Below are 106,715 nucleotides of genomic sequence, written 5' to 3'. Positions count from 1 at the left end.
GGCTATATTTAGCTTCTTAATTCACACTCAACATTCACAATTCACTCTCAAAGTGTTTTCTGCAATTATTCTTTCTGTTCTTTCCGATAAGAAGAGCAATACCACCGGCAGTCCACTCTGATTTCGAGTGTACGGAATTCGGAGCGACCGTGTTAACCTCGGGGGACGGTCCGCCTACTGCAACGATTACACACATCGGGGTGAATTCGTTTCTAAGGCAGTGGTTATTTTTAATTACTGTTTATATTTCTAGTCAGTGCTAACGGTGTAGTTTTGCAGTTCATATATCCAACAATTTAGAAATGAATTCGATATACTGCAATCATGTCAACACCTTTGAGCATGCTTATTCTTGATCTTTCCAAACTCAATGCACTTGATGGAGAGGATTATAGAAGGTGGTCCCAACGAATCCTGATTTTCTTTGAGCAGCTTGATCTTGACTACGTGCTGCTCAAGCAACCACCTACCATGCCGCCAACCCCTGCTGCCGGTAATGATACGGATGCGGTCCTTAATGACGATGCATTAGCAACTGCCGCCACCACTCTTGCTACCTACGAGAAGTACGAGAAAGACAATAAAACAGTGCGAGGACATCTGCTCAGTCACATGTCAAATAAGTTATTTGATATGTTCCTTAGAGAAAGGAGTGCCAAGGTAATATGGGACACTCTCGAGAAGAAGTATGGTGCAGACGATGCGGGCATCAAAAAGTACGTTGTCGGTGAATGACTCAAATTCCAGATGACAGACGACAAGCCGATAATGGATCAAGTCCATGACTATGAGAACCTAGTCGCTGACAACATCGCCAAAGGGATGCAAATGTGTGAGGTGCTGAAAGCCAATGTTCTCATTGAGAAGCTACCCAAGTCCTGGTCCGACTACCGCAACTCTCTTAAGCATAAAAAGAGAGAAATTTCGCTTGAAGAGCTTGTGGGCCATATGAAGATTGAAGAAGCCAACCGTTTAAAAGATAAGCTTACTAATTCTATGAGTAATTTATCTTTTAGAGCTAACCTGGTTGAGTCTAAATTTAAGAAGATCATGAAACATGGGAATCAAGACAAGAAGACGAAACCTCAAAAGACTACCAACTTTAAAAAGTCAGGAAAGGCCAAACCTGAAGGAAAGACGCTCAAGTGTTATGTCTGCGATTTACCCAGCCACAAAGCTTACCAATGCCAACACCGCTCAGATCGCCAGAATGACAACAAGCCACAGATGCACGTTGTAGAAGAAGATGATGAGATCATTGCTGCGGTGGTCTCAGAAGTCAATCTGGTGGAAAACATTTCATAATGGGTTGTTGACACTGGCGCTTCAAAGCATTTCTGCACAAGGAAGGAGTTTTTCACCGAATTCGATGATGGGAATGAAGGTGAATGTGTGTACATGGGGAACTCTAGTAGCTCTGAAGTGCTAGGCAAAGGCAAGGTTTTACTCAAGCTGACCTCTGGTAAAACTCTAGCTTTAAATAATGTTTTGTATGTACCTGTCTTGCGTAGAAATTTGATAAGTGGTGGGCTTCTGAATAAGGCAGGCATTAAGTTAGTTTTTGAGTCAGATAAACTTGTAATTTCCCGAAATGGTGATTATGTTGGGAAAGGGTTTTTAAGCAATGGTTTATTTGTCATTGAAACTCAATTTAATGAAAATAAAGCTACCACTTCTGCCTATATTGTTGAATCCATTGATATGTGGCATGCTAGATTAGGACACGTGAATATTCATGCTTTAAAGAAATTGATAAATATGAATGTTCTGCCTAAACTAGACACAACTAGCTTTAACAAATGTGAAATTTGTGTAGAAGCTAAGCATACTAGACCTCACTTTAAGATTGTTTCTAATAGAAAGACTGAGCTGTTAGAACTTATTCATACTGGTCTAGCAGATTTTAGAAACACTGAAAGTAAAGGAGGAAAACACTACTACATAACTTTTGTAGATGATTATTCAAGATATACAAAAGTTTATCTCCAAAGGACTAAAGATGAAGCTGAAAACTTCTTTCTTATTTATAAGGCAGAAGTTGAAAATCAGTTAGATAAGAGAATCAAACGGGTTAGATCTGATAGAGGTGATGAATATGGATCTAATTTCTTAAAAGATATTTGTGAAAAGAATGGCATAATTCATGAAACTTCGGCTCCCTATTTTCCTCAACAGAATGGTATAGCCGAAAGGAAAAATAGAACTTTAAAAGAGATGATGAATTTTTTACTAATAAGTTTAGGGTTATCAGATAACATGTGGGGGAAAGCCATTCTATCGTCAACTCATATCTTGAACCGAGTTCCTAATAAGAAATTAGATTCTACCCCATATGAATTATGGAAAAGATACACTCCTAATTTACAATATCTGAAAGTGTGGGGGTGTCTGGCTAAAGTGGGTTTTCCAGACTTTAAAAAGTCCACCATTGGACCTAAAACCGTTGATACAGTGTTTATAGGGTATGCTACAAATAGTGCTGCATACAGATTCAGGCTTTTACAAGATTATTCTATTTGCGAGTCAAGAGATACTATTTTCTTTGAAAATACCTTTCCTTTAAAGGAACCGAGATTAAATGTCGAAACACAAATAGAATATATTCCATCAACTTCTTTTAGTAATCTTGCTAGGTCTTCTGAACAAATTGATTTTGAGCCTAGAAGAAGTAAAAGGCAAAGAGTTGAAACCTCTTTTGGACCAGACTTTATTACTTCCTTTATTTCTGAGATAAATGATTTAGACTCCATTTCAGATCCTATAGCTCAAATTTTTCTGTTAGATGAGGATCCTAAAACTTTTGAAGAAGCTATAAGATCTATCGATGCTAGTTTTTGGAAAAGCGCTGTTAATGATGAACTAGAATCGATAATGTCTAATCATACTTGGGAAGTAGTTGACTTGCCTAAGGGATTCAAATCAATCTCCAACAAATGGGTCTTCCGGAAGTAACTAAGACCAGATGGTTCGATTCAGCGGTACAAGGCAAGGTTAGTCGTCAAAGGGTTTGCTCAAAAGTTTGGTTTAGACTACTTTGATACATACTCTCCCGTTATGAAAATCTCAACGATTCGTGCATTATTTGCGCTAGCCTCTATTCATAAGTTACAGGTACATCAAATGGACGTTAAGACTGTTTTCTTGAATGGGGATCTAGATGAGGAGATTTACATGGAGCAGTCACTAGGTTTTGAAGCACCTGGTATGGAAGGGAAAGTCTGTAGACTTAAAAAGTCACTTTATGGACTTAAGGAGCCTCCTAAACAGTGGTATGAGAAATTCCATAAAACTATTCTTAGTTTTGGTTTTGTTGTGAATGGTTCGGATGCTTGCGTGTATTCAAAGATGTTTGACACTAAATGTGTCATCATAAGCCTGTATGTTGATGACATGTTGATTTTCAATTCTAACATCGAGTCCATTAACAAAGTTAAGAGTTTCTTGTCCACTAAGTTTGAGACGACAAATTTGGGAGAAGTTGATGTAATCTTAGGAGTCAGAGTTACCAAAAATGAAAAGGGATTTTCTTTAAGTCAAGCACATTATATAGAGAAAGTGCTAAAGAAATTTGACAGTTTTGATGTTGTCCCTGTTCGAACTCCTTATGACCCTAGCATACATCTTGTTAAGAATAAAAGAAATAGTGTTTCCCAAACAGAATATGCTAAATTAATCGGAAGCTTAATGTTCTTAATGAACTATACTCGGCATGATATTGCTTATGCTGTGAGTAGACTGAGTAGATATACTCATAATCCGAGTGGTGAACACTGGATTGCTCTTAAATGCTTACTGAAGTATCTTAAGGGTACTTTGGATTGGAAACTTGAGTTCGTTGGCTTTCCTACGGTACTGGAAGGATATTGTGATTCCAACTGGGTTTCTGATAATGATGAGATAAGCTCTACAAGTGGGTATGTTTTTACTTTGGGTGGAGCAACAATCTCGTGGAAATCATCAAAGCAGACTTGTATTGCTCGTTCTACCATAGAGTCAGAGTTTATAGCTCTTGACCTAGCTGGGCAAGAAGTCGAGTGGCTCAGAAGCTTGTTAGCAGATATTCCGTTGTAGAGAAGACCGACTCCTCCGAATTCATTATTGTGTAATTCACAAGCTGCGATATGTGTGGCTAAGAACCAAGCTTACAATGGTAAGAAAAGACACATTCGCATAAGACATGAATCAGTTAGACACTTAATAAAGAATGGAGTGCTCTCTTTAGAGTATGTGAAGTCGGAAAGGAACCTAGCAGATCCGCTTACCAAAGGGTTAAGTTGGAAGCTGGTCCTAGATTCATCGAGGGGGATGGGTCTAAAGCCCATTGGTTGAGGAATTCATGGTGGATACCCAACTTAGTTATCTAAATTCCATGAGGTCAAACGAAACCATGGAAAGACTCATAGTGCATATTCCTACTGCCTATGATGAATAATGTGCATGCCCAGAATAAGCTTAATTGCTCTTAATAAATTCATAGCCCAGGCTTTGGGTGGTCTTAGTGAGAAAGACTTGATGAATTTACTGATTTTGGCTGAATATCTATTCTTAATAAGTTCATAACCCAGAGTGAGTGGGTAGGAAATGATGAACTTACCGACAGAAAGGTTGAGTTTGTTAAAATCTTAATAAATTCAAATCCAAGTATTTGGATGGTTTTAGTGAGAATGACTTATTGAATTTACCGATAAATGAGGTTGAATATTTATTCTTAATGACTTCTTAGCCCAGAGTTTGGGTGGTTCATTTATAATGAACTTGAAGAAAGTCACCATACCCTTTGTGAGGTTGAGCTTTTATAAAAGCTCTTAATTATTTCATATCCATGTTAAGGGTGGTTTATATCGAGATAAACTTGATGAAATAACCTATGTAAGTGAGAAGGGTTAGCTGCCTTCTATGAAAAATGTTGGGCCATTTTTCTAGCACACTTACTAGAATCCTGAGGTAAGATGGCCAAATATATACTTTTGTATATATATATATATATATTACACATCGAGGACTCAGGCGAATGAAGGGGTTAGTTGTGTGTTATGAGTTTACCCCCATCTTAGAAAGTTCCAGACTAGTTTCACTTATCTAAGAGAAGGATTGCTCATCATCACTATGTACTAGTTCCAGATACGTTCACTAGTGCTTAAGCAACTAATCTCGCTATTGCTCTTCTAGAAAGTTTGTTTTTGAGTTTCAGAAGAATTCTTTCGCATTAGTGGGGGAATGTTGGTAATGCTCAATCCCACATAGTATTGGAAAAACTAATCTCGGCTCGGCACGGCTCGGCTGGGCTCAGCTCATGGTCGTGGTAATATGTGTCTTCAACACGTCTGCGTGGATACTATCTTTTTAGAGAAAATTCTTGAGGAATTTCTCTTTGAAAGAAACAAATGGAAAAATGTGAAGGATTTCAACTGATATTTATAGGCTGCTGAGGACTGATTAAATTCAAATGATAACAGTTGGTTTATGAGAGTTATCAGAAATTAAATAGCTTTTCCTAAATTAAATAAAAAAACTTTAAGATGTATTTGGACTGATTTCCAACTTTGTACAGAGGGGACAAGCTGTTAATATCAGAAGTTACATGAGTTATTTGATTTAATTCCAGGGGTTACATGATATAATTTCAGAAGTTATAACAGCTGAATAATGATGCAATGAACCTGGACTATTTTTGAGTCAGGTTCATCTAGACGTTTCAGCTGTTACAAAAGAAGAGATTTAATCTTGAAATTTTATGGACGATTTTAACCCTATTTCTAACCTATAAATAGAGGGCTATATTCAGCTTCTCAATTCACACTCAACATTCACAATTCACTCTCAAAGTATTTTCTGCAATTATTCTTTGTGCTTTCCAATATGAAGAGCAATACCACCGGCAGTCCACTCCAATTTCGGGTGTACGGAATTCGGAGCGACCGTGTTAACCTCGGGGGACGGTCAGCCTACTATAGCGATTACACACATCGGGGCAAATTCGTTTCTAAGGCAGTGGTTATACCACGACACGATTTACGAATCTGTTCCTTTTAATTACTGTTTATATTTCCAGTTAGTGCTAACGGTGTAGTTTTGCAGTTCATATATCCAACAACTAATTCACATACATTTTTGGGTTGGCTAATAATGGAACACCTCCAAAGTGGGTACTAGATGGAGAACACCAACGTTTAAAGCACTAGCATCAGAACGCAGAGTGACACCTTTGGAAGATGAAACTTCAAATCCTCTAAGTCCCGTGATTCCAGGTGGAGCCATCAGTACTAGTGCAGTGATCTCAGTCCCCTTCTGCACAAATTTTTCCATCCAAGAAATCTGCAGTTGACACACAAACTAGGAGTTCAACCTAGTAGGAGAAACAAAGCTCAAAACAGAAATTGGAAGGAAAAAGATTTCAAGCTTATTCTTTACCGTTAGTCCATTTTACTTTAATTTGACGTCCAAGATTATTTGTCTACAACTAGAAGCACACACCCATATATTCTTTACTTTATTGCAATGTCCATCCATTCTCACAACCTTTTTGTGTGGACAAAACCAAGTATTTCATAGCTAAGTTTATTATCATTGCATGATGCTAAATATAAATATGTTAATTAATTATAAATATCAATAAAGATACCTTAAATTGTAGTGTTGTCTATTGTTATTTACTTACATATCTATGTTAATATCAAACTCAATTAATTTTTTTTATAAGAAAGAGGCTTCGTTAAAAACTCCCTTCATAACTGTCAAGGTACAAGGTATCTTGCGAACATTGGAAGAAGGAAAAGAGTGCCCATATTTTATTAATAGAAACATAGAGTACAACTTGGGTAAAAAAAACCCCTTGATTACAACATTTCCCATAAACCAACACCTCTCCCCTCAAAAGACAACCTACACACCAAACAAAAACAAAAACAAGAAAAACACAGCCTACATTACCCGATACCCACCTTAGCTAAACCATTAGCTTCCCAATTAATACTTTTCTTAACAAACCTTAACAGCACATTAAAATCCAACACACTCTTTGCTAATTCCTTAACCAGAATGCTAAACACAATAGGACTATCTTTAGGTTTTTAATCCAATTCACATCTACCAAATAATCACTCTCCAAAATGAGACGCCCCTTATCTTTCTACTTCGAATCTAAGAACAACTTCAACCTAGATTGAATAGGTTTGAGCTCAGTAAGGCCCAGAGGACCTGATCCAGAAGCAACCGAGAAGGACCCAATCTGCTTGCCTTTAACATCCCTAAGCAGCCCACTGATACCACTGCACCTCCAATCACATCCCACTGCCCTGTCCACATTTACTTTTGTTGAACTATATTTTGATATAACAATTAAGGCAAAATATTTTTGGACTTTAATTGAATTTATTCAAAGCTTTCAAAGTTTTTCAAAAATAATTCAAAGTCCTTAAAGCTTGGAATTGAGCACAAAACATTTTTCTGGACAAGTAGTACATATATTGTTCTTACAGTATCGATACCTCATGAACAGTACCGACACTGTTCATATGGTATCGATACCAGAGGAAAGGGAAGTATTGATACTACCAATAATGCTCAAATTCTAGAATGCAAAAATAGTAGCGATACCTAAAAGGGTATTAATACTACTTTACATAGTAGTATCGATACCATAGGTATAGTATTGATACCATCAGGCCCCAAAGACTAGTAACAGCTAGTTGATTTAAATATAAACAAAGGTAGTACAGATACTCCCTTTAAGAGTACTGATACCCTCTGTTCTGGGCAGTTTTAATTTTACACGAAAATTGATCTCTAATGGCTCCAAAACACCTGTAACGGCTAGAAACGACCATAATAACATTCCAACATATAAATACAAGTTGAGGACACTTGAAGAAGGGTTAGAAACACCTATCAAAGCAATCAAACACAATAAAAAGAGTTTTATTCTAATTTTCAGTTCTCTTGTAAATATTATGTTTGTATGAGCTTAATTCTTTGTAAACATCTACCTTTGAGAGGTTTATTTGTTTACTGTTTTTTATCCTTTTGTAAAGGGGTTTTGGTTCTATCTTAGCCAATTCAAAAGATAGGGAGTTGTAAAGGTTACTCTTGATCCTTGAAAAAGAAATAACAAATTAGTAGATTTGTTAGAAAATCCTAAGTAAGAAGCTTAGGTAGTGCATGTAGACTTGGTTGAGAAGTCAAACCACTATAAATCTTTGTGTTCATTGTCTTATCTTTTACTCTATTACTTCTTAAACACATTTTTATCAATTCATCCCATTTGTAACACTTTCGATTGTTCAATTGAGTCTCTTCAAATCCTAACAATTAGTATCAGAGCTTGACTCATTAGAAGGTTTAACCACCTTAAGACGATCCTCAAAGAAGCTCTATTGATTCCCGACGCAACTGACAAAGAGATGGCTTCAACCTCTGATGCCTATTACATTGAAGATTCACAACTAGTAAACAAGCCACCCTACTTCAATGGAGCAAATTATGTCTATTGGAAGAATATGATGATGCTCTTTATTCAAGAAAATGATCTAGGAGCTTGGAACTCTATCATGAAAGGCTACATCATTCCAACTGGTGAGATGAACGATTGGAGTGATGAAGAGAATAAGAAGTTCCAACTTAATGCTAAGGCTATACACATTCTCTTTTGTGCATTAGGCCCGGATAAATACGGAAGAGTCTCATTTTGTTCCAATGCCAAAGAGATATGGGATAAGCTCCAAGTCATTCATGAAGAAACCGATGAAGTGAGAGAAACCAAGATAAGTCTTTTCAACCATAGCTATGAGAATTTCAAGATAAAACCCGATGAATACATCAAAGCTATGACGGATAGATTTTTCGTTATTAACAACGAACTCAAGGGATTTGGAGAAGTAATCTCTAATGATAAGCCTGTGAGGAAGATGGTCTACACTCTTCTAAAGTCTTGGTAATCGAAGAAGACGAAGATTATCGAAGCTAGAGACCTAAAGTCTCTCACTCTCGATGAGCTGATTGGTTCTCTACTTACCCATGAGTTGATGGTGAAGGAAGAGGAAGAAGATGAAGAGAAGCAAAACAACAAGAAGAATGAGGTATGCATTACCTTCAAGTCTACCAATGAGAGCTATCAAGATTCAAGTGAAGAGGTGGATAAAGACGATGAAGAAGAAGAAAACATGGCCAAGCTCTTCAAAAAGTTCAAGAGATTCATGTATTCCAAGAAAGTGAAGCATGAATCAACCAAGAAGAATGGTCCTCCGGTGTGCTTCAATTATCAAAGAATGGGGCATGTCAAGTATGAATGTAATCTTCTAAAGAAGAAGGGATCTAGCAAGAAAAAGACATTTGTGGCTGCTTGGAGTGATGAAGATGACTCCAATGATGAAGATAAAGTAGACAACCTATGCTTCATGGCCATCGAATGAGATTCAATGGTATCTTCTAACTCAAATGATTTAAATTCACATTCTTATGATGAGTTACAAGATGCTTATAATGAGTTGTATTTGGAATTTGAGACCACGAATTCCAAATATAAGAAATTGATTTCAAAACTTAAAGTTGAAAATGATTTGGTTTTGAAAGCAAAAGTTGATTTTGAGAATCAAAATGAAATTTTGAAAAATGTTTAGAGCTTTCAAAAGCCAAAATCAATGATTTAGAAAAAGAAAATATTGATTTGAAAGTTAAGCTTGAGAGCTTAACAAAAGAAAAAGAATTAATTTCTCAAAATAACTCATTATGTTTAAAAATGGCAAAATGCTCACATTGCCATTTTATGGTAATTTGGAACATACTTGTCCCATAAAGAAAAGAAAATCTTTTAAAATTAGACAAGTATGGGTTCCTAAGGGATCAAGGGGCATTAAAACTAACATTCAAAAATTCAAAGCAATTTGGGTACCAAAATCTACTTAAATGTCACTTTTAGGTGTGTGGGAGCGATGATGATGAAAATAAAGAAATCAAGATGCTCTAGCCACACTAAAAAAGGAATGGGTAACCTCTAAGCTTGAAAGCTTTTTAATTTTGCATAATTGGTTGTTCATTTGTTTCTTTGGCATGCATGAGTTTTGATCTTAAATGGCTATGTTTTGTTTTTCATCTCATGTATGTTAAAAAGGTGTTATGATGAACATTTTAAAGTTTTAATGATTTTTCATAATTTGTAGTTCATCATAATGAATTTTGGTCAAAATTGATTTTCAATGCAAATGATATCTCTCTAACAATTGATATCAACTTTTCAAATGCTTTGATTTTACAAACTTTAAATTTTTGACCTTAGTTTTAAATGATTATGCAAGTGATTTATTATAAATGATATATTTCTAACAATTAATATCCATTTTTCAAATGCATAACATTTTTGGAAGACTTTATGCCTATACACTTAATTTCAACATTTGATATTGCATAAAGCATTTTAGACTTAGATATATTGAATTTCATGTGTTACTAACATGTTTGTCACTCTTTGTTGAAATTCAATTTTGTGTAATTGCCAAGCTTTTAAAGTCAAATTTTGTTCGGAAAACACTTTTTGATGGGGAGTTTTTTTATTTTTCAAATGCTTTTAATGTCAAACATACCACTTACTCTCCAAAGTCATTTTAGTACTTTAAAGTTAAATTATTTTTGATATAACAAAAAGAGGGAGAAGTATGGTTTGAAAAATTCAAATTCTTAATGAAAAAGGGGAGCTGAACATTTTCATACACTTTCCAACATTTGATATATTTTTCATTAAATTTTTTTTCAAATGTTTTGTTATATATAAAAAAAGAGATTGTTGAACTATATTTTGATACAACAATTAAGGCAAAATGTTTTTGGACTTGGAATGAATTTATTCAAAGCTTTCAAAGTTTTTCAAAAATAATTTAAAGTCCTTAAAGCCTTAAATTTACTCCCATAACACTTTCAAATTCCGCCTAGACCCAAGAGGAAGCTCGAGATACTCCGTCGGAAAAACATCAGCCAAACACCCAATAGACTTGGCCCAATCATTGACAGTTGAGTCCTCCAAATTAGTCCCAAAAATCTTACTTTTCGAGAGATTTAACTATATCCCTGTACACATCTCAAAGACAACCAAAACTCTCTTGACATTCTTCAATTGGACTTCTAAAGCACCACAAAGATTAGTAAATCATCAGCGAATTACAAATGAAATAACAAAAACGAGCTACTACTACGACCAATCTGAAATCCATTAAACAATCCCAACTCAACCACCTTTGACAGCAACAAATTAAGCAACTCTCCCACTAAGTTAAATAACATCGATGATAAAGAACAACCTTGACGTAATCCCCTTTATATATTGAAACATTATGTCGGAGCTCCATTTATTAGGACTGAAATAGTTGTTATGGATATGCACTTATAGATCCAAGAATGTCATTTCTGTCCAAATCCCATGTACTTCATAATCTTTATCAAAACAACCCAATCAACTGAATCATAAGCTTTTCTGAAGTCCACATTGAAAAAAAATGTCGCTCTTACCTTTCCTCCTCCAAAAATCAATGTCTTTATTTTCTATAAAAGAGCAATCACAAATCTGCCTCCCTGGGATAAAACGCGAACTGCGAGCGACCGATCAGCAAATCTAAACACACCCTTAACCTTTTTTACAACACTTTCGAAAAGATCTTATGCAACCCTCCTACCAAGCTAATAGATATATAGTCATCAATTCCGAACGGATTAGACTTCTTCGGAATCAGCATGATAAACGAATGGTTTACACCATTACGCAGGTTTTTCCCTTAGTAAAAATCCTTAAAGAACTTCAGAATGTCTTCTTTTAAGGACGACCAAAACCTTTTGAAGAACCCCATGCTCAAACCATCTAAACCTGGTGCCTTTTTGTTATATGACGAATTAATAGCCTTCCAAACTTCTTCCTCTGAAAAATTCCTTTCCAGTAATGAATATTGTTCCTTAGTTAATTTATTGAACAGAAGATCAAACTCCACTACCTCCAAAGTTGGCTTCAAATTGTATGCTTTCTTGAAGAACCCAAAAACACTAGATTTTATCTCACCCGGGTTTGAAACAACCTTACCATTCACTTCTAAAACCTTCAGGGCATTAACTCTTCCCCAATTTACAGCGCACTGGCGGAAATATCTTGAATTCCGATCGTCATCTTGAATCCACTTCGCTCGAGATTTCTGAAACCAAATTTGTTCCTTTTTTTATACAGAGACCACAACTCCTATTTTGGCTCTTGTAATTGACTCCATCGACACCAGAGCAGACCCCTGCTGCACTGTTGCCTTTATTTCAGAAATTGATTTTTCCATGTTCACAATCAAATTCGACAGCTTCAAATGACAATTAGAGGACTAACTTTTTATTGATTTCTTCAATTCTTTTAACATATTTTCAACTCATCTTTTTTGTCCTTCTTCATATCCTTAATCTTCAACTCTAGCATATCTTGGAAACCTGCCTCATCCATAAGATAGTTGGACATTTTAAATGGTTTCAGACCCAATGAGCCTCAGTCATCTCCAACACCACTGCATTATGGTCCTATAATGACTTTGGAAGTAGGACCTAAGCAAAATCTGAGAAAATCGTAATAAAATTTGTGTTCACTAAAAATTGATCCAATCTAACAAACGAAGGATCATCCCTATCATTGTTCCATGTAAAACTGCCACCCGTCAACGGTAAGTCCACCAACTTGGTCTGACAGACAAACTCCCTAAAAACTCTCAACGAATGCATATTTTGAGATTTACCAATTTTCTCCTCATGAGATAGATATGAATTAAAATCGCCACCCACACATAACAAATAATCCAGGTCACCTAAGAAATTGAGCAATTCCTCAAAAAAGACCTCATTCTTTGATTCAATAATAGGGCCATACACGTTGACTAATCAAACACTCTCTTGACTGTCCTTGAACTTCCCATTTATTGCCACATACCATTTTGATATTTCATGCACCTGAGACTCAAACATTCATAGAAACCAAAACATGAACAATAAATTTTCATCAAATTCAAACAAAAACAAAATGGAATACAATTTATATAGTCTTGTGCACTATGTTTGTGATACATTTTTCAAGTGAATAGATGCATCATGTATAGTTTTGTACTCCAAATATAATCTTCAAATCTTCATCAACAAACTATCAATTCTCAAAAGTCTTCTCCATCCTAGTATCAATGGGGATAAACCAATATTAAAAAATTAGACATATTTTCATCGGGTGATGGGTCAAAAAAATTTCATCCATTTCTACCCGATCCATCCATCACCCACCAATCATCCGTTTCACAACGGGTTTTCATCCATTTATTCGGGGTGGGTGGGTGGATAATCCACTCACCCATGGATAATTGCCAGCCCTATCAGAATGAGCTTGTTCACTGCACGTCATATTCACTCTCTGTCTAAGTCCAAAACCTCGTATTCCCTGATAATTTCTCTCATTTTTGAGGAGACTAGACACTCCATTAATATGTTGTTCTCTCTCTCCACTCTACATCAATGAAGGTTGTCCCCCTCTACCGCCTTCAAACCTAACTGCTCTACCATATACAATCCACGTGTCCACACTTTTTCTTGTTTCCCCAAAAAAATGTTCGTTCCCAGCTTCTTCCATTATTGTTCAGTCACCTTTCTCACCCTATCACGAAGTCCCCTTGCTAGAGCAATCATCTGAAACCCCTCTGGTTCTTTTTCTAACCATTCACTCAACTTTTTGAGCACCTAACCCTTCTTGATTCTCACCTTAACGGATCTCCCAAATACTCCTAGTGTAACTGTATCCGGCACGTCAAAAGGGCTCGTCACCCTCAGCAGTAGTCTCGCCATCGATAAATATTCTTTCTTTTTGGTCAACTCTAGAATACACAGCAGCGTTCCCTACCTCCCCGCAAGCCTCTCCAGGACCAATTCTTGCCAACATAATAATGAGAAACCATGCAACTCAATCAGACAATATGTCGTTGGAACTCCCTCGTCATTCAAAAGAGGGGCTAACCATTCAAACTAGAACAAAAACTCTTATATTTTCCTGTTCCACGTTTCTGTTAATTTCTCAGCTGATAGGAAGATAATAATACATGAGTTCCATGCATAGCCCCAAATGGCGACCTTTGCTTGGATTCCATCACTAGACAAAGCCCTCTGCACCAACTCTAAGTCAACAGATGATTTAATATCCCTGATAATGAACATTTAATCCAATTCGATTCATCTAAGTGGATGTTCATCTCCCAAATATTTCTCATCCCTGCTGCCATCTTCCCGTTACACCCTCTCAACTCCCTGTTTTTCAGGTTCAACCCTCAGTCTTCCATCCGAAACCAGTGTTTCTTTATAAGTTCTATCACCACTTAAACTACCCGAGGATTCACCTCCCTCTGAAGTCCTTACTACACTTTTATATGGCTTCATCACTTCCGTCTGAGCCCTATCTACATCAACTGTCCTTCGATGATTCTGATATTTCATAGCCCCTACTGAAACTCTTTTCTCATCGATCTACATTCCATTAACATTTTCGATAGTTTTCCTTAGTTCAACCTTATTTGCAAACTGGACAAACAAGAACGTAAAGACTTTGTACTTTGGCTTTTTATTCAAGCTTGGAATAAAAACCCTAACAACTGGACCCTGATATTAGAAGAGTTCTCTTAGCGCACTCCTTGGGACTCTCTTGCTCAGATTACCCACGAACGCTATCTATTCTTCACCGGATGAAAAGTGACTTTTCAAGTTCTCTCTCATTCTCTCTCTCATTCCCCTCTCTCCTGTATCAACTAAACTTCAGGTGATTCTAACAATGAAAAGAAGGGTCACTTAAGCTTTTGATTGTTGATTTACGAGAAATTTGGCCTTCATATCAAACTCAATTAATTCAATTGTAATAAATAAAAAAGTTTAAATTTTAAATGATATAATGATAAATTCAATGTTCAATGTTTATAGTTTTTTATGACCACTCTTTTTAATTATATTTGACCTTCAATTTTTTTAATATTAACATATTAAAAGTTAAATTAAGTAGTATATTTTTAGTTTGAGTATACAAGTAATTTATTTTTTAAAAATAAAAAATCACTCCCAGTCATGCTCTTCTATTCATAAATTTTCCTTCTTTCTTTTAACAAAACAATTTACATTTCTTTTTACCCATATTAATAATTATTAGTTTTCTTAAAAAAATACATTAGTTAAATGATTTTTTACATTTAATTTTAATTTCTCCATATATGATGTGTCATTTGACTAATATTAATAAAAAAATAATATAATAGAAATACTAATTATAAATAACGAAGGATAAAATATAATTAAAAATATTTTTAGAAATATAATATCACTTGATTTAAAAATATTATATTATTATTTTATTAGTGTAGAAATATTAATATTATAATAATTATTTAATAAAATTATAAAAATAAATAAATTAAACCAAGTAAAAATAAATTATAAATATTAATATTTATACAAATTAAAATTATAAATAAATAAATAATAGAAATAATTATTTAAAGATTGAATTGATTTCAGAAAATAAATATATAAAATGTTCTAATAATATCTTCAAAAAGGTTGAGGTTGAGAGACAAACCCAAACTCCACCTATGTCCATTGATTTATAAAAGGAAACACTGTTGAAGTTGGATTGCAGAGTAGCTCAATGGTTGTTAAGGCAACTAGTCATTTTGATTTCTCGGAATCGATCTCCATCAACACTAACGGTAGGTTGTATGTGATAAAGATTAAAGTAGAAGTATCGAATGATGGTTCTCCTAAGATATCAAACGGAGAGAATAATGTAGAGTCTTCTGATGATTGAGAGGTTGGATCATCGGAGAAACAGTCCGATGATGAAGGGGTCTTGAGGGATCGGGAAGTTCAAGAGACATGAGTATTATCCCAAGAAAGAGTGGTGACTTAGGCTCAAGAGATTTCAACAGGTGGCAAGGAGGTTTTCATTCATGGAGTTAATGATTTGATTGATACGAGGTAAATTAATTTGTTGGGGGTAGAGGTGGGTATATGGGCTAGGGCCGGGCTACCCGTTTAACCCGCGGCCCGTGCGGGTTTTGGACATAAAAAATTAAAGCTCGTTTAAATTGCGGGTTTTTTTAGCTCAGACAGTTAAACCCGCGGGTTTAATAGGTATGACCGTGGGTAGCCCGCAATAGCCCGTTTAATTTAAAATCTATAAAATTTTAGAGAAAATAAACTTAAATAATTTTATAGAAAAAGAAAATAAATTACCTATAAATATGATTTTACTTATAACCATTGTAGTTCTTAAATTTATTAGAGCGTTTATCATAATTCTACCGTTGCTTGATATTATTTTTTTCATTTACAATGTATCAAATTATTCTTCATTTTAAAAATTAAAAGATTTATATAGTATTTTAGTCTTATAAAATTTATATCATTATCACTAGGAGCGTGCATTATCGGATATAGGATATTATCCGATCCAAATTTTCGAATATCCGAAAACTTCGGATAGCTAAAGTAATGATCCGTATCCGATCCGAAATAATCAAATATCCGAAAATTTGGATATCCGAAATTTCGGATCGGATATCCGAATATCCGGATCCAAACCCATTTTTTTTTACAAAAAATTCAACATAATAAAAGCATTAATCAAATAAAAAAACACTTAATAGCTCTTATGATTTCCCAGTTTAACAAATATATGGTGAAACTAGAGGATGATATCCGCTATAGCTATGGATTTTTTCACATCATATTCTCCTTGGGTGCCCTGTACTTCGCCATGTTGTTCATCAGCTGGAACTTAGAAAACTCTACAAGCAAGTGAGTAGATATGATTTAATTGTGCATATCGTCCAAGGTTCCGACATTGCTTTGCTTCACAAGCGACTTCAAGATTGCACTGCCTTTAACAGGTCCTTGGAAAGGAAATTAAACACCAGTGCCCCGTTGTCGATGTTTGATGATATCCAGTTTATGAAGTTGAACCCGATACATTTTGTGCAAGTTTTACACTTCTCTTTGAGATCTGCATGAAGTTTTGTGAAGATGATGGTCAAGGAAATAGAGTTGGCAAAATGGGATATCGGAGTTGCTACCGAAACCATTGAACCTGGAGCTGTTTTCGCGAAAGAAAGTCATAGGTGCTTTGTGTAACACCCCTAACCCATACCCGAATCCGAGTCTGAGGTATCACATTGACTTTTCAAAACGTTTACTTGTATAAAATAATGAGTAATTTAAAACTTTTATACATGTAACTTATTCAAAAGATTTCCAGAACTATTCAGAGCTTAAATTTTTTTGCAAAACCGATCAGAGTATATACAATTCAAAACATTAATTACATGCCAACTATTTTCAATATACAAAATACATCTAATTCAAGACATCTTTTCTGATATGATCTTCGGTAAGAAGTAACTGACATGTCTTGCTCCACTTTGCTCTTTACTCTTCTTACTTCTGCAACCTACGTGTGAAACAATCACACGCTAAGTCTATGACTTAGTGAGGCAAATAAACATGTAATATAAACTATAGCTTGTAATCATGCATGAACACTTACTGCTATCACTCATACCCTTATTCATGTAACAAATCCCTATAACACCTATGCAATACATCATTACATGTAAGAACATATATACACACACATATATTCATCACTTATCATTTCCATCTTTAGCCTTATTTCATTATCAATATTATTATCGTTTATATCACTTAATACATATCCTCTTATACCTAGTATTTTAACCAACATTTGACTCATTTAATCATACCATCAACATCTCATCATATAAATTATATATACTATCATTCATAGCACAAAAGCATACAAGTCACATGTAATATGTTGGTTGTTATTTCTTTATTAGCCCATGTACACATGTGAGAACTATGGATATGTGAGTCTATAGAGGTTGTGCACTATAAATTGCACCGTAGTGCCACGTAGAATTTTGTACCAAAGTACCGCGTAGAAATTTGTCCCGAAGGATCGCGTAGAATTTGTCCCGAAGGACCACATAAAAATTCCTTAAGAATCATATATATATACAAAGGATCAAACATGTGTCTTAAAAGACATCACACATGTTCCAAGGAATACATATATGTCCTGAAGGACCGCGTAGACCCTCGACTCTTGGCATGCCAACTATACCTCTAGCTCTCAAGACACATAACATAGGCATTGTCATTTCACATATTCATATATACACATAGTTCAATTACGCATAGAACATTTTCATATGATTCACATTTACATGTCACATAGCTTATATACTTTCTCACGTAGTCACATAGATCCATGTCATATAACATATATCCCAAAGTGCAGATAATCACATATATTATATCATATAGCTTAGATCATTTCTCAAGTATTCATATAAACATACATATCATATCTTGTTCACATATGATCGTATATGCTTCATATAACACATAGAAACACTTAGAACACTTTCTCATAGCTTATATCAATTTTCAGAGTCCTTTCATATTACCAGATGACATATATCATATAGGTATATAATAACTGATATCATATCATCTACCTTATGCCCCATTTCTTTGTATTCCCTTAGATTATATAAATTATGTCATATTTCTAAACATATATCATTTAATAGTATTTTTATTTAGGTACTAATTTAATCTCTTTACTTAATTCAATTTCATATATTCATTATAATCTTTTCATATAGCTCCATAGATATTTAACATATAACTTATCTTGCATATTCGTATCGTCCCTTTATATTCAAGTTTCCTAATTTATATACTATTTCCATTTCATTCTATAATTCAATCTTATTTAGTTCCCTTAACTCTCATTAAATCAAAAAGCTCTATTATACTAATTCTCATAATAAATCATACCACTATGTACTTGTCCAACTCATGTTTCCATTATGCATATAATGTCACCCATGTTTACCTAGTTCATATCACTTCTCATGAACTCACTTTCATCATATTTTCCTATTATTACATATTTTATCTCATAACCATGTATTCACATAGTCTTATATTTCATTATCATATTACTTATATTTGTTCTCCTATGACACTTTATAAATATCTATTTCCATTTCCCTACATCTCTTGACTTATCTTCTATATTCCTATAATTTCATAACTTATTTTATATTCTCTCATTAACACTTAATCGTGTTTTTACATAAACCACATTGCACATACAAAACATATCAATTCAGATAATCAAGCATACATACACTCATTTTCAACTCATGCCTTTAATCATGAATTCATATGTAACATTTCAGGAAATAGACTCATCGCAAGTCTTATTCCCATCACACATCATATACTATTGAATATGCACTCACCTGGCCTCACTAGTCAATCTCGATCTCTAATCTTTCCCCTGATCGATCTTACTTGCCAAATGTTCCGGAATTGCCTTATGCTTAGAATCTACATAAATGTACATTTTAAGGCAATTATTAAATACCAACACCTTGCAATTTGATACTATCAACTTAAACGAACTTATTAAACCCATATTTTTAATTTTCCTTTAGGGAGTATCGATACCCTACTGGGGGTATCGATACCCTATTGGGGGTATCGATACCCTCATGACATTTTGGAATTCTGCTCGTTTGAGGGGCTATCGGTACCCCTTTGAATGGGTACCGATTCCCCGTAGCCCAGAAACCATTTTTCAACTACGAAAATTCACTATTCCAACTTCAATTCTTCATATTTCAACCCCTTTTATACTCTTAACTCAAATATACATACTTAAACTAATTTATACCCATTTATTTCATCTTAAACCTCAAAATTCTATTCTCCATATAGAAAGCAATAATCATACCAAATTTTTCATGTTACCCAAACTTAATTCTAACACTTCTAGCTTCTTATTCTCATAGATGACAAGTTAAAATCATAATTAAAACATCAAAAACCTCTTTATTCTAACAATTCATTTCTACACCCTTCATATAATTTCCTCTTTAATTCACTATTTGTGATGTTTAAAGCTTATATAAGCTTTCCTTAAGCTTATATAACACCCAAAGAATCAAAACCAACTTATAAATCCAAGAATTAAACATCTGAAATTATACTTACCTTTAACTGAGGCTTACGGGGAGAAGAAGAAGCTGAGGAAGAAGAGTCTGGATACATTTCCTCATTTCTCACATTTTTATATCCCTTAAAAAAAAGAATAAATATCTTCTCTTATAAAAGACCATAATACCCTTGTTATTTCCAAACTCTACCATTAAATCCAACATCAAATTTCTTCAATTAAATCCATGAACTTTTAACTTATTTCGAAATCGAGCATAAAATTTTCAAAATTTGCAATTTAGTCACTGACCCTGATTCAGGATGTTACACTTTGCATTTGAGTCTTTCGTGTGTAGGACAATGTTGGAAGGCTTCAACTCCCATGATTTTGGGCTCTTAACAGATTCTCCCACAACAAGACTCCACCCCGAGCAGTATTTCAACGCATTCAATAACCTGAAATCTGCTCACCCAAAACCATTTTTAGATCAAAACCCAAACTCTTGTTTTGCTAAATTAAGCAGCTCTGGGCTAATAATATAGCCCAAATTTTGGGGAACTTGAAGCAAAGTAAGCTAGTAATATAGCCCAAACAGCTCTGGGCTAATAATATAGCCCAAATTTTTTCTGGTTTTCGGATAATCTGAAATTGGATTTTGGTTGATCCGTATCCGATCTGAAAATCTGAAAAAAAAATTCGGATACCCGATCTGAACTATCCAAAAATTGAAAAATGAATCGGATATCCGAATTTTCAGATCGGATCAACAGATCGGATCAGGTTTTTTTGCACACCCCTAATTATCACTTTGGTATTTAAAGATTTTTTATTTAATTTTGACCTTTATTTTTTATAAAATATGCTATCAATTTCGTTCTTTAATTATAAAAAGTCACGTGATATTTTAATAATATATCACATGACACATAATATTTGGATTAAAAATAAGAAAGAAAAGTAAAAGAAAAAATTGAAAATATACTTTTCAACTTTTAAAGACTTTTAAAGGCTTTTACAAAATAAGTATATTTTAACAAATTAATGACTTATATTTTATCAATTTTAATATAACCGTATCTTTTAAATTTCCTCTTATACTATAAGTATTTTATTTTATATTTTCATATGATATTTTAGTCTTTTTCTAAAGTATCCATAAAATACAATTATTAGAACCACTTGACAACTTTCTTGTTAGATTTGTATAATGTTTAACTTTGTTGAATTTTTATGTTTGAATTTCTGCTTGCAGACACTTCTGTGCCTTCATATTACAGCTTTGAATAATTGTGTTTTATAAAAGTATAATGTGGTTATTGTTTTATTTGTTTTTCAATTTGGTGATATAAGCGAATATTGTTTTTTTTAATTTGAGTTTAAGTAATTATATCATTATATATATATATATATATTAATGATTTAAAAATTTAAAAAATAGTATTTTATAACCATTTTCAACTATTTAAAATAAAATTTAAATATTGTTTATTATTGACGGTGCTACCTTCCTTTTCAAGTTGTTGGATCATTTTTAAAGGTGTAGCAAGTTAGAACATTATTTTTTATTGCATTTAAAGCATTTAAAATTGTTGTTATTTAACGGGCTGTGGGTAAGCCCGTTTAGCCCGCTGGTTAAATGGACGGGCCGCGGGCCTTAAAATTCAAAACTATTTATGAATGCGGGCTTTTTAAACCGCTCCGTTTAAGCCCGCATCGTCAAAACCTACGGGCTAAACGGGCGGGTAGCCCGTATACCCACCTTTAGTTGGGGGTGATAAAGAGAGGAAGAATGATTATTTAGTTCTTATGTAGCAGATTTTGTTTGGGTAAATGACGTGAGTTATGGGTTGACTAGGGGAGTTAATAGCAGGTCAAATAAACCCAATTTTATTAGGGAGAATGTGGAGATTAAGTGGGCTGATACAAAAAGCAACAAAGGTGTACCTTTTCAACTAGAGTCTCGTAGGAGATCCAATTATTTGGACTCGAAATAGTAATATTAGATCGGGCAATTATGAATAGAAGTCCAACAAGAAATGTGGCTGACATTTTTTAGAGGTAAAGAAAATAGACATACTGATACAGCTGCGGGGATAGGGATAGCTTTTCCATCAGTCCCTTGGGTAAGAAAGTAGGCTAGGCAATCGAGCGAAAAAAACAAGTGATCAAAGATAAACGCAAAAAAATCAAAGTTAAACCCACAGATGGTCAAACATGGAGTGGGTGAGATAATGAAATGCCAGGAAACTAAAACAGAAGAAAAGTAAAAGTAAAAGTAAAAGAAAAAAGCAGACCTTTGAGCAACTGTTTTGATTTGATGGTTACTGGAGTCTGGAGTTTAGAGATGGAAAATGCTATTTACGATTTGCAAACCCGAACAACCAAGTCAACAGGGTAGGAGTTGGGGATTAGATTTGTTGGTCCGGTCGTGGACTAATTCATTAATAAATGAGCCCCCCGCCGTCATAGTTCCAGTTACCTCTATTTACCTCCACCGAGTTTTGGACTTTGAACTACACTTGTCACTAACTGAGTGGGTGATTCTACTGTGCGACGCGTTAAAAAACGACGTGATTGATTAAAGAAGTGATCGATTAAAATTTAGACCGGTTATTTTATATCATTTAACTGGAAATATTATCAAGCACAATAACATATTAGGTAGCGCTTATATAATGTAATAGGTAGCGCTTATATAATAAAATAGGCATTTAACCGGTATATTTATTCCGGTAGCATTACAAATTTACCTATTGCATTATAATTATTGGTTTCGTTATTTTTTGGATCGATACAATTTTAAATGTATCGACACTTTATGCTTGCACCTCGTTGGGCATTCCTAATTCATTCTAGAAAAAAGTATCGACACAAACTATGAAGGTGTCGATACATTATTTAGACCTATTTTCTCATAAAATCGGTATATTTATACTGGGTACATTGTAAATTTACCTATACCAGGTACATTGTAAATTTACTTATAACATTGTAATTTTCGTTTCGATGTTTTTGGGATCGATACAATTTTAAATGTATCGACACGTTATTCTTGCACCTCGTTGGGAATTCATTATGGATAAAATATATCGATACAAATTACAAAAATGTCGATACTTTATTCTGACCTATTTTCTCATAAAACCGGTAAATTTAAACCGGTTACATTGTAAATTGACCTATTACATTATAATTATTGATTTCGATGTTTTTGTGATCGATACAATTTTAAATGTATCGACACTTTATGCGTGAACCTGTTTGTGCTTTCTTTTGGAAAAAAGTATCGCCACAAACTTAAAAAGTGTCGATACTTTATGTTGGCATGTTTTTAATTAACCGGTATATGTATATTGGTTACATTGTTAATTTAAATATTACATTATAATTATTTGTTTCGATGTTTTTGGGTCGATACTTTTTTAAAATGTATCGACACATATTCTTACATATGTATCGAAACAAATCTTTGTGTTTACTAATTTTGTCATTAAAAAAAATATATTTTTACCACCTACATTGTAAATTTACCTATTACTTTAAAGTTATTGAATGTTATAGTTATTGTACATATCTGAATATGTCATGCAAATTTAATGTTGTACCCACCCTCCATCTACCACTACCAATACAACATCCTATTGAAAGCACCACTGAAAACATGTTGTTCAATGAACATTTACTTACATCTCCATCAACTCCTGTTGGGACCACTGAAATTGCACAACAAAATTTTTGCCATGGATCATACTGATGCAGACAATGTTAAGCCAACCGATGAATGCCATGAAGTACATAATGTTGATGAATCTGACATATTGGTTGGTAAGCTCTTCTCTTCATGTGATCAAGCTTGGTACTTTTACAAGTGATTCGCATAAGAACATGTGTTTAGTGCACGTCGGGGAACAACACGGCTTGACATGGAAGGGAATGTGAAGACACAAGAATTTTGTTGTTCGAAAGAAGGGTTTCGAGAATCAAAAGTCAATATCGTTGATCGTCAACGTGCTCATACGCCAATCACAAGAACAGAATGCAAGGCTAGAGTCATAGTTACAACAACAAATACAAACGATCAGTGGGTTATAAGTAAGTCATATCAGAAACATAATCATGCATTGTGCACACCTATTATGACACCATTTATACTTTCTAATAAAGTGTCGACACTTTTTAAGCGCTATAACTTCTTCTCTTTTAAATTCAGAAAGTGTCGATACTAATATTAAATTATCGACATTTCAATATATCCGGTAACTTTTTTCGGTTTTGTCATTTTTGAGACCAATTTTATCATATTTTTACCTGTTATATTGTTATGAATCGATACATTTTTATAAAGTGTCGACACTTTTTAGTTTAATTTTAGAAAGTGTCGATACTTATATTAAATTATCGACACTTTCAACATATACGGTATCGTTTTACTGGTTTTGTCAATTTTGGGACTTGTTTTATCATATTTTTACTTGTTATATTGTTGTGGATCGATATATTTTTATAAAGTATCGACACTTTATAGGCGCTATAACTTCTTCTCTTTTAAATTCAGAAAGTTTCGATACTTATATTAAATTATCGACACTTTCAATATATCCGATAGCGTTTTACTAGTTAAGTCAATTTTGAGACATGTTTTATCATATTTTTACCTGTTATATTGTTATAGATCAATACATTTTCATAAAGTGTAGACACTTTTTAAGCGCAATAATTTTTTCTCTTTTAAATTCAGAAAGTGTCGATACTTATATTAAATTATCGACACTTTTAACATATCTGGTAACTTTTTCCGGTTTTGTCATTTTTTAAACATGTTTTATCATATTTTTACATGTTATATTGGAAAGGATCGATAAATTTTCATAAAGTATCGACATTTTTTAGGCGCTATAACTTCTTCTCTTTTAAATTCAGAAAGTGTCGATACTAATATTAAATTATCGACACTTTCAATATATCCGATAACTTTTTCTAGTTTTGTAATTTTTTACCTATTATATTGTTGTGGATCGATATATTTTTTTAAAGTATCGACACTTTATAGGCGTTATAACTTCTTCTCTTTTAAATTCAGAAAGTTTCGATACTTATATTAAATTATCGACACTCGACACATATCCGGTAGCGTTTTACCGATTTTGTCATTTTGGGACCGGTTTTATCATATTTGTACCTGTAATATTGCTATGGAGCGATCCATTTTTCATTTGTATCGACACAAACCGACAAGCGAAGTTTACTGGTTGCCAAATTTTTTAATATTTCTTCATGATTTAGACCTACTATATTATTATTACTCAACATTTCCGGTAGCGCTAAACTGAATATTATAAATATATTATAATATATCTGGTAATATCGTATATTAACCGTATATTAACACGTCTTTCTGGAGACAATCCCTATCTGAGTGAGTTCCAAAGATTTATTTAAAATACGCTTTGACTAGCTATCATATCATAGATTGATTTTTTACCAGACGGTTGAACCAAAGACTATAGCCTAGATGTAAACAAATCAATTTTTACCTAAAAAAATCAACTTGAACCGCATAAAGTAATATCTGTAATAAAAAATTATTGTCATTTCTAAAATATTTGGGTTCAAATATTATAAATACCAAGATGTGAGCATTGAATGAAAGGTAAAGTTTTGACAACTACTTTGTTTTCTTTGTTCTTCATTGTTCCTTGGCCTCACTTTTACTTTGTTTTTGTTTTAGGGTTTTAGCTTTCTCATTCAATTTGGTAGGCCTATTTTAGCACATCTTTACCCCTTTGATTCAATCTTTTATTTACGATATCCAAAATTTTAAATTTTTTATTTCAAATGATATCTATTTACTTTTAGGGTAAACTACACAAAAGACTATCGAAATATGATCATTAATCAATCTTGCCATCGAACAAAAACAGAGAGTCTGACGTGTCTGTTAATAAATTGGCATAATTATATATTTGGTCCTTAATATTTACATATTCTATCAATTTAATTAAATAAATTTAACTATCTAATTAGAACATGGCACGTGTCAATACATTATTGGAAGGTTTTATTTATGAATTTTAAATTATTTAATTAACTATTTTTATAACCAATAAGGTGGTGACACATGTTACCACCCAATTGAAATGGAAAATAGAGAGAAGAGCACAAATATGAACCCAGGAGACTCGAACTTGCGTGAAGGGAGAGAGTAACCAGACACCTAAACCGTTGGGCCAAAGCTCTTCAACGGTTCAAACTTACAACAATTTGTATTTAACTTGTAAAAGCTTGTTAATGATAAGAAAAACTAAACAAATTATGTGTTTAAATAAATTATTTTTTCTTTAACCGTTAATCGAACCGAAATTTATTTGAAAATTATTAATCGAACCAAATTAACCGAATTTTTTTCTTTAACATTAATCGAACCGAAATTATTTGACTGTTAATCGAACCGAAATTTATTTGAAAATTATGAACCAATTTTTTTTCTTTAACCATTAATCGAACCAAAATTATTTGACCGTTAATCGAACCCAAATTTATTTGAAAATTATTAAGTGAATAAAATAAATTATTTTTCTTTAACCGTTAATAGAACCGAAATTTATTTGAAAATTATTAACTGAACCAAATCAACCGATTTTTTTTCTTTAACCATTAATCGAACCGAAATTATTTGACCGTTAATCGAATCGAAATTTATTTGAAAATTATTAACCGAACCAAATCAACCGATTTTTTTCTTTAACCATTAATCGAACCGAAATTACTTGACCGTTAATCGAATCGAAATTTATTTGAAAATTATTAACCGAATAAAATAAATTAATTTTTTCTTAACCGTTAATCGAACCGAAATTTATTTAAAAATTATTAACCAAATCGAATTAACGAATTTTTTTCTTTAACCGTTAATCGAACCGAAATTATTTGACCGTTAATCGAACCAAAATTTATTTGAAAATTATTAACAAAACCAAATTAACCATTTTTTTTCTTTAACATTAATCGAACCGAAATTATTTGACCGTTAATCAAACCGAAATTAATTTGAAAATTATTAATCGATTAACGGTTAATTTGGTTTGGTTAATAATTTTCAAATAAATTTCGGTTCGATTAACGGTTAAAAAATAATTTATTTAAACAAATAATTTGTTTACTTTTTTTATCATTAACAAACTTTTACAAATCAAATACAAATTGTTGTAAATTAAAATCATTGGGGAGTTTTAGCCCAACGGTTTGGGTACACAAGTTTGAGTCTCCTCGGGTGCATATTTGTGTTCTTCTATTTTCTATTTCAATTGGGTGGTGACACGTGTCATGTTCTAATTGGATAATTAAATTTATTTAATTAAATTAAAATAGTGACTAAATTGATAGAATATGTAAATATTAATGATAAAATATATAATTATGTCAATTTATTAACAACCACGTCGGACTCTCCATTTTTTTAACGGTGAGTGGTCTGATTGAATCAATTAAAAAGTTTGATGGTCGAATTGAGACAAAAAATAATTCGGTGACACGATTGATTAATGACCATAGTTTGGTGGTCTCCCGTATAGTTTACCCTTACTTTTATACTTCAAATTCTAAATATTTATTGAAAATTATATAAAGAGTTGAGATTTGACAATATAAATTTATATTCAAATGTTATTAATATTCTAACCAACTTAATGAGACAAGACTAGGGATGAGCATGGGTCGGGTTGGGTCGGATTTTTGGTCCACCCGACCCGACCTGAAAGTAAGAGAGTCTCCACCCGAGATCCGACCCGACTAAAACAAGTTTTCACCCGACCCGACCCGACCTAAATATATAACATATAAACCCGACTCGAAATAATAAAAAAATTTATTTTTATTCAATAAAAATAGTGACTTAATTGAAAAAAATATATAGGGGTATTATTATAATTATCCCTAAATATATAAGGTAAAATTATATATTTTTTCGGGTAGAGCCAGGTCGGATTTTTTTCACCCTAAACCCAACCCGAACACCACATAAAAAATCCGACCCGAACCTAATTTTTTTATAAAAAAATCCAAATCGATCGAGTCTGGTTTAAATGCTCATCCCTAGACCAGACATAGTAAATAATTAGTGATTAATGAATTTACCTTAAAACTTAAAAAAAAAATTTAATAAGTAATTGATCTTTGCTCATACATAACAGCTGAAGCTAAAGAGAGAGCATCGAAGAAAGAAGGAGACCAAACATAGTGTTATTTGGAGATTCAATTACACAAGAATCCTTTAGCTCGGGCGGCTGGGGTGCTTCTCTTGCTAACACCTACTCTCGCAAGGTTCTTCCTTTTTTCTTCTTCTAAATAAAATATCATCCATTTTCACTCCTTTTAGTTTAGCTCTTCTCACATGTATGTTTTGGTTTACACAGGCCGATGTTTTAGTTCGTGGGTATGGTGGATACAACACCAGATGGGCTCTATTTTTGTTGCATCATATCTTCCCTCTTGTAAACCTCTTCACTTCTTTTTAATTTCTTTGGAGCGACAGCTGTGAATTTGCAGATGGGGTTGTTGATCTGTTAAAGTATAGGATTTTAGAATGTTAGGATTTCGGATCCTGCTTTTGAACTTTGTTTGATGTTCTTAGAATGAGGGATAGATCTCTACATTTGTATTATTACCCTCGTACTCAGTTTTACTGGTGGACATACTAAGATTTGGTCATTTTTTATAGATCAAGGACAGATTGGATGGTATATGCAATTCATTGCTGCACATTTAGGGATCAAAATTTTCATTTTGTAGCTTATTTTTATAGTCTCCGAAGTAGCAGGAAATATGTATATATATGTATTTACGTTTGTAAATCTATCTATCTATCTATGATCTACTTTTGGCATTTACGCTTCAACTCTAATTTCGTGGTTCGGTGTTCTCGTGTTTCTGTCTTGTTCGAGATTTGTTCATTTCATTAATGATAGTCACCAACATTTAAATATCTTCTTTTGCTTGCTTTGTTTATTCCAGGAAGTTCAACTGTTATATTTGTTTGTCCCGGCTTTTCCCCTCATTTTTGCACCATATATTACACGCTAGTCTCAGATTTATCTTTCTTCTCTCAGGACTCGAGCAAACCTCCAATTGCTACCACAATTTTCTTTGGGGCTGATGATGCAGCCCTCCTAGGGAGAACTGGCGAAAGGCAGCATGTCCCCATAGAAGAGTGCAAGGACAACCTCAGAAAAATGGTTGCCCATTTGAAGGTTAAGTTTTCGTCTCTTCACTATTATTTTTAAGCAATCGTTTTAGGAGGGCATTTCACAATTGACGATGTATCCCTTTCAGCTTTAATTATTGCTTATGTTTCTGTAACTGACATCCCCGTTCTAGAATCCATTCTGCATTTTTTAACGAGCTTTCATACATTCTGAGAATACAATGGAAAATATATACTACCAAGAGGAAGCTACAAGTTAATCTGCACAAATGATGATGATCTATAGCAATGTCGTCAAGGCATGAGCCTAGACAGTTCTAGGTGCTGCTTGCCCAAAGATTTTTGTGAGCGCAGTCTTTAGGAGTTAGTTCCGAGTTTTCTTAATACTTCACCTGGTAGGAAAATGCATTTGAAACTACCTGCTTGTTCTGTGGACCTACTTTTCACTTATCGTCATTGTCTCTCCACAGGAATGTTCACCCACCATGCTCATTGTGCTTATAACTCCACCCCTATTGATGAGGAAGGGCGCATGGAATATGCACGGTACAGGACATTGTTTTCCTTCACCCATCATTACACATAACTGCCGGACCTTATCATCTTTTTTTTAGATTATTAAGGATCCTGTATGCCTTTGTACAGCGCTGATACCATCACACGGGTTTGTTGTCATGAACTTTAACTTGCATGTATAATTACACTCACAAGGTGCAGGCTGCATAGTGCATTTCTTGTACTAGATTATTGAATATTACTTTGGTTGCCATGAACTTCAAATATTTTTTAAATTTGTTCAACAGAGCAACATATGGTGAGAAAGCAATGAAATTGCCAGAACGAACAAATGAAAATGCAGGAGTGTATGCTAAAGGGTGTGTTGAAGTAGCTGGAGAACTGGGTATCCGATCCATCGATATTTGGTCCAAGATGCAGGAAACAGATGGTTGGCAGAGAAAATATCTAAGGTTTGTGGTATTCTAAATTAGAACATTTTAGAAGCTTGATACTCCATATTTAAAAAGTAAGATCCTTAGTCAAAGAAAAGATGTGTACACACATTTGCAACAATTATACCCACCGCACAGTATCCAATTCTACAGCGATGGCTCATTTGCATCTAAGTAGTTTCCTTCTAAGGTTTAATGGTGGGCAAAACCCAACTAAATCGTTGGGGGTATTAGGCACAGTAAACCGTTGTTGCTAACGAACCGGTTGTTGGTATGTATTTCAGAGATGGATTGCATCTGACAGCACAAGGCAATGCAATGGTGTCTGAAGAAGTTGCAAGGGTTTTCAAGGAAGCATGGCTTGACCCTGCAGAAATGCCTTACGATTTTCACTTCTTTAATAATGGGATAACATTTTCACTTCTGATGCTTCATTTAAATGTGTTTATGAAAAATTCCAAATATTAATGTTACATTTACATGTGTGTTACAATTTACATTTATCACTTTTGTTCTGATGGTTATAAAGAAAGTATTAAAAGGTCATTAATTGTTTTAGTATTTAATTCTAGTTTCCCAACACTTTGCGTTACTGTTTTACATGATTTTTCATATCAATATACTAGCCTTGTAGTTTCTAAAATACCCTTTTAGTAACAATTAACCACCAGCCAGCCAATGTGCAACTGCCACTTGGCCTATAGGCTACATGGTATAACCAAGGGCAGTATAGTATAATTAGGCATGATGTTACGCGAATGTTAACCATGGGATTAAGCCTTAATGGACGGCCTAGATCAAACAGCATAGTAAATGTCCTCCCTTATTTCTCACCTTATTAAGGAACTCAAAGCTGACAAGAAACGGCCAAAACGTAAGGATTTTGGTCCTGGATTGTGGTTTTGTGAACGATGGAGTTTGATCCAAAGCATGGGGAAAACATGTCTCCTCAAGGCCAGCAGCCGATGTTGTTGTCTGACAACTGTCTAAAACCCTTCGAAACCACCATCCCATCTTCATCCTCAAAGGATTATTACCTGCAAGACTTTCACCACCTCGATCATGATCACCAAATTCACGTCAATGGGTCATCTTCAAACCCTGTTTATGTTTATGATTCTTTAGACGCATTCCCTTACAGTTGCTCCTCGAACAGTTTAGATTTTTACGAATGTAAACCGATTGCTGCTGCAGCAGATCACGGTAGCGTCGGACATGGACAGATTATGGACAACTTTGAGAGTGTGGGATTGTTGAACCTTTGTCATCAGAGGAACTTGTCCAACGATATTATTATTGGATCGGACGTCGGGAATTACATGGCGGCACCCTTTGATTTTGTGGTGGCGGATGCGATGTCGAGTGTGACAGCAGAAAATGGTTACTGCAACAAGAATAGGGCATTGGCTAATTCAACCACTAGGAGGACTACTAATTGGAAAGGTCGTAAGAAGTCTAATGGAGTGAAGGGACAATGGACAATGGAAGAAGACAGGTAATATATGGACCTTTCTTTTTCCTTTTTGTTGGGGACCCATGGATGGATTCCGAAACAAATTAATTCAATTGTCATCTTATGGATATCTGCATGCTTGAGCAGGCTGCTGATTCAGTTAGTTGAACAGTATGGAGTGAGAAAATGGTCTCATATTGCTCAGATGTTGCCTGGAAGAATAGGGAAGCAATGCCGAGAGAGATGGCACAATCATCTAAGGCCAGATATCAAGGTTAAGTCCCACTAAATTACCTTGTGCATGCATGTTATAGTACATATTGATTTACGTGCATGAGACTGTTAAATACTGCAGAAGGACACATGGAGTGAGGAGGAGGATAAGGTCTTAATACAATCCCATATAGAAATAGGGAACAAATGGGCAGAAATTGCGAAGAGGCTCCCTGGAAGAACAGAAAACTCCATCAAGAATCATTGGAATGCAACCAAAAGAAGACAATTTTCAAAGAGGAAATGTCGTTCCAAGTACCCCAGAGGCTCCATCCTGCAGGAATACATCAAAAGCTTAAACTTAGAGTCGAGCAGCAGCGCAAGATCCCAAGAAAAATCTTTGAATGCTACCGAGGTACCAGCAGATAAGAGCTCGATCAAGCCGTTGGATTTTTGCCCTAGCACAGACCGTCTGGTGCCAGAATATGTATTTAATGAGTTCTCTTTTGATGAGAAACTGCTTCAAGAGAGCTGCAGCATTGACTCTCTTCTTGATCAAATACCCGCTGGCGCTGCTGCTCCCATGGCAGGTGACAAAAGCTTTGAGATGGATATGGGGCCAGTGAAGAAGGAGCTAGACTTGGTGGAGATGATCTCTGCCCACCCCATCACCAGTACGAGACAAAACTATCAAGTGGATGGGGTTTAGGGTTTCTTAGATATACGAGGGCGGTATTGGTAACATCAAGAAATACGGCAGAAAGAGATTTAATAATAAATAATACCACACATAAAAATAACTAAGGGATTTAAATTCGTTGGAATTAATTTTGTATGAATGTAACAATGCAACGGAATCCACTCGTGTTGGATTCTTATGGAAGCATATAATTCTAAGCTTTGAAAGTTTTTTCCCCCTAGTTTATATATTATTAAAACTTAAGTACTCAACTTTTAATGGAAGAAATAAAACATGGTGTAATAAATGCATTTCTAACTAAAAAGTTAGGTCAATGGGTGGAATCGTTTTGTCATGATTATTTTACCTAAAAAGCTAGCTGTCGTCACGATTCCTGAGTGCGCATATGTCATCTTCACTTTCTCCACATATATTGCACAAATCACCTGCGGAATTTGTGGAACCGCCCGCATCGCCAAATAATTTATAACTTTAGTGTTATATCCACACTCCCCTCAATGGTATTCTACTTTCTGTTGGCTCAGAAAGTTCGAAATAAAGATTGAAGTTCCTTTATCTTAAAAGTAAACATAAGAACTAGCTTATAAAATGACATTCGACTCTTTGATTAAAAGATCAAGTTCCATAGCAATCAGCCAAAAAAAAGAATTAAAATGATCCAAATACGAAAAAAACCAAAAATAGATATGCCTAAACTACCAACAAGTCCTTCAATCTGTGGGATAAAACTTGAACATATCAGGCAAAACTATTATGCTGCCTTTGCCTTTATGCGCTTCACCCTAGAATACAACTGGTAATAAGAGTTTTTGGTTGTGAGTTTTGTCAATTTTTTTGCAATGTTACTATTTATTACTATTCACGTAAATAGTAAATTTTGTGAATAGTAAAAAAAATTATCAACGATACAAATTTATCGACGGAAGTGTTTTAATACACGGTGGTTCGTAAAAATTGTCAGAAAAAGATCCAAACAAAGTCATATTCGAGTGAGAGCGATGGCTGCAGACGAAGGAAATGTGAAAATTGAAACATTCGATGGTGCGGACTTTGGCTTTTGGAAGATAAAGATTGAAGATTTTCTGTACCAGAAAAATCTATATCAACCTCTCTCAGGAAAGCAACCAGAGGGCGTGAAGAATAAAGACTGTGCTCTTCTCGACATACAAGCCCTCGGAGTTATCCGACTAACGTTATCCCGCAATGTTGCTTTCAACATAGCAAAGGAACCTGCGACGACTCTCTCCAGTATGTATGAGAAGCCATCGGCCTCAAACAAAGTTCATTTGATGAGGCGATTATTCAATTTGTGGATGACAGAAGGGGCATCAGTGACTCAACACCTAAACGAACTCAACACAATCACAACCCAATTGAGTTCCGTGGAAATTGAATTCGATGATGAAGTTCGAGCTTTAATTCTCTTATCATCTCTACCAGATAGTTGGAATGTTATTGTTACAGCAGTTAGCAGCTCTTCGGGAAACAACAAATTAAAATTCGACGATGTTCGGGATCTGGTATTGAGTGAAGAAATTCGACGGAGAGAATCGGGTGAAGCATCAAGCTCCTCAGCCTTGCACATGGAGTCTAGAGGGAGAACTTCGGAAAGAAATTCAAATCGTGGCAGATCGAAATCCAGAAGGGGAAAATAAAGAACAGGAAAGAAAGATTTTATCTGTTATAATTGTGGCAAGAAGGGTCACTCTAAAAGAGATTGTCGAGCACTGAAGAAAGATACTGGCGCACAGGAATCTGCCAACATGACAGAGGAGACATGTGATGCCATATTTTAAGCTTCAACAGTCTGATTGAATCATTGATCTTGGATTCAGGGGCATCTTTCCACTCCACCCCATGCCAAGAAATCATGGAGAACTATGTCAGTGATGATTTTGGGAAGGTTCATCTAGCTGATGATGAAACCTTAAAGATTGTCGGAAAATGAGACATCCGATTAAAGTTGCCAAACCAGACCACCTGGAAGCTGAAAGGAGTGAGACATATTCCTGGCCTCAAAAGAAATTTGATTTCTGTAGGACATCTTGATGGAGAAAGATATAGCACAACCTTTTCAGGCTGTGAATTGAAGATTACTAAAGGAGCACTTGTCATTGCTCGTGGTAAGAAGACTGGTACTCTTTATATAACCTCAAATTTAGAGAATATCATTGTTGCAGCAGATGCTGATGGACATCAAACCTGTGGCACCAAAGCCTTGGCCATATGATCGAGAAAGGGATGAAAACACTTTTGTCAAAAGGAAGTTGTCGGATCTAAAGAATATAGATGTCGGACTATGCTAGGATTGTATCTTTGTCAAACAAAAGAAAGTCAGTTTTGCAAAGATTGACTAGAAACCCAAGGCTGAAAAGTTAGATTTGGTTCATACTGATGTATGGGGACCATCTTCAGTTCTATCTCTTGTAGGCTCACTATATTATATCACCTTCATCGATGATTTTACAAGGAATGTGTGGGTTTATTTTCTGAAGAAGAAATCAGAAGTCTTTGATACCTTCAGAAAATGGAAGGCCATGGTGGAAAATGAGACTGGTTTGAAAGTCAAGCGGTTGAGGTCTGACAATGGAGGAGAGTATAGAAATAGTAGATTTAGAGATTTCTATGCAAACAATGGGATCAAGATGGAGACAACAGTTCCCATGACACCGCAACAGAATGACGTAGCAGAGCGTATGAACAGAACTCTGAATGAACGTTCCAGAAGCATGAGGATACATGTCGGCTTGCCCAAATCGCTATGGGCTGAAGCTATCAACACTGCAGCTTACCTGATCAACCGTGGGCCCTCAGTTCCATTAGATGGTGGAATACCAGAGGAAGTTTGGAGCAAGAAAGAAATAAACATTTCACACTTAAGAGTGTTTGTTTGTATTTCTTATGTACATATAGATTTTGCTGAAAGAAGTAAACTTGATGCCAAGTCCAACAAATGTGTCTTTGTTGGTTATGGTGGTGATGAGTTCGGTTACCAGTTTTGGGACTACGAAAATCGAAAGATCATCAGAAGCAGAGATGTCATTTTCAATGAGAATGTGATGTACAAAGACAGGTCAATAGAATCAAGTAGCTCCAATACCGGAGCTGAAACAAAGGAATTTGCTGAGTTCGAGGAGATTTCTGGAAATTATATCCAAATCAGTCCTGAAGCAGTTCAAGAAGAACCAGGTACACCTGAACTAAGACGCTCCTCTAGAATTCCTAAACCAACACAGCATTATTCACCTTCTTTGCACTACTTGTTGCTAACTGAAAATGGTGACCTGTTGAAAACATTTTTGTGTTTCGATATAACAAATTAAGTTTAAATGAATTTTAAGATTTTACAAATGATTTTCTAAGTATATTCAATTTAATTAATCGAATATCAAAATATTACTCCAAGTCTTTCAAGACCAATTTCAAACCTTACTAAAGGTGTAAAATTGTGTTTATACTTAAACTATTTTTGAAACAATTTTCACAAAGTATTTTGAACCAAAATCAAGCCTAAAATCAATTTATTAAAGTGATGCACCGATGCACCAATCCATGTATCGATGCACCATGGATTAAATTGAACATCGAATGCATTTCATGCATCGATGCACATACCATGCATCGATGCACTGAGGATTTTATGAAAACATCGAGTGCATTTGATGCATCGATGCACTCTGGCTATTTTGAAACATCGAATGCACTTGATGCATCGTTCACTAATGCACTAAGGGTCCAACGGTCAAAATATTTGAATTTTTCACCGATGTACCGATGCACCATGGGTATGCATCGATGCACTAACTCTCCCAACTGAATTTATTAATTGTTTTCACACTTAAACGACTCTATTGACTCCACTAAGCATCCCCAACGTTCAGAATCATTTGAAGGAGTATTTAAACAAGCTTAGAATCCATTTATCAATAACAAGAAACTGCAATCAATAAGAATCAAGAGAGAATCAAAGAGAAAGCATCAAACCTCAAGTTTGAGCATTTCAAGCTTATTTTTCATTCAATATTCATTTTTCTTTCAAGAACACTACTTGTACTCAATTGTATTCATTTTTGAGTGTTCTTTTCTTTGTTCTAGAGTTGAGCAAACACATTTGCCTTGTGAGATTTTTCATTAAGTTTGCGAATTTGTAATCTTCTCTTTGAGAAAGAGTGTTCTCAAGAATTGGGGTATATTCTTGAGGGAGTTGTAAGGTTATCTCTTTGGCCTCAAAAGAAAGAACAAATTAGTGAATTTGTTGGAAAATCCTTAGTGTGGATAGCTAAGGTAGTGGACATAGACTTTGGTTGAGAAAGTCGAACCACTCTAAATCACTATGCAATTACTTTCAATTTTCTGCAAAAGCTTCCATGAAAATTTTAATTGCCAATTCACCCACTCTTGGCCGATTCCATCAATCGATTAACTCAACAATTGGTATCAGAGCCTTACTCATTTGAAGGTTTAATTGCCTCTTGAGTCGATTCGGGAAGAGTTACATCGATTGTCAAGTCATCAATGGCCTCTACTTCAAATGTCAACTCCGGTCTCGATTTGATGCCCGTCAACAAGCCTCCTTTCTTCAATGGAGCTAACTATGCCTATTGGAAGAATAGGATGATGTATTTCATTCAAGCAAGTGATATGGGAGCATGGAATATTGTAGAAGACGGATATATCTAGCCTCTCACTCATCCAAGATTGTTGAGTGAAGGAGAGACGAAAATGTTCCAGCTCAACTCCAAACCCATCCATATTATATTTTGTGCTCTTGGACCATATGAATATGGAAGAGTTTCATCTTGTAAAACCACCAAAGAAATATAAGATAAACTACAAGTCACTCATGAAGGCACCGACGAGGTAAAAGAATCTAAAATTAGTCTTCTAACACATAGCTATGAAAATTTCAGGATGAAACCAAATGAAGATATCAAAGCTATGACGGATAGATTCTTAACGATTGTTAATGGTCTCAAATCATATGGAGAGATCATTCCAAATGAAAAGCTTGTGAAGAAGTTAGTTTACTCACTTCCAAAATCATGGCAATCCAAGAAGACGGTAATCATCGAGGCTAAGAACCTAAAGTCCTTTGAAGAGTTAATCGGTTCCCTCCTCACTCTTGAAATGATGCTTGAAGATGAGGTGGACCTCGATAAGATTGATGAGACACCAAAGGAGAAGGAGAAGAAGAAAAACATTGGAGTTGCTCTCAAATCCACAAAAGATGAGAGTGATTCAGATGAAGATGACGATGACGAGGAAATGACATTATTTTTGTAACATCCTCCATGTCGGGTTAGTGATTAATTTGTAAAGTTTCAGCATTTGGTGATTTAAGTAGAATAATGGAAGAGTTCAATGACTTATTTGAATTATTTTGTGTAGGATTGAATTATAAAGAAGGAAGATTAGAAGGATAAAATTGTCTTTTTTATAGCAATATAATTATTGGGGTTAGTTTTATGTTAACCACGTGGAAGAGTAGAAAATTAAAACAAGCTTCCAGAGTCATCTTCTTCTTTCTTCTTCTTCATACGTGAGACCCAAGCTAAGGTAAGATTTTCTTGTTAGTGAATTTCTTGATGAATTTATGGTTGATTCATGACCATTAGGCAATGGTTAAGCTTAAAGGAAGTTTAAATTGTTTTAAAACCTCAAGAGGAGAAGTATATGAAGAATTAAAGAAGGGAAGTAGAAAAATGAAATCTTAGATTAGAGTTCATAATAAGAATTGGAAGTGAGATTTGACTTGTCATCAAGTTAATTAAGGGATATGAAGTGTTAGAATTGGAATTAGAACACCTTGAAAATTTAGTGTGATTCTTGAATGCCATTTAAATGATGGAATTTTGGGTTTAAAGAAGTGATTATGGAATAGAAATGAGTTTAAATATGTGTATGGAAGTTAGGAATATTAAAGGAAGTAAAATATGAAGGTTTAAGCTGAAATGAAGTGAATTTCGAGCTCAAAATGGGATTTCTGGGCTAGGGGAATCGATACCCATTCAAGGGGAATCAATACCCCCTCAAACGAATATGAATTTCCAGAACGCTAGAGGGGAATCGATACCCCCAGGGGGAACCGATTCCCCCATAATAAAAAAAAAGAGAAAAGAAAGAAGAGAGACTAAACTATCAATCCCTTAAATTGGTAGGCTATTAGAGGTTAATTTCAAGACTTAGGCATCTGATAATCATCTTGAAAATTTTGCTTATATAGATATTGAGCCTAATCGAGTTCCGGAACCATCGACAAGTAGGATCAATCGAGGGAAAGACAAAGAAATCTAGGTGAGTGCATATGCATAGCATGAATATGTATTTTATTCAGTTCTAGACTTGTGATAAGTCTAGATTCAATATTTTGATGCATGATCGTAATATAAGTTCAAGTATTTTACTATTATTTGTAATGAGTTGTGTTTTAAAAGTCAATGTAATATCTCTGACTCGTATCCGGGTTGGGATACGGGTTGGGGGTGTTACAATTTTCCAAACGGTTCAGAAAAATGATGAGACCTTACCGATGAAGAAAATTCAAACGAAATGAAGGCCTTAAAAAATGAACCAAAAGAGAAGGACCCGATCATTTGCTATGAATGCAAAAATTTGGGCCATGTCAAATATGATTGCCCATAATTGAAGAGAAAGAGTCAATCAAAGAATAAGTACAAGGCTCATGTGGCTACATGGAGCGATGAAGAAGGTTCTGATGAAGAGGAACAAGAAGTATCAAACTTGTGCTTAATGGCATTCGGGGAAAATTGTAAGGTAACCTCTAATTCATCTGAGTTTGATGATTTATCTTATGATGAGCTATTAGAGGAATATAATGGGTTGGCTTAGGATTATGAGAAATTGTTTTTAAAATATAAAAATGATGTTTCAAAATTGAAAAATGAAAATAAACTCATATCCAAAACCAACAACGATCTTGAAAGTAAAATCAAAGATTTGAAAATCAAACTAGAAGAGTTTGAAAAGAAAATTTTGGATTTATAAAATTTACTTTCAAAGGTCAATGATGATCATCAAAAGAAAATTGATGATCTTAAAACTTCTTTTGATAAAGTTGGAACAAAACGTTTTGAAAATGGAGAAAATTCAAAATCCAACTTTGTTAGAAAAAGTTTTAAAAACTACAATCATAGAGGTACCCGAAGAACCTCTAATGAAAAAATCGTTAGAAGTATATGGGTTCCTAAAGAGCTCATTACTACTAAAGATAAGGATATCCTACGCAAATAGATACCTAAGGGGACTAGGATTTTGGAAACTAATGAATATGGACCCAAAAGAATTTGGGTACCAAAAATTAGAAATTAATATATGTTTGTAGGAAAAGGAGCATTGCTACAAGGCACGGGAAACAAATTCAAACTCATGGTACCTTGATAGTGGATGCTTAAGACATATGACCGGGGACAAAAACCGGTTCATAGAGCTTAACGCCAAAAATGGAGGAGAATTGACTTTTGGTGATAATTCAAAAGGTCACATCGAATGTATAGGTACCATAGGTAATACCTCTTCCATACAAATTAAAAATGTTTTATATGTGAATGGATTAAAGCATAATCTCTTAAGTATTAGTCAATTATGTGATAAAGGATTCAATGTCATGTTTGAAACTAATGGTTATAAAGTTATTGACATTGCATCTAATCAGATTATGTTTGTTGGTCATAGAATAGGAAACATATACATGGTGCATTTAGACTCTATTGATATGACTAATTTATGCCTAGTTGCTAAGGATGGGCATGATAGTTGGTTATGGCATAGGAGACTAGGACATGCTAGTATGAGTGTTTTCCAACGGCTAATTCATGGAAATTTAGTTCGAGGGTTGCCTACGCTTAAATTTGATAATGATAAAATATGTGATGCTTGTGCTAAAGGAAAACAAAAACGAATTTCTTTTAAATCCATTGATGATGTATCAACTAGTAGAGTATTACAATTGATCCATATAGATCTTTTTGGGCCAACTAGGACTACTAGCTTGGGTGGAAAACAATATGCATTTGTCTTGGTAGATGACTATTCTAGATATAATTGGGTTCTATTCTTAATTACTAAAGATGAAGCATTAGAAAAATTCATCACGTTTTCAAAATTAATCCAAAACGAAAAAGGTTACTCTATAACTAGTGTTAGGAGTGATCATGGAACTGAATTTAAAAATCTTGGATTTACTGATTTTTGTAATTATAATGGTATTAGCCATAATTTTTCAGCACCTAGAACCCCTCAACAAAATGAAGTTGTTGAGAGAAAAAATCGAACTTTAGAAGAAATGGCTAGAACTATGCTCTGAGAAAACAATTTGCCAAAAAAATTTTGGGCGGAAGCCACAAATACCGCTTGTTATGTTGTAAATCGAGTAATGATTAGGTCAATCTTAAAGAAAACTCTATATGAAATTTTCAAAAATAAAAAGCCTAACATTAGCTATTTTCATCCTTTTGGATGTAAATGTTTTGTTTTAAACAACGGTAAAGACAATCTTGGAAAATTTGATGCTAAAAGTGATGAAGGAATTTTTCTGGGTTATTCCTTAAATTCTAAAGCTTATCTAATATTTAATAAAAGAACTTTAGTTGTAGAAGAGTCTATACATGTTGTTTTCGATGATAATCCCCTTCCGATGAAGGATTCTTGTTTGAATGATGATGTGGGTATTATAAATACAAATGACGTTAGACATGACGGTGGAGAACCATCATCAAAGGAAGAAACAAAAGATGAGGAAACTCAAGATCCTCTCGGTAATCCAACCATTGAAGAAAGGGAAGTATCTTACCCAAGAGAGTACAACTATGTTAAGGATGGTGAGATTATAGGTGATCCATCCAAAGGGGTAACAACTCGATCTTCTCTTAGAAATATTTGTAATTATGTTGCATTTATCTCATGCATAGAGCCTAAGAATATTAAAGAAGCATTAAAAGATGAACATTGGATTATGGCTATTCAAGAAGAGTTAAATCAATTTGAGAGAAGTAAAGTATGGACATTAGTTGAAAGACCTAGTAATAAATCTACTGTATGTACTAGATGGGTATTTAGGAATAAGCTTGATGAAAGTGGTAATATAGTGAGAAATAAGGCTAGACTTGTTGCTCAAGGCTATACTCAAGAAGAGGGCATAGATTATGATGAAACATACACTCCCGTAGCTAGGATGGAAGCAATTACAATGTTATTAGCATTTGCATGTTTTCATGAATTTAAATTATATCAAATGGATGTTAAAAGTGCATTTTTAAATGGTTTTATAAAGGAAGAATTGTATGTGGAACAACCTCCAGGTTTTGAAGATTTAAAATTTCCAAATCATGTTCTTAAATTGACAAAAACACTTTATGGTTTAAAACAAGCTCCTAGAGCTTGGTATGAAAGATTGTCAAACTTTTTAATTGAAAAAGGTTTTTCAAAAAGGAAGGTTGACACTACATTGTTTTTAAAGCATAAAGGTAAAGATTTATTAGTATTTCAAATTTATGTTGATGATATAATATTTGGTTATACTAATGATGTTCTTTTCCAAGAATTTTCTAAGCTAATGCAAAGTGAATTCGAGATGAGCATGATGGGGGAGCTCTCATTTTTCTTGGGACTCCAAATCAAGCAAAGAAAAGATGGCATCTTCATCAATCAAGCTAAATACGTCAAAGACATGCTCAAGAAGTTTGGACTGGAAAATGGGAAACCGCGTGACACTCCAATGAGCTCATCAACAAAGCTTGACATAGATGAATGAGGTAAATGTGTGGATGTTAAATTATATAGGTCAATGATTGGTTCTTTGCTTTTTCTAACTGGAAGTAGACCGGACATTATGTTTAGTGTTTGTTTATGTGCTAGATTTCAATCATGCCCTAAGGAATTGCATTTACTAGCTGTTAAGAGGATCTTTAGATACCTTAAGGACACTCCTAGTTTAGGACTTTGGTATCCTAGAGATTCTAGCTTTAGCTTGCATGCCTTCTCTGATGCAGATTATGGAGGATGCAAATTAGATAGGAAAAGCACATCCGGTACTTGCCAATTCCTTGGAAATATGCTGATTTCTTGGTTTTCAAAGAAACAAAATTGTGTTGCATTATCTACCACTGAAGCGAAATATATTTCAGCCGATAGTTGTTGTTCACAAGTTTTATGGATGAACAACAACTTTTTTATTATGGAATTGAAGTAGGTATCATTCCTATCAAGTGTGACAATACTAGTGTTATTTGTCTCACTAAAAATCTCATCCAACACTCTAGAACTAAGCATATTGAAATTAGATATCACTTCATTAGAGACCATATCGCTAAGGAAGATGTAGTTCTAGAATTTGTTGATACTTTGCATCAATTAACAGATATCTTTACAAACCTTTAGACAATGAAAGATTTTGGACACTGAAGAGAATTAGGTTTAACTAACCTATCTTTACTTAGTGTTTAACATAACTTTAGCACTTTTAAGAATAAATGAAAAATGCTTATAATAATAATTTTTTATTGCATTCTTTGCTATTAGTTAGGGGGAGTTTATGTTGCTTGATGAAAATTAATTTTATGTTCAAAAGTAGTTTAAGGATTAATTTGATTGATTGAACATGATTAATTTTCAATATATGAGTTGCCAATACCACTAGAACCAATTAATTTAGCATTTTGAGTGTTTAAAACAGATTTTTGACACTTTTGTGCTTAATGCATCGATACACCTAACAGTGCATCGATGCATCCTTGAATGTGCATCGATACACCATGAAGGTGCACCGATGCACGCCTTGAATGTGCATCAATGCACAAGGCCATGCATCGATGCATCCATCGAGTTTTGGATAAAAACCCTATTTCTTCCTCATTTTCTCAAAACTCTCTTAAAACTCTCTCTTGGCCGCCGCTCCTCTCTCTCTCCTTACTATCAAAATTACTCCAAATCCTTGGTTTTTGATCGGAATCTTCAAGCTTTTCAACTCCTTATCATGTTTTTATCATCAATTTGTGCAAAACAACATCTCATTCTCATCAATCCGAAATTTTCAAGGTAATATTTCAAAAACCTCTATTTTATTGATTTTTGATCTTAGGACTAGTTTAGATTAGTTCTAGGATGAACATTATATCGGGCATTGAGTATTTGATGATTTCAAACTAGATTTTACAACCAATTTCATCAAAAACTTACAAATTTTAAAAAAAAAATCGAAATTAAAAAAATGTGTACTTCGAAAATCTGAATTTAATTTTTAAATTTTATGTTTTTGATTTAATTATGTTGTTTTCATAAAAACTACACATATTATGATTTTTTTCAAAAATTATTTTCAAATAGTTTTCAAAACCTTGCTCATTAGGATTTGATTTAGAGAACCTTGAATTATTGAGGACTCAATTGAGTTTTGGGATTGATTAAATTGCATACATGTGTTTCAATTTGCAGGTTATATTCTTTTTTCCAATTCCTAAATCATGTCTAATCCCAAAAGCCATAGAACTTCATCGAGTCATTCTCGTTCAAACCAACTTCCTAATCCCGTTCCTCCTCCACCTTCATCTCTATTAGGATCTTGTTTTAACATGCCTGAGCATCGTAGAGACGAATTATACTCTAGGTACAGAAATTCTTTTTAATCTTATAGAATCCGGGAAGAGCGTATTCCTTCTCTTCAAGCTATGATAGATATTGACTTTGAATACCTTCCGATTCTTAAAGCTTGAAAGTTTGATAAAATGTTTCAGCTCAAACCTATCGTTTATCAACAGTTAGTCCGCATTTTCTATTCCAATATGGTATGTATTCAAAACGAAACTCAATGTGGGACTATAGCCATTAGATCCTATCTTTTAGGCCAATATATTAATATTGACCCCGAGACTATAGCTTTCCGTTTTAGGTTAGATGATGATGGGTCATATAATGAGACTGAAAATGTGGAATATCCTTATGTTCCAAATTCTAGTGTTAGTACTCTACGATCTCATCACGATCGTTTTCTTCATTTGATGATCTCTTGGTGGTTTAGACTATTCGGAGGTAGGTACTCCACTCTTCGTGCTAGGGATTTATGGTGGATGCACTGTATTAAAAATAAGATCAAAATAAATCAGCCCCACATTATTTTTAGTTAACTAGTGGACATCATAAACATTGTTCCTTCAAAACATGTCGAAACATTGATTTATGGATGTCTTATGAGTAACCTATTTATCAAACTCGGTCTAGACATCTCTCTCGACAATCCTATCCCACTTTAAAACCAAATCAATCTTACTTCCTTGAAGAAAGCAGATTGGAAACAAGACGAGGAAACCGGTCTTTGGGTATTTTGACCCGGTAAGCAAACCCCGGGAGCTAGCTCTTCTCGTGCTCCTCCTCCTCCTCCGGCACCAGCTGCTGTCGATGATCCTGAGTTTCAACAACTTATGCAAGATATCGACGATCACGTTCCAGATGATGAGCCTGGACCGGAACCTGCACGGCAAGAAGATCAAATGCCACCATATTTTCGATCCTTCTTGGAGTCGTTTGATCTGAGATTTGCCTCCATGGAGCCTCAGATTCCTGAGTTTCAGCGGGAGATGCGTGAACGTATGGACACGTTCACTCTTGAAGTTCGAGCTCATTATCCTCCTCCTCCCGATCCTCTGATGGAGTGAATTTGTTTCCTTGTTATGTTTTCTTGGATTTTCAAACTTGGATTGATTTTGATGTTTCTGGATGTTTAAATTTGATGGTTGTTGGATGTTTTGAACTTATTTGATGTTTTATGGATTTTTAACTTATTATATATATACTTGGTTTGAATTTTCATTATAAGCTTAATGTTTATTAATTTTATTTTTGCATCATTTACATACTAGTTTCATTATGACCAATTATGCCATTTCACATTTGTTTATATTATGGAACTAACAGCTAATCTCTCTTTTGATTGTGATCTTAGTAGCTTAAGCTATATATATATTTAAAATCAATTGGCTATGCTTTTCAAAACCTTGTTTAAAACATTTTAATGTCTTTTTGATTTAACAAAAAAAGGAGGAGAAATATTAAGTGTTAAAAGGGAGAAGTGTTATATAGTAAGGGGGAGTAATTTTTCAAAATTGATTTCAAATTTTTAGAAAATCTTAAAATAACACAAATGTTTTGTTATATCAAAAAGGGGGAGATTGTTGAAAACATTTTTGTGTTTCGATATAACAAATTAAGTTTAAATGAATTTTAAGATTTTACAAATGATTTTCTAAGTATATTCGATTTAATTAATCGAATATCAAAATATTACTCCAAGTCTTTCAAGATCAATTTCAAACCTTACTAAATGTGTAAAATTGTATTTTATACTTAAACTATTTTTGAAACAATTTTCACAAAGTATTTTGAACCAAAATCAAGCCTAAAATCAATTTATCAAAGTGATGCACCGATGCACCAATCCATGCATCTATGCACCATGAATTAAATTGAACATTGAATGCATTTCATGCATCGATGCACTGAGGATTTTATGAAAACATCGAATGCATTTAATGCATCAATGCACTCTGGCTATTTTGAAACATCGAATGCACTTGATGCATCGATGCACTCTTAGTGCACCGATGCACTAAGGGTCTAACAGTCAAAATATTTGAATTTTACATTGATGCACCGATGCACCATGGGTATGCATCGATGCACTAACGCTCCCAACTGAATTTATTAATTGTTTTCACATTTAAATGACTCTATTGACTCCACTAAGCATCCCCAACGTTCAGAATCATTTGAAGGAGTATTTAAACAAGCTTAGAAGCCATTGATCAATAACAAGAAACTGCAATCAACAAGAATCAAGAGAGAATCAAAGAGAAAGCATCAAACCTCAAGTTTGAGCATTTCAAGCCTATTTTTCATTCAATATTCATTTTTCTTTCAAGAACACTACTTGTACTCAATTGTATTCATTTTTTAGTGTTCTTTTCTTTGTTCTAGAGTTGAGCAAACACATTTTCCATGTGAGGCTTTTCATTAAGTTTGTGAATTTGTAATCTTCTCTTTGAGAAAGAGTGTTCTCAAGAATTGGGGTATATTCTTGAGGGAGTTGTAAGGTTATCTCTTTAGCCTCAAAAGAAAGAACAAATTAGTGAATTTGTTGGAAAATCCTTAGTGTGGATAGTTAAGGTAGTGGACGTAGACTTTGGCTGAGAAAGTCGAACCACTCTAAATCACTGTGCAATTACTTTCAATTTTCTGCAAAAGCTTCCACCAAAATTTTAATTGTCAATTCACCCCCTCTTGGTCGATTCCATCGATCGATTAACTCAACATGAACCAAAGTGCTATGATGAAGCAATGCAGGTGGAGGATTCAGTCAAGTGGATGTCTTCCATGAAAGATGAGATGGACTTGCTTATGTCAAATCAGACGTGGAAATTAGCTGAATTACCACCAAGAAAGAAAGTGCTCCATAACAAGTGGATTTACGGGATCAAAGAAGATAACGATGGGAGAAAACGCTACAAAGCAAGATTGGTTGTCAATGGTTTTCAGCAAAAGAAGGTATTGACTACAATGAAATTTTCTCTCCAGTCGTAAAACTGTCTACAATCAGACTGGTGTTGAAAATTGTAGCTGCAGAGAATCTACATCTTGAGCAGTTAGATGTGAAGACATCTTTTCTTCATGGTTATTTGGAGGAGGAAATCTATATGAGGCAACCAGAAGGCTTCATAGAGATAGGCAAGAAAAACCAAGTATACAGGTTGAAAAAGAGCTTGTATGGTTTAAAATAAGCTCCTAGACAGTGGTACAAGAAGTTCGATAGTTTCATGAGTAGCAGTGGTTTTACCAGATGCCAAGTAGATCATTGTTGCTACATCAAGAGGTTCGACAATAGCTTCATTGTTTTATTATTGTACGTTGATGACATGCTCGTTGCAGGCTCATACATGCAAGAGATTATACACTTAAAGCAAAAATTGTCGAAGCAATTTGCTATGAAGGATATGGGCGCTGTAAAGCAGATTCTTGGGATGAGGATCAAGATAGACACAAAGTCGGGGACTTTGATGTTATCACATGCTGATTACATCAACAAGGTACTCTCCAGGTTCAACATGCAAGATGCTAAACCAGTAAGTACACCTTTAGGTGTTCATTTTAGACTCTCCAAAGAACAGTCACCAAAGACGAAGGAAGAACGTGCACACATGGTGAAGGTATCGTATGCCTCAACAATTGGAAGTCTGATGTATGCCATGGTTTGTACCAGACCAGATATTGCTCAAGCAGTGAGAGTTATTAGCAGGTACATGAATAATCCGGGCAAGGTACACTGGGAAGCAGTCAAATGGATCCTCAGATATCTGCGGGGTACCACAAACAAAGCACTTTGTTTCAAAGGTGGAGATACGATACTGACAGGCTATGTAGATCTTGACTTAGCCGAAAATGTCGACATCAGAAAAAGCACTACAAGGTATGTCTATACTCTAGGATGAACTGCAGTGAGTTGGGTTTCTCAACTACAGAAGATAGTTGCTCTCTCCACAACTGAAGCAGAATATGTCGCTGTTACGAAAGCCAGCAATGAGATGGTTTAGCTCCAAAGTTTCTTGGAAGAGTTAGGCAAGAAACAAGAAAATAATGTCTTGTATTGTGACAGTCAAAGTGCTATCCATCTAGCAAAGAATCCGTCTTTTCATTCCAGGATGAAGCACATACAATTACGATATCATTTTATCCGGTCTCTTTTGGAAGATGGGATTTTGAAACTTGAAAAGATTAGTGGAGCTCAAAATCCGTCAGACATGTTAACAAAGACGGTGACTACGGACAAACTGAAGTTGTGTTCAGCTTCAGTTGGCATGCTAAAGTAACAAAATCAGAAATACTGTTGCATTGATCGAGGTGTGAAGACATATTAAAATCAGTCTTCAAGTGGGAGATTGTTGGAAGTCAATAATTACGACTCAAGGAAATGGAAATTAACAAAGGGGGTGCGCACCGAATGGCAATGGTTTTTTCTATAAAGGGGCATCGAATTCGTTGCCCCAATTTTTTATTAAAAATGTAATAGGATTAATTACATTTTAGTCCCTACATACTTTAAGGTATTTACAAGATTAATCCTTAAGCTTCAGCTATAAATACCCTAACTCATTTAGTTTCAAAATCATCCCAAATCATTTCTTTCTCCTAATACTAGAGAGTTTTCTTGTGAGTAGTGAGTGTTTTGTAAACACCTGTAACTTTTCTCTTTTAGTAAAAGATCTGCAGCAGTCCAGAGACGTAGGCATAATTAGCTGAACTCCGTTATCAATTCCGGGTATTATTTTTCCGCTTTTATTTCGTATTCTCACTAATCTGATTATATAAAAATTATTCACACTCGTTTATTTCCCAACAACTTGAACATATCAGGCAAAACAACTATTATGCTGCCTTTGCCTTTATGCGCTTCACCCTAGAATACAGGAAAACTCCAGCAAGAGCGATTCCGGTTCCTGCATAAAATCATCACAATAAGATCCATTAACTAACCATAAAGGCGCCATTAAAAAAACTCAAAGTAGCAAGAATTTTCAATGACATATTATCAGAATGCAAATTTACCAAGAGCATTGATATAAGAGACCGGTGTCTTAAAGAAAATAACAGAGCTGACAATAACCGCCACGCGCTTTACACAGTTGCCCACAGAATGAGTAACCGGGGATACCCTTTGCAGTATCATATATGAAACCTGCATTTCATAGTTTTAGATCAAACAACCTTTGCATTGAGCATACTGCACTAAAAAATAATTTTAAGACTGCATTTGGAAGGATTTGACATAACTCAAAATTATATTACTTTCATAAAAGAAATGAATAAAAAGAAAAGAAAAGAAAATAGACATTCAGACATCCAACATAATCATTGCACTTTCTTACATCAATCATTTCTCAATCTCTCTTAAGCCATATACTTCAATATAGTTCCTCAATAGACCGATAGAATTCAACGAAAATTTCAATAATATACAAAAAGTTAATCAAAGTGGGCATCTAGGCATAGATTTTATATATGGATTGAACAGTGAGTCTTTGTTTGAACTTTCAACAAAAATGCCCATTTAAATAAATTATCTGAACGTATACAATTTTTTTGAACTTTTGTATACATCACACGATATTTCAATCCATCGATTTTGTTTTCCAAATTTAAGTTTACCTCCGTATTTTCGACAAGAAACCTCCCAAACTTGACCTAAGAAACCTCAAGTCTTGTCCCATTTTTAATTTGATCATCACTTAATCTCTACAAAGTGACATTGTACCCACGCATTTGATTCTTAAGAATCACGAAAAACCATCAACAGAAAAAGTTCTTACCTGCTGATAGGCATGGAAGGAAAGAGCAGCAAGCAGAGATCTTACAGCAACTTCTTTAACATTTAAACCCTGTTTGACGAAAGTGTAGTCCATTACAAGGAGAATTGGACAACATTATCAAAAGTGAAATCAGGGCACCTATAGCATCTTAGCTGGCTGAGAATACTCACAACAGATTGCAAGTAGGCAGGGGTAAATGTTATGCCTTTATGAAGATAGCCACAGGGGCTAGCAAGAAAAAGGACATAATTGTTATAATCGAGGAGAGGTTAATGTTGTCCATCGAGTCCTGTAACATAATAACAGCTTGTTATGTGCCAATACAAAAATCAACTCCAAAATTAGGTTATCAGTGCAGAGAGATTATTTTGCAGTGAACCAAACAAGGAGACAGAATTTATACGCCAATAAATGTTAGAACCATAGTGGCCAAGAACAGACATCAAAAAGTAAAATTACCTCTTTCTTAACCATAACTTTTCTGCTAAGAACGTTACGGGACTGGTTTGTTAAATTGGAAGCCATTGCACTCCAAAATCCAGCCCTGCATAGGTAAAGAAAAGGGGGGTTTATATTACAATGTAAAAAAGTAACCAATTCAAGTACTTGGTAACAAGATATCTGTAATTCTGTATCAGAATCAGAAATGGATAGTGTTATGTATGGCTCATAAAAAGTCTCGTTGTGGGGTTACGAATTATGTGGGTTGGGGGTGTGGGGGCGCAGCCCCCGCGGTACGGTACAGGGTTGATTTTGTAATTATGTACCAGGGTTTTCTATTATAAATAGAGATGTAACCTAGACCTAAAATATCATTGAATAAAACTTCTAGCGCCGCCTAGGCACCGAGGACGTAAGCACATTGCCGAACCTCGTAAAATTCTCGTGTTCTTTCGTTTTCTTTACCCGTTTTCGTCAACAATTGGTATCAGAGCTCAGGAGCAAAATTCGAAGTCGCGAAATTCGATGGTCAGGGTAACTTCGGATTATGGCAAACGAGGGTGAAGGATCTATTGGCGCAGCAAGGGATCTTGAAGGCTTTGCGACCTACAAAGCCGGCGTCGATGGATGAGGAAGATTGGGAAGAATTGCAGCAGCGAGCGGCAGGAACCATACGATTATGCTTGGCGGACGAGGTCATGTATCACGTCATGCATCTATCGTCTCCAGACGAAATTTGAAGGAAGTTGGAAAGTCAGTTTATGTCCAAATCCTTAACGACAAAACTGTATCTGAAGCAGCGACTGTATGGGCTGAAGATGCAGGACGATCACGATTTGGCGCAACACGTGAATGTCTTCAATCAAATCGTTTCTGATCTGGCTCGGCTTGATGTGAAAATTGAGGATGAAGACAGAGCGATGATTCTGTTGTGTTCGTTGCCTTCCTCTTACGAACACATGGTGACTACTCTTACATATGGAAAAGAGACTATCAACGTTGAGGAGATTACTGCAGCCTTGTTGGCTCACAACCAGCGGAAGCAGAATGCAGGGGAAAGCTCTCAAGCCGATAGCTTATATGTCAAGGGTAATCGAGATCGTGGACGGAAGCCAGAGAAGGCAGGGTCCGGGAAGCGGAATTCCAGATCCAAATCCAGGGATAAGAAGACGATTCACTGTTACAAGTGCAAGGAGGCGGGACATATGAAGCGAGACTGTCCGAAGTTGAAAAAGCAGACCGATGAGAAGCGTGATGGCTCATCCAAGTCTGTGAACGTGGTCGAGGATGATACTTCTGATTGCAGTGAGGGTGATATGCTTTCTATTTCAACGACACAATTGACAGATGCTTGGATTCTTGATTCTGGATGTTCTTATCACATCACGCCAAATAGGGAATGGTTTTCGACATACAGGCCGGTTAATTCTGGTTCGGTTTATTTGGGTGATGATCGATGTTGCAATATTGTTGGTATTGGTGATGTCAGAATTAAGATGCACGATGGCTCCGTTCGGACGTTGAGTGGTGTTCGACATATCCCAGACTTGAAGAAGAATTTGATTTCCTTGGGCACTTTGCACAAGAATGGTTTTATCCCTAAGGCTGACGAGGATAGGGAAACCATTCGGATTGTTAAAGGAGCATTGACTGTGATGAAAGGCAAGATGACTGCAGGGAATATCTACAGATTGTTAGGGAGTACCGTTGCAGGTGGAGTTCACTCTGTTGAGTCCTGTGATGATACGACAAAATTGTGGCATATGCGCCTTGCTCATCTTAGTGAACGTGGTATGGCAGAATTACACAAGAGAAACTTGTTGCATGGTGTCAAAAGCTGTAAGCTCGATTTTTGCAAGTATTGTGTTCTTGGTAAACAGACTAAAGTCCGTTTCAAGACTGCGAAGCACACAACTCAAGGGATTCTTGATTATGTGCATTCTGATGTATGGGGGCCTTCCACGACATCGTCTTTGGGTGGATCTAGGTACTATGTTACTTTTATTGATGATTTTTCACGGAAAGTTTGGGTGTATTTTTTGAAACAGAAATCTGAAGTTTTTGAGAAGTTCAAGCTGTGGAAAGCTGAGGTAGAAAACCAAACAGGACGAAAAATCAAGTGTTTGCGGTCTGATAATGGTACGGAGTACACAGATTCACAGTTCCTACAATTCTGTAAGGAGCATGGAATTCAGAGGCATTTTACAGTGCGCAAGACACCACAACAGAATGGTGTTGCGGAACGAATGAACAGGTCGTTGAATGAAAGAGCCAGATGTTTGCGGTTGAATGCGGGGCTTCCCAAACACTTCTGGGCTGAGGCTGTTAACATGGCGTGTTACCTTATCAACAGATCGCCAAGGGCATCGCTGGCTGGGAAAGTTGCAGAAGAGGTATGGACTGGTCATGATGTTAGTTTTGATAACTTACGGATTTTTGGTTGTCCTGCTTATGTGCATGTACCTGCTGATGAGAGATCCAAACTTGATGCAAAATCGAAGGAGTGCATTTTTCTGGGTTACAAGAAAGGTGTCAAAGGATTCAAGTTCTGGGATCCAGTTGCGAAGAAAGTTGTGATTAGTAGAGATGTCGTTTTTGATGAACAGTCTATGTTGCAGCAGAAGCAAGACACGACAGTGGTAGATTTCGAGCAGTTTCCAGTTGAGAAACCAGAAACTTCTCAACCGACTTCTGGTGGTTCCACTACGGATGATTTGCAGGATTATAGTCTCGCCAGAGACAGGGTGAGACGGACGAATATAAAGCCTCCGAACAGATTGGGTTTTGAAGACTTGGTATCTTTTGCACTTACTGTTAGCAGTGATGATCCAGTTACTTTTCATGATGCCGTTACTAGTCAGGAAAACGACAAGTGGATGGCAGCCATGGTTGAGGAGATGGAGTCTTTGAATCACAATCGCACATGGGAGTTAGTTCCCCTTCCTGAGGGTAAGAAGCCGATTGGTTGCAAATGGGTGTATAAGAAGAAACCAGCAGTAACAGAAAAAGAGGGGGAGAAGTTCAAGGCTCGTTTGGTAGCGAAGGGTTTTTCACAGCAGAAAGGAGTTGATTATGATGAAATCTTTTCTCCTGTGGTCAGGCACACTTCAATCCGAGCAGTACTTGCATTGGTGGCTAGTTGGGATTTGCATTTAGAGCAGATGGATGTTAAAACTGCTTTTTTGCATGGTGATTTAGAGGAGCAGATCTACATGCGGCAACCTGAAGGTTTCACTCAACCTGGAAACGAGCATTTAGTTTGCAGATTGAAGAAATCTTTGTACGGGTTAAAACAGTCTCCGAGACAGTGGTATAAACGGTTTGACTCCTATATGATCAAGATTGGCTACAACCGATGTGAGTATGATTGTTGTGTCTATGTTAAGAGCCTTGATGATGGTTCTTTTATTTTTCTATTACTGTATGTTGATGATATGTTGATTGCTGCGAAGAACATGGATGATGTTATCGGTTTGAAAACTTTATTGAGTCAGGAATTTGATATGAAAGATTTAGGTGCTGCAAAGAAAATTCTTGGAATGGAAATTTGCAGGGACAGAGACTCAAGGAAACTGCGGCTATCTCAACGGGGTTATGTTGAGAAAATGCTAGAAAGGTTTGCGATGAGCAGCGCGAAACCAGTTAGCACTCCATTGGCGAATCACTTTAAGCTCTCATCAGAACAGTGCCCTAAGACAGATAAGGAAGCTGAAAATATGGCAAAGGTTCCGTATTCTAATGCTGTTGGCTGCTTGATGTATGCGATGGTATGTACTCGTCCTGATTTAGCTCATGCTGTTAGTCAAGTTTGTAAGTACATGTCTAAACCTGGTAAGCAACATTGGGATGCAGTCAAGTGGATCTTTCGGTACTTAAAGGGTACTGTGGGACATGGAATTGTTTTTGGGAGTCAGCGGGATAATCCTTTGGTTGTAGGATATGTGGATTCAGATTATGCAGGTGACTTGGATAATAGAAGATCTACGACAGGGTATGTGTTTACTCTTGGTGGAGGGCCTATTTGCTGGAAGTCTACTGTTCAATCTGTCGTGGCACTATCTACAACTGAAGCTGAATACATGGCAGCGGCTGAAGCTGCAAAAGAAGCTTTATGGCTTACTGGTTTAGTGAAGGAGTTGGGTGTTCAACAAGGTGGAGTTCAGTTGCTTTGTGATAATCAAAGTGCTATTCACTTGGCTAAGAATCAGGTGTATCGTGCTAGAACTAAACATATTGATGTAAGGTTCCACAAGATCAGAGAGTTGGTTGCATCTGGAGAGGTTTTGTTTCAGAAGGTACATACTAATGAGAATGCCGCTGATATGTTCACCAAGCCAGTTACGACAGACAAGTTCAAGCATTGCTTGGACTTGTTGAATGTTTCGAGTTGTTAAAGAAGCAAGGTAACCCAACCCACATTGAAGTTTCCAAGGGGCAGGATATTCGCCAAGGTGGAGATTTGTTATGTATGGCTCATAAAAAGTCTCGTTGTGGGGTTACGAATTATGTGGGTTGGGGGTGTGGGGGCGCAGCCCCCGCGGTACGGTACAGGGTTGATTTTGTAATTATGTACCAGGGTTTTCTATTATAAATAGAGATGTAACCTAGACCTAAAATATCATTGAATAAAACTTCTAGCGCCGCCTAGGCACCGAGGACGTAAGCACATTGCCGAACCTCGTAAAATTCTCGTGTTCTTTCGTTTTCTTTACCCGTTTTCGTCAACAGATAGCAAGTAAAATAAAACTTTCTACAGTTATATAACGATAGTAGATGCTAGAATGTACAATTCTTACCAATTAAATGAGGATTCAGTAGCAGACGCAAGTACAACTCCTCCAACAATTGGTACAAGGGAACCAACTACCCAAGGAGTTGGCAGCTGTAACAGTAAAATATCATACTCGAAGTTAGAACCATGGAATTACATTACTGATCCCAAAAAAACGAAAGAAACTGCATCAGTTTTCACACTAAATGAGTTTCAAACAGGCACAATAATCACTCATGTAAAGAAATCAACAATTTGAATAACTTCCAAGAGATTACAAAAGAAAGGAAACTCAACGAGGTATTTATAATTATAGGTAGGCTTAATGAATAAATAACTTCCCAAACTTTAGGTGTCTAAAATTTTTTTCGTTATAGGTGTCTAACGTTTCCAACGTTATACTTACTTTTAGGTGTATAGACTGTAACACTGTCAAATTCGGCTATTAAGTAACATATGTCACGTTTATAAAATTACAAATAAAAAACCTCAACTTAAAACCCTAATTTTAATCCCTTAGAACCACCAACTGCCTCCAAAACCATCAATCGACTGAACACCTAATGTTCCGACCATACAATCGCCCAACGGCCGAATCCCTTTATTTTCGCATCCTGCCGAATACCCAACGACTGCATAAATACAAGATTTCGCAAATGGCTGAAAGGGGTACTCCACACTGCGATCGCCAATTTTCCGCTGCAATCACCGCGTGAAGCATGGGAGTTCGGGCAGTCATACATCGTCAGGGTTTCAACTGATTGGCGGCAGCGACGGTGGTAAGGATTGAAATTAGAATTCTTTTGGTATTTGGGGGTTATAATTTCAGAAAATATTAGGTTTTTAAAAATAAATTTAATTTTAAGTATTTTTATAAATAAAAAATATAATTTTATATAACTGACACGTGTCAAATAACGGTATTTTATAATGGTCATTATAGCCCATACACCTAAATATATAACGTCGGAAACGTTAGACACTTAAAAGTATAACATCAAAAACGTTAGACACCTATTTTTCAAAAAAATCTTTAAGTGCCTAAAGTTAACTTTGGGTATAATTTGGACGCTTATTTTTACATAAGCCTTATAGATATAATATAATTAATATTTATGAAAGTATGATTGGAAAAAATATTAAAATAACTAAACAAGAAATTTCCTCCCCTAAAAACATTGGAGAAAACAGAACTGAGAAGAATGACTCCATAGCTTTAATCGTGCGAGTGAAAGAAACAGCCACTTTTCCTAGACTCACATCAGTAAAGAGGTTGCCCAAGGTATGCACCACAGCAAGTGGTAGAATTACTGCTAGCTGCAAATAAACAATTCAAAAATTAAAATCAATCCAGAAAGGAACCAACAACCCCAAGAGAATGTTGCACCAAAACGTCTTTCTAATTACGTGTGCAGCAGTGATTTTCGGCCTCTTATACAAGTTGAAAGTCCACATCAAGGCAACAAGTACAGTCCCAACATCAAACAGAAGTCACTGACAGTCAAATCTCGTAAAATATATCCCAAGAATCCGTCTAGCTTATCAAACTAAGTAGCTTGAAATTAAGCTATAATTCTTTAAAATGAATAGAATAACTAGCATGTACCAGTATTCCAGCACTAGTCTCTAACATTATTAAGAAAGACACACACACACATATACACTCATAATTACTTTTTATTTAAATTAATGTCTGAAAGTTACTAGGGAGTAAACGTAACTTTTCAAAATATTAATAACCAAAACAAAAAACTTACCTATACTCTAATGAGTAAACTACCTATTTTGCTACTCATCTGTTTTGGTTATTTGTTAAACTAAGACCACCACAACTACCTATTGCATCAACATCAATATTGTTCCTATGTCTGCACCTACGCCACACTTTTGCCATTCGAGAACTCTGAAGCTCTGTCTCACTAAAGAAAGTCACAGTGGGGTTGATTTCTGTTAGCATGTGCTAGAGAAGATAATCTGTCCAGGGTCTCCCCAAACCCCAAACATTCCAACTTAGAAGTTTCATTCTCCCGATTGACCTGGGAACTCAGGCCAATCGATATCTCAAAATTTCCAGGAACATTCTCAGATGACACATTCGGAATTATTGGACTACTCCATTGTCATTTCATATTTTCCTGGTTCTTTAGAGGATCCACCTCCCTCGCCGAAACCATCACAACATCCGATTCCCCATCCTTCGTCATGCAGCCTACCATTTATGTGAACGTTTGTTCAACCAAAACCTTTGTCTAGCCAATTGCCCCCGAAGCTACTAGAACATGCACATCAGACTCCTTCCCCAAAGACGTACCCAAACCTCCTGTAGACCCAACCTCTCTTAACTATAGACTTGACAACGATCCACGCCACCGTGGAGGGGCTCTCAACGAGACTACCCAATGAGACCTAAGAGTACCTTTCTTCTTAAGAATACGTGTGGTACAAAATTCTCCCCATGATCCAGCTTTCCACACAAGAAAGAAAAGATTCGAAGTGTCTCATATTGAAAAGTAACATCGGCAAAAGACCCACTTTCTAGGGTTTTCGAACATCCAACCCGACCCGTATGCACATGCAACCACGATATCCTATGGTAATAATCGAAACGTCATGCTCCACAAACTTCCTCAGAAAATTACCAAACTACTTGGAAACAGATTATGAAATATAACCTACCGGTAGGTCATTAACCAAAACCCAAAATTCTATCGAATCCAACACCATCAGTCTCGAATCATCCCCTATTTGAAGCCGATGTAAAATCAAAAGGTGAGAATTAAAGTACCAAGTGCCTTCCAACACGACTCGTTCAACATCAATCTCGTTATAAAGTTGGAACAAATAGCGCCCTTCTCCTAATTCTATGATTAAAATACCCCTGTGGAATGTCACACATTCTCTAGAGTCACCTTGACATGCCAACGACAGCAGAGCGAAAATTTACAGAACACGAAAAAACGTTGCAGAGAGGGTATTAAAAAATTATTATAAATATATCATTATTCTTAAAAATTACATAGTTTATTATAACGATAATTAATATTTGAGTTGGGTCGGTAATATTAATATATTTGATTTATGTTTATATAATATGTAGGGTCCGTAATATTTAAATATGCAAACAAAGTGTAAGAAGGATTTTTTTCTCTCGTAATGATGAGATATTTGGCAAAGAGCTGTACTCAATGAAAATGTTAATAAACAAGTTAAGACGATGACTACAACTTTTGTTAAACAATGTTTAACGTCTTTCTCATGTTTTCAAGTAAGTTTGATTGGGATTAAAGTAGTCATAGATGAATGAATTAAAACTAAACAGACAAAAGTTGTTAGTTGGTTTATTTCTTCTAAAACACATTTGCAAGAGTGATTACCTAACACGTTGATTATTATTCCAAACTATTTATTTTTTCTCATAAATATATATATATATATATATATATATATATTCATCTTCTTTTTTTAAATAACATCTTAGTAGTTGGGACCTAAACCGACTTGATAACAATAAAATGAAGGGTAAATTACATAAATGGTCATTAATATTTGAATAATTTTTTGTTTTTCCACTGAAGTTTCAAACGTAATAAATTAGTCACTAACGCTATCGATTTATAATAAATCAGTCACCAACTGTTAACAGCCGTTACTTCAGTAAGTGACACACTAAACCAACTTACCTAACACGGTTTGACCATGAATGATACCTTTTGACTGGCCATCTCACTATCCTCTTTTATTTTACAATTTTCATCATCTTTTGTTTTGTTTTATCTGCCATTAATGTAAATGAATTAGCTTAAGTGTGTAGCAAAGGAGACGGCATCTGAAGAACCCCGGGCTCAAGAACCTAAAGCTAAAGTCCCGGTTGAAGGTGAATCCAAAGAGGCTGTGACCGAGGAGCCAGAAGTTGAGAAAAAAAAATAAGAAGAGGCTCCTAAGGAAAAAGTAGCAGAGCCAGTTGCCGAATTCAATTGGCTCGACAGGAAGCTTCTAATTGCACTTCTTAATATAACCAAAATATGAGCATATATAAAGAAAGATCGCAAGGGAAAAAAAATTAACGTGAAGATTGCTTAAAATTGCAAATTAGAAGATGACATGTATGTTCAGCAAGTTGGTTTATTTTCGCTGACGCTGTGCTACTGGTATATTAAACTTGTAAAACTGCTACATGCAGTTCATTAAGCTTCTAACTACAAAACTGATTTATAATCACACAAAAAGAGGATCAAAGACAGGAAGAGTAGTAATGCTATAACATCTGGTGCAATATCTTTCTAAAAGTCTTTCATGGCATAACTTCTAGTGAAACACACACTTTAGTAGAGTTAGTATATCTTTTGATTTCTCCACCCTTTGACTTAGCACCAAATGAGTTTGAGGTGAAGGGGTGGAGGTTTCTTTCGGAAGAGAGGTTGGTGGATATTTTAATGGTGGAGAAAATAAAATAGAAAACCATAAAAGAAAGTCAAACAAGAGAGGAGAGTCAAACTGGTGGTCAAATGGTGCTAGGTCAACTGATTTAACGAATCACATCAGCATTCAGTAATAACTAATAACTGTTAACAACGAGTGATTAATTTCTATATAAATCGATAATGTTAGTGACTAATTTATTACTTTTAAAATTTTAATGTGAAAAACAAAAACTTACTCAAGTGATCATTTGTGTAGTTTACCTAAAATAACACCATTTGAATACTGCCTAGTTATATAACAAGTTTAACATAATATCGGTTTTGCTTTAAAATTGAATAAAATTAAGAAACGAATTAACATAAAAAAAAGAGAGAAATGAATGTGTTGAAATAGACTGGTCTAATAGAAATTTAACATTTAAGAAATTTAAAATTTTAATTAATGGTTTTTCGTTGGGCCTATGTCTCCCACCCATATATTTAGGGTGTGTTTGATAGTTGGAAAACATTTATAGCTGAAAAATATTTTTCATTGTTTGATAGTTGTAATTGATTTTACGAGAAAAAAATTTCTAGTGTTTGATAGTTGTAATAGATTTTTTCCAATATAATTCATTTTCCTAGTTTCTTTGTATTTACTGTAAATTATTTTACCATATGATTTTTAATAAAACATTTTCCAAACTTTTCACTTCATAACATAAGTACTCAAAAAATATTATTTTATACATTTAATATTAACTTAATATTTTAATATTAATTTAATAAAAATATTAATTATTAAAATATTTAATATACATATAATGTAATTTTAATAATATTATATTTTTAATATTATATTAATATATACTCAAATATATTATAATAATAATATATTATATTATATTTTTAATTTAGTAATATTTAATAAATTATTAATATTTATCTATTATTTTTATAAATATAATATTATTAAATTATTAATAATGAGTAATATTAATTTATATATTTAATATTAATATAATAATTTATTATTATGTTAATAAAATACTAATAATTAAAATTAAGGGTGTTCAAATGGTTAATTCAACCACCTATTGAATTGAATTACCATTAACCGAATAACCCAATTTTTTTTCTTTTAATCGTTAATCCAATCAGTTTTTGAAAATATTAATCGAACCAAATTGTATTCATTTTATGTAAATCATTTTCTATAAAAATAATTATAGTGTATCAAACAATCAGTGAAAATTGTTTACACAATATCATCAAAACACCATAAAATAGTTTCCAAAGACTATTTCTTAGAAAATGTAATTCATTTTACGTAAAATAGTTTTAGTTCATTCATTTTATGTACAACAATTTCTATGTAATTCATTTTACGTAAAACATTTTTCATGTAATTCATTTTACGTAAATTATTTTCCAGAAAACCAATTACAATCTATCAAACAAACCCTTAATTTAGTTAGGTATCACTTCAATAACCAATTCCTCAAAGGTAAACTACATAAATGGTCATTAATGTTTGAGTAACTTTTCTTTTTCTCTATTGAAGATTTAAAAATAACAAAATAATCACTAACATTATAGATTTATAACAAATCGGTCATTTGACCTGTTACTAGGGGTGTAAATGAACAGAGCGTTTGGTGAATTGTTCGTGAACCATTCATATAACGTTTGTTTATTCACCTAAATAAATGAGTATGAACAAAATTTTATGTTCATTTAATAAACGAACGAACACGAACAGAGGTATGCTCGGTTGGTTTATGTTCATGAACAAGTTCGTTTATAAGCTCTTATATAAGCCCGTTTATAAGCTCTTATATAAGCCCGTTTATAAGCTTCTTTATTTTTTTTTATATTTTGAATATTACTGAAGGTACATATTAAATTGAATATATGATGAAATTTGGAGTTTAAACTGTAAATCCTAAGGGGGTGTTTGGTTCAAGGTTTGTGGGATTCTCATGGGATGGGGATCCCACATTCCCATGTTTGGTTGGCCGGGAATCTCATTCCCGGTAATGTTTTATTACCAATAGTAGATTTTTTGGGGTATATTACTGGGAATGTCATTACCTCCCTTCCCTTAAGTATTGTAACATTACCGGCGTTTTGAACTAAAATGCCCATAAATTTTTATTTTTATTTTCAAAAATATCCTTCTTCTGTCATTGAATAATAAAAATTCTACGAAGGTTAAATTACAAATTTATCCTTAAATTATTTTAGATTTACAAAAAAAAGTCTATAATTAAAATTTTATATGAAGTTCAGGGGTTAAAAAATTTTTACCATTTCATTAAACCTTTTTTATATTTTTTAATTTTGTAAAAAAATTATATAAATATTATGAATTTAATTTTTAAAGAAAATATATAAATATTTTACAATTTGTAATATTATACAAATATATAATAAGGACAATTTGGTCAAATATACATTCCAATAATCTTTTATTCTTTTAACCAAACACGGTAATCTTACATTCCTGCTAAACCAACCAAACACAAAATACAACATTCCCAGTAATCCTATTCCCTGGTAATCTTTTATTCCCACTGGTAATCTTACATTCCGTGAACCAAACGCACCCTAAGAAGTTTAAGCACTAATTGTGTAATTTTATCATGCATAAAGAGAGTTTTTTTTAAAGAATGAAGGTAACTTTTTAATTTTAGCTGTAAAAAGAAATGTGGATACGGAAGAGATAGATAAATCAAAATGGTGGTCCAATAGTGTCAGGTCAACGGTTAACGTGTTATCTCATTTTTTTATTACCTAGAGTAATGGTGATTAACGTCGAGTGATCAATTTATTATAAATCGGTAATGTTAATGACCATTTTGTCACTTTTAAAATTTTAGTAAGGAAAATGAAAACTTTTCAAATATCAGTGACCATTTGTGTAATTTATCTATTCTTAAACTTTAATGTTGGAGTGGTAATTTATAATTTATTATAATTTTTTAAATGATGATAAGATAATGTTTGTTGAAAATTCTTTTAATTTGTTGATACATGCAAATACAATTGTTCGAATTCAAATGTTTTAAGACGAATGACATTTTTTTTATAATATATAAATATTTTCTTAAAATTTAAACCTGTTTTGAAATTTTGATGACTTTTCGTAGGACGAGGATTGCAATAGATTAAGACCACTGAGCTACAGAGGTGCAGATGTATTTGTCTTAGTTTTCTCCTTAGTTAGTCGAGCGAGCTATGAGAATGTACTAAAAAAGGTGCTAATCATGGATCTTGAACTTCTTTCTACGATTGTGATGTTTTATGTTAATGTTCTGCAATTCCCTAACACACTGATTCTTGGACAGTGGACCCCTGAACTTCAAAATTATGCCCCAGGTGTCCCTGTGGTTCTAGTTGGCACAAAATTGGGTAATTTTGCAACCGCATCATTAACATTTCCATAATCACTTCATTTTCAATCTAATTTGATCTCAATTTAGTTCCTCGCATTCTAGGCTTTGTAGTACAGTAGCATCGCCAGATATAGTTTAAAAGTTGAATGATATTCTTACTTTCAAATGGAGTAATATTTCTGACCGCAGCAAGTAATTGTTGCAAGCAATGAGCTTTGACAGAGATATATGAACAGTGTATTTTCTAAAACAGAAACTTCCAATTATGTATCTGAAATTGGTGATTTCAGTTCGGTAGTGAGTAGTGACTGCAAAGAAGATTCAAGTATGCGGTAAATATAATGTAGAGGTACCATAAGTGGAACTCATTTACACGTGTAACGGAAACTACTTGATGTGCTAGAGATTTGGTGACAAGTTATGTCCTATAGAGAAGGAAGGATAGAGATCGAGGCAGTTAAGTTTGGGAGAACAAATGAACAGAAAATATTACCTTGGATCTGCTAAGATGAGAGGAATTCATTTATGATTTCAATGCTATTTTGTTATAACCATTGGTCTGAACTCATGCTTGCTTGAATATCATGTGTTATTTTGATCTTGTTTTGATTGCAATGGCCATGCTCATCCGAAAGAGAAAATCAAAATTGAAAGCAGATGTAGTTTACAGAGTAGTTGTCAATTGCATCTGCAGAACTAGCTGATTACTTCAATAACAAATTTGGAATTTAGTGATACAATTCCAGTTAAAAAGCTTAGTGTCCTCTCTGTCATTTTCATTCTTGGGGAAAGAGTGTTCGTAGTACAGTTCAATATGCCTCCAGAAGTTTTTGCTTTTTTCTGGTGTTGCATTTTAAAAGTTCTGCTGGATACACCACTTATCCATTTAATCTACCACATGGACAGTTTACCGCTTTCATGTAGACATAAAAATTGCTGGTTATTTCATATTCTAAAAAAGGGATTATAATTTCAGTGAACCTGCAACTTTTATGGTGGTCATTTGAATTGATATTTGAATGATCATGTCCTTCAAAAGGTGCCTGTCAAAGTTGATTTTGTAAATTCAGCAACATTGTGACCTTTATGTGTCCGTATGGTGGATGGCATACTAATTTCTCTTTTAAAATGGCAAATAGATCTTCGTAAGGACAAACATTATCTGGCTGATCATCCTGGTTTGCTTCCTCTTAACACTGCACAGGTGTGTTTCACTCACTGGTGGTAAATGTAATAGATTTATCAGTGATTTATTATCTTAATCATCCTATCAAAACAGGGTGAGGAGCTCCGCAAACAGATTAGTGCTGCTTATTACATCGAGTGCAGCTCAAAAACACAGCAGGTATGAACTTGGGACCTACTCCCTATTAATGTCATTGGTAGACTTGGGTCTCTCAAGGACATCTCTGAGGAGCTCTTGGTGACCTGGTTATAGAAATGAACTCTTTGAACTTGATAACTAGTTAAACCATTATCTGTTGATGCATCATGCCATTTAATTAATAGTGATTATCCTATTTCAGCCTTCCCATTGATTGATATACTCTTTGGCTCTTTGCCTTTACGAGGTTATATCAAAACACAGGACATCCTTTATTTAATATATATCTCTATTCAGTTATGCTTTCCTTGCATTTGCAGAATGTGAAAGCAGTTTTTGATGCTGCAATCAAGGTTGTCATCAAGCCACCGCAGAAACAGAAGGAGAAGAAGAAAAAGCCTAGTCGAGGATGTCTGATGTCTGATGTCGGTGTTTCTTAAGTTTCTGGGTGCTTGTTATATTGCCATCTGATTGTCGAACATGTGAATTTTCTTGCATGACATTCTGTTTTATGTTGAGAAAATTTTAAAGCCACTGTGCCTAAGAGCAATTATTGAGGTACAAATTTATAGATATTATCCTGAAAGTAATGATTTTTAGTGCGTTTGAATTTTACAGCACTTGAGTAGTTTAGATATGATACGGCACATTAAATCTCTATGTTATCAACATTCGCACAAAGTATTTCCGAGTTGTGTCCGAGTTCATGCTTCTTAATTCACTTTGGTTAGGGATGGGAGTAGTTTCCTGTGTTCTAGTAAATCAAATAGAAGTTAGCAGCTTCTAACTTACCAGTCGCATTGCATGCTTTGCTTTTGTTTGACCTATTTTGTTCCACGCAATACTACTTGCACAAAATTTATCTTTCTTTAATCCAGAGCCTATAAGTTCCCAGGCATGATCATGTTTTTATTCAATTTGCAGAAACATCTTCTGCAGGAACTTTGTGCCTCCCAAGTGAAACCGATTGCTTTCCTTCAAACCAAAAGCTTGTGCTCCTCATGGTACCGCTATTCCAGTGTGTCTTCGCCTAGATATTCTTTTTAGTCAACAGGATCAAGTGAGTTTGCTTCTAATGGATTACTCAGCATTACTTCTCCCTCAAAATCGCACTGTGGTTGTTTACATTTACGGTCTACTTATAGTAAAAGAATATATATTCGACTGCTAATTTACTATATTGATTTCTTGTATAGAGTTTAAAACTTAAGTGGATTTATGGTTTCTTGTACTGTGCTTGAAAAAATGTGGTTAGACTTTTAATCCTTTTTTTCTTGGAGTAGAAATGCCCTATGTCTTGTTTTGTTTAGTCATTTTGTGACGCATAATTTCCTACAATTATGGATTCTTATTCAATTCATCGTGAGTGCTTTCGCAGTATTTGAACTGCATCATCTAGGCCCCTAGTTAAATCAAAACTTAAGCAATCTGTATTTCTTCTTTTTTTTCCTTTTTGGGGTACAAATTCACACCATATATTGATTATTATCGGAAAGAGCGTTTAGGTCAGCGAAAAAAGTACAAGGATGAAAGGCAATAAAAAAACCCAATAAATATGGTTAGAAAATGAAAAAACTAATAAATTCATATTTATAAGATCATGTTTATTTTTCTAATTTTCAATTTTCTAGTCTATCAATTTCAGTTTTTCAGCCATGAATGATACTATTTCTCATCAGTTTTATAGAAAATATATAGGAGCACAAACCAATTTACCTCAGTGATCAAATGATTGAGAGTAAATTTAGTACAAATACTACTTGTAATCACCTTTACTTAATCAATATATATATATATATATACACAAGTACTTATTTTTTAATTTTCTACATTCTTCATATTTTCAATTCTCATTTTACCAAGCAAAAAACCCGTGTGTTATCTTCTATTAGCCTTATGTCTTGGTCTGAGTTGAGATAGCATTTCTCTTCTACATGTCCACGGGGTTTTGTAAAATCCAAACATCTCGGAGATAAAGAGGAACTTATCAAACGAACAGCACTCTTTCACATACACCAGAAAGTCAGAAAAACATTGGGATAGCCTGGTCGTCAAATAAAACAAGCTATGCATAGGAAAGAAAATTTAAAGCTAAACGACTTGATGTCGAGTGAACAATCAGAGTTTCTACTGCACATCTTAACGTACAACACCTCTCTTTTTGTGCGCAATTCTGAGCATCAATATACATACCATGCATGTATATATACTAAACAAAATGGAAGCCCAGATTCCGGCCTCCATAAATTTGGACACTACAGAAATATACACAAATCTTAACAATTAGAGCAGCTTTCTTTCTCAATTCAATTGACACAAATTCCAGTCTTATCTTTACTTAAAGGGGTCACAATCAAACATACGTTCAAGCACTTGGTTCTAACACAGTCAAAGACGTGAACCGAAATGAACTGATCTGAAAAGAGCAGAACAAAACATTGCCATTATTATTTTTTTGATAGGAAAAACATTGCCATTATCTTCAATGAATAAAAAGAAACGTAGGCAAATGGAAATTTGAAGTGAATAAATCAATGGCTGATCACAAGCTCTATAATCCAGCCTAAAGTCTGTTCAACATACCTACTTCAATCGACGGCAAAATATTAACCCTGCAAAATAACAGATGACATATACTTGCACAATACACTAGTGTTTTGCTATTATCAAATTTCCCGCACTCTTAATAAAACTGATAGCAAGTCTGTTCAACATACCTACTTCAATAAACAGCAAAATATTCACACTGCAAAAGAACAGATGACATATACTTGCCCACACTAGTGTTTTGATATTATCAAATTTCCCTGCACTCTTAATAACATTGATAGCAAACAAACTTGACACCAATTAAAACAGTAGCGTATCAACTACAATTAGAGTTTATCAATTAAATAAACGATTTGAATACATCAACCACAGCAACTAACTCATGCCACATCAGAGAAGGCTTCAGTATAAAATTCGGTGACCAATTTAATTGGGAAAACAAGAAAATAAAAAGAGGGAAAAAAAAGTCGAGAAAGATATGAACTAAAAACCAATATGGGCACCAATTTTTAATGTCCGGGAAACATAAGGGCATGATTTCCATCAGTTATGATATCTACAAGAGGAAAATGATCTTTATCCAGAACGGGTTCAAGGAACAAAGCTTTGAATACCTCGAACAGATTCTTTTACAGTACAGATGATACATCGAAAAGGTGGGGGTTGCAGACTATGAACAACATCAAATGGCTCACTTACCACCCATCCTCTAGAGAACACAGGTTAGAAGACATCTGGGGGTTAGCCAATGACCATCCTTGAAGAACTGAAAAAGAAATAAACATTAAATTGGTCAATGAAGAAATCCATAGTTCTAATATCATTTCTCTCCTTGTGCACCATCAAGAGTGGGCACGGAAATTAAAAAATGGGGGAAGAAAAAATTAAGGCCCTGCCAAAAAGAGCTCAGAAGGAACATAAATGACTCACAAGCTTTAATGGGCCAGTAGACGGTGATATTCAATTATTCCTACTGCCATGAAGATTGCTTGTATCCATCCCATCCTCCCTCAGGTTCCTTCCTTTCCAAAACCCCACCTGATACGTGATACATTCTTGCTTGCTCCTCTGCCAGGGCCTGTGAACCGCCAACAGACAGATGCCTAGATGCAAGAGGTGCTGTCTCATCTCTTCCTTCAATGTCTGGGCCTCCAGGCCCAGCATTTAAGTCTAGACCTTGCCTTCCCCATTTCTTTCCACCCTCAGCACCACTATTATAACTGCTGTCAGGAAGGCTAACATAGGGAGGCCTTGGGTAATAGGGCAGAACTGCACCTGCAGGTCCCATCAATTGCGAATGGACTGGGGGGAAACAAAACCTCCCACCAGAAGATGAATCAGCATAAGTTGTTGAACTGCCAGAAAAGCTGGTTGAAGGAAGAGGAAAAGTTGTTCCAAAGGGAAACACAGGATACTGGAAAGGAGTAGATGGGAAGGGCCCCGCTGGTGCAGATGACAACACAGGTCCCCTGTAAATATCAGAATTATAAAGGGTGGCACCGGTAGGGGGGGCCAACACCCTTCCAAGTCCACCAGTTGCAACAATTGGAAAAGGATGTTCCCTATCAGACAAAATTGACGGAATAGTAACAGCTGAGTATTTATTCCCTGCAGGAAACCATGACGAGAAATTTTCCATCTCAGTATTACTTATCTGCAGGCCAGTAACTGGTGCTTGAGATAGCACGTTGCTGTTCCTACTATGATGGCTAAATAGTGATGGCACAGCAGTCACCTCATCCACAGTAGGTCCATCGTTCAAATCAAAGTCCCTGCGGAAACTTGCCCCACCATTAAGAATACGAACTGCTGACTTTACATGATGCATTGGGGAATCTATTTTACGACCACTGCCACTAGAGTGACCCAAATCGGCAGGCTCGTCAACTCTGTTCAAGTCAAGATCAAGCCCACCAGAGGAGCGATAGGGTGCAGAACCCACCAGTTCACTTTTCAAATCACGATTGTTTGAAAAGTCTGGTGCAGAGTCTGTAACATGACGATCCTCAAGGACTTTCTCATCACGTACATTCAAATCAATATCCAAGGGGGGACGACTCTGTTTCCCAGTAGTAGCATCAGGAATGGAAGTGTTACTTGTACCCAGAGGATTATCTAGACTTTTTCTGGGTTCAGCCGGCCGAAATGCACTTGTAGCTGCTGATCCCTTCCAACTAAGTGCCCCTTTAGTCCTTAGTAGGTCATTTAGGGGAACAAAGGGCCCTTTAGCAGCAGCAGCAACAGTTATTGAAGCAGGAAGGCTGCCCGAAACAGAAGAAACAGGGAAAGCCAATGAGCTAATTAATTGGACAGGAGCTGAGCATCCAACTACTTTCAAGTTATTTGGTTCCACAGATTTCCCCTCCTCTGCATTAAAGTCGATATTCAAGTCAAATTCTACTTTTGCATCTGTATCTGCGACACCTATACGAGGAGTTTCGATAGTAACTGATGTGCATTCTTCCGCTTCACCTGCTTCTACACCAGTCACCTTAGACCCCCTTCGTTTCTTAGATTGTTCTGTTTCCGGTAATGCCTTACAAGGAGATGGTCCACTAGGTGATTCATGACCCTCGCTACATTGCATGTTCTCCTGCATGTGCTTACCTTTCTGGGCAGTGATAACTGAGCCAAGACATTCAATTTAATTACCAGTAATTACATCCGTTATTTTGGTACTTTTATTAACGATGATAATTTTTAAAGGCATGACAACATAAGATTGTACCATGTGTCAATGATGGCGACATCATGTGTGTGTGTTTTAAAAAAAACCTTTAAGTTTTGAAAAAAGATTGTTAAAAGTACCAAAATAGTGCATGGAACTAAAGTTCGGTAGCAGCTTGGGAGCAAAACTTCTTTAGGTACCAACTTGGGAAAAGGTGCCTAGTTTAGGTATCAAATGTATAGTTAAGCCTAAAAAATGATAAGTACCAAGACAAATAAATAAAGAACCATTACCTTCCGACTCAGGTGTTTTACTGGCATGACTCGATGCATCAATCTCAACATCCTTCTCAGGCTTGGCTACATCAACATTTTCCAAAGTGATATCTTTAGTAGGACAAGTAGGCAATGCTTCTTTATATGTATCTTTGATGGAAAGTCCAATAACAACTGACAACTTCTGATGAGCCTGTGAAAATCTCTCCGAACCTTTGGTTGCAATTTTCTTGTTATCAACACCAACTTCAGTTGAAGGTACAGATGAAGACCCTTCAACCACTTCTTTGTCTACTTTTACAACTGGATCAATGACCTCTTCATTCACCACAGAAGAGCTCCCCTTTTGTTTAGCATCCACACTGCAATCATCATCCACTCCGACAGACTTTTTCTCCATATGCTCTTTGGAATCTCTAATATCAGTAGTTTTCTCCATACTGCATGCAGACATACTGACTAAAGCCGCAGTTATAACTTCCTTTAATTTACCATTTTCAAGGCATTGGTCCGCAATCTGAGGCAAAGTCATTATTGATGAAGATAAATTCTCATTCAGCTCTCCAAATTTTTCCAGAGCTGAGCCAGTCTTGCTGTCTGCATTTTTTTCCCAAGAATTACCAGCAGCAACACCCTGCTTTTGATAATGATCATCTGCACCATCAGCAGACTGATTTTGATTTTGATTTCGATCAATCTTACCCCCAGAATGAGTTTTTAATTTTGTATCATTTCCCGTGGAAGAATGCTCAATAAGAAGGGTATTTCTCAGCGGATAATCAATAGGTGAAGCCAAATTTGACTCAGAGAAGTCTCCAGTAGCCACACTAGCAAGCAAATTCATTCCGGCATCATCTCCAACTGGTAAGCACCCGCTTGCTTCGGAGTACTTGACACTATCAATTAAAGCATTTATGGAGCTAAAAGAAGCCTCTTGCAGTTTCCCTGATTTAAGTTCATTTCCAGATGACGAGGAAGCAGTTTTTGTAGCATCATCTGTTTTCCTAGAATCTTCTCCATTCCTACAGTCTTCTTCACCAGGAACAGCTGCAGGTGAACCATTTTCCTCGTCAGACCCAGTCAGCACATCTTTAAAGTCATTGATCTGCCAAGATTCAGTATTCACATTGCTGATAACATTTGCTTGATAACTGTCACTTTTCTCTTTCATATTACGATCTAATTGCTCAGGTTTCTCTGAAAGCACAAGAGAAGAAGCTCGGCTATTCATGACCGCATGATCTTCAAGAGATCCTCCACTGGCACTTTGTGCAGAACTTCTACCTCTATTTGGGATCTTAACAGTAAACTTATGACTGTTACTATCAACCATAGGCGGCTCCAACACCTTTTCACACGTTAAACCTGACTGTGATATTTTTTCTGAAGCAGGATTTCTGTGCAAAGAAGAATTTTTGCTTGATCCAGCTTCCCCTTGAACCCCTGATGTCCCTAGGAAATCATTAATGGATTTCCGGTGACGCGAAGAGCTACCTGAGATCTTAGCCACTGTTCCTAAACCATCGGGAGAACTTCTTGCATCCCCCTTTCCAGAAAGCCCCCCAGTCTTTCCATGATCACTAGAACAAGACTGACTATTATTATGAGACTGACTTGAACTGCTGCTTTTCCCATCCCTTGTGATTGCATGAGGGTCAGAGGTGCCACCAACAGGAGCATTTCGTGCCTCCCCATCTTTTAAGTTTGTACTGGCAGAAGCAGGTGATGTTGCTGCCTTCATAGGTCCTAATGATGCAGAAGCAGGCTTGGTTGTGGTTTCTCCTTGAGCAATCTTAACTGAACAAGTTTTGGAGGCAGAAAGTTGGATTAGTGAACTCTGCATGGCAACCTCATATGGTCCAGAGTGCTTGCTTCCACCATGAGAAACTTCAGAAAGACGAGCTCTAGCAGACCAGGGAACAGCCTGATTTGAACCAGACTTAGCATCCATCTCAGCCTCAACTCGTTTTTTCCATGTATCAACTAAGCTCCTTGCTTTCTTCTGTATTTCTATATTCTTATGACTACGTAAATGATTCACAGATTTGCCAATATTACACATTTGTAGAGCTGTAAGATTTACAGGGAGTTTATCAAGAGCTCGGAGCAAGGTTAAAAGAAAATCATCAACTGATCTATCATCCTTGGACCCGCTACCATCACCAATCTTCCCTTTGTGGACCTCCTGAAGCCATTCATCAAAAACAAGTAACCCTCTAAGCTGAACAAAATGACTAAGGCAGTCAAACTTATCTGTAGCTGCTATCATACAAGCAAGCATTGACCAGTTGACCAAATCTATTTTCTTCTCATTTCTCTCAGATAACATGAGCTGAACCAACTTCTCAACTCCCGAGAAATCTTCTAGTCCCCCCTTTTCAGCAATTTTTGCAATCTCAGATTCTAAATTAACTTCTGGTCTACCACAACCAGAATCCCCATCATCCATTTTACTATTGCATTCCCTTTTGACGGGCTCCAAGCTTTGATCACCACGCTCCCTCTTTTTCCCCTTACCCAGAGAGGGAAATGGGGAAGCACTATTTTGTATACTATCTGAGCCAGGTTTTAACTGTGATGTTGATGAAGGACCATTTATCAGCTTTGGAGAACGGCCACCCTGCTGCAATGCTGCATGCATCTCTAAATGCGACTTATACAACAGTTGATCTACTTCTTCTTGGCGTTCCTGATAATAAATAAAAATGAAAATATCGACTAAAAGAGTTTGACAGTAATAGAACATATGCAAGAGAATCTGGGACTCACATCAATAAAATCCTGATCAATTAGCCACCATAAACACTTGTTTGCAATGTCATAAACTCGCCGACACACAAATGAGCAAATCCGCAATGGAAGTTCAAAGTCTTTAGGAAGGAATGCAACTTTACAAGGATGGAGTAATGAGGCTGCAGGAATCTCATCCTCGTGAAAGGAATAAAAGATTTCGTTTGGCGCAGCTTCCAAGAGGATGCATTTGTCAAGCTTTACTTCAGCAGGTCGATAAAGCCAATTCACACACAAATTTAACTTGTTTTCTTTATCAGAAGTCAGACAGCGAATTATTCCAATGAAGGGTGGAGAATCTTGGGGTGGTTTGAAGAGAGCACAGTCACCAACGCTGATCCTGCGTCCATCCTGTCAGGTGCAAAACAGGCAATGTCAGTAAAGTAGTGAATTTGCAAATTTTATCAGTGAAAAAATAAAAGGAATTTATAATGAAAAAGAAATGCAAGTCTCCTATCAAAAAAAAAAGAAAAGAAAAGAAATGCAAGTTGTTCCACCACTCAGATATGTTGTGATTCCAATAACACAGCTTCATTAGATAAGAAAGACTTCTGAGATTCATATGTATGGAAAGAGATGCATACAACAACCATATAGAGCATTACCGGTCAACTTCTAAACAAATTCATGAAACAAATATGTTTCTCAGCAGTAAGATTTACATTCACATGGTGCAAAGCTTCAACAGATTTTAAACCATAATTTCAGTATCATTACAAAACTCAAGTGAAAATTGAACATAAATTATTCCCAAGTCACCAGACTGTACGTGTATTTAGAACCACAAAGGAAAACTTGACTATTCTCATATTGAATGTTCAATAGTTATATCATACCATCCTCAGTGAATTCTGGGTTATTTTTAAGATGCTCCTTATCTGGTTCCATTGACAACGTGCTAAAACATTTCTATAGACCAATTTTTCGTCATATCGTATGCTAGAAATAAGATATGACTCTTAATTACATACATTTCCTCATAATTTTACCAAGAGAACACCAGGCATAACAAAACTCATATATCCTCTCACTCATACGCATCTAGGTTAAAACCATGAATATGAAACAGGACTTGCATATTTCAATTTTCAAGTTAAGAATCAAATATTGCATTTATTGCATCCAAAACCATAAATAAAAGCATAACATAAAATGCTTCCGGTATATGCCTCAAGAAAAAGATTTTGAAGTATATATTGTTACTTGTAGTATTTAAGAAAAGTAAAACTCATTGCATAGGTTGATCCACCACATTAACACTATACCCTTTCTTCTTTACATACTAATACTTTTCCCAATTCTCCACCGCTATTAAATGACAAACTATTTCCTAATGGGCAAAATTACTTCATGATCAAAGATGTTCAAAATATGTGCAACATTTCACATTTTTGAATTATAACCTCGTGATTATTTCTCTGCCTCCAAAATGATGAACCAGAAACTAGTTCCTTACTGACAAGTTTCAAGATTCAAGCTGTCCTAACTTCAGAAAATTTTCCTAAGATTCTGAAAAACAATAACGCTGGTGATTACTTCTCCTTATCACTCCTTGATTGTAGGCAAACTCCAATAATTCGGCACATATACATTGATCTACAGTGTATTCAATATATCTATTATCTCCCAAACACATCTTCTGTCCGGAAATTCCTTCAGATTGGATAAATAAGAAACACCTCATTGCATGCTAAGCATCTACTCCTCGAAGTCCACAATTATAAATTTCAGACAAATCAATGGAAGCACCATATCATCTGTAGAATAGTTCGTAGTGTATTGAAAGATAACTAAACCATTCTGGTATTGCACGCAAAGATTTTTTTTTAAATGTAAATTGGCTCATGGAAACAGACTCTAATTTTACACTTTCACCTCAGCCAAACAATCCACCCAAAGATGAAAAGTTAAATGGCTTCATACTAATCAATGCTCCAGCTAATTCAAAGCAAAGGCAACAAAATCCAAGAAAATCAGAAGTAATTCGACACTTTCCACCATCAGTTAAGCCACCATCTCAAAATTCCCAAAAGGAAAAAGTGAACCACTTCATTTCCTCCAAATCAATCAAACAAAACATCTCTTATCAGCTCACCCGACCGAACAAAACAACAGCAAACAGAGAGAAAACACTAGAAAATAAAAGAAACCATGATAGAATCAAACGAAATTAAATCAAAGCTCAAGAAAATGTTTTAAAAAGGTATACCTTTGAAAAGAAATTAACGGTAGATGAGGAAGAAGAAGAAGAAGAAGAGAGAGAAGCACCACCATCACCACTCAGAACAGCCGTTGCACGTGTAGGGAGTGTCCACATGTGCCGTGCCTTTTTCCTCTCTTCACCTCCTCTCCGTCCATGCATAGCCTTGCATTTTCCTCTTCGAGTACCATCAACCCCCACCCCCTTACTTCTATCTTCAATTTCCTCCCCTTCCTTTCACTGATTCCGAACCCTAGATCCGCCCAAAAACCTACCTTTCACCATGTGCTAAAAAATCCCCCAAAATCAAACCCTAACTTTCCTGAATCTCAAATCCAAAACCCTAATTCCCTTCGATCGCGATTCACCTGTTTACCCGATCTAATTCAATCTCAGATCCGTCCACCACGTTCGATTTCGTAAGCCACCATTCAATCTATAGAAGAACAAAAAAAGATGACTAAAAATTCTAGAGAAAAAAATGAAAGGGGTTAAAAAATGATTGATTTTTAGAGGGAGAGATTAAAAAAAAGTACAGACAGACAGAGATGGTCAGATAGAAAGAGAGAGCGTTTTTATTTAAAATAAAACCCCGACAGATTTATTTAAAAAAAATTATGTTATACAAAATACGTGTAACAACCTTACGTTACTTAGACCGTGAGATCCATTCTACGTAGATGAACTTTTTCAAGTGATTTAATGTTTTGATAATTGACTGTGGAATAAATATTTAACGCAAAATTCATTTTAGAAAAATGTAACTAATTAGTTGCATCTTTTCAACCTTAATTTAAAAATTAAAAATTTTAATTTATTAAAATTGTAATTAAAAGAATGATTATATTTTAAAAAAAAGTAATTTAATTAAATACTAATTTAAATAAACATCCTAATTTAAATAAATATCGACCATTAATTTTAAAAAATTTCTCTAATTAAAAAAACCCTTGATTTTAAAAGATTTTAAAAATATATTATTAATTAAAATATTTCATAATTAAAAAATATTATTTTTAGAAAAATCAAACTTAAATAAATAATAATTTATAAAATATCCTAATTTATAATTGTAAAAAAATATAATTTAGATAAATCCTAATTAAAAAATTTAGTATTGTAATGTAACTTTAAGGTATATGTATTCATATGACCATAATTATTGTATTCAGATTTATAACTCTTAGTTTGTACTATTTTAGTTTTAAATTATGTGTCACAGAGTTTTAATTTATAAAATATTTTTATAACTATCATGTATTTTTATTCCGATACCATATCGTATGTTTTGAAAAGAAAATAAACAAATTTTTAAAATTAGGGTTGCTTCGATGACTCAATGTCACACATTATGTCTATTCAAATTTTGAATGGTACACTCAAACACTCACATCACACATTTTCAACAAGAATAAAAAATAATGACAGAAAAAAAAATAAGACAACATGCAATTAGGTAAGGTGGAATTCAATATATGATCCAAACACTTCAAAAAAAATAAATTGAAATAAATAAAGAAAACAATAAAAAACAAGAGAAAGATAGATACTTAAATTCAATCATTTTCATTGTCGAGGGGTGAAAACGATCATCGGAGAAAGTCAATCATCGCTGGGAAATTGAGATATCACCCTCGTTAAAGGTAAATAATGAAGCTATAAAGGCGTGCCAACATAAGATTGTACCGTGTCAATGATGGCGACATCATGTGTGTGTTTAAAAAAAACCTTTTTCTAAAAAAGATTGTTAAAAGTACCAAAATAGTGCATGGAACTAAAGTTCGGTAGCAGCTTGGGAGCAAAACTTCTTTAGGTACCAACTTGGGAGCAAAACTTCTTTAGGTAGCAACTTGGGAAAAGGTGCCTAGTTTAGGTATCAAATATATAGTTAAGCCTCAAAAATGATAAGTACCAAGAAAAATAAACAAAGAACCATTACCTTCCGACTCAGGTGTTTTACTGGCATGACTCGATGCATCAATCTCAACATCCTTCTCAGGCTTGGCTTCATCAACATTTTCCAAAGTGATATCTTTAGTAGGACAAGTATGCAATGCTTCTTTATATATCTCTTTATACAATTTTACATATATCTGAATGCATTTAACTACATTGGTTGAGACACCCGTTAACAGATGTAAACGTAGAAAGGAACAAGTATGCAGCAGATCTTCCCTCTCCTTCAAGCTTGATGAACAAACGTAACATATTTCAACATCTTGCGAAGCTTTCACCATGGCTCAATCTTGCCTGGAACTGTAACTTGTTCATCCTCATCGACCTTCTCACTCACCTATCCATCTTCATCACCGCATAGCCCTGCTGTTTTTCCATCTATTCCTTATACCAAGTTGTGGGCGAAGCAATTAACCACTTATCAAAAACCATTTGCTTTGGCAAAATGTAAAACATGTCCACAATATATTTAATAAGAGATTACTGAAAACTAACATACCGCTTCTCTACACAATTCGTTTGAAAGTAAACAAAAAAGCTGCAAATGAGAAACCAGTTGAGTGGTTGATGTATAGCTGAAATTGATTCAATAGAATCTAAGATAACAGTGATTCATCACTTGATCGACTGATAGGTGTAAACAGCTTCCGGTAATCGGATTTATTCCAAATATTCAAACTCGAACAGCAATCAGGATATTTAGTTGCAGATATATCCAATAGGTAGTGAGTTAAATGTTCCACAACAACATCGCGAAGTGGATTGAACAAGAATGCTAGCAACAAATAATGGAATGTAACTGACTGCATACAGCATGAATCTTTTTCAGTCCATGAGAAACCTGACTGAATTCTAGTGCAGTTCACAGGCAGAAATGTTTTCAAGCCAAGATTCAATACATAAATATAGCACTAGAAGATGAGCCCCAGAAGAATTGCAATGCATGAATTTAGCAACGCAATTCTAGTGAACAGACAAAACAATTGTATGCTCATTCTTGTATGCAGTTTATTTCTTGAAATATCAAACAATGTCAGTAATCAAACACCAAGGTTTAATGGGTTTGGCTTTCACTTACAAATTCCGAAGGAAAAACGAATTGGGTATCCATAAAAACTGACATAAAATTCAAAGGAAAAAACGAATTACCTGTCCAGCATGAAAAGAACTCGAGCGCAAGTACAAGCAAGGCAAAAAAAAGTTTATCACCAAAATCTGAAACTACCCTTTGGCTCAAAACTTCCCTTATCGCTCCAATCTGTAAAATTACCTTTCCCGCTTCTCTGTCAGTAGTGGTGTTATGTTCCCTGCTTCAATCTCTTTCCTTATCGCTCTACCTATCTCTATCGCTTCCATATCCCAGCTCTGAAGGCGAAGAAGAGGAAAATGGTGTTGATGGTGTTATGGTCCCTGCTCCTATCTATTTCATTATCTCTCTTCCTATCTCTATCCGCTCCCATATCCCAGCTCTGAAGGCGAAGAAAAAGGAAAATGGCGTTGATATTTTGTATGGGGTAGAGCAAAATCCCACAGTATTTAATACAGAAGGATTTAAGTCATGTGCAGGCCGCAGGCTTATGGATTTTGTAGGCTGTGGGGCTTTCGGTTGAATGGTTTGGGCTTTTGGTTCCTGGCTCACTTTCTGCGTGTGGGAAGAGATTTAGGGTTTTTATCCGGGCCTACAAAAATATTATATTATATTATTTATTTATTTATTAATATTATTATTAATATTTTTTTAATTTTATTTTTTGCAGGCCCAACTACCCACCATTATCTCAATTACATGCACCACCCACCTCTCCATAATTCTCGGCCACTACCCCCATTAAAAAACAATTCCCCAGTAGAGTCGTCAAGCTGTCGCAGTCGTCTTTCGGTTAGACCCGGAATTGGGCTTCGACTGGAATTGATTGGGTTAGAGTCGCCACCAATCACTTTAAAAAAACATTTAGGTGGACCGGACACCATCTTACATGATCTGCATTTATCATAAATGTGTCGGGCTCGGGAGTCGGTTACGGTCAAGGAAGGATTAACACCCTTGAACCGCCCTTTCGGTACCAATTAATTCGTCGGTTGTCTTAATCGTGAAAATAAAAATTTAAATTGAAATTTAAAAATTCAATTCAAATTAATTACCTTTGATCGATCGAAAATATCCCTAAAAAGTCAAAAGTGATGGATTGTAAAAATGAAAATAAACATGAGAAAAGAATAATAAAAAATATTAATATAATAATATTAATAAACAAAATTAAAAAATAAATATATATATATAATAATGTAAAAAGAAATAGAAAATATTAAAATTAGGAGAAAATGAAAATATATATAAAGTAAATAAATAAAAAAAATGAAATAAAAAGAATAAGTCAAAAGTTGTTACATCTCCCATGTTTTGCGTGTAGAGAAACTGGATTTGCAATAAAAATGCTCTGCCACTCCTCGTACTTTTAGATACTGGCTTTGGATCATCCATGCTTATTTTTTGTCCTTTTCTTCCCTCGATTTTTCCAAATTGTTTTCCCGTCCTCTGATTTTGGTTCCACGTTTTTCTCTGTGTAATCGTACTATCAACCGTGAAAACCCGTATGGATTACATTGTATTTATAGTGTTAAAAATCTATTTTTAGACTTCTAATCTCACTAGAAATCTAATGTGTGTGGGTTGTTGTTTGTTGATGATGGCCGAGATCTTTGAGCCGGAAGATGCGAGCTGTTGTGGGTGAGAAACGTGCGGCCATGGGAGCTTCAAACGGGGGAACCCAATCAATACAAAGCTGCCTATTTACATTATCTGCTCTATTCATTCTATGCCTATACAATTTATTCCTAACTGCTCCTTTTATGATATTTACAATTGTATCCGTCGAACGTGGCAATCCTCTAAAAATCCGATGATTTCGCTCCTCCCATGTAAAATAAACGAATCAAGTCCATGCCAAATTTAGAACATGAATATGCAAGGACTTGCCTTTCCTGTTATTAATCATCCAGCAGAGATAATCCTCCCAACTTAATCCTTGTAACTGTAACCCACAAGCAAGCAAGAGAGAATCCCAGATTGCTCTCGAATAAGGGCAGTCCCAAAACAGGTGGTTCCTGGATTCTAGTCCACTCCTACACAGCCCACAGTCGGTATCTGCCACCACTCCAAATCGAGTTAGACTGTCCTTAGTAGGCAACCTGTATAGGATAACCATCCACGTGATCAAAGAAAACTTAGGAACATGAGAAGGAAACCAGACTAGGCGATGCCAATCAACCTTTTCCCTTCTATCCCAAATTATATCCCATATCCACCCATCTTTAACCTGTGACCAAATTACATGAGCAACAAATAGAACATTGGCTTGCCAACTCATCTTGATCAGCTTTATGAGAATCCAACTGAAGTAAGGTCTGTTACCAACACTCCAGTAATCCTACTGCTTGAAGCAATAAGCTTTGATCCAGGCAATCCACAAAGAGCCCTTATCAGCTAAGATGATCTTAAGAAGCATAAGACAACATGTCGTATTCCAACCAATCAGACTTCTAAGCTCTAAGCCTCCCTCCGATCTCAGGGAACAAATTTTAGTCCAATTGACTCTAGCACCCCTAGCCGAGGTGTCATTTCCTTTCCAAAAGAAGCGCATGCACAACCGTTCAATATCCTGTATCACACCCTTTGGCAAAATAAGTTGCATGCTCTAGTAATTAAAAATGCTAAAAAAACAGTCTTGATAAGCTGCAACCTTCCCCCAAAGATTAACTTTCTACTTGACCACTTCTTCAACTTGTCTCTAATTCTCACCATAAGAGCAGAACAATCTATCCCTGAAAGCTTGCGAGTTACAAGGGGCACCCCAAATATCTTACTAGGAGTTGGCCAATTCTAAACCCTATTTCCCTCTTAATCTGCTCAAAAACACAATCATTCACCCCACAAGCATAAATCTCGGTCTTTGAAGCATTGAGCTTGTAACACCCCCGACCCGTATCCGACCCGAATACGAGTCCGAAGTGTCACATTGACTTTTCAAACCTTGACTCTTAAGAAAAATCCCGGGAAATTTAAAACTTTATTTAAATCAAAATAAAGACTTTATCAGAGTGCTCGTACTTAATGACTTATTACATGCCAACACTTTATACATAACCAAATACATACTTTGTCAAATATTTCTGATCTGACCTTTTGGTAAGGAAAACTGACTTGTCTTGCTTCGCATCCCTCCTTACTCTTCTCGAAACCTACGTGTGAAACAATCACACGCTAAGTCGAAGACTTAGTGAGGCATAACAACTTATAATGCACTTTAAAACATATATTGATACATGCATGTTCTGTTCTATCATGTTATAGCAATTCCATGCATTTTTCATATCGTATAAAATCATATCAGATTAATTACAGTAAATACATACATACACATAATTCATCATCAACAGTTTATCATATAATCACATACTTTTTCAATCAAACACTATACACACACAACATCATATCATTTCTATAGCATTTATCATACCACTAACTTATACTTATTCATATCTCTGGATTAGCCCATGTACATATGTGAGAACTATCGATATGTGAGTCTATAGAGGTTGTGCACTATGCTGTCACCACAGCTCGTATAAATGCACCGAAGTGCCCCGTAGAATTGCATCGTAGTGCCATATAATGATGTCCATAAGGACCACATAGAATTCTTTAAGAATCATATACATATGCTAGGGATCAAGTATGTGTCTTTCCAGACTTCACACATGTTCCAAAGAATATACATATGTCCCGAAGAACCGCGTAGAATTGCACCGTAGTGCCATATAATGATGTCCATAAGGACCACATAGAATTCTTTAAGAATCATATACATATGCTAGGGATCAAGTATGTGTCTTTCCAGACTTCACACATGTTCCAAAGAATATACATATATCCCGAAGAACCGCGTAGAATTGCACCGTAGTGCCATTTAATGATGTCCATAAGGACCACATAGAATTCTTTAAGAATCATATACATATGCTAGGGATCAAGTATGTGTCTTTCCAGACTTCACACATGTTCCAAAGAATATACATATGTCCCGAAGAACCGCGTAGACCCTCGACTCTTGGCATGCCAACTATACCCCTAGCTCTCATGACACATAACATGGGCGTTATCATTTATTTCATTTCAAATATTCACATAAACTCGTAATTCACTTTCACATATCACTTATCACATAGCTTCTTTTCATATGATCACATAATCACGTAGTTCACTTACACGTAGATCATTTCCATATAATTCACATGTCACATATGTCATGTTTTCATATAATTTCTATCATTTCTCACCCAATCACCTTTATTCATGTACATATACTCATCATATCTTGTTCACATATGATCATATACTTCATATAACAGATAGGAACACTTTCACGTAGCTTATAATCATAGGTTTTGTCTCATAACATATACTTGTTTTCACATATATATTTCCTATCAATTCTTATACCATCACATAATTCATTTAACATACATAACATATTATGTAACATTATAATAGAAATACCTATAAGTCATATCACTTAGAGCACATATATATACTTATAGTCACATTGCTTATATCTTAATCTCATGCCTTCTCTTAGACCTATATATATTCACATGTTCAGGTAATCCACCATTTCATCACATAATTATGTATTCATATAACTCATTTCATTTCATTTCATATCTATATATATATATATATATCCTCAAGATTTATCTTAATATAAATCATATAGCACTCTTATAATTCATATTCATATTCATTTAGGGCAGACTTATAAACACATCTCACTTCTATTATTTCTATATATATATATATATATATAATCTAATCTGTTTACTTAATTCAATTTCATATAACTCCTATAATCTTCTCATATAGCTTCATAAATTTCTATCATACAACCCATGTGTTATAGTTTTATTTAAACATATGAATCTTTCCCATCTAGCTTATCTTATATGTTCATCTTATCATTTATGTTAAAATCTCCTAGTTAGTGTACTATTCTCACTTCATCCTATAGATCAATATTATCCAGCTTATTTCACTTATCATATAATAATATAATTATATTTTACTATGATCACATAGTTTATATCTCATACTTTGTTTTCTCATGTTCACCTATATCATGTCATATGGCTCATATCTTTCTCATGCAGTCACATAGTTCAGTTTCACATATGTTTATATATATACATTACATAGCACATACTTCTCATAACATTACATTCAAAAGCATGTCAACACATATAATCATGCATACATACAATTCATGTCATTCATATACGTATAATCATATATTCATGCATTCTAACATAGGAAATAGACTTGTCGCAAGTCTTGTTTCCATTTAGCACCATAAACTAACTAATATGCACTCACCTGGCCTCACTAGTCAATTCCAATCTCTTATCTTTCCCTTGATCGATCTTACTTGCCAAACGTTCCGAATTTCTTTATGCGTAGAATCTACATAAATGTACATTTCGAGACAATCATTAGATACCTACACCTTGTAATTGGATACTAGCAACTTAAACGAACTTATTAAACCCATATTCCCAATTTTCCTTTAGGGGGAATCGGTTCCCCCCTATGGGGGTATCGGTTCCCCCATGACATACTGGAAATTCTTGTTCGTTTGAAGGGGTATCGGTTCCCCTTGAATGGGTACCGATTCCCCTTGCCCAGAAATCATATTTTGAGCTCGAAAATCCTTCATTTTCAGCTCAACCCATCATACTTCATTCCCTTTAATATTCCTAACTTTCATACACATACTTAAACTCATTTCTACTCCATAATCACTTCTTTCAACTCAAAATTCTATCATTTACATGGCATTCAAGAATCACACTAAATTTCCAACATGTTCTAAAACCCATTCTATCACTTCATATCTCTTAATTTAACCCTTGACAAGTCAAATTCAACTTCACAATCTACTATCTCCTTCCATATCAAAAATTCACTTAAAAACTCATTTTTCTTAATTTCTCATAACTTGTTAATCTTTGAGGTTTAAGCCACCTAAAGCTTTCCTTAATCTTTCTTAATATCCCAAGAATCAAAACAAGCTTTAAAACGAAAGAATTAACCAACTAAAGACCCACTTACCTTTAAGCTGGAGCTACGAGAAGAAGAAGAAGAGAGCAAGAAGAAGGCTTCCAGAACTCTCCCAAAACCCACGTATATCACCTGTATTTAAAGGAAATACAAAATATCCTTTAATCTGAAAAGACTAAATTACCCCTTTAATTATCCATCTATGCTATTCAATCCATCATCAAAATTCTTTACTTAAATCCCAACACTTTTAACTTATTTCAAAATTGAGCACACAGTTTCCAAAATTTGCAATTTAGTCACTGACCCTGATTTGGGATGTTACAGAGCTTTAGACCAGACATCTCATAAAATTTATTCAGAACACTAACCACCACCATCACTGAATCCAAAGAACCATAACAGAACAACAAGAAGTCATCAGCAAAACATAGGTGGGTGAGGGAAATCTTTTTACATCTAGGGTGATATTTGAAGATACCATTCCTAGCTGCAGCATCCAGTAATCTGGAGAGAACATTCATGACCAATACAAAGAGGTAAGGAGACAGTAAGTCTCCTTGCCTAACACCCCTTGCACCTTTGAAGTATCCCACTAGACTCCCATTTAAAGCTATTAAATAACTAGGGGTTGTCACACAAGCTCTAATCCAATCACAAAATCTAGCAGGCAAACCCACAGCTCCAAGGACATTGAGCAAAAAATCTCAGTTAATAGAATCAAATGCTTTCTGCAGGTCTATCTTAATTTCACACCTAGGAGAACAATTTCTTGTGCAAGTAAAGTGTTATCAGTAATACTCATGCCCTTAACAAAAGCAGACTGGCTAACAGAGATCATATCAAGAAAATAATGGGCTAGCCTAGTGACCTAGATTCATATTTTTCAGTTTCCTCTTTGTTTGGTTTCGAGTAAATTGCAGGATGGAACTTAAATTCTTAGTAGAATTTTGACATAAATTCTAGTACCAGTCTATCAGAAATATATTATCGTTCCACCGGTCAGTTTCTCAGCTAATTTTTGTTTTGTTTGTTTCCCGAGAACATATAGCAAAATAATGGAACTAAACTTTCTTGTCAATGGGTTTTAAAAATACTTCTTAAATATTCTTTTATGGCCTGTTTTCCACTCATACTGCGTGTTTTTAGTCTTTCTTTGAAGTCATATGTTTCACTGTTTGTTTCTCATGACGAAACTGTAAAAGCAAAATTTAGTATCTGTATTTTTTTCATTCTTCAGTGACCTAAACTAAATTATTAAAATCAGTTTTCATTTTGAAGTTTTAATCTTATCATTTAATAATTAAGTAATCGTGCTGCAATTTTCTTAAGGTCTTTCGAAAGGATAACAGAACTATGCTAACTAGGAAGGACTTGTTTAGGACTTGTTTAAAGATACTTCGAGAAAAGCTGCTCATGCATGGAAGCGGATAATTGACCTTCGTCTCCCGGGTTTGTTTTCAACTTGTTTTCTCTTCCTCTAAATTGATTTTTGACTTAGCTATTTGATTAATATAAAAGTCTTATTATAACAGAGGAAGAAGACAATATGTTAAGGTCTTATGTGGATCAGCATACTTTCACAGATCTGCACTGGGTACGTTCTGTTTTTCTTTTCCTATTTCTAAGCTTCACAAAATTTCAAGAACTGTATATGCCACTTAAAATGCTAATAGTTTATAAATGTTTGGAAAACACATACCCTAATTAACTTAATTAGTTTGCCAAATATAATATAAAAAGATAGTATGTGCTCATCAGGTTTTGAAATACATAGAAAAAGGGATTGAAAGTTTTTTTGTACCTACTAGCGTATATTTTCTTTGCAGGGAATGTTTATTCCTGCTATCAAAGGTCACGGAACACATGAGTAGCAGGCGAAGTGGCTGCCCATGGCATACAAGATGCAAATAATTGGATGCTATGCACAAACTGAACTTGGTCATGGATCCAATGTCCAAGGGCTTGAGACTACTGCAACATTTGATCCTCAGACTGATGAATATGACATTCATAGTCCAACATTGACTTCAAGCAAAGTGAGCCTTTAACCGATTCTTTATTTGTCATTGATTACCACATCATTCTAATTTATCACTATAGGTTCTTCAATTGTTCTCTCAATGATTTTTGGCTAAGACACCCACTAGTCCTCTCCTGTTTTTCTTGTGTGCAATGCAGTGTTTTCTTGTTGGCACTTTAAATTATTTGTGTCAAATGTTGTTAATCACAAGTCAACTTCCAATGGATACAAGGTAACTTGTGTTAGTAGCAGTGGTGGTAGGAAGAACAGTTGGAGCAATGCTGTAGATCAAGGAACGAGAGCGCAACAGCTATAATAAACATAGATAAGAGTGAAAATAAGAGTTTGCATCACTGTGAATGCCTACGAAGCTATCGTCAGAGAGCACACTGAAGCAATTGGAATAATAAATTTGGGTACGTGATATTATATTGATAAACAAAGTTTGGTACGTTATATTATATCAATAAACGTAAAAAATTATATATATTAATAATTGATATTAAATACTAAAGTAAGTCGTCAAATATACTCTTCGTTCACTTTAAGTGTCTAAAATATTTTTCGTTCAATGTAGGTGTCTAATGTTCTTAACGTAATCATTTTAGGTTCTGATCTATCATACTTGAAAAAACAAATCGTTGACTTATTGCATTTATATTTATAATCAACCTTATAATATAGTTTATATTCAATTAAACCATATACAATCAATGAGTCAATATTTTGTTATCACTTTAGTAATTTCACATGCAATATCAAGTTTAAGGATACTGTACACGAACAAAGTAAATAGATAGACATATAAAAAATTTATTTATTTCATTTCAATTCAAGTGGTTTCAGTAATTATATAAATTACTTCACTTAGGACATAAAACTTCAACAATTGCTGATTTAGATATGTTTAAGGCAGGTTTAGAAACATCCTAAATTTATTTGATGTACTTTTTAGTTATAAGGTTTGGGGTTTAGGGTATTAATAAAAGAAGAAGAGAAGAAACAGTAAAGGGTCTCAAAAAATAAAGTATTCAGCAGAGTTGATCGATAGAGATTAAGGCCCAACAACTGTGCCTTAGTGATAATGGCAAACTTTCCAGTTCGTAGGCGTAGGGGGATGAACACCGACGGTTAGTAGGCTTGAAGGTGAGGTTCTGGTTTAATAAAAAAAGTAGCTTCAAATAAAAGATTAAAAAAAGGATATGCATAATTAAAGTTGGTGGCTGACGCCTGATATTTTTTAGATGTGATGGAATTTTCTATGTGAATGAGGGCTGTGCGGCGGTTAAAAAAGGGCTAAAAAATGGTGTGATCTGTTAAAATTTTGATCGGTAATGTTATATCATTTAACCGGTAATGTTATATCATTTAACCGGAAATATTATCAAGTACAATAACATATTAGGTAGCGCTTATATAATATAATAGGTAGCGCTTATATAATAAAATAGGTATTTAACCGGAAATATTATCAAGTACAATAACATATTAGGTAGCTCTTATATAATGTAATAGGTAGCGCTTATATTGACCTATTTTCGAAGTAAACCGGTATATTTATACCGGTAACATTGAAAATTTACCTATTACATTATTATTATCGGTTTCGATGTTTTTTAGATCGATACAATTTTAAATGTATCGAAACTTTATGCTTGCACCTCGTTGGGCATTCATATTTCATTCTGGAAAAAAGTATCGACACACACTAACAAAGTGTCTATACGTGATTTAGACCTATTCTCTCATAAAACCGGTTACATTGAAAATTTACCTATTACATTATACTTATGGGTTTCGATGTTTCCGGGAATCGATACTTTTTGTAAATGTATCGACACTTTATGGTTGCACCCTTTTTGGCATTCATTCTGGACCGAAAGTATCGGCACAAATTAACAAGTGTCAATACTTTATGCTAACCTATTTAAGCATAAAATCGGTGTATTTTTATCGGTTACATTGTAAATTTACCTAATACATTATAATTATCGGTTTCGATGTTTTTGGGATCGATACTTTTAATAAATATATCGACACTTTATGCGTGCACCTCGTTTGGGCATTCATCCTGGACAATAAGTATCGACACAAATTCCACAAGTGTCGATACATTATGTTGACATGTTTTCTAATTAACCGGTATATTTATACTGGTTACATTGTTAATTTACCTATTACATTATAATTATTGGTTTTGATGTTTTTTGGGTCGATACTTGTAGAAAATGTATCGACACATATTTAGGTAGTTATTGTACATACCTAAATATGTACTGCGAATTTAATGTTGTACCCACTCTTTAACTACCACTACCAATACCACATCCGATTGAAAGTAACACGACTGAAACATGTTCAATGAACCTTTGCTTACATCTCCATCAACTCTGGGACCATTGAACTTGCACAACAAAATTTTTGCCATGGATCATACTGATGCAGACAATGTTAAGCCAACCGAGGAATGCCATGAAGTACATAATGTTGATGAATCTGACAGATTGGTTGGTCGGTCAGCTCTTCTGTTCACGTTATCAAGCTTGGTACTTTTACAAGGGATTCGCACAAGAACATGGGTTTAGTGCACGTAAGGGAACAACACGGCTTAACGTGGAAGGGAATGTGAAGACACAAGTGTTGAGTTAATCGATCGACGGAATCGGCCAAGAGGGGGGTGAATTGGCAATTAAAATTTTGGTGGAAGCTTCTGCAGAAAATTGAAAAGATTTGCACAACGATTTAGAGTGGTTCGACTTTCTCAACCAAAGTCTACGTCCACTACCTTAACTATCCACACTAAGGATTTTCAAACAAATTCACTAATTTGTTCTTTCTTTTGAGGACAAATAGTAACCTTACAACTCCCTCAAGAATTATACCCCAATTCTTTAGCTCACTCTTTTTCAAAGAGAAATACACAAATTTGCAAACTTACAATGAAAACCTCACAAGGCAATATGTTTGCACAATTCTAGAACAAGATAAGAACACTCAAAGATAATTACAATTGAGCACAAATTGTATTCTTAAAAGAAAAATGAATATTGAAAGGAAATTTGGCTTGATTTGCACAAACTTGATGTTTGATGCTTTCTCTCTTGTTTCTCTATGATTTCTTCTTTCTTGTTGTTGATCAATGGCTTCAGAACTTGTTTAAATACACCTTCAAATGATTCTGAACGTTGGGGATGCTTAGTGGAGTCAATAGAGCCGTTTAAGTGTGAAAATAATTAATAAATTCAGTTGGAAGCGTCAGTGCATCGATGCATACCCATGGTGCATCAGTGTAAAATTCAAATATTTTGACCATTGGACCCTTAGTGCATCGGTGGAGTAAGAGTGCATCGATGCATCAAGTGCATTCGATGTTTCAAAATAGCCAGAGTGCATCGATGCATGGCTGGTGCATCGATGCATCAAATGCATTCGATGTTTTCATAAAATCCTCAGTGCATCGATGCATGGTATGTGCATCGATGCATGAAATGCATTCGATGTTCAATTTAATTCATGGTGCATCAATGCATGGATTGGTGCATCGGTGCATCACTCTGAAAAATTGATTTTAGGCTTGATTTTGGTTCAAAATACTTAGTGAAATTTTGTTTCAAAAATATATTAAGTATAAAACACAATTTTACACATTTAGTAAGGTTTGAATTTGAACTTGAAAGACTTGGAGTAATAATTTGATATTCGATTAATTAAATCAAATATACTTAGAAAATCATTTGTAAAATCTTAAAATTCATTTAAACTTAATTTGTTATATCGAAACACAAAAATGTTTTCAACAATCTCCCCCTTTTTGATATAACAAAACATTTGTGTTATTTTAAGATTTTCTAAAAATTTGAAATCAATTTTAAAAAAATTACTCCCCCTTACTATAATCCCCCTTACTATAACACTTCTCCCTTTTAAAACATTTGCATGCATCACCCGATACGGATCGTACGAGTGGTTGGTCATGCCCTTTGGTCTAACCAATGCACCGGCGACGTTTTGCACGCTCATGAACAAGCTCTTCCAACCGTACTTGGACCAGTTCATGGTGGTGTACTTGGACGATATCGTGGTATACAGTAACTCCATCGGCGAACATGTAGACCACTTGAGGATTACTTAACATTTCTCCCCCTTTTTGTTAAATCAAAAAGATTTTTAAAACGTTTGTAAACAAGGTTTTGAAAAACATAGCCAATTGATTAAATATATATAGCTTAAGCTGCTAAGATCACAATCAAAAGAGAGATTAGCCATTTGTTCCATATTCAATATTCATAAACAAATTTGAAATGGCATAATTGGTCATATATATCTAATGATGCAAAAATAAGAAAATTCAACCAAACCAAATATATATATATATTAAGTTCAAAATCCAATCATCCAAACCATAACAAATTCAAACATTAAACAATCCAAAATAAACAATCCAGAAACATCAAAATCAATCCAAGTTTTAAAAACAAGAAAGCATGGAAAAGGTCTAATCCATAGAAGGGCCGGGAGGAGGAGGATAATGAACTCGAACTTCAAGAGTGAGCGCGTCCATACGTTCACGCATCTCCCGCTAAAACTCAGTAATCTGAGACTCCATGGAGGCAAACCTCAGATCAAACGACTCCAAGAAGAATCAAAAATATGGTGGCATTTGATCTTCTTGCCGTGCAGGCTTATCATCTGGAACATGATCGTCGATATCTTGCATACGTTGTTGAAACTCAGGATCATCGTCCGCGGCCGGTGCCGGAGGAGGAGGAGGAGAACGAGAAGAGCTAGGAGCAGCTCGTGAAGAGCTAGCTCCCAGGGTTTGCTTACCGGGTCGAAATACCCAAAGAATGGTTTCCTCGTCTTGTTTCCAATCCGTTTTCTTCAAGGAAGTAAGATTGATTTGGTTTTGGAGTGGGATAGGATTGTTGAGAGAGACGTCTAGACCAAGTTTGATAAATAGGTTACTAAGAATACATCCATAAACTAATGTTTCAACATATTTTGAAGGAACAATGTTTATGACATCAACTAGTTGACTGAAGATAATGTGGGGTAGATTGATTTTGATCTTATTCTTGAGACAGTGCATCCACCAAAAATCCCTAATACGAAGAGTGGAGTACCTACCTCCGGATGGTCTAAACCACCAAGAGATCATCAGATGAAGAAAACGATCGTGATGAGATCGCAGAGTACTAACACTAGCGTTTGGAACATAGGGATAATCTATAGTTTCATTCTCATTATATAACCCATAATCATCTAATTCAAAATGTGAAGCTATAATCGGGGGGTCAATATTAATATATTGGCCTAAAAGATATGATCTAATGGCTATAGTCCCACATTGAGTTTCATTTTGAATACATACCGCATTGGAATAGAAAATGCGGACTAACTGTTAATAAATGATAGGTTTGAGTTGAAACATTTTATCAAACTTCCAAGCTTTAAGAATCGGAAGGTATTCAAAGTCAATATCTATCATAGCTTGAAGATAAGGAATACACTCTTCTCGGATTCTATAAGTTTGAAAAGAATTTCTGTACCTAGAGTACAATTCATTTCTACGACGCTCAGGCATGTTAAAACAAGATCCTAATAGAGATGAAGGTGGAGGAGGAACGAGATTAGGAGGATGGTTTGAACGATAAAGCTCGAAAAATGTAGGCGATTTGCCCTTCGATTTCCGTTAGCTCGAAAAATATCTCTCTCAAATTTTGATTCAATCTTAACGCATTAAAGGAAAATGTAGGCGATTATGAAAGAAATTAAAAAGGGAAAAATGAGTAAGCAATTAAAATCCAAAAGAATCGAAGGTTATGAAAGCAATTAAAAGGGGAGATAACAAACCGACTTTGAGCTCACGGGCTAGGCATTCTTCAGCTTCTTTCCAACGGATCGATGTTAGAACCATGAACCTTCTCCATTTCATTATTCCTTAATATGTCAGATTGTTGCTGCTGCTATTGAATACTCGGGAATGACAGTGAAACTGAAAGAAATTAAGTGGCGCTCAGAGAATCTTTCCAAATGCACCAAAACAGAAATTGATAGAAACTTATAAAACTAAAAGAAAAAACAAGAACAAACAAAACCCAAACCAGGAATATTGAAGAGACCAATAAAAATATTGGCAAATCTTATCAACAATCATAACACTTATCATCGAAAAATTCACTTCCCCATGCTTCGCCTCCGCAAAGCCACCTTCATCATCACCAACCAAAAGGAAAACAAGTTAAAAATTAGAGCTTTCCAAGTAAGAACCCAGAAAACTAAATTCCCAAAATGACCGCACAAGAAGAAATGAAAGGAAATACAAAAAACATACCTGGAGAATTAAGCATTTTACGGATGGTTTGAGAAACCATGGCAGCTTCCTTGTCGATAACAAATTTCATCCCTTCAGCGCTGATGAGTTTCACTGTGTCTTCTTTATTTAGTTTGAGAAAGCAGATTGTTGCTGCAGTTATTGAATAGTCGGGAATGACAGTGAAACTGAAAGAAATGAAGCGTCTACGAGAGAAATGATGTTGGTATTTTGAAAGAGTTCAGCTTCTTTCCAACGAAGGAAAATGTACAACAAGTGTGTTTTCCTGTTTATGTAGAACACGTATGCACATGCACATAGCTACCTATACACTTGTGTATGAATAAGAAACACGAAAAAAAAAATCTGTAAAGCGTGTGAGTACATAAATACAAATATATTCTATTATAAACCATAAAAAAATGTTAAGAAGAAGGTACCAGTGTATCAAAATTAAACTGAAACACTTCTCCAACCAGAATCGTTTTTTTTTTGTTATAGGGTGTTTCTCTGTTGTGCCTCCGGCAATAACAATGGAATTGTTAACAAGCGCCCAAGCAAACTCGATATGTGAATCTGGTTTTGGCATAGGAGGTAATGTTTTCCACTTCATGTCGCCATCCAGCATGCATACCTCACTATATACCACCTGAAGGAAGATTAGAAAATATGTTAAATATATGGCTCGGATTTAAATTAATGGAAAAGATATTATTGATACAAAACTTATCAGCAAATATAGGTCAGACAACCAGCGGAGAACTCATTGCACTTAAAAATGAGAGTGATTAATTATTTAAACCATCCATTAACTTAGAACTTTTGTAAAAAGGTAGAGACACAATAATCAAGGAAACTCTGACGTTCCAAGTAACATAGAACTTCATAATGCATAAGGTTGTTACATATTGTGTGGAGGTCAAGAATGTTCGTCCATAAAATTCTAAATGACAAAATATTTGTACCTGCTAAGTAAAACGAAATAAAAATCAAAACATATACTTAAAATTGATCAAGAGAACTGAACCAGGTTCACTAAATGAATTAAGTTCAGTAATTTAGTAAGGCTTCCAGTTACAATGAAACCATGCAGATTTGGTTTAAGAAAACAAGCCTATATAAATTGATCAATTGTTATACTAAAGCCACATGAAAGGAACTATAAAGAAAAACTCAAGTGGCCCATATACCTCCATCCTCCGAGAGCATTTGAAAATTTGTGATCCAGGTTTGGCCATAAAATCACCCTCTTGACCACCAATAACATAATGACTATCTTTAAACACAACACATGCCCTAAATTGATGACATTCAAAAGATAAAGTGTATGTGAGAGAATATATAAGGAATACACAACTGAAAATAAGTTGCAATTTTTCTTGGCTATTAAAGAGCAAATAGAAGCCTATAAGATATGACTTATGCAGTCATTCTTGATCGAGGATGATACTTCCAAGTTCCAGACATTAAATGTTCAAACAGAATTTACATTGTCTTCCTTTTCCAATATTGGGTAAGGTTTCCATGTTCATCCGGTAAGAATATTTGCTTAAAGATATAAAGAAATAAACGTAAGAGACTATTCATTTTTCTTGCAGAATCCATGTCCGACAGTTATCTACAAAACACATTCTCGGGCATGGATTAAATGTGAACGACCATCCAAAAACTTTAAAAAGAAACATATATGATATAGACACGTACCTACATTCAATGCTCAAACTGGAGTATGAATAAAATGGGATATCAGCTACTGAAGATTTAAACCAAAATTTTCAAATGTTAAAACACAATAATAGTGCATAATTGCAGTAAGTGCGTTGTCAAAACAACAATTGTCTCAATTAGCTCTATGTATCATTTGATTAACTGCAAAAACTAAACATGCAGAAAAATATCCACAGTTTTTTTCCTACAAAAACGTAAACAACTATAAATAGTCTACAAAAGATGCAATGAAATCATAACCAAAATGTAAAACACCCAAACAGCACAAAAAGCAAAATTTTTCAACTTAATGTCGTAGACTACAAATATTAGAGAAAACACTTAGACAAACCTATGAGGTCCTCCACGTGGAATGGGTACTTCACTCCTCCATTCTGTTTCCAATGCTTTCCCATCCTTTACAGCAAGGCTCCAATGCTCTAATCCGGGTGTGTGACTATTCTCCTTGCTTCCACCCATCACATGAAGTCTACCTCTCCAAAGCTGAGTGGATGTTTGAGCCATTCCTGAACTGGGCAAACCAGGAACCATCGTTAGGAACTGCATGCCCTTAATTGCAGCTGACTGGTAAACCACTCTCCATTTCAACTTTGCACCCTCCAACACCCGCCACTCTTCATGACATTACAGAATCAATGTCTGGAGAAAGTAGAAGAAAAAAATAACAGTCGTAGATCCCAGTTCACTGGTAAAAAAAAATAGTCTATGAAGGGCAAAATCAGTTGTTTCCTTAGTTTCCAAGGTGATTGCTACATCCGAACAGAGAAATATATAAATGTGAAGAAAAAAGAGTTTAGCTGATCGAATAAATGATCCCTCAAAAATCGACCCAAAGGTTTATCAAAACTGTAATAGTAGTTTTTGATAAAAATGAAACGAAACATTTATATATTTCTCTATTCTTCACATTTGTTTTAACGAAATTTGATTCAAAACGAAACCAAAAACCAGATTTTATCCAGCAGCGATTAAACCAAAAACGTCAAAAATTTTGATAAAAAATTTTGTTTTTGTCTAAGGTTTTGCCTAAGGATTAACGAGGAAAATGGAGAGAGGAAAGATACCCATTTTCGGGGATTACAGTTTTGAAGGAAACAAAAGCATTGCAAAAGGAAAGGGAAAGCAAAGGAGTGAGCACCTTAGATTTTGTTTCCTATCTCTATCCGCTTCCGTATCCCAGCTCTGAAGGCAAAGATGAGAAAAAATGTGTTATATTCTTTTTCTTCTGTCACATACCACATGTACGTGTAACTATATATTTCATATCATATCACATATTGTATATTCATATGTCATTTCATATATTTACATAGCTTATTTCATTTCACATTGGTCATATCTCATAGCATATATCACATATGCATATAATCATGTATATCATATCATATATCTTATGTTTCATGCTCTTATGTTTATGCATATCATTTATTCATGTACATATAAGAATCACATATCAAATAACATTTTAGGAGTCACTTCTTACCATAGTAACTCCATAATTGGCTCATCGCAAGCCAATGTTCGTTCAATAATATAAGTACAATTAAAATTGCACTCACCTTAGCCTTGTTTGATTTGAATCAATTCTAATCCTTTGATTATTCCAGAACTTGTTTAGGCTCAATATCTACATAAATATAACATTTCAAAACAACTATCAGAAGCCTAAACCTTAACCTTGATGTTAACAACTTAAGCCAGATTATAGAACCAAATTTCATTTTTCCTTTAGGGGGAATCGATTCCCCTCAGGGGGAATTGATACCCCCTGAACATACTGAAAATTTTTCGTTCAAGAAGGGGAATCGATTCCCCTTCATAGGTATCGTTTCCCTCTGCCCAGAAATTTTACTTTAAGCCCGAAAATCATCAATTCTTCACTCAATTATTCTATTTTAAACATCAACAAAGATAAAATACAGCTTAACTATATCAACTACTAATCCTTCAAAATTATTCTTAGTTAATTACTTGTTTGATCAAAGTTGAATTGCCGAGGAATCGACTTTTGTCCGAAAGGAGAGTGATAAAACTGGGACATAGATTCATCTTCCCTCAACAACTCATCAACAATGGAATTCACATATCTATTCAATGCATAAGGGCTTACAATCACTATAGTTGCAATTCACAAAGCACTAATCCTAGATTCTAAAATTCTCGCTATTTTAGGTACTGTCTCTTCTTTGTTCTACTCATGAATCGTATTATGGAAGTGAATGAAATGGGAAAAAAAGGAATGCAACCAACATTACGAACTTAAAAGTTGCGCACTGTAAAGTCTCCAAGAGTTTTAACATAAAAAAATTCAAATAATCACATAATTCTTAAAAAAGAATCAACAAACGAATCAACAGTTCTGTGTATCAATCGATTAAATCATTCCAAATGTTATAACTTCCAAAAAGAATCTACATTTCAGTAAAAATACCTGAAAATTGAAGTTACGAACAATTACTCAGCAACACGAAATAAATTTCTGATAACCAAATTCTTGTTTTAGAAGAACATCTAAAGGAGAGCAAAAACATAAAAACAATTTGGGTGGTGGCGAAGTGAGACCCAGTTAGAGGAATTTTATGGTTGAAATGGGTTAAACTTAGAAATATGAAACCACGCGAAGAAGGAAGCAAGAGGATTGAGAGACGAGGGAGCTATGTTTGACAAAACAAGAAATGCGATGGGTATATATAGAACTTAACTCCAATGAAAGAAGATGCTTTGTAATTGAGTGGAGCCATCAACATGGCTTCTGTAACTCCGTCACCAGTATTTTCATTGATGAAAAGCGAAAAAGAAGGAAAGATTTGAGCATTGTAGAAGTATTAAAAGATATTAGTTTACACAACAACTCGACATCATTGAACTGATAAGGAATCTCATTCATAAGGAATCACTCCAGAGCAAAAATAATGCAAAAAAAAAAAAAAAAAACAGCAAGAAACAAACAAAAATCAGAATTACCTGCTATCAAACGAAACCAAACCAATAACGGGATCCAATTGCCTCCTAACGATCTCATCAAACGACTTAAACAAGCCATTCTCCAACAACGATTAAACGAAAACATCGAAAACAAATTATTAAAAGGGAAACAGTTCCCTTAGAACTTGAGGGTAAATGGACATTGATAAAAAATGAAAAGAAAGGAAATATTTGATTCAAAACGAAAGGAAAAGCCAGATTTTATCCAGCAACGAACGGAGAAAAAATCGAAAGATTTGAGGCTAAGCACGCAGACACAGAATCCATTGAAAACTAATGTTTTATCACGGGGGAAAGCAAAGAGGGGGGACGACTTACGGTTGAGTTTCCATCAATTATAAGTGCTTTTCCAGAACGTGGCTGTAGCACTTGGAGACGAAGCAAAGACAGAGCCAAAGAATTGGGAAAATCGATTCATAATTCGAAAATGATAATGGAAGTCAGGGGGGACTTACGGTTGAGTTTTGTCTTGCGTTAGTTTTTATGGGAAGAGCAAAATCCCACATCTCCTATGAAAACATAATTGAAATGGTTTTTAAGTACCAACCGCCAGGTTCTACGAGTGGGCAGAAGGCTATGTGCACTTTTGTGCAGGGGTAGGCCTTCGGCCCATGTGATGGTAGCAGCTGCAAGTTTGGGTGGGCTTGCGGCTGCCCTTGAATCTTCCACGTGTACAGGAAGAAACTTAGGGTGGTGGGCGGGCTTTTTGGCCCGAGCATACTTTTTGAGGTTTGGGGTTTAGGGTTTAAATGATAAGTGACATGATATGAATGTATAAAGGAAAAAGGTAATTGAAAAGTAAATGAAGCAACATGAGAACATTAGAAGATAAGTTTTTATCAAGATGTTTAGTGAAAATTCGAGGATGAATTTTCTTAAAAGGGGGGGGGGATATTTATAACATCCGTAATACCGGGTTAATGACTAAATTGTAAAGTTTCAGAATTTGGTGACTAAAGTAGAAGAATGAAATAGTTTAATGATTATTTTGAAATATTGCCTAAAAGATGTTAGTAATTATAAGGTGAATTGAAGTGCAAAAGGGTCATTTGCAAGGAAAATATTTAAATATGATTATATATTAAACACGTGGAAGGGAATAGGAAACAAAATGGTTTCCAGAATTCTCCTCATCTTTCTTCTTCCTTACGCGTAAAAACCAAGAGCCAAAGGTAAGTTTTCTGAATATTGAGTTTTTGGTTAAATTTAAGACTGAGTTTTGATTATTAGATGATAACTAAGCTTAAGGAAAGCTTACGTTATTTTAAAATCAATGTATGATGGAGTTAAGAGGGATTAAAGATTTGAGGTTCTTGGATGAAATCTTAGAATATAGTTCATAACTAGAGTTGGAAGTTAAATTTGACTTATCAAGGGTATAATTAAGAAGTTAGAAGCCATAGAATTGGAATCAAAACATATTGCAAAGTTGGTTTAATTCTTTAGTTACATATGAGGAGTAAAATTTTGAAGTTAAAGATGGTTTATATGGATATAAATTGGTTTAAGCATGTGTATATGAGTTGAGAACATGAAAGGGGATGAAAGATGAAGCATTTGAGTTGATTTGAGTAGATTTTCGGGCTTCAAAATGAATTCTGGGCTATGTGCATCGATGCACATTCAACGTGCACTGATGCATCAATGGTAAATTTCCAGAAATTATTCAGAGTGTATCAATGTACAGGAAGTGCATCGATGCACCCATAAAAAATGGAAACATCGAATGCAATTAGTGCATCGATGCATAAGGAGTGCATCGATGCATAAGGAGTGCATCGATGTATGTGTAACCATATATTTCATATCATATCACATATTGCATATTCATATGTCATTTCATATATTTACATAGCTTATTTCATTTCACATTGGTCATATCTCATAGCATATATCACATATGCATATAATCATGTATATCATATCATATATCTTATGTTTCATGCTCTTATGTTTATGCATATCATGTATTCATGTACATATAAGAATCACATATCAAATAACATTTTAGGAGTCACTTCTTACCATAGTAACTCCATAATTGGCTCATCGCAAGCCAATGTTCGTTCAATAATATAAGTACAATTAAAATTGCACTCACCTTAGCCTTGTTTGATTTGAATCAATTCTAATCCTTTGGTTATTCCAGAACTTGTTTAGGCTCAATATCTACATAAATATAACATTTCAAAACAACTATCAGAAGCCTAAACCTTAACCTTGATGTTAACAACTTAAGCCAGATTATAGAACCAAATTTCATTTTTCCTTTAGGGGGAATCGATTCCCCCCAGGGGGAATTGATACCCCCTGAACATACTGAAAATTTTTCGTTCAAGAAGGGGAATCGATTCCCCTTCATAGGTATCATTTCCCTCTGCCCAGAAATTTTACTTTAAGCCCAAAAATCATCAATTCTTCACTCAATTATTCTATTTTAAACATCAACAAAGATAAAATACAGCTTAACTATATCAACTACTAATCCTTCAAAATTATTCTTAGTTAATTACTTGTTTGATCAATGTTGAATTGCCGAGGAATCGACTTTTGTCCGAAAGGAGAGTGATAAAACTGGGACATAGATTCATCTTCCCTCAACAACTCATCAACAATGGAATTCACATATCTATTCAATGCATAAGGGCTTACAATCACTATAGTTGCAATTCACAAAGCACTAATCCTAGATTCTAAAATTCTCGCTATTTTAGGTACTGTCTCTTCTTTGTTCTACTCATGAATCGTATTATGGAAGTGAATGAAATGGGAAAAAAGGAATGCAACCAACATTACGAACTTAAAAGTTGCGCACTGTAAAGTCTCCAAGAGTTTTAACATAAAAAAATTCAAATAATCACATAATTCATAAAAAAGAATCAACAAACGAATCAACAGTTCTGTGTATCAATCGATTAAATCATTCCAAATGTTATAACTTCCAAAAAGAATCTACATTTCAGTAAAAATACCTGAAAATTGAAGTTACGAACAATTACTCAGCAACACGAAATAAATTTCTGATAACCAAATTCTTGTTTTAGAAGAACATCTAAAGGAGAGAAAAAACATAAAAACAATTTGGGTGGTGGCGAAGTGAGACCCAGTTAGAGGAATTTTATGGTTGAAATGGGTTAAACTTAGAAATATGAAACCACGCGAAGAAGGAAGCAAGAGGATTGAGAGACGAGGGAGCTATGTTTGACAAAACAAGAAATGCGATGGGTATATATAGAACTTAACTCCAATGAAAGAAGATGCTTTGTAATTGAGTGGAGCCATCAACATGGCTTCTGTAACTCCGTCACCAGTATTTTCATTGATGAAAAGCGAAAAAGAAGGAAAGATTTGAGCATTGTAGAAGTATTAAAAGATATTAGTTTACACAACAACTCGACATCATTGAACTGATAAGGAATCTCATTCATAAGGAATCACTCCAGAGCAAAAATAATGCAAAAAAAAAAAAAAAAACAGCAAGAAACAAACAAAAATCAGAATTACCTGCTATCAAACGAAACCAAACCAATAACGGGATCCAATTGCCTCCTAACGATCTCATCAAACGACTTAAACAAGCCATTCTCCAACAACGATTAAACGAAAAACATCGAAAACAAAATTATTAAAAGGGAAACAGTTCCCTTAGAACTTGAGGGTAAATGGACATTGATAAAAAATGAAAAGAAAGGAAATATTTGATTCAAAACGAAAGGAAAAGCCAGATTTTATCCAGCAACGAACGGAGAAAAAATCGAAAGATTTGAGGCTAAGCACGCAGACACAGAATCCATTGAAAACTAATGTTTTATCACGGGGGAAAGCAAAGAGGGGGGACGACTTACGGTTGAGTTTCCATCAATTATAAGTGCTTTTCCAGAACGTGGCTGTAGCACTTGGAGACGAAGCAAAGACAGAGCCAAAGAATTGGGAAAATCGATTCATAATTCGAAAATGATAATGGAAGTCAGGGGGGACTTACGGTTGAGTTTTGTCTTGCGTTAGTTTTTATGGGAAGAGCAAAATCCCACATCTCCTATGAAAACATAATTGAAATGGTTTTTAAGTACCAACCGCCAGGTTCTACGAGTGGGCAGAAGGCTATGTGCACTTTTGTGCAGGGGTAGGCCTTCGGCCCATGTGATGGTAGCAGCTGCAAGTTTGGGTGGGCTTGCGGCTGCCCTTGAATCTTCCACGTGTACAGGAAGAAACTTAGGGTGGTGGGCGGGCTTTTTGGCCCGAGCATACTTTTTGAGGTTTGGGGTTTAGGGTTTAAATGATAAGTGACATGATATGAATGTATAAAGGAAAAAGGTAATTGAAAAGTAAATGAAGCAACATGAGAACATTAGAAGATAAGTTTTTATCAAGATGTTTAGTGAAAATTCGAGGATGAATTTTCTTAAAAGGGGGGGGGATATTTATAACATCCGTAATACCGGGTTAATGACTAAATTGTAAAGTTTCAGAATTTGGTGACTAAAGTAGAAGAATGAAATAGTTTAATGATTTATTTTGAAATATTGCCTAAAAGATGTTAGTAATTATAAGGTGAATTGAAGTGCAAAAGGGTCATTTGCAAGGAAAATATTTAAATATGATTATATATTAAACACGTGGAAGGGAATAGGAAACAAAATGGTTTCCAGAATTCTCCTCATCTTTCTTCTTCCTTACGCGTAAAAACCAAGAGCCAAAGGTAAGTTTTCTGAATATTGAGTTTTTGGTTAAATTTAAGACTGAGTTTTGATTATTAGATGATAACTAAGCTTAAGGAAAGCTTACGTTATTTTAAAATCAATGTATGATGGAGTTAAGAGGGATTAAAGATTTGAGGTTCTTGGATGAAATCTTAGAATATAGTTCATAACTAGAGTTGGAAGTTAAATTTGACTTATCAAGGGTATAATTAAGAAGTTAGAAGCCATAGAATTGGAATCAAAACATATTGCAAAGTTGGTTTAATTCTTTAGTTACATATGAGGAGTAAAATTTTGAAGTTAAAGATGGTTTATATGGATATAAATTGGTTTAAGCATGTGTATATGAGTTGAGAACATGAAAGGGGATGAAAGATGAAGCATTTGAGTTGATTTGAGTAGATTTTCGGGCTTCAAAATGAATTCTGGGCTATGTGCATCGATGCACATTCAACGTGCACTGATGCATCAATGGTAAATTTCCAGAAATTATTCAGAGTGTATCAATGTACAGGAAGTGCATCGATGCACCCATAAAAAATGGAAACATCGAATGCAATTAGTGCATCGATGCATAAGGAGTGCATCGATGCATAAGGAGTGCATCGATGTATGTGTAACCATATATTTCATATCATATCACATATTGCATATTCATATGTCATTTCATATATTTACATAGCTTATTTCATTTCACATTGGTCATATCTCATAGCATATATCACATATGCATATAATCATGTATATCATATCATATATCTTATGTTTCATGCTCTTATGTTTATGCATATCATGTATTCATGTACATATAAGAATCACATATCAAATAACATTTTAGGAGTCACTTCTTACCATAGTAACTCCATAATTGGCTCATCGCAAGCCAATGTTCGTTCAATAATATAAGTACAATTAAAATTGCACTCACCTTAGCCTTGTTTGATTTGAATCAATTCTAATCCTTTGGTTATTCCAGAACTTGTTTAGGCTCAATATCTACATAAATATAACATTTCAAAACAACTATCAGAAGCCTAAACCTTAACCTTGATGTTAACAACTTAAGCCAGATTATAGAACCAAATTTCATTTTTCCTTTAGGGGGAATCGATTCCCCCCCAGGGGGAATTGATACCCCCTGAACATACTGAAAATTTTTCGTTCAAGAAGGGGAATCGATTCCCCTTCATAGGTATCATTTCCCTCTGCCCAGAAATTTTACTTTAAGCCCAAAAATCATCAATTCTTCACTCAATTATTCTATTTTAAACATCAACAAAGATAAAATACAGCTTAACTATATCAACTACTAATCCTTCAAAAATTATTCTTAGTTAATTACTTGTTTGATCAATGTTGAATTGCCGAGGAATCGACTTTTGTCCGAAAGGAGAGTGATAAAACTGGGACATAGATTCATCTTCCCTCAACAACTCATCAACAATGGAATTCACATATCTATTCAATGCATAAGGGCTTACAATCACTATAGTTGCAATTCACAAAGCACTAATCCTAGATTCTAAAATTCTCGCTATTTTAGGTACTGTCTCTTCTTTGTTCTACTCATGAATCGTATTATGGAAGTGAATGAAATGGGAAAAAAGGAATGCAACCAACATTACGAACTTAAAAGTTGCGCACTGTAAAGTCTCCAAGAGTTTTAACATAAAAAAATTCAAATAATCACATAATTCATAAAAAAAGAATCAACAAACGAATCAACAGTTCTGTGTATCAATCGATTAAATCATTCCAAATGTTATAACTTCCAAAAAGAATCTACATTTCAGTAAAAATACCTGAAAATTGAAGTTACGAACAATTACTCAGCAACACGAAATAAATTTCTGATAACCAAATTCTTGTTTTAGAAGAACATCTAAAGGAGAGAAAAAACATAAAAACAATTTGGGTGGTGGCGAAGTGAGACCCAGTTAGAGGAATTTTATGGTTGAAATGGGTTAAACTTAGAAATATGAAACCACGCGAAGAAGGAAGCAAGAGGATTGAGAGACGAGGGAGCTATGTTTGACAAAACAAGAAATGCGATGGGTATATATAGAACTTAACTCCAATGAAAGAAGATGCTTTGTAATTGAGTGGAGCCATCAACATGGCTTCTGTAACTCCGTCACCAGTATTTTCAGTGATGAAAAGCGAAAAAGAAGGAAATATTTGAGCATTGTAGAAGTGTTAAAAGATATTAGTTTACACAACAACTCGGCATCATTGAACTGATAAGGAATCTCATTCATAAGGAATCACTCCAGAGCAAAAATAATGCAAAAAAAAAAAAAAAAGCAAGAAACAAACAAAAATCAGAATTACCTGCTATCAAACGAAACCAAACCAATAACGGGATCCAATTGCCTCCTAACGATCTCATCAAACGACTTAAACAAGCCATTCTCCAACAACGATTAAACGAAAAACATCGAAAACAAAATTATTAAAAGGGAAACAGTTCCCTTAGAACTTGAGGGTAAATGGACATTGATAAAAAATGAAAAGAAAGGAAATATTTGATTCAAAACGAAAGGAAAAGCCAGATTTTATCCAGCAACGAACGGAGAAAAAATCGAAAGATTTGAGGCTAAGCACGCAGACACAGAATCCATTGAAAACTAATGTTTTATCACGGGGGAAAGCAAAGAAGGGGGACGACTTACGGTTGAGTTTCCATAAATTATAAGTGCTTTTCCAGAACGTGGCTGTAGCACTTGGAGACGAAGCAAAGACAGAGCCAAAGAATTGGGAAAATCGATTCATAATTCGAAAAATGATAATGGAAGTCAGGGGGGACTTACGGTTGAGTTTTGTCTTGCGTTAGTTTTTTATGGGAAGAGCAAAATCCCACATCTCTTATGAAAACAGAATTGAAATGGTTTTTAAGTACCAACCGCCAGGTTCTACGAGTGGGCTGAAGGCTATGTGCACTTTTGTGCAGGGGTAGGCCTTCGGCCCATGTGATGGTAGCAGCTGCAAGTTTGGGTGGGCTTGCGGCTGCCCTTGAATCTTCCACGTGTGCAGGAAGAAACTTAGGGTGGTGGGCGGGCTTTTTGGCCCGAGCATACTTTTTAAGGTTTGGGGTTTAGGGTTTAGGGTTTAAATGATAAGTGACATGATATGAATGTATAAAGGAAAAAGGTAATTGAAAAGTAAATGAAGCAACATGAGAACATTAGAAGATAAGTTTTTATCAAGATGTTTAGTGAAAATTCGAGGATGAATTTTCTTAAAAGGGGGGGGATATTTATAACATCCGTAATACCGGGTTAATGACTAAATTGTAAAGTTTCAGAATTTGGTGACTAAAGTAGAAGAATGAAATAGTTTAATGATTTATTTTGAAATATTGCCTAAAAGATGTTAGTAAATTATAAGGTGAATTGAAGGGCAAAAGGGTCATTTGCAAGGAAAATATTTAAATATGATTATATATTAAACACGTGGAAGGGAATAGGAAACAAAATGGTTTCCAGAATTCTCCTCATCTTTCTTCTTCATTACGCGTAAAAACCAAGAGCCAAAGGTAAGTTTTCTGAATATTGAGTTTTTGGTTAAATTTAAGACTGAGTTTTGATTATTAGATGATAACTAAGCTTAAGGAAAGCTTACGTTATTTTAAAATCAATGTATGATGGAGTTAGGAGGGATTAAAGATTTGAGGTTCTTGGATGAAATCTTAGAATATAGTTCATAACTAGAGTTGGAAGTTAAATTTGACTTATCAAGGGTCTAATTAAGAAGTTAGAAGCCATAGAATTGGAATCAAAACATATTGCAAAGTTGGTTTAATTCTTTAGTTACATATGAGGAGTAAAATTTTGAAGTTAAAGATGGTTTATATGGATATAAATTGGTTTAAGCATGTGTATATGAGTTGAGAACATGAAAGGGGACGAAAGATGAAGCATTTGAGTTGATTTGAGTAGATTTTCGGGCTTCAAAATGAATTCTGGGCTATGTGCATCGATGCACATTCAACGTGCACTGATGCATCAAGGGTAAATTTCCAGAAATTATTCAGAGTGTATCAATGTACAGGAAGTGCATCGATGCACCCATAAAAAATGGAAACATCGAATGCAGTTAGTGCATCGATGCATAAGGAGTGCATCGATGCACCCCCTTAAAATGAAACATCGAAGGTGATTTGTGTATGTCTCGGGTCTCGGGTCTATGGTTCGTGGCTCGGGGGTCGGGGTCGGGGGTCGGGGTCGGGGGTCGGGGCTCGGGGCTCGGGCTCGGGGCTCGGGGCTCGGGGGGGGCTCGGGGCTCGGGGCTCGGGCTCGGGCTCGGGCTCGGGGCTCGGGGCTCGGGGCTCGGGGCTCGGGGCTCGGGGCTCGGGGCTCGGGGCTCGGGGCTCGGGGCTCGGGGCTGGGGCTCGGGGTAGGGTTTAGGGTTTAGGGTTTGGGTTTAGGGTTTGGGGTTTGGGTTTGGGGTTTGGGGTTTGGTTTTGGGTTTGGGGTTTGGGGTTTGGTTTGGGTTTGGGTTTGGGTTTGGGGTTTGGGTTTGGGTTTGGGGTTTGGGTTTGGGGTTTGGGGTTTGGGGTTTGGGGTTGGGGTTTGGGGTTTGGGGTTTGGGTTTGGGGTTTGGGGTTTTGGGGTTTGGGGTTTGGGTTTGGGGTTTGGGGTTGGGGTTTTGGGGTTTGGGGTTGGGGTTGGGGTTTGGGTTTGGGGTTTGGGGTTTGGGGTTTGGGGTTTGGGGTTTGGGGTTTGGGTTTGGGGTTGGGGTTTGGGGTTTGGGGTTTGGGGTTTGGGGTTTGGGGTTTGGGGTTTGGGGTTGGGGTTTGGGGTTTGGGGTTTGGGGTTTGGGGTTTGGGGTTTGGGGTTGGGGTTTGGGGTTTGGGGTTTGGGGTTTGGGGTTTGGGGTTTGGGGGTTTGGGGTTTGGGGTTTTGGGGGTTTGGGGTTGGGGTTTGGGGTTTGGGGTTGGGGTTGGGTTTTGGGGTTTGGGGTTTGGGGTTTGGGTTTGGGGTTTGGGGTTGGGGTTGGGGTTTGGGGTTTGGGGTTTGGGGTTTGGGTTTGGGGTTTGGGGTTGGGGTTTGGGGTTGGGGTTGGGGTTTGGGGTTTGGGGTTTGGGGTTTGGGGTTTGGGGTTTGGGGTTTGGGGTTGGGGTTGGGGTTTGGGGTTGGGGTTGGGGTTTGG

At 35.2% G+C, this 106,715-nt stretch overlaps 3 protein-coding genes, 2 long non-coding RNA genes and 2 pseudogenes across 5 annotated transcripts; 4 read left to right on the top strand and 3 right to left on the bottom strand.

Annotated features, from left to right (window-relative positions):
* Window positions 1–17,043: 17,043 nt before the first annotated feature.
* LOC120186565 lies at window positions 17,044–30,667 on the top strand (annotated as a pseudogene).
* Window positions 30,668–31,095: 428 nt separating this feature from the next.
* Window positions 31,096–32,574, top strand: LOC120186564 (transcription factor MYB98-like). The gene is made up of 3 exons (XM_039190460.1): window positions 31,096–31,694; window positions 31,800–31,926; window positions 32,008–32,574. The coding sequence occupies exons 1-3, from the start codon at window positions 31,111–31,113 to the stop codon at window positions 32,572–32,574; spliced, it is 1,278 nt and encodes a 425-aa protein (XP_039046391.1). The 5' UTR covers window positions 31,096–31,110.
* Window positions 32,575–33,194: 620 nt separating this feature from the next.
* Window positions 33,195–56,776, bottom strand: LOC120186563 (triose phosphate/phosphate translocator, non-green plastid, chloroplastic-like). Its single transcript, XM_039190459.1, is given in 11 exon segments — window positions 33,195–33,335; window positions 48,998–49,061; window positions 49,171–49,300; window positions 49,932–50,000; window positions 50,102–50,142; window positions 50,145–50,220; window positions 50,391–50,475; window positions 55,169–55,254; window positions 56,293–56,460; window positions 56,551–56,634; window positions 56,750–56,776. Coding segments are annotated over 11 exon segments (849 nt in total). The 3' UTR covers window positions 33,195–33,316.
* Window positions 56,777–62,695: 5,919 nt separating this feature from the next.
* On the top strand, window positions 62,696–65,504 carry LOC120186603. Its single transcript, XR_005522211.1, has 5 exons — window positions 62,696–62,803; window positions 62,894–62,957; window positions 64,081–64,286; window positions 64,586–64,683; window positions 65,190–65,504. It is a non-coding gene; the product is annotated as an uncharacterized LOC120186603 (long non-coding RNA).
* Window positions 65,505–67,005: 1,501 nt separating this feature from the next.
* On the bottom strand, window positions 67,006–75,294 carry LOC120186602. Its single transcript, XM_039190489.1, has 5 exons — window positions 74,758–75,294; window positions 72,528–72,899; window positions 69,777–72,447; window positions 67,746–69,440; window positions 67,006–67,581 (listed from the first exon to the last, which is right to left on the bottom strand). The coding sequence occupies exons 1-4, from the start codon at window positions 74,908–74,910 to the stop codon at window positions 67,786–67,788; spliced, it is 4,851 nt and encodes a 1,616-aa protein (XP_039046420.1). The 5' UTR covers window positions 74,911–75,294; the 3' UTR covers window positions 67,006–67,581; window positions 67,746–67,785.
* A 9,868-nt stretch (window positions 75,295–85,162) lies between these two features.
* On the top strand, window positions 85,163–85,686 carry LOC120186590. The gene is made up of 3 exons (XR_005522210.1): window positions 85,163–85,267; window positions 85,351–85,412; window positions 85,645–85,686. It is a non-coding gene; the product is annotated as an uncharacterized LOC120186590 (long non-coding RNA).
* A 6,862-nt stretch (window positions 85,687–92,548) lies between these two features.
* On the bottom strand, window positions 92,549–97,370 carry LOC120186595 (annotated as a pseudogene).
* Window positions 97,371–106,715: the final 9,345 nt, after the last annotated feature.

Source organism: Hibiscus syriacus, unplaced genomic scaffold (genome assembly GCF_006381635.1).
Source record: "Hibiscus syriacus cultivar Baekdansim isolate YM2019G1 unplaced genomic scaffold, ASM638163v2 tig00113716_pilon, whole genome shotgun sequence".
NCBI classification, from domain to species: Eukaryota; Viridiplantae; Streptophyta; class Magnoliopsida; order Malvales; family Malvaceae; genus Hibiscus; species Hibiscus syriacus.
The sequence above is the reverse complement of the archived record's forward strand: the minus strand, read 5'-3'. Positions and strand labels throughout refer to the sequence as shown.

Bases quoted from the DNA above. Each gene is read 5' to 3' on its own strand.
- LOC120186564 (XM_039190460.1), top strand. From the start codon at position 31,111: ATGGAGTTTGATCCAAAGCATGGGGAAAACATGTCTCCTCAAGGCCAG. The intron at 31,695-31,799 runs GTAATATATGGA...ATGCTTGAGCAG, and splicing joins TGGACAATGGAAGAAGACAG to GCTGCTGATTCAGTTAGTTG. The intron at 31,927-32,007 runs GTTAAGTCCCAC...TAAATACTGCAG, and splicing joins ATCTAAGGCCAGATATCAAG to AAGGACACATGGAGTGAGGA.
- LOC120186602 (XM_039190489.1), bottom strand. From the start codon at position 74,910: ATGCATGGACGGAGAGGAGGTGAAGAGAGGAAAAAGGCACGGCACATG. The intron at 72,900-74,757 runs GTATACCTTTTT...TGCACCTGACAG, and splicing joins CCGTTAATTTCTTTTCAAAG to GATGGACGCAGGATCAGCGT. The intron at 69,441-69,776 runs GTAATGGTTCTT...GTCTTGGCTCAG, and splicing joins TAAAACACCTGAGTCGGAAG to TTATCACTGCCCAGAAAGGT.